This window comes from Leucopleurus acutus, assembly GCF_964270905.1.
Source record: "Leucopleurus acutus genome assembly, chromosome: 2".
Taxonomy (NCBI): Eukaryota; Metazoa; Chordata; class Mammalia; order Artiodactyla; family Delphinidae; genus Leucopleurus; species Leucopleurus acutus.
This window is the reverse complement of record NC_139143.1, coordinates 94033016-94177194: the sequence shown is the minus strand read 5'-3', so window position 1 is coordinate 94177194 and position 144179 is coordinate 94033016. Positions and strand designations below refer to the sequence as shown.

The 144179-nt window shown below is 41.5% G+C and overlaps 1 protein-coding gene across 2 annotated transcripts; it reads left to right on the top strand.

Moving 5' to 3' along the window:
* The first annotated feature begins 53050 nt into the window (after positions 1 to 53050).
* On the top strand, positions 53051 to 115248 carry LRIG2 (leucine rich repeats and immunoglobulin like domains 2). 2 transcript variants are annotated; one of them, XM_082833799.1, is made up of 18 exons: positions 53051 to 53464; positions 82552 to 82617; positions 84067 to 84141; positions 84304 to 84438; positions 84983 to 85126; positions 85249 to 85392; positions 86232 to 86375; positions 86577 to 86720; positions 89647 to 89727; positions 90444 to 90515; positions 90654 to 90722; positions 95683 to 95846; positions 97935 to 98255; positions 99334 to 99615; positions 102022 to 102471; positions 103104 to 103253; positions 110990 to 111280; positions 113688 to 115248. In XM_082833799.1, exons 1-18 carry the CDS (start codon positions 53226 to 53228, stop codon positions 113912 to 113914), a joined length of 3198 nt encoding a protein of 1065 aa, XP_082689925.1. In that variant the 5' UTR covers positions 53051 to 53225; the 3' UTR covers positions 113915 to 115248. The 2 variants fall into 2 exon arrangements, with proteins under 2 accessions (XP_082689925.1, XP_082689926.1); XM_082833800.1 differs by lacking the exon at positions 53051 to 53464 and adding an exon at positions 57148 to 57202.
* Positions 115249 to 144179: the final 28931 nt, after the last annotated feature.

Below are 144179 nucleotides of genomic sequence, written 5' to 3'. Positions count from 1 at the left end.
CTTAGTTGCCCCATGTGGGATCTTTGTTGTGGCATGTGGGATCTTTAGTTGTGGCACGCAGACTTCTTAGTTGCGGTATAAATACATTTTTAAATACATTACATACATTCACAGAAGATCAATCAATCAACCCAGAAAAGTATAAAAGAAAAGTAAAATCCTTTTTCCTATCTAGCATTCCCATTTTCTAGAGTCTAGAAGCAATCACTGTTGATAATGTCGTGTGTCCTTCCAGAAATTTTGCATACATATCCCGGCATGACAATGAAAAAAATTAGTAGTCAATCTAAGAAAGAAATGGAAAACTTTATTCAAGCCAACCTGAGGATTATTACTCAGGAGACAGTGTTTTGAAAGCTCTGAGGACTATTCTGCCCCTTAGAGGTCAAAGCATAGTTACATAAGTTTTCAAGACAAAGGGTTATACATCAAAGTAATATACTGACAGTTTACATAGCCCAACAAGGTGAGTAGTGGGTTATTGTGACCCCTTACAGGACTGAGAAAGGAATGTTATCTCCTGAGGTGTTACCTTGCTCGTGCCAGGAGGAAATTGCTTTTTTTTTTGGTGAGTAGATATTCCTGTGTCTTCTAAGGGGATCTAGTTAATGTATAATGCAGGTGCACAATGCACACTAAAGGGGAAGGGGTAGTGGCTCAAACAGGCAGGGAGTGAATTTTATGTTTAAAAATTTTCTTGTCCTGACTTAAAAATAATTTTATTTCATCAATTCCCCTTTTGATCGTTAATCAAAAGGTGATCAAATATCTGGTCCCTCGATGCTAGGATGGTTGCTTACCTCCCCTGGTCCATCATGTCCCTCAATACTGTTTTCTAATAGCCCCGTTCTTTGTTTTCTCTTATGGGGGGGGGGGTTGTACTGGTAGGGTGTCTGGCAAGGACTGACAGTCAATTTTTTTTTTAATAAATTTATTTATTTTGGGCTGCATTGGGTCTTCGTTGCTGTACTCGGGCTTTCTCTACTTGCGGTGAGCGGGGGCTACTCTTCTTTGCAGTGCGTGGGCTTCTCATTGCAGTGGTTTCTCGTTGTGGAGCACAGGCTCTAGGCTCATGGGCTTCTGTAGTTGTGGCATGCGGGTTCAGTAGTTGTGGTTCATGGGCTTAGCTGGTCCACAGCATGTGGGATCTTCCTGGACCAGGGTTTAAACCCGTGTCCCCTGCCTTGGCAGGTGTATTCTTAATCACTGCGCCATCAGGGAAGCCCCGACAGTCAATTTCAAGTTGTCCAGTAGGATTTATGTCAATTTTACCTTGCATGTACCTTGTGCATGTCCATTATTTTATAGAGAACTATAGATGTGATCAATAGTTTCAGGTTGTTTGGATATCATCTTAGTAGAAGCAGGTGATACACAGCATAAAGGCAAGAAACTATTACTTTCTTTTTTCTTTTTTGGCTGCGTTGGGTCTTTACTGCTGCGTGCAGGGCTACTCTTTATCGCGGTATGTGGGCTTCTCATTGTGGTGGCTTCTCTTGTTGTGGAGCACGGGCTCTAGGTGTGCAGGCTTCAGTAGTTGCAGCACACAGGCTCAGTGGTTGCAGGTCATAGGCTCTAGAGCACAGGCTCAGTAGTTGTGGTGCACAGGTTTAGCTGCTCTGTGGCTTAGATGCTTCGCGGACCAGGGATTGAACCCGTGTCCCCTGCATTGACAGGCGTATTCTTAACCAGTGGGCCACCAGGGAAGTCCCAAGAAACTATTACTTTTAAAGTTACACAAACTGTAATAAAAATTGCCAATAGGAGTAACTATCATTAGTAAAGATTTAACCCATCATCCTCCTGAACCAAACCATCTTCCTAGTATTTACCTTAAACTGGGAAGAGGATCATTCAGAAGGGTAATTTGATTTTTCATATGTATCATAAGGCAGGTTACATTAGAAGACTCATCAGTATAAAAGCACAACATTCACTGTGTATGACAGCACAAGTTCCCCCGTTGGAAGCTGTTAGAATACTGAGGGCCATGCAATTCTGAAGGACTGCTTTTCTCATCATAGAACCTTCTTAATTGAGCAAACTAATGACTTGGTTACTACGATCTAAAGCTTGCTGGGTGAATTTTGCTGAAGGCTCTATATGAGTCATGACATATTCTGTTTCAAGTGAAGGAACAAATATCATGGCCAAATAATCATACCACTGGAAAACTGATTGAACCCAGCATGACCGGTTAAAGGCAGATTGGCAGGGACTAGTTTCAATGCTACCTGTAGGTGACCTTGAGCCCAAGGGAAACCAATTGTTCATCTTCCTAACCTACCTGGGGATAGCCAATGCTGTAAATTTGTTCCATAAATCGATTGGGTCTTGTTAGCGGCTACCCAATATATTTAACTTCTGGTGAAAAGGAGCCTTTATGGACAGGTTCAGAACAGGTATCATTAATTGGCCAGGTAAGAGTGTTCCACTTCACAAGAGTGATATCGGCAGTCACTTGCATGGTACTAGAATTTCTTTCTTCTAAGATAAAATCTCTAAGGCCTTGGAGAGGAAAAATCCACCAAGATAACCCAGGAGCACTGGACATAGGTAACTGACCACTAAGTCCATGTGCCACAGCTACTGAGCCTGCGCTCTAGAGCCCATGAGTCACAACTACTGAAGCCCACACACCTAGAGCCTGTGCTCCGCAAGAAGAGAAGCCACGGTGATGAGAAGCCTGTGCACCGCAATGAAGAGTAGCCGCTGCTCGCTGCAACTAAAGAAAGCCTGCACACACGAACAAAGACCCAACACAGCTAAAAATAAATAAACAAACAAACAAATAAATTAATTAAATTGGCTGTGCTGAAACTTTTCATAAGGAATTTCAGACTGAAGTTTTAAAAGGCCTCTGAAAGCCGGAAAGCCAGGCCAAGGACTTGTCATAGATTTTGCCTATGCTATCTACAGATTTGGGTGAATTCCACTCTTCTCAAGGTCTCCCAAATATTTTGAGATTCCTACACCTGTTAGGAGGTGGCCTTTCTTATTTACCTGGAAAGGCTGCTGTGAACCCTCTAAGTAAGGTACCAGGTTGGGGACTTCCCTGGTGGTCCAGTGGCAAAGAATACTCCTTACAATGCCGGGGACGAGGGTTCGATACGTGGTCAGGGAACTAAGATCCCACATACCGTGGGGCAGCTAAGCCCACGCACCACAACTACTGAGCTCGCGCACCTCAACTAGAGCCCGCCTGCCGCAAACTACCGAGCCCACACACCCTGGAGCCTGAGAGCCCCAACTAGAGAAGAGAAGAAACCTGCACGTCCCAACTAGAGAAAAACCCATGAGCCAGAACAAAAGATCCTGCATGCCTCAACAAAGTTCCTGTGTGCCACAACTAAGACCCAATGCAACAACAACTGTGGGACTCGAGGGACATTGTTCCAGCTAATGATTAAGAACTCTCCAGACAATAGGGGCTTCTTAGACAATGGGTGAATTTCCAGGATGTCCGGCCCCCTTCCGAGAAGGAGGGAGATAACAAAATGTAAAAAAGGTGTCTGTCAAAGACCAATCAGGCAGCTGGGGACAAGTTCCCTCTCTGGTCCGAGCCTAAGCCGGGACCAATCAGCAGGAGAACACAACCAAATCTATAAGTTACATACGGGGAAGTGGGAACCTATAAAACTGACATATTCGCGCCCAGAAGGGTTCCTTCTTCGATCTCCTACGTGAGGACCAAGGAACCCCGGTGCACCGGCCTTCAATAAACCTCTTGCGTTTTGCATCGGCTTCCGACTCTTGTTGTTTCCTGGGCGAGTCGAAACTCCTAGGAGACCGCGCAGGTCTAACATTTGGGGGCTCGTCCGGGATTCCACTCGCCCCGGACCACAAGAACATCGGGAGTTGGAGGTACCAGGTAAGCTCGAGCTTGATTGTCTGTTTGTCCCTTGTTCTTTGTGGGCCATTATCGGAGGAAAGCCGTAAGAATCGGCTTATTATGGAATCTGTATCGGACCTCTGGCTAGGCAGACGTGCTAATAGCCGGCGTCCATGAGCCCTAGGGGACGCCCTGGTGGCTCATCTGGAAGGAGAGGCAAACTCTGTCTCCCCTTCACTCGGTTTCGGCAGTTCCCTTGGTGATAACTGCCATCTGAAGAGGTTTCGGTTTTGAAGCGAGCTCGCGGTGGCCCATGCGTATATGTGTTTCGTGGAGTTTTTAACTGTTTCTGTATTGTGGTCTATTCTTCTTCTCTGACGGACGACAATGGGACAAACTATGACGACTCCTCTTTCCCTTACCCTAAGCCATTGGACCAAAGTTCGGGCCAGAGCCCATAATTTTTCGGTAGAGGTAAAGAAAGGAAAGTGGCAGACTTTGTGTGCCTCTGAATGGCCAACATTTCAGATAGGATGGCCCCCCGAAGGATCCTTTTTATTAGACAAGATTAAGCTGCTGAAGTCTAAGATATTTAATATAGATCCCCACGGACATCCAGACCAAGTACCATATGTCTTGGTCTGGGAAGATTTAATTCTCTCCCCACCTCCGTGGGTCCGGCCCTTTGTTTCCTCAACAGGTACGTCCGCGCACACATCAGCAGCGTCGGAGATATTAGCCTTAAAGAAAAACCCCAACACGGAGAAGCTACCCGACGCCCCGGATCCACCGAAGGCGATTTATCCTGACCCGCAGTCAGATTTGCTTCTTTTGGATTCCCCACCCCCTTATCCTCCGGCCCCAAATCCCCTACCACCTAGAGGACCCCCAGCTCCACTGCCCTCGGCACCAAGGGAACCATCCATGATGGAAGAAAAAAGGGGTCCCTCAGCGGGCACTAGGAGCCGGAGGGCTATCTCCCCGGACTCCACTGCCCTACCTCTTAGAGAATATGGCCCCCCCGACGGCCAAGGGAATAGACCTCTCCAATATTGGCCCTTTTCCTCTGCAGATCTTTATAATTGGAAAATGCATAACCCAACTTTTTCCGAAAATCCACAGGCCCTTACCGCTTTAATAGAATCTCTTGTTTTCTCCCACCAGCCCACAGGGGATGATTGTCAGCAGCTGCTTCAGACTCTCCTAACGACTGAGGAGAGGCAACGGGTTCTTTTAGAAGCCAGAAAAAAAAAGGTATTAGGCGCCAATGGGCAACCTACCCAGCTGCCTAACGAGATTGATGCTGGTTTCCCACTCGTCAGGCCAAACTGGGATTTCAATGCCCCGGAAGGTAGGGAGCGCCTGAAAATGTATCGCCAGGCTCTGGTGGCGGGTCTCCATGGAGCGGCCAGACGGCCCACTAATTTGGCTAAGGTAAGGGAAGTCACTCAGGGGCCCCAGGAATCTCCAACTGTGTTCCTGGAACGTTTAATGGAAGCCTTTAGACGCTTTACCCCTTATGATCCAACTTCGGAGGGACATAGGGCTACTATAGCAATGGCTTTCATAGATCAAGCGGCCCCTGATATTAAGAAGAAATTACGGAGGCTAGATGGCTTGCAGGGATTTTCGCTTCAGGAGTTAGTAAAAGAGGCAGATAAAGTATATAACAAAAGAGAAACAGAGGAAGAGAAGGAAGAAAGAAAGCAGAAAGAGCAGGAAGCCCGTGAAATAAGACGAGATAAGAGACAAGAGAGGAATTTAAGTAAGATACTGGCCACTGTGGTTGGAGGAAGAAATATAGGGGATAGGAATAGGCAGAAAGGGCGAACGGCAGACAGAAGGCGGCCATTAGACAAGGACCAATGTGCCTACTGTAAAGAAAAAGGACATTGGGCGAGAGAATGCCCTAAGAAAAAGAGTGGAGGAAGGCCAACCAGAAACAAAATCTTAACATTGGAAGAAGAAGACTAGAAAAGTCAGGGCTCGAACCCTCTTCCCGAGCCCCGGGTAACTCTTAAAGTGGAGGGGGAACCTGTTCAATTTTTGGTGGATACCGGAGCCCAGCACTCCGTCCTTCTCCACTCAAAAGGTCCTATCTCAGCTAAAAGGTCATGGGTACAAGGAGCCACTGGGAATAAACAATATTCATGGACCACACGAAGGACAGTAGATCTTGGGATTGGACGAGTAACCCATTCATTTTTTATTATTCCGGAATGCCCCTATCCTTTGCTGGGAAGAGATTTACTCTCCAAAGTAGGGGCTCAAATCCACTTTCAGCCAGAAGGTCCCACCATAACTGATAATAAAGGAAGGTTACTTCAAATATTGACTATGAAATTAGAAGATGAATATAAATTATACGAGCAGCCTTCATCCTCACAAGTTAATGTTACAGATTGGGTAACTCGGTTCCCTCAAGCCTGGGCAGAAACTGCCGGTATGGAGATGGCCAAAAATCGGTCCCCGGTGCTAGTGGAACTCAAGGCAACTGCCACCCCAATAACGGTCCGTCAATACCCCATGAGTAGAGAAGCCAAAGACGGTATCCGTCCCCATATACAGAGGCTACTAGACTTGGGCATCTTAATAAGATGTCAATCAGCATGGAACACCCCTCTCCTGCCGGTAAAGAAACCAGGAACAAATGATTATCGGCCGGTGCAGGATCTACGAGAGGTAAACAAACGGGTGGCAGACCTCCACCCCACAGTTCCAAACCCTTACAACCTCCTGAGCACTCTTCCACCTCAATATACGTGGTATACTGTTTTGGACCTTAAAGATGCTTTTTTCTGTTTAAGACTCTCTCCCCTGAGCCAACCCTACTTTGCCTTCGAATGGAAAGATCCAACATCGGGAATGTCTGGTCAGCTGACATGGACACGGCTACCTCAGGGATTTAAGAACTCCCCGACCATCTTTGATGAAGCCCTCCATCAGGATTTGGCATTATATAGAGAATCAAATCCCCAGGTAACATTACTCCAATACGTTGATGATATTTTATTAGCTGCTGAGACCCAAGAAGATTGTATCAAGGGTACTGAAAAACTGTTAACGGAACTTGGAACCCTGGGATATAGAGCCTCAGCCAAGAAAGCACAAATATGCCAACAACAGGTCAGTTACCTGGGGTATCTATTAAAAGGGGGACAAAGATGGCTCACGGAGAGCAGAAAGGATACGGTGGCCCAAATTCCGGCTCCCAAAAGCGCCAGGCAGGTTAGAGAATTTTTGGGGACAGCCAGATTCTGTAGACTATGGATTCCAGGGTTTGCTGAGCTGGCGGCCCCATTGTACCCCCTAACCAAAAACAGCACTCCTTTCGTTTGGGGCGATAAGGAACAACGGGCTTTTGACCAAATCAAACGAGCTTTACTTTCAGCTCCAGCCCTAGGACTGCCAGATGTAACCAAACCTTTTCATTTATATGTGGCCGAAAATAAGGGCATTGCAAAAGGAGTATTGACTCAGAAATTGGGTCCCTGGAATCGCCCAGTTGCTTATTTGTCAAAAAATTGGACCCTGTGGCATCAGGATGGCCCACCTGTTTAAAGATAATCACTGCAGTGGCCGCTCTAGTCAAAGATGCTGACAAACTAACTTTAGGACAAAATCTAACGATAACAGCTCCTCATGCCCTGGAAAATGTAGTCCGTCAACCACCGGATAGGTGGCTAACTAATGCCAGGATGACCCATTACCAAACCCTGTTGCTAAACTCAGATCGCATCAAGTTTGCTCCAGCCACAGGACTCAATCCAGCCACCTTGCTACCTGATCCTGACTTGGAAGGCTCCACCATCATACATGATTGTCAGGAAGTACTGGCCGCAGCACACGGCAGTAGGCCAGATATGATGGACCTGCCCCTCCCTGATGCTGATTTCACCTGGTTCACGGATGGGAGCAGTTTCCTGGAGGAAGGTAAGCGTCGAACTGGGGCAGCCGTGGTAGACGGAAAACAAGTCATATGGGCAGCGGCGCTACCACAAGGGACCTCAGCCCAACGAGCTGAATTAATTGCCCTGACGAGGGCATTAGAGATGGCAGAGAATAAAAAAGTAAACATCTACACAGACAGTAGATATGCGTTTGCTACCGCTCATATCCACGGTGCCATTTACCAACAGAGAGGGCTACTAACTTCAGGTGGCAAAGAAATTAAAAACAAAGACGAAATCATGGCTTTGTTGACTGTACTCATGCTTCCTACTAAAGTCAGTATCATCCACTGCCCTGGACATCAAAAAGGAAATACCCCAATAATTAGGGGAAATAATATGGCTGACCAAGTGGCCCGAGAAATAGCATCGGAAGAAGTCATTCTAGGACTGTCAGATAAAGTTCCTGAAAAACCAGGCCGCGATGAAGAAATCATCCCGGCCACAACAAAAGGAACTTTGTCCCCTCAGCAAGCAGAATCCATGTTACAACAGATGCACAGATGGACACATTTGGGGACTAAAAAGATGGTAGCCTTGTTACAAAAAGCCGGGTACGAAACCCCTGGAATGACAAAATTAGCTGGACAAATTGTGCAGGAATGCGTCCCATGTCAACAGGTAAATACTCACAAAGGGAAACTTGAAACTGGAAAGAGACTCAGGGGGGACCGCCCAGGAACTTACTGGGAGGTGGACTTTACCGAAGTGCGTCCTGGAAGGTACGGTAATAAATACCTTTTAGTTTTTGTAGACACTTTTTCAGGATGGATAGAGGCTTTCCCAACAAAGAAAGAAACAGCTGCTGTAGTAGCCAAGAAGATTTTAGAAGAAATTTTTCCTCGATTTGGAGCACCAAAAGTAATAGGGTCTGATAATGGTCCAGCCTTCGTCGCCCAGGTAAGTCAGGATGTGGCCAGATATTTGGGGACTGATTGGAAATTACATTGTGCCTATAGACCCCAAAGTTCAGGTCAGGTAGAAAGAATGAATAGGACTCTAAAAGAGACCCTAACTAAATTGTCCTTGGAGACTGGCGGTACCGATTGGACGGTGCTCCTTCCTTTGGCCCTATTTCGGGTTAGAAATACACCTTCCCGATACCATCTTACTCCTTTTGAAATATTATATGGTGCCCCGCCTCCCCTCCTCACTTTAGGAAAAGAAATAAAACCTGATTGTCAAAATAACACTGACTTATATGCTAGGCTACTGGGACTCCAATTGGTCCAGAAAGAAATATGGTCCCAACTCGCCGAGGCCTACCAACCGGGAACACCGGGAGAAACTCATCCTTTCCAAGTCGGAGACTCCGTATACGTCCGTCGGCATCGAACCCAGACGTTGGAACCTCGATGGAAAGGACCATACACCGTCGTCCTCACCACCCCAACGGCCATAAAAGTGGACGGCATCGCTGCCTGGATCCATGCTTCACATGTGAAGGCTGCACCAACGACGACATCATCAGGATGGCGGGCCCAAAGGACTGACAACCCGCTCAAACTCAAGCTTCTACGAACCTAAGACTTATAATTTTGGTTTTACTACCTTTACTGACTGTAAGTGATTTTAGCCCTCACCTCCCCCAACGTTTAACTTGGCAGGTAATTTCTCAGACTGGAGATGTAACCTGGTCCATTAGTCATACTGCACCCCCCTGGACCTGGTGGCCAGATCTTTTTCCTGATGTTTGTAAATTGGCAATAGGAGCACCTTATTGGGGTACAGAAGATTCTCATGATATGAACACTGCCCCTTCCAAAGTTTCGGAAACTGATTGGTTTGGGCTGGGTTGCAAAAATGCAGGCAAAAGAATGATGCTTGGTATCCTCACTTTCTACGTATGCCCCGGGTTCCACCGCCCTCGATCTCTGAATTATAAATGTGGTGGAACTGAAAACTTTTATTGCAAAAGCTGGGGATGTGAAACTACCGGGGATACTAATTGGAAACCCACCTCAACTTGGGATTTTATTACTGTAACGGCTAATTATTCTCATAATGAGGATACCGGACACCGGAGTAAATGTTCAGGATGGTGTCATCCCCTTAAAATTTCCTTTAGTAATCCCGGAAAAAGAGATAAAAAATGGATAAATGGTCATCCTTGGGGCGTTAGATTTTACATGAGGGGATATGATTTAGGAATATTAATGACCCTTAAGCTAAAGATTGAGACTCCTGCTCCTATATAAATAGGCCCAAATCCCGTACTTGGCCCCCCTTTGCTTCCCCCGGCCCCTTCAGCTACGTCAACAAAGAATGAGACTAATGAAACCTCTGGATCCAAAGAACCCACAGTTAAGCCTGGGACTCCTCAGGATAGGATGCTTTCTTTGGTGCAGGCAGCCTTTACGGTTCTCAATGCTACAAACCCAGAGGATACAAAATCATGTTGGCTTTGCTATGCTGCCCCTCCCCCTTATTATGATGCTATAGGATATAGCTCCAACTATACTAATTCTACCTCCTCAGACCAATGTCGATGGAAGCAAGAAGGGACCAGTAAATTAACCCTGTCCTCAGTTTCTGGAAATGGTACTTGTATAGGAACACCTCCCCAGTCCCATAGACACCTTTGTCATGATTTTAGCCTCCCTTCAGGCTCAGGATATCTTGTACCTCCTCAAGATGGATGGTGGGCATGTAACACGGGGCTCACCCCTTGTGTCTCTTTAGAGGTTCTTAATACTTCAGCTGACTTTTGTGTGTTAGTGCAATTAGTCCCTAGACTTATCTACCATTCAGACTCATCCTTTTTAGATGAATATGTACAAAAAACAAAAGAGAACCTGTAACCCTCACATTGGCTGTCCTTCTAGGACTAGGAATATCTGCCGGGATAGGAACAGGAACCACAGCCCTCATACAACAACCCCAGTATTATGCAAGTTTAAGAACAGGCTGTAGACATCGACCTTCGAGCATTAGAAAGTTCCATAACTCAACTAAAGGAATCACTCACCTCACTTTCAGAAATGGGGTTGCAGAATAGAAGAGGCCTAGATTTGCTGTTTCTTAAAGAAGGGGGATTATGCGCCGCTCTAAAAGAAGAATGTTGCTTTTATATTGATCATTCAGGAACCATTACCAAAACCATGGATAAACTAAGGGAACGCTTAGATAAAAGGCAAAGGGAGAGAGAAAACGAAAAAGGATGGTTTCAATCATGGTTTGATAAGTCCCCCTGGTTTACCACCTTAATCTCTACTCTGTTGGGACCTCTTATTGTTTTATTGTTGATTTTAACTTTTGGACCATGTGTTCTAAATCGCTTGATAGCATTTATTAGAGAACGTATCAGTACTGTACAAGTTCTAATGTTAAGACAACAGTACCAAAGTTTACGAACAGAAGGTTGAGATTCCATGATTGGAATCAATAGTCACAAGAAAAAGGGGGGAATGTGGGACTCGAGGGACATTGTTCCAGCTAATGATTAAGAACTCTCCAGACAATAGGGGCTTCTTAGACAATGGGTGAATTTCCAGGATGTCCGGCCCCCTTCCGAGAAGGAGGGAGATAACAAAATGTAAAAAAGGTGTCTGTCAAAGACCAATCAGGCAGCTGGGGACAAGTTCCCTCTCTGGTCCGAGCCTAAGCCGGGACCAATCAGCAGGAGAACACAACCAAATCTATAAGTTACATACGGGGAAGTGGGAACCTATAAAACTGACATATTCGCGCCCAGAAGGGTTCCTTCTTCGATCTCCTACGTGAGGACCAAGGAACCCCGGTGCACCGGCCTTCAATAAACCTCTTGCGTTTTGCATCGGCTTCCGACTCTTGTTGTTTCCTGGGCGAGTTGAAACTCCTAGGAGACCGTGCAGGTCTAACACAACAACAACAACAAAATGACGGAAAAAAAAGAGAAAAAGCTATCAGGTTGTTTGTCCAGTGGGCTTTATGGTTCCATAAAGTCCACCTAGTTCTTTAAAGCTGTCTGGTCATATCTGATTTTATGTATTGTCTAAATATGACATTTCAGTCAAAGTTATGGTAATATAACCAATGTTTCCAATTATGTCTTTTTATAAGGAGAACAGATTCTTATTAAACTTATGTACATAACTATATCACCATAAAAATAAGAATGCTCACTGAGAGTTTTCAAATTCTGGAGGGATCAAGAAGACAGAAAAAAATTAATGTTTCAATTCTACTTACAAAGGAATAATTTACCAAGTTGCCTAAGCCGTATTAGCTTTAAGGGAAAGATTTCCTTATGTCTGGAAAACACATATTAAAAGCCAGTAATAGGACTTCCCTGGTGGCGCAGTGGTTAAGAATCCGCCTGCCAATGCAGGGAACACGGGTTAGAGCCCTGGTCTGGGAAGATCCCACATGCCGTGGAGCAACTAAGCCAGTGCGCCACAACTACTGAGCCTGTGCTCTAGAGCCCGCGAGCCACAACTACTGGGCCCGCGTGCCACAACTACTGAAGCCCACACGCCTAGAGCCCGTGCTCTGCAACAAGAAGCCACTGCAATGAGATGCCCACGCACTGCAACGAAGAGTAGCCCCAGCTCGCTGCAACTAGAGAAAGCCCGCGTACAGCAACAAAGACCCAGTGCAGCCAAAAATAAATTAAAAAAAAAAAAGCCAGTAATATTTCAGACAAAATCCATAAAATTATAACCATATTCACCAGTTCACTAAGTCCTATGTAACTAATCCTTTTTGTTAACAGTTTTATGAAGCCATACAGTTTTTCACAAGGATTCTTTAATTTCTCACCCAGTTCAGCAGTATGATCAGAAAGTTATCAGAAACCTGTACTTCTCAAAAAAGCTCTATGAATCTTCTTGAAGATGTGACATTTTTGCAAAGATAACAGAGTAAAACAATGACTGTCTGTGAATGACAAAAGACTTTAAAAGGCATAGTTAAAAATTTGATTACAATGCAATTGACAAAGAAACTTAGTTATTGCTGTGACATACAACATTTTAAGATACTAATTAGAATTATGATTGATAGCATTATACCAGGACATATCCAATTTTTATATCATTTCTAGAATATTTATATTAATGACTTTTTATCCATACAATGCAAGCTAAGAAGTTTTATCTCCACTCAGTTGGCAATGCTTCCCATGTAACCCAACATACCGAATAATGCTAATTAGTTTAATCTCTCTCTCTCTCTCTCTCTCTCTCTCTCTCTCTCTCTCTCTGGGATGCTTCAGGGACCCTCTGAAGCATTCCAGAATTAGCTGAAGGCAGGAGAGAATTTTATGTTTAAAAATGTTCTTGTCCTCCTGTAACAGGGAAGAGCCAAATCATGTTGGATCTGTTTCTTTTAAGCTTTTCTTCCCATTGCTTTTGTTCACTAAAAGGATGTAGTCTAAACACAATGGCCTGCCTCAGGGAACCCTGCCCCTCTGCCTGAATGTTAAACCAGAGTGTCTTTGTTTGGGGAAACATCTTGACCCTGTCCACCTGTGGATGGCTGCAAGAAAGAAGAAATGAACACATCATCTCCCCGAGGCTGGCCATTCCAGGGGATATTTGCAAATCTTATGGCCTTTTTACTTACTTCCTTATCTCCTCCCCATCTCTGTTCTATAAAAGAAACTGGCATCCAAACCCCAGATAAGATGATTTTTGGAGGCATTAGTTTGCCATCTTCTCAGTCTGCCGGCTTTCTGAATAAAGTCATATTCCCTGCCTCAACATCTCATCTCCAATTTATTGGCCTGTCGTGCGGCGAGCAGAGCGAGCTTGGACTTGGTAACACTCCCTTAAAATAAAAATAATTCTATTCCATCTATATATGTATAAAAATACACAAATGGTATTGCATGATGGGTATTGTTGTGCATCATGATGTTTTTCACTTTCACATAATTACTATGGAAGTTTTTTTCATACCTATAGATTTATCTCATTGTTTTCAAATGTTGCATAACATTTTACAGGATGAACTATAATGTATTGAGCTAGCGCCCTGTAAACATCTTTTTAAAAATGTTTATCTTTGGGGTGTAGTGGCATCGTGGGTGACTTTTTCTGTCCTATATTTCGAACAGTATTAGTGTTGCTATACCATTTCTATAATTTTTTTAATTAAAATAAAGAACCATCTTTTAGGGTGTGGTTTGTAGCAACAAAATTCAATAGGGGACTCTGGGAGTCAGTAAACACTGAGAATGGGCATTCAAATCCGCCCACTCAGGAGTAGATAACAGTCCCTAACTACGTTTTCAGTAGAGGTCAAAACCAAATTATTGGAAGTTAAGAGGTGAAGATAATTGCCAGGGCAGGTAATTTGTTAGAGGAGTTTGCCAAAGACTGGTGGAAACAGGACAGAATCTTTAAAGAGCAGCAAAGTTGGGCAAAGCCTTTGTTCCGATGTGGAAAGGCACAGGCGAAACAGGTGTAAGCTCTGCCTCCTTAGCTATTTTGATTATAAGCCTAAAGAAGACTCGATTAACCGCGGAGAGTTGGTAGCAGCCTGAGACAGCTTTCTTACCTTTTTCTTTTTGTTGTTTTACTTGGTAAAAAGTGAGTGAAGGTAAAGTGTCCTTATAAATTACGCTCTTGCGAGGTCAGTGACAGGGCATTGGGAAGGGGAGGAAGCCACTTGATTTTAAATCCCTCACGTTTCACCCATAAGCAAAATCTAGTTTGTGTCAATCTTGCTCTTTTGAAAACGTGGGCCGTGGGAAAATATATGATATTTAAAATCCTGAAATCAGATCTGCCTTGGTGCGGGTCTTTTTGTTTTTGTTTTTTGGGTTTTTTTTTGGGGGGGGGAGGGTTTGGACGCGCCAGGCGGCATGCCGAATCTTAGTTCCCCCACCAGGGATCGGACCGAACCCCCTGCAGTGGGGCTGTGGAGTCCTAACCACTGGACTGCCAGGGAATTCCCCTTGGTGACAGTCTTTTGAAGACAGCTGGAGAGAACAAAATAACCAGAGGATAATGATTAGGTTGATAAACAGAAATGCCTTAGGTAAAATTACTGAGTTTGACAGTTACCCTTTTCCTGTGTGGTTCTGGAAGTAATGTCCTCATCTTTGCTTAGCATTAGGGTTAGCCCTCATGAGGGGGTGGGGGGGGGGAATTTCCTGCTAGGTCAAAGGGGAAGGTGGTACCAGGCCAGTGGAGATATATTTTGGACAAAGCATTGGATCTTAACACACTTCTCAAATCACACCATTGTGGACAGGGAGTGTTGCCTGCTATCCCAGTTCTAGCCACTGCAGCACTGACAGTATGCCCATGCCCTGAGGGGAATTCAGGATGGAGAAAAACAGGAAGCATTCTGTGCTTTGGTTATTGGCCCCAGATAGTTAAGATGCATATCTAAGGAGTAATTTCAATGAACCCAGAGTTTTGCATCTTCATAAAATAGAAAAGCGCTAAAATCATCAAACTTGAGATACCTGTTTTTTGTGATTAGCAGTAATCTTTTGATGTTTGACTACCTGTTTGTTTTCCAGCAAAAAACTCGTAGACCCTGGCTTTTCTCTTACCTCTTCACAACAGTTCCTCACAGTTTTCTGAGAAGCTGTCTCCCAGGAGGGCTGTAGTCCTCAGTAAGAGCTCAGAAACAACTTGAAAGTTTTAGATTGTGCATTTTTCTTAAGCTGACACCATTAAAGAGCATTCTCTTCTAACACCTAGAACACTCTCTGTTTAGGCTGAATCAAGGTCTCTGGATACACTGTGGTGGCCAGGCTGGCTGTGTGTGTGTTGGGGGGTGTGGTGGTCGGAGGAGGGAGGAAAACTGACTTTTTTCATGTTACATCTTTTGTATCTTTTATTATGAAAATAAATCATTCAAAAAATTAAGTTGTTGTTTTAAAGACTTGATTGAAGCTGAGAAGAGAAATTTGGTTTTGTTTTCTGGTCAGCACGGCCCCCTGGATTTACTTCATTTCATTCCTACTTCTTCATTTGCTCTGTGATTTCACAGTGTGAAGTTTTAGTTTAGGGCCCTCTCCCTGCAAACCACAACCCCTGACCCAAGTTAACTAATCTAATCTAAACAAGTCAATTTATGTGTAACATCTTCTTTTCTTCCACCTCACTTTTTGTTTCCCATCAGCAAACAAAACATCTTGTTAAACAATGATTCTCTACCTCAAGCTTGAGACCTGAGTAACAGGCAGATGCCAGCCCTGCCTGCTGTTTATTAGCTGCATGACCTTTAGCAAGGCTCTGGTAAAATGCTCTGGAATTTGGTTGCCTCATGTGGGGCTGTGGAAGGTGCACTCACTAGGTCAGAGGTCAAAGGGCGTGTGTTAAATTTTCATTCTGCCACTTTGCTGCTGTGTAAACCTGGGCATGCTGCTTGGCCTATGAGCTTCAGTTTCTAAAAATGGCGATAAATCTTCCTTCCAGGGGGGTTGTGAAAGAGAGACAAGCTATGTAAAAAGGCCTGATGTCCAGGACAACTGGGCTCTCAAGCCATGTTAGTGTCTTTTCCTTCCTCTTCACCTTATTCCCACTTTTGATTTGTTTTAACTTTGTAAAATGGGAATGGTGAACTTTGTAAAGCCTGCCTGTTACTCAGGCCCCCTGCCTTCCATAGTGCTTTGCAAACTGTGAAGCAGAATATGTGATTGTTTTGGCACCAGGCAGACATGGGCCCCAGGCTGTGAATTTCTCTGCCCTCTCTGTGTTTGAATTCCAGAGGAGAGCTCTGTTTTTCTAGGTGGAAATTAGGTAAACTTTTCCAGGAGCTCGCCCCAGGCAGTAAGCTGGGGGCTGGGAGCTCCTTCTGGAAGACCTTTCCATCATTTTCACAGGGCTCAGCATCGCAGAGCCACCTGGGGGGAGTCAGGGGAGGGCATTGTTCTTAGAAGCCACCTGGTTGCTGGCTTACTCCCTTAGGACGAGAGAAGCTGCTCAGACCTTTGAAACGCATTACTGAAAACCTATTCACACTTATATGGAAGCCAAACATGAGGATGGCAATGACGATGACAATGACTATAATAAGGATAATAAACCACACCTGCTGTTCACTATGTATACTGTGCTGTGGGAGAAGAGAGGATGCCCTCAGCCCAGTACTTGATTTGACATTTTTTTTCTTTTTTTTTTTGCGGTGCGTGGGCCTCTCACTGTTGTGGCCTCTCCCATAACGGAGCACAGGCTCCGGACGCGCAGGCTCAGCGGCCATGGCTCACGGGCCCAGCCGCTCCGAGGCATGTGGGATCTTCCCGGACCGGGGCACGAACCCGTGTCCCCTGCATCGGCAGGCGGACTCTCAACCACTGCGCCACCAGCGAAGCCCCACTTGATTTGATTTTTAAAGCTTTTATTGCATTTCTATCTCCTCTGAAGTTTTATTCCTATGGCACATGGAGGTGTAAAGTAAAAGTTTTAAACTTAGACATACTAAGAGGAGGGAAGAGAGAAGACAGTTAAACTAAAAATGAGTAATTTAGTCAACTTAATTAGTTTAGAAAAGAGCCAGAGGTACACATGGAGGTTTAGAAGACTTCATTAAGACACTTGGGGGAGTTCCCTGGTGGCCTAGTGGTTAGGATTCTGGGCTTTCACTGCCATGGCCTGGGTTCAATCCCTGGTTGGGGAATTGAGATCCTGCAAGCCATGAGGTGCGGCCAAAAAAAAGAAAAAAATAAAGACACCTGGCATTGCCACTCAGAGGATTTGTAAACTGTATTAAACAAGCAACTCTCCCTGCCCCTCAGCTTCCTTGTCTTAAGATGAGGAGGGGCTTCCCTGGTGGCGCAGTGGTCAAGAATCCGCCTGCCAATGCAGGGGACATGGGTTTGAGCCCTGATCTGGGAAGATCCCACGTGCCGCGGAGCAACTAAGCCCCTGCGCCACAGCTACTGAGCCTGTGCTCTAGAGCCTGCGAGCCACAACTACTGAGCCCACGTGCCACAACTACTGAAACCTGTGTGCCTAGAGCCCGTGCTCCGCGACAAGAGAAGCCATTGCAATGAAAAGCCCGCACACCACAACGAAGAGTAACCCTTGCTTGCTGCAACTAGAGAAAGCCCACATGAAGTAACAAAGACCCAATGCAGCCAAAAATAAAGAAAGAAAGAAAGGAAGATGAGGAGGATTGGTGAAATAATATCAAACCCTTCCTAGCTCTAACTTTCCTAGGCCAGATGCTTACAAATTGAAGTTCTTTTGTTTCAACCTGTCTTGTTCCATGGACAAGGGGGAGGGAAGAAAGGGTCCTAGTTTTTATAGAGCAAGTAGCATATGCCAGGCTCCGCATGAGGGATTTTGTTTACATTAATGTATACATTAACTCCTAGCACAGCATTGCTCTGTTAATTTTTCCAGTGGTCTTAAAATGGGGGGTGGGAACGCATGCCAATAGTACCATCACAAGGGTCTCTTATTTCTATCTTATCAAGAAAACAAGAAAGTAATTGATAAACAGAAATGGGTAGACAGAATTGTGTATATATATGTGTGTATATTTATTATAAATAACATATATATAAATTATATATTTATATGTGGTACATAATTTAAATTTTACACTGGGGTGCAAAATTAAAAAAAAGAAAGGAGTTGAAACATTATCCTAGACACTGGAAATAAGATAATTACTGTTAATCTACCAAACAGATATTTTACTTGGGGGAAATTGAGAGTTCGTAGTATGTCCAAATGAATTTTCATGTGTAAATCACAGGTGAGCTGTTTCTTAATCCATCCTTTCTGTCCTTCCTTCCCTACTTCCCTGGTGGTCCAGTGGTTAAGACGCCATGCTTCCAATGCAGGGGGCAATGACACATGTAATTCACTAAGTCATTCTCATTGTAAAAGAATAAAAAAACATAAAGCAAAGCCTTCTGGGCCATTTTCCACTCTGCCCTCCTCCCCGCCCCCAGTCCCTGAACTTACCCTCCTACCCAGTCCTCTCCCCAGAGATAACTACAATTATCATTTAGATGTATATTCCAGCCCTATAAAAAGTAAAGTTTCCTCATTGCTATCCTTAAGTTGTTGCTTTAATTAAAAAGAGACGGGAAAGAGTAAGGGGAAAGTGGGACTCGGTAATCTACAAAATGTTTTAGGCAGGACGCTTTTCAAAACCCAAGAGCAGAACTGGAACTTGAACTGCACGTGGTTTCCAACATGAGCATCTGGCCACCTCCACCTTGGTAAATACTGCTGATTGGCTGGCTCTGGCTCTGGCCCACCTGCCAGTGACGGCCAAACACAGGAAAGCTGACAAATCAATAGCATCTTTCACTTTTTAATTTTTATTCTTTATATTCATCAGTCCCCCGTACTCTGATGATTGCCGAGAATAGGAGATTCTCTTACACACAGTAGCAGGGAGGCAGTTTCTATCCTCTTTCCTTTCTAAAGGACAATGTCAAGGACATGTTGAGGCCAGGTCAGTAAATGTTACATCAGAGATACTGCTGCTATATTTACTCCCACTTGCCTTTCAAGCAAAGCAATTTATATGATGAAAAACAGCAGAGACAAACTGACCTGGGTATCTTCAAAGAAAACATTGAATTTTAAAGCTGTGTATGATCTTACATTGCAGTAAATTTCTCTGGGGGCTAAATTTCCTTTTTCTCTCTCTTCCCACTTTTTAGAATTCTCTGTGAGGAGAGAGTTAAAGAGACATACTACTTCATCCCAGGCCTACAGACCTGCAGTTGCTATCCAGGGTTTAATTCATTCTAGGCTGTCACCATAGCCTTGAGATGAGAGAGACTGAACAGACAGGAGAATGACAAGCAGAATTACCACTGGATTTGCTTTGGTCTGGAAGTTCCCATATCAGCTTCTGTCCCACCCCCACCCTGAAACCCCTTCTGGACCAATTATTTTTATTCTTCAAACCTCAGTTTTCTGCTCAGTAAAATAGGAAGATTCAATTCTGTTTCACTTGGAGGGGTATTGTTAGGAGAATGAATAAATATGAATAAGGTCTTGTGGGAAAAGGAAGGTTATTCAGCACCGATTCAATTCAAGAATCATTTCTTTTTTTTAATTGAAGTATAGTTGATTTACAATGTTGTGTTAATTTCTGCTGTACAGCAAATTGATTCAGTTATATATACATTTTTATTTATATGTACATTCTTTTTTTTTTTTTAACTGTTTGGCCATGCCACACGGCATGCAGGATATATGCAGGATTTTAGTTCCCCAACCAAAGATCAAACCTGTGCCCCCTGCATTGGAAGTATGAATCTTAACCACTGGACTGCCAGGGAAGTCCCTATACATTCTTTTTTTATATTCTTTTCCATTATGGTTTATCACAGGATATTGACTATAGTTCCCTTTGCTATACAGTAAGACATTGCTGTCTATCCATTCTCTATATAATAGTTTGCATCTTCTTACCCCAAACTCCCACTCCATTCCCCACCCCTCCCCTTGGCAACCACAAGTCTGTCCTCTATGTCTGTTGAGTCTGTTTCTGTTTTGTGAATAAGTTCTTTTGTATCATATTTCAGATTCCACATATAAGTGATATCATATGGTATTTGTCTTTCTCTTTCTGACTTACCTCACTTAGTATGATAATCTCAGTTGCATCCATGTTGCTGCAAATGGCATTATTTCATTCTTTTTTATGGCTGAGTAGTATTCCATTGTATATATGTACCATATCTTCTTTTATCCATTCAACTGTCAATGTACATTTACATTGTTTCCATGTCTTGGCTATTGTGAATAGTGCTGCTATGAACATAGGGGTGCGTGTATCTTTTTGAATTATGGTTTTGTCCAGATATATGCCCAGGAGTGGGATTGCTGGATCATATGGTAACTCTATTTTTAGTTTTTGAGGAAGTTCCATACTGTTTTCCATAGTGGCTGCACCAACTTACATTCCCATGAACAGTGTAGGAGGGTTCCCTTTTCGCCACACCTTTTCTAGCATTTGTTATTTCAACAGTCGTTTCTTGAGTACATATTAAGTGCTGGCAGAGAATACCATCCAGAGTAAAACATTGTACCTACCCTTAAGTAGTTAACAATCTGATAACTGGAAAAAAAAAAAAAGTTTACAAAGAACCTTAACCTCAGGCAGCAAATGATAAATTACAAATGAGGGAATAGGAGAGGATTAGGGGAAGTTTCAAAGGGAGAAGCTGCATTGAGATAAGAGATAAGAAGAGGACATTCCAGATAGAGAAGAAAGAATAAAGAAAGGTGTGGAGGAGGCAAAGCTCAGGATGAATTCAGGGGACAAGGAGCACAGCAATCTGGCATACGTCAGGGAGCCATGGATGGCAAGCTGGGTTCATATTGGAGAGGTTAAGAAGTCTATACTTAATCCTATAGGTGTCACAGATGTTTCGTTGAGGAAACACATGATTAAAGTACTGCTTTAGGGCAATTACTATGGTGGCTGGGGTGTGGGTTGGGGAGGGGCAGCTTGGAGGGGTAAAAGGAACAGGTGAGGGTGATGGCAGAGCCTCACAAAGTCTTCCTTGACCCACAGTGAATCTCTGCATCACATGCTGTAAAGGAAGAACTTCCCTCCTAGTATTGACACATTCAGCATTTACACTCACCCCAGTTTGGTTTTGGTGGGTCTCTTTTCCAAGCATGACTCCTGGCTCCCCATTCAGGGGGTTCTTCCTGAGAACAGGGCCTTTATTTGTTCTCTTCCTCTTTCTCCTCTCTGTGCCAGCAGCCCCAATGCCCTCTATGCTATGGCCAGCCACAGCCCTCACTCAGGGTGGAAAGACTGGCGCTTTCTTTCTGCTTTTGTTTTAGGCATTTTTTAGCATCAACCAGGGCATCCAATGAATTCAGAGGATGAAAAAAGGAAATAATTAGTAGGCAGATGAGGGAGGAGGAGATGTGCCAGTGTCATAATGAAAGACTAAGTTTTGGTTATGGCCCTTTCAAGAAAAATTTAAGACAGCATTTGTTGAGCATTATTATATATCTTGTATTTCACATGCATTATCTCATTGCATGCAGTCGGCAATCCTATGAGATAGTTACTATTATTTACAAATGAGAAAACTGAACAGAAAAGTTCGATAATTTGGTCAATAGCCCATAACAAGTGACAAAGTCAGAATTTGAATCATGTTTCTCTGCCCATTATCTTAACCACTATAGTCTACTGGTCCTGCACTGTGGTCCTAGATACCGAGGTCAATTAGTTCTGCAGTCCATACCCTTCTCCTGCAGTACAAAGGCACTGTTGCTTGAATGTTTACTGAAGGAGTTGATCCCTTCAGGGTTAAGACTTTGTTACTGGAGATTAAATTGCAAAGCCCTAACCTTTTCAATGCTAAGTAGCTCTCAGGGGGATCTCAGTGCTTGGAAAGATTTTAGCCTGCCAGACAAATATCATTTATTAATTAATTCCATTTCCCATAAGACAACAAGACCTCCTACACTGAGTTGAAGGGACTCCAGACTAAAAAAAAAACAACAAAGAAATCAGAGTAGCCTAAAAAGAAGTGACAGTTTCTATCAGGCTCCTTTGAAATGAAGAGAAGAGCTCTCAGGCCTCCCTGGAACCTCAGGGTAGTGGCCTGTGGGATAGTGAAAACTGAACCCCTGATGGAAATCCCTGCTCCCACCATTTCTGTTAGATTTGCTTGAGTGTCTGGCATTTTGGAGATTTGATGGGAAGGGAGCCGTGAAAGGGAAGAGAGCAGAGCACCTGAGGAATGAGGGAGGGAGGGAGGGACGGTGAGAGAGAGGGAAGGAGAAATTAAGGGGAAGAGAGACTCTGGGTATTCTCCTGGCTTGAGAATGATGCCTGCAGCTTTTAGCTAATTAACTAAATTAGAGCCTGTTTTGGTTCAGTTGAGAAGGCAGTGTGATAGAACCTAAAGACCGTGGATTCTTTTTTCTTTTTTAATATTTATTTATTTATGGCTGCGTCAGGTCTTAGTTATGGCACGCGGGATCTTTCTTGCCCCGAGGCCTGTGGGATCTTAGTTCCCCAACCAGGGATCAAGCCCGCGTCCCCTGCATTGCAAGGTAGATTCTTAACCACTGGGCCAGCAGGGAAGTCCCAAAAGTGTGGATTCGGAAGAGAGACACATTTGAATTTCAAGTCCTGCTTTTTTCACTACCTGCATAACTTCTGAATCTCATGGAATAAAATAGCTATTTCTTAGGATTGTTATACATGAGAACGGATAAGTTTTAAAATTTTCTGCTATTAATAGGCATTAAATGAAGGCCATTTATTCAAAGTCTTGAGAACTACCATTTTGTATTAATTTAAGAAGCCTCAGAATTAAACAATTTGCATAATTCACACCTTCTTTGGAATTTCAAGTCTGTTATCTCTAAGAAATAATTGTTGAATTAAACTAGAAAGACCTCAGATATTTTTAGGAGATGATAGTGGGCAGCCAGACAGAAGAGCATGACCTTAATGAATTTGCTGGTCCACAGGAAGACAGAATGTTGACGAAGCCACCAAATTGTCAGACGTTTTCATTTAGCTTTTCTAACATCATCTCTATCAGTTTTAGACCAGAATGTAATTCTTTTCAACCAAGGATCACCAAGAATGCACTAAGTTGCATCCTTTCAAGTTAGATCTTGAGACAAATATTTCTGGGGGGCTTGGGGTGGGGTGGGGGGGCACCAGCCGTCTCACGGGATCCTAGTTCCCCATCCAGGGATTGAACCCGCACCCTCAGCAGTGAAAGCTCGGAGTCCTAACCACTGGACCGCCAGGGAATTACCCCCAATTTTCGTTTATTTCTGTTTTTAGGAGTTCTCATTCCAAGATCTTCTGGGTTGGAAGCTTGATATTTCAAGGTCCTAGTTTTCGGTTGGAAGCTTTTTCCTGACTTTCCTGTTTTGTTTTGTTTTCTCGCCTGAGGCCAGATGCTGAGCTCTAGTGCCAGGGTCTTAAGCAAACACATGACCCTATTTCTCTAATATCTCCAGGGGATGTGGGGAGGAAGCAGTGGGGGGAGACTGGCTCTCAAGCACTACTGCAAGTGTCTCCTAAGCAAGGCTATTGTGTTGGTGGGGGGTTGTTTTTGTTTCTTTAAATATTCCCAAGTAATAACAACATTTGCATATTCAATAGCTATTCTTGCTGGATTTCTGAGTTCCTTAATTTCAAAAACTGTAAAATAAAACCATGTACCTCCATTGTAACCAATTTCAAAATTCAAGGAATGAGCACGATAGGTGTGTGTGCTCTCTTCCCTGTCCCACATGAAGATCTGTCCCCTTGGAAACTGGTTTGGTCAGGTAGGGGTGGATGGATATCTTTGTCTCTCCAGTTCAGGTATTACCCAGGGATGGGAGTTGAAAATCAGTGAAATTCGTCAGATTTCTCTAAAAGTAGTTAGGAATTCTACACATTAATGTAATAAAACAGCAAGACCGTCACATGGTCAGGCAGGGTCTTGGCCTGAGACCTCTTTCCCTACATTTTCATTTGGTTAGAGTCAGCTCAGACATCCCCGCCTCAGGGAAGCCTTCCCTATCACCTCTCCAATCACTCTGGGTTAGGGGTAGGCTCAAACTTCCTTCTCACACTGTCTTAACCTCTGTGTAGCATTGTCATCCACTGATTACAAGTTGATTGCCTTGCCAAAGCATTTTTTTCTCAAGAGATTTTTTTCACTCCATCTATAGAAAGTAGTGGAGGACCTGGTATATGACAGATTTTTTTTTTTTTTTTGGCTAAGTTGGCTTTTCATTGCTGTGTGGGCTTTCTCTAGTTGCGGTGAGCCAGGGCTACTCTTTATTGCGGTGGGTGGGCTTCTCATTGCGGTGGTTTCTCTTGTTGCGGAGCACGGGCTCTAGGTGCATGGGCTTCAGTAGTTGTGGCATGCAGTCTCAGTAGCTGTGGCTCATGGGCTCTAGAGCGCAGTCTCAGTAGTTGTGGCGCACAGGCTTAGTTGCTCCGCAGCATGTGGGATCTTCCCGGACCAGGGCTCAAACCCGTGTCCCCTGCATTGGCAGGCGGATTCTCAACCACTGTGTCACTAGAGAAGCCCTGTGATTGATATTTAATACCACTTTGCTCATGGAAGGAAGGAAGGAAGGAAGGAAGGAAGAAGAAAATGCATTTTGCATTCCCAGTTCATTAAAGTTTATCTATTTACTAGGTCTCTTCATTAAAGTTTATCTATTTACTAGGTCTCTTCAATCCGGCACTGAATAATTGAGAACGGCGGGCTTTCATACACCAAACTAGCATATTTAAAAAATTCTCCCATTCCAATCAAAGCTTTTGCTCATAGTCAAATCTAGCTCCCTGCAAGAAAAGTTGAGTGTTCTAATTCTGGTATTGATGCTGGTGGTGACTTGGGCTTTTCTTTTGTTTCAGTTTGTTCGTCTGTAAAATGAGTCTGTGTTTCAAAAATGTGAGTTGTAATCCATTAGTAGCTTTTCTTATCAATTTAGTGGGTGGCAACTGGCATTTTAAAATTGAAATCATAGTGTAATTGTTTGTGGTAAGGTAAGGATTGCTTCGTGAAACTTAAGGTTTTGGTTATACTCTATGTATGCAGGTACTAGGTTGTGGTGTAAAATGTACTTCTTACTGTATTATCACAACAAAAAATTTTAAAAGAATTGAATTGGATGATAAATGAAGCCCCTCTAATCTTAATCTGTGTGAATTTGGCAGGACTGCAGTGTAACTACTAAAATAGTGGGGAAAGAGGGGCAGCCAAGAATTAAAGAGAGATCAGAACAGTTCAAAACAGTAAGCAGGGCTTCCCTGGTGGCGCAGCGGTTGAGAGTCCGCCTGCCGGTGCAGGGGACACCGGGTTCGTGCCCCCGGTCCGCGAAGATCCCATATGCTGCGGAGCGGCTGCGCCCGTGAGCCATGGCCGCTGAGCCTGCGCATCCGGAGCCTGTGCTCCGCAACGGAAGAGGCCACAACAGTGAGAGGCCCGCGTACCGCCAAAAAAAAAAAAAAAAAAAAAACAGTAAGCAAAGTACGGAACAGGAGGAACTGACAGAAGAGCACCAGAAAGGTTCAAAACAGAAATCCTTCAGAGAATTGTGCAATTTGGCCCTTCCCACCTTCTGAGCCTTAAATCTCTGACCTGTCTGTTGCCTTTGTTTCTATGAGTTGGGAAGAACAGTGGTATTTTCATGAGCTGTTCCCTCTAGTCCCGCCCTTACTCTTCTCCTCTGCTTATATATTATAACTCCTCTTCTCGCCTCTTAGCAGCTCCTCCCCGCCCTGATGCACCCACTTGTGTGCGCTCCCACCTCTTTCTGTTCATGCTTGCTGGTCAGCCACATATACCCTACACGGAGCCAAGAAGTATGTGTCAGAATGTGGGGTCTGGACAGGGTGGGTGAAGGGGTGGAGTGATTCCCTCAGCATCCCAAATCTTCCCGAGAAGGCAGATCAGTATAAATTCAAAACACATATTTTAATCCCAAACACTGTTTCAATTCACATTTAAAGAACGCATTCGTATTTATTATTATTAATTTTTAATCAAGAAGCATCATGAGCTTTAAAAGTTTGAGAATCACTGGTCAATAGAGTCAAAAGTGCCTCCCATTACCCACCAACTCCAATCACCTGTCTTTGTTTCAGGCTATTAAGGCCAGCCAGCATCAAGGAGATGCAACTAGAGAGAGATGGAAATGGGTCTTAGAAACCCTGCTGCAGAATGACTGATGGGAAGGGTTTGGGACACAAAGCAAGGACAGTTTGATTTCTAAAGTCCCTTGTAGTTATCAGATTCTTAGAAACTAAGATTTTTAGGATTTAATGAACAAATGAGAAGTGAGAGGAGATTTTAGCAGGTACCGACTCTGTTTTGTGATTGGGGAGCCCAGCCTCAGGACAAGGAGACAAGAGACCTTGGTGTATAAGCCTCAGCTCCCTATTCTGGCTAGGGATGCGTCTGGACAGTGCTTAGCTGAAACCCATGAAAGAATGGATTGTTCTCAATGCTTGTGTCAGGAAAACATGTTATGGACCATCCCTGCAGATTCTTCAGCAAGCTCTGAGTCACTGCTAGAAATTAAAGGTGGGTGGGCTGAACGCTGGCATCCCAGGGTTTCAGTCCTTTGCAACTGACCAATCAGATAACCTTTGACATCTGGCTTGACCTCTCTGTTTCTTATTCTTCCTTTTCTGTTAAATGAGTATTCAGGTAAGCAATAAAGGCTTCCACTGCCAAACACTTTTAAAGGTAACTTACATAAGTTAAAAAGAAGTGGTAGTAGTAGAAAAAGTAGTAGAAATGGAAGAAGCAGTAAATATTATTATTTTATAAATTAGAAAACTGAGGCACAGAAAGTTAAAATACCTTGCCCAAGGGTAACCAGGGATTTGTGGACGTGACTGAGTCTGCAACCACCTGAGTCTGTGTGACTCCAAGGTGAGTAATCGGTGTTGGGTGCTGGGAGCTGGGGTGAAAGGGGCTAAGGAGGAACTGAAGACTGGTCTGGCCCTGCCCTGAAGAGTCTTGGAGTGGTGCTGAGTCACAGCCCTTCTAGGTTCCCCCTCTGGAAATGACTTTAGCTTAGAGCTGGAGTCCTCAAATGTTTTTGCTCCTGTATCTTTCTGAAAGAGTTTTGAAAAACCATACATCTCTTTGTACATATTAAACTTGACATCTAACGTTTTTCATCGTAAGCTTAAAGACTTGTAAGAGTTGTAAAATATAATTACTGGCTTTTGTAAATATCAGTATAATAAAACTATGAAATCATTCTTTTAAGTAAATCTAAAGGATTCATAGAAATATCATAGTAGTTTGATATTACCATCATCAATTTCGCTAATTCATACTAAACTCTCTAAATTGGAAGTTTTATATTGTTTTTTTCTTTGAAATCATATTTTGATTCCTCTTTCAAGTAATCTTGTCTTAATATAATTTGGTAGTTGAAAGCATTTTACTGATTCTCTATTATACATACTTTTCTGCAACAAAAATACATAAATTGACATTCATTTAAAGATATTTCCAGGGACTTCCCTGGTGGTCCAGTGGTTAAGACTCTGTGCTGCCCGTGCAGGGGACCCAGGTTTGATCCCTGGTTAGGGAACTAGCTACCGGATGCCTCAACTAAGAGCCCGCATGCCGCAACTAAAGATCCCGTACCTGGCAATGAAGATCCCGCGTACCGCAACTAAGACCCGATGCAGCCAAATAAATAAGTAAATTTTTTAAAAAGTAAATTTATTTATTTATTTACTTATTTATTTTTGGCTGCATTGGGTCTTCATTGCTGCGTGCAGGCTTTCTCTAGTTGCGGCCAGCGGGGGCTACTTTTCGTTGTGGTGTGCGGGCTTCTCATTGTGGTGGCTTCTCTTGTCGCAGAGCCAGGGATCTAGGCACGTGGGCTTCAGTGATTGTGGCTCGCGGGCTCTGGAGCACAGGATCAGTAGCTGTGGCCCATGGGCTTAGTTGCACCGTGGCATGTGGGATCTTCCCGGACCAGGGCTCGAACCTGTGTCTCCTGCATTGGCAGGTGGGTTCTTAACCACTGCGCCACCAAGGAAGTCCCAGTAAATATTTTTTTTAAAAGCTATTAAAAAATATTTACACTGACAGAAGGTTCTAATTATTTAAAAAATATTACTGTTACAAATAGCATTTATCAAAACAACAGATATTACAAATCTTTATAATTAGTAAGCATTATTACTATATAGTACTTATAATTAGTAAGAAGTGAAATTTTATTGAGAATTTGTCTCTTAAGGAGATGGAATGAATGGGGGGGTGTTTATGGTTCCTTGGATTAAAATAATTGTGGAATTGTCCCTTTGATGTCCCAGAGGATTTTATACCTTAGAGCAATGAATGCACCATTTGGCAGGATTAGAGAAGAGGGAGAGGTAAACTTCTGGTTTTTTTGAAGTGGCCAGAGGGCAATTAAGAAAGAGATAAGGAAAAGAAAATCAGGGCTGCAGATGTCCTCTGAGGCACACCAGTTTTAGGGAAGAACATGAATGAAAACTGAGGACCTGGAAATTGAGTCCTTTGAAACCACTATGGTCCTGTACCCTCTGGAAAAGATTTACATGCCCGAACCTCTAGCAGCACTGTCGATCTCCATGTTAACTGGGTTCCCCCATGTGCCCAGGGGAAGAAACTGGGTCATGGTAGCCATAACCGAAAAATGCTCTTTGTTTCCTAGCCAGTGTATTTAAACAACATACCCCTCCTTCAAGGTCCTCCTGAGTCATTCTGGAGTCACTGGGCGTGGCTTTCTTGTGCTCACAAACTGGTCTGCAGGGCCCTTTTGTGGTCTCTGCCCGTTTTGCTTATGTTCTACAGTGGCACAGCGAGCTGCTAGCCCTTTAGATGTCAGAGCCAAGTAGATGGTCACATGAGAAAGCTGAGCACCAGACCCTAGATCCATAGGCCTCTTCTGGCTCACACAGTGGCCTCCAGAGAGAAAAGTGACCCCCCCCCCCAGTGTCTTCCCTGGGATAGAGGGGGTCTTTGCAGGGAAAGTACCTCCTGCAGACAGTGCTTACAGGAGTTTGTGAAACAAACCTTCCCATTTGGTCTCCTTTTTGGTTTAGTAGTGGTGATAAATGCCCAAAGTGGGCTGAAGTACCAGGCGCTCTGAAAGGGGACCCTCATCCCAGCCTGCATTTTATATTTCAGCATTTCCCCAATTTTCTTCACATCCCAATACTCAAATGGCTCCTTCTCTTGCCCTTGCCCTTTTGTCTCCTTGGTGAACTCATATTTACTCATCAAATCTCAGTGCAATTTCTTCTTTCAGGATGCCTTCCCTTTCCTCTGATGGCCTCAAGGGTTTTTTGCTATCTCTCTGCTCTTACTACATTTCGGTAACATTTGCTCTTACATATTTGTTAGTTTTTCTCTCCAATTAAACTATGGGCTCCTTAAGGACTAGGACTAGGTATATCAGAGTTTTCTCTGTTATCTTTCGGTACACAGTCAGAAGTGAGTAGCTCTCCTTAAGTCACTCTACTAGATGCTTTTAAGTGCTCAGCTCTCTGGAGGATAACCAGCTTATTCCACAACCTCTGTGACAATAGAGGTTCTGGAGTTTGGAGGATGCTGAGGAGGGGACAGAGTCCTCTGGGCACAAGCTACTGAACACAGCCAGGGGTGTGTAGATAGAGTCTCCAAGCCCTGCCTACTGTGAAGGAAGGGCCTATGGGATTCTCCTGCCCTGTTGGGATGAAAGAAACAGTTAATGGAGAAACAGCCTATTATCTGAACTCAGCCCCCTCCAAACAATGCTCTGCTTGATACAGTCTCTGCTCCTTTTCCAAGGGGAGGGAACCGCAGTAGGCTGAGCTATGAGATCTTCTGGCCTGGATTTGGAAGGATCTGGACTGCCTGTTGTAAGGGAGTTCGCTTTATCAGGATTTTATTCAAGCAAGCCCCTGATGCAGATCTGTATAGTCTATTCACTGCATTTGATGTACAGCAGTGCTACTCAAAATGTGGTCTACCACTGGCAGCATTAAAATATCTTGGGAGTGTTAAGAGTGTAAATTCTTGGGCCCCTCTCCAGACCTACTAAATCAGAATTCCTCAGAGAGGCCCTGGAAGCTGTGTTTTAACAAGCTCTCCTGATGATCTTGATGTACACTAAAATTGATAAAGTACTGTTATATTGGATACACACACACATTCCTTCTCTCTCTCTCTCTCTCTCTCTCTCTCACACACACACACACACACACACACACACACACACACACACACACACCAGCTGCCTACAGCTCCTACAGCTGTTAATGCCACTTGGTCATTTCCCTGTGGTTTCCCTCATCAGGGCCCTGGGATTTGTTTTTCTCCACTGTGGATCTTGTTCATTTCCTGCTGCTTCCGAGGGGTTGGGAGAGGAAAGAGCCAGCATGAAGGCAGGAGGGAGGAGGAAGGGGTTAGCTAAGGCAGTGGAGCTTTCAAGAATGAAAAGGAAAATGCTTAGTGACAATGTTCCTTTGTGAAGAGGTAGCTTTATGATGTAGCTGCAAGTCATTAGCGATCGGGCGCGCGCGTGTGCGGGCGCGCGGCGGGAGTTGACCCGGTCATTCACCAGGGCCAGATCGCCCTCTGCTGCCGACTGATAAATAATACTCCGTGACTCAGGGACTGCCAAGGAAAAGAGGAAGAGTCCCTGGGGCTGGCTGGCTGGGGTGGGAGAGAGGACGTGACTAAGGCCAAGAGGTCACAAAGTCACCACTTCAGGCAGTAGAATAATCTTGTTCCAATCTTGTTTGCAGGAAGGACGAAGAAGCCAATTCAGTGGGTGTTTCCAGGACCCATCCAACAAACAGTGGGGTTCTGCCGAGATCTCCACCGGCTCCCGTGATTACACGGCTCCCGTGATTACAAACTCTCAGCTTGATTTGGCTCCGCAGCCACTCTTTCCCCATTACCTCCCCTTGAAAAAAAAGAAGGGGTGTTTAAAATAGGAAGAGGGATTAAAATGAAAAACAAACACGAAAAGTTTTTGGTGTGAAGGCATCTAGGGGCAGTTGGTCAAGGCTCAGACTTTTTAAAAAATCTAATTTTCTCAGTCTCTTTTTTCCTTTTGTCTCCATGAAAGCATTATGTCTTTCTATCTTTCTTCTCTTGCCAGGGAACACCTACACCACAGATGTGGAATCAGCCATTCTTTATTGCTCCACTTTATTGCTGTTAGGAATTATGGTTCATGCAGGTCACTGGTGAAAAGAGCAAAGATTTGTTCCTGGAATAAAAGCTCAGGCACAGCAGTTGTTCCTGCCAACCACTGGGCAGTGACCCATTTCCTCCTGGTTCTTGTTTTTGCCACTTCCCAGCTGTGACTGGAGCCAGGCACCCGGAGGCCATTACACCCATATCCCCAACTCTTGGGACTTCTGCAGATTATAGGACCCCGGCTGGGGAGATACCATGAGGGTCCAGTCCAGAAAATTACTTAAACTGCCCTAAAAGGGGTAGGGTGGAGCAGAGGAAGGGAGGAGAAGGAGAGGGTGAGAGATTAGGGAGATGACGAGTGGGGGTGGGAGTGGGGATGGGAGTGTAGGTGGGGAGGAGATGAGCGCAGCAGCCAGTTCTGGTATCATGGAACATTCTGACCTCTCCCCAAAACATCCTCATGTGCAGAGTAAGTCTATGTGATTCCAAGTCCCTCAACCAAAACACATCTTAGATAAATGGTTGTTTTCTTGGTTTTTGGTCTACTTGCGACCAAATATCTGGATCTTTAGATAACCACATTTCGATGATGGGATCTGTACGATCCCAGATATATGCTGGTTATCTATCTGTATTAAAATCAAGGCACTTTGGGCTTCCCTGGTGGTGCAGTGGTTAAGAATCCGCCTGCCAATGCAGGGGACACGGGTTCGAGCCCTGGTCTGGGAAGATCCCACATGCCGCAGAGCAAGTAAGCCCCTGTGCCACAACTACTGAGCCCGCATGCCACAACTACTGAAACCCACGCACCTAGAGCCTGTGCTCTGTAACAAAGAGAAGCCACCGCAATGAGAAGCCCGTGCGCCCCAACGAAGACTAGCCCCCGCTCATTGCAACTAGAGAAAGCCCGCGCAGCAACGAGACCCAACGCAGCCAAAAATAAATAAATAAATAATAAATAATATAAATTAAAAAAAATCAAAGCACTTTATACACTGCCTTGTGGTTATGCTACTTGAAGGACAATTTCATCTCTCATAAGTGATCTATCTACTTGGTTGTCTTCATTGTGAGCAGGATTGCATCTCTGGAGCAGTTTGTGCCTGGAGTTGGACCAGAATTCTAAGTACAAGGGGCATAATCATAGACACTTTGGCTGGTGATAGTGATCTGGTCTCTGCAAACATAGGCAGCTAGGGAGCTGGGTACAGGGTGTGATTGTAACAATGTATGGTGGTTAATTTTAACCAGAATTATTGTGGTGATCATTTCACAGTATACACAAATAGTGAATCATTATGTTGTATACCTAAAATGAATATAACGTTTTATATATATGCCAATTATATACCAATTTAAACAATGGAGAGTGTGAGTAGCTACATAATATGCAAGGTTCATGGCAAAATGAAAATACAGGACCTCTTTTTTTTTTTTTTTTTGCAGTACGTGGGCCTCTCACTGTTGTGGCCTCTCCCGTTGTGGAGCACAGGCTCCGGACACGCAGGCTCAGTGGCCATGGCTCATGGGCCCAGCCGCTCCGTGGCATATGGGATCTTCTCAGACTGGGGCACGAACCCGTGTCCCCTGCATCGGCAGGCAGACTCTCAACCACTGCGCCACCAGGGAAGCCCAACAGGACCTCTTGTTCAAAAATTTATTAAGAATTTCAAGATGGCAACTGCAGAACATTAAATGTGGGCCCCTTGTAAGCGTGCGGGTCTGTGTGATTGCACATGTTGAAAGCCCATGGAGCCACCTCTGGTAGAGGCTCCCCTTGGGAGGGTGTGGACTAACAAATTCAAAGAGCTGTGATATGTCCCCTCCAGTTTAGGTGTCTCCCCATATCAGTGTCATGCCTTATATTAGACTTAAGGCTTCTGTTAGACTTTTTTGACACCCACTTGCTGGTCTTAGCTCTATTTTGGGGAGGGAAGGGCAGAGCCTGTGTCCATGTTGGGGAGACACACCTTGGGGAGAGCAGCAGCAGTATCCAGTGTTGGGGAGGAGATAGAGCCCGGATGGCATCCTGTGGCCTTGGAGATGGGGAACAGCTGCAAATGTAGCAAATGTACCTGGCGAGGAAACCTGCAAATACCAGGATCATGTTGGTTTTCTTCCGTGATTCCTGTCACAAACAAACAAGAAAGAAAAGTGGGATCCAGGGACTTCCCTTGTGGTCCAGTGGTTAAAACTCCACGCTTCCAATGCAGGGGGCCCGGGTTCCATCCCTGGTCAGGGAACTAGATGCCACATGCATGCCACAACTAAGAGTTCGCATACCACAACTAAAGGAGCCCGCATGCCGCAACTGAAGATTGCGTGTGCTATAACTAAGACCCGGAGCAGCCAAATAAACAAATAAGTAAATAAACATTTTTTAAAAAAAGAAAAGTGGGATCCAATGAGAATCAGCTTCTCATATTCTAGAGAAGACGACTTGGAGTCATTATAATGTGTATATTTAAGAAGCGTGACCTGATTCTCTAGTCTTGGGCTAATGAAGTCTTGGGACACCTTGGTTTGCATAATCAGGCATAACTGGTATGACATGCCTTGTAGCTTAGGGTATAAATATAGTCTCATCTTTTAATTTTCCATTTATCACCTAGCCCCTAACTTTCTTTAGTGGCAGGAAGTCCAATATCTCCTTGGAGACCCTCCCACCACCCTTCTGAATTGTTCAAGGTCTTCTGTAGGTCTGGCCAGGTCCTTACTTGGAAGGAGGAACAGCAGCAAGGAGAGCTTGAGAGAGCAAAGGAGACGATGCCCGGGTGTTCACTGAAGCCGAGAAAGCAGCACCCCCCAAATTCTACTTTATTTCCTTCCCTTCTTGGTCAGGATCAGGACTATATCTGTGGGTTAATGAGCCAATTACATTCTTCCTGACGTTTTTTTCTCAGAATTACGAAACCCTGATGAGCTTTCAAAACCTCACTTTTCAGAGACATCAGTCATTAAAATATCAAGACCTAGGCAACACACTGATGACATCTCATATTAAGGAAGTTAATAAAATATGTTTAAAATGTGTACTTTAAAATGTGTTTAAAATATGTATTTAAAATATTTTTAAGTCTCAATAATTAAAATTGCAGTTTAAAATGAGAATTGATTGTTATAGCTTCTTCCTTCTAAGGAAGGTGACAAAATGCACACTGATAGGGAAATAAATCTCTGTCTTGGTTCCTAATCCTCCCAGGGGCTACTGGGGAAGAAGAAAGGAAAAGAGTTTTCTAAGTGGCCCTGGAGGGTTGGCTCTGGGAAAATGCTCACAGGTTAGCACAGCATAGCCAGGAATCTATCTTTGCAGAGAAGGCCTGGGGTTGAGTTAGCAGGTGGACAGGTCAGTTGTTTTGCATAATGGAGAGAGGGGAACTGAGCTTCTGAGAGATCAAAGGAAGGGGAGTGAGGGTGGACAGGTCAGTTGTTTTGCATAACGGAGAGAGGAGAACTGAGTTTCTGAGAGGTCAAAGGAAGGGGAGTGGGGTCTGAAAATTAGATAAGCAAGGAGGCTTTGGGGGAGAAATGATGATCAAATTCAGTTTGTGGTGTTTGTGTTTCTATAACATCTCCCCAAGTCTTCAGTAATGTCTGCTACACGCATAACTGCCTTAGGCTAACAACTAATGAAACAACAAATAATACTTGCTGTGTATCACATACTATTCTGAGTACTTTACATATACAAACTTATTTAATCCTCATAATAATCTTATGAAGCTGGTACTATTATCCCATTTTTATGGATGAAAATACTGAGGCACGGAGAGGGTAAGCAGTTAGCCTAATGTCACTCATGGTTATTTTGAAATGTCACTAGAAATTAACATGCTTTTACTTATTTAAATGCCAGTAATTCAAAGCATTCAAAAAATTATACATCAAATACCTGATGAATGAATTTTAAGTTATCAAGTTTAAAATTAATGGAGAGAGGTAACAAGGAGGAGTGTGGGCCAAGACTGATTTTTGTTGATTTGGTTGTTTCGTATTTTTCCTTCCCACACTAAAGCAGCACTGAGACCAAAACTCATCTACACTGCAGACACTGTAAGGTAGAAAGGGCCTAGCATAGCAAGTGTAAAGACATGAACAATGCTCAGAAGAAATTGAAGTCAGAGGGAGTAAGGAGATGGTAAATGAGCTTTTTTTTGGGGGGGGGATTTTTTTTTTAATTCAAACAAATTCACAAAAATTATAATCATCCTCATCAGTTCACTCAGTCCCATGTAACTAATTTTTTTTTCATCTTGATCTTTTGTTAGCACTTTTATGAATCATCAGTTTTCCATTAGAGTTCTGAAAATGCTTCTTCATTCAGTTCAGCAGTATAGTCAGTCACCAGAAGGTAAATGAGCTTTTTAAAAATGCTCCCCCCACGAAAAAAAAGTTTTTTTCAAAATGCCCCCAAATCTCTGGGCCCAGAGAATTATATTTCATAGTAGTAAAATAATTTGTTGATGGGATCACGGATCTACTAGCAATCGTCTATCTTTGAGCATAAAGTTACAAACATTTTAACTTTAAAAAACTCTTGAGAAGTTGTGGTAAAAATAAAAGGGTGCCAGAAGACAGGAAACATGAAAACATAAATTTCATAAATGAGAAAAGGGCGGATTACAGAACCTCAGTAGCAGAATGTTGATCACAGGAAAAAATCTCAGAACAGTGTGTTAAATAGTTATGTTGACACTTCATAAAGAAAGATGTTGACACTTGGAATGAGTTTTCTAGGAATATTTCCTGTCAAATTGTCTCTATTTTATTTTATGATAAAGTTACTAGATGTGTGAATTAGGGCGATACAATAGTTATACTCTATCCTGATTTTAGCAAGACAGTTAAAGAATTCATTGATATCATTATGGAAATGATGAAAAATGTGACAAGATTCTAATATGGTGTGCTGGGTTGTACAGGTTAAACAGCTCATGTCAATGTGAACTGATTCAGGGCCTTTGGTCCTGTCCTCCTTGGTGTTTCTTTTTTAATTTAATTAATTAATTAATTTTAATTTTTGGCTGCCTTGGGTCTTTGTTGCTGCTCGCGGGCTTTTCTCTAGTTGCAGCGAGTGGGGACTACTCTTCGTTGTGGTGTGTGGGCTTCTCATTGCAGTGGCTTCTCTTGCTGTGGAGCACGGGCTCTAGGTGCATGGGCTTCAGTAGTTGTGGCACTAGGGCTCAGTAGTTGTGGCTCCTGGGCTCTAGAGCACAGGCTCAGTAGTTGTGGTGCACGGGCTTAGTTGCTCCACAGCATGTGGGATCTTCCCGGACCAGGGCTTGAACCTGTATCCCCTGCATTGGCAGGCGGATTCTTAACCACTGCGCCACCAGGGAAGTCCCCCTCCTTGGTATTTTAATCAAGGACTTAAGAAAGTATTTTTATTAAATTAGTAGATGACAAATTTGGGAGCAACACCTAATGAATTAGCTGACAGAGCCAAGATTCAAAAAGATCTTGTTGTTTTGGAATAATTACTCCAAATCAATAAGAATGTTATTGCATCCTGCAATTAAGTCTAGAAACAGATTGAACAGATATGAGATTTTGGATGAATGGTTCTAAAGAAAATCCTATGAAAATCCCTGAGGAGAAGGGGTCTTCGTTAATATTTAGTATGACTACAAAAAACAGACATTTTTTCTATTATTTCTAATAGAAAAAAAACTGGAAATGTCTCAAACATCTATCGATAATGAATGGATAAACATACTGAGATACATCCATACCATGGAATATTACTCAGCAATAAAAAGGAATAAAATATTGATATACACAATAACATGATGGATCTCAAAATAATTACATTGCATGGAATAAGCCAGACAAAAAAAGAGTATGTTTTGAACTATTTAATTTACATAAAACTCTAGAATATGTAAACTAAGCTATAGTGACAGAAGGCAGATCTGTGGTTGCCTGTGGACAGGGTTGGTGGGTGGGGGAATGAGGGATAGATTACCAAGGAGCATGAGGAAACTTAGGGGGAGCAATTATCTTGATCATGGTTATGGCTTCACAGCTGTATATGTGTGTTCAAACTCACCAAGTTGTACACTTTAACTATAGGCAGTTTATGATATGTCAGTTACACCTCAATTAAAGCTGAAGTTAAAAGAAGAAAATGTGTGAAAGGAAATTAGAAGCAGTAATTACCTCTGAAGTTAGGACTGGGGAGGCGATCATTTAATTTCTCCTTTTTGTGCTGTTTAAATTTTTATAAAAAAAGATAAAAAGTAACACAAAATGTTTTAAAAATAAAACCATTCACACAAGCAAAAAAAAAAAAAAGACTGTTTTGAACCCAGAAATTAATGGATTTGGTGAAACTTTTCAAAATGGTTGCATGCAGAACAAAAAAGGCCGCTGTAAGAAGCTGTTCAGAGGTGGCCTAGTTAGAACTGCAAAGACTGACCTATAAGCTCTCTCAAAGGTTTCCTCGTGTTCCTCTTTCCTTGGGGTCAAAGTCTTTGGGACTCAGCAGTAAGCAGAGAATAGCATTCTGCCTCTCTGGGATTAAATTAGAGGTCTTTAGGTTAAGAACTCTGGTTGTTGTTCACTTTCAACAATGTGTACTTAGTACTGAGAACACGCAAGGGACTAGGCGGGGAACTGATTGTCTTTGCTGTTAGCTGTAATCACCGTCATAGCTAACCTGTGCAAAGAGCTCTGCCAGAGGACTTTAGCTGCAGTATCTTGTTTAATTCTAACCATCATGTGTGATATGGATATTATTTTTAAATCCTCATTTTACAGATGAGGAAGTTGAGGCAAAGAGAGCTATCTTACCCAAGGTAATAGAGCTAATGAGTGGTAGAGCTGGGATTTTGAACTAGGTAAACTAGGTTCCTCTAGAACCAGTTTACTTAACCATCACTTTATACTGCCTCTTTAGGGATACTGAGATGAAAGAGATAGAGGCCCTGCTCCTGAGGCAACCATGGTCTGGTGGGGAAGACTGGCGCAGGAACACATGGACCCTAGCATGTGAGAAGCACTATGATGAAGGTGTGTACAGAGGACCATGAAAGGACCAAGGAAGGCCCTCCTGCCCTGCATCTGGAAAATGGGGAAAGTGATACTTGAGCTGGACCTTGAAGGTGGATTTGCCATGTAGAGAAGGGGGAACGAGTATGGCAGGCAAGGGGAACTGCATGTGCATAAGGCACTGGAGAATGAAACACGAAAGCATATTGGATTTGGAGAATAGCAAATAGTTTGATGAGAGAATAGGGTGGTATAGTGGGGGCTGAGAATGGAGGCAGATTGTAAGGCTCCTTAAGGGGTGCTGAGGAGGCCATGGAAAGTGTGTAAGTAGGGTAACAGGGTCTGAGCTGTGGTGAGGATGCTGGTGTAAATGCCTCTCAACAACTTAACAAGGAGAACCTAAGACTTTTGCCACAAGTTCAAGAGACCCTGAGCTCAAACTGGTTATGACTTTGAAAGAAGAGTAGTCACCGCTCTGTTTGTTTATTGTTTATTTGCTTTTGCTTAGGGAAGTCAACCTTTGGGTATGGGTTCTAGAAAGAGCAGGAAGAGGCTCTAGTAAAATACTTGTTATTTTCCTGTGAAATAGAAAGAAACACCAGGCATTCCTTGTCCACTGTTATTGCTACTTACATAAGAAGTACATTATTGGGATGCTTTCAAACAGAAAAATAGACTTGAATAAGGAATCTGTCAGCTCATGACGTTAGGAAGTCCAGAGGCAACTAGCTTTAATTATTATTATTTTTTTATTTTTAAATTTTTGGGCGGTACCATGTAGCATGTGGGATCTGAGTTCCCCGACCAGGATCGAACCCACGTCCCCTGCATTGGGAGGGTGGAGTCTTCCTGCCAGGGAAATCCAGAGAGGCAGCTTAGCTTTAGATGAGGCTTGATCTGGCAGTGAAACAATGTCTTTCTTTCTTCTCTGCTGTCGTCTTACTAAAGCTGACTCCCTTTGGGATCCCAAGATGGCTAAAAACAGTTCCCAGGGTTACCTGCTTTCTCATTCACACTCAGGAGGAAAGACAACATCTTTGTCCCAGTATTCCCAACAATAGTCCTGAAAGTCACATGATTACAATAGATTTGATCACATGCACACTTTAAACCAATCATAGTGGCAGTGGATAAAATGCAATGGCTACCTTAGCCTTCAGGGGTCTCCTGCTTGACCTCTGAAGTCGGGGGAGGAGTCAGCTTCCCTAGGACTACACAGATCTCCCCATGTAAAATAGGGTTACTGGGAAAGTGAAAAGGGGTCAACCAACAACCATCCTCTACCATCAGGTGTCAGAGATTCAGACGACTCGCTCAGTTAAAGTGAGTCGTCTGAATACATAACCTCATTATATAACCTCATATAATATAACCTCATTCATTGATAACCTCATTCATTGATTCTTAGTAGCCCCCAAAACTTCACACACATGGCAGTGATTCTCAACACCTTCAGGGATTCTGATTTCTTGGCCTAGCCATCAGTATTTTGTTTTCAGCTCATCAGATGATTCTAGTGAGCAGCCAGGGCAGCAGTAGAGAACTACTAGGTTAATCTTTCGTTATTGCCACTTCTTTAGTCATAGGCTTAGTTTTATGTACAGATGAACTATGTTGAATCTAACAAATAAAAAGAATATAGGTAAACATATAATAAAAATTAATAATAACTACACTTACTGAGACTTATATGTGCCAGGCATATTACAAGGTGTTTTACATGCATTATCTCATTTCATCCTCTCAGTAATAATCCTATGAAATAGAGAATTTTATCTCTTTTTCACAGATGAGAAACGTGAGGCCCAGAGAACTTAACTTGGTAGTCCAAGGTCATGCAGCTAGTATGTGGTTATTAGGACTTGAAGCCAGGTGTATCTGATTCCAAAATTCCATGCACTTAAACCCTGTTACACATTGTTTGTTCCAGAATCATGGCTATAAGAGATCTCATTTAGAGTTTCTTTCCCAACCCTTTTTAGCCTCTGACATACGTTTTTCTTCCAGTTTTACTGAGATGTAATTGACATACAGCACTGTATAAGTTTAATATTACGACGTAATGATTTGATTTACATGCATCATAAAGTGATTATCACAAGAAGTTTAGTGAACATCCTTCATCTCATATAGGTACAAAATTAAAGAAATAGGAAAAAAATGATTTTTATCGTGATGAGAACTCTTAGGATTTACTCTCTTAACTTCCATATATAACATACAGCAGTGTTAATTATTTTTGTCATGTTGTAGTCCCTGACATACTGTTTTTCAGGGCCTGCCAGGTGACATTTAGGTGGGGGTTTTATCTTTAAGCCACCTCTTAGTGTCTCCTGCACAGAATGTATATAAAATCTACCACATTTTATATACATTGTATTATACATACAGAGATTACACCTAGTATATGTCTATTGGTATAAAATGGGGGTATAATCTAAATAAGTGTTCACAAATTACACATGGTGCACTTACTGTTTATATCTATAGACACACATATAAAAATTGTGGATGTAGTGTAAGGAGAAGAACACCGATTTAGAGTTCCACTTTTGACTGCCACTGTGACCTTAGGCAAATCACCCAAATTTGTTAGTCTCCATTTTATCATCTCTAAAATGGGGAGATAATGCTTGCTTTTTCTAACTGTATGATTATCTGAGGATCAAATGAGATCCTAAACCTAACAAGAAGTCTTGACCATACTTTTTTTGCCTGCTAATGAGCCGTACATTTGAACTCTAGTCAATATATATGATGTGTTGGCATCACCTTTTACAGAGTATTGCATCTCTGTGTATCCCAGTTGATGAGCCATAAATTCCACCTCCCCTTGTTTTCTCATCTGCTGACAAACCTTTGGAATTCTGTGTAATATGATGGGTCAGAGGCTGTGAATTTAATGGACAGTAGATGAAAAGACAGAAGGAAAGGGAAAGAGTGGGAGAGGTATTTTTACAATTTACATACTAACATTTATTTATTTTTTTTACTACAAAGTAAGTCACTGTTGGCTAGGATGGAAGGAAATGTGCCCTTTTATACACTGTTGGTGGGAGTGTAAATTGGTATAAAATTTTGGACAGTTTGTTGTCAAATTGAAGGTCAACATATCAATCCCAGTTTGTGTTAGATAATAAAAAATAAAAAATGTAAGCTCATAGTTATGCCAAGATTTAGCAGAAAAAGGTATGAAAAGACAGACAGCAGATAGTTAGCAGTGGTTATGGTGGGTGGGAGTATGTGGGAGGGGAAGTTTCACTTTGCATTTTATGTTCTTCCATATGGGTTGAACTTGCCGTACAAGCATTTCTTATTTTTTGCAGAAAAACAAAAGAAGCCCAGGGCAGAGGACAGCTAGATATGCACTAGCTATGGACAGCTAGATATATCTGCTGTGCTCCTGTGTCTTTATTTTTTGGCTCTTCTCTCTGCAAGGCAGGCCCACAGTCCTCAGAGGGCGCTGAACCCTGCCCGCCAGGCCCTTCCTGTGTTGTTTTGCAGTCCATTACCAGCTGCTTAAGCAGCAGGTTCCCAGTGGCTGGTCAGCTGGAACTGCTTCAGAAGGACAAACAGGAAGGACGCAGCTACCAGTGCAGATTACCCTGTTGGCCTCGTTGACAGAAGAACATTTTTTTAAACTTAAAATGTTGAGGAAAACTTCTTGCTATTAACAACTCCCTCAAGTCTCTGCCTGGATAGGGGAGTGAGCTGGATTTAGGTGGCCCTGAAGGAACACTTGCAGTTGCATCCATTATAAGCTTCTAGACCCAGGTCCTGGCAATTTATCCTCCATGCTTGCTTGCTTAGGCTTCAGTTCCATAGGCTAAATCTCCTGGCGATCCCTATCCTCTAGGTCAAACTGCAGCTTTCACTAGAGAGAACTAAACTGTCTCACCATTCCTGCAGCTAGCTTTCTCTTACATAAGAGGCCTGCAAGAGCTCAGGGCAAAGAGAGATTAAGGGAGGCAATGAAATAAGGTTAGGAACTCAGGTAGGCGGAGAGCAAACCCCTGCTCTCCACCTACCTGAGTTGTGTGGTCTTTGGCAAATTACTTTACCTCTCTGAGCCTAAATTTCCTCATCTGTAAAACAGGGACAATAAACCTACTTGTCTTATAGGGTTGAAGGTGCTGCTACCTATAAAGGGTTTAGCACTCTCTGCCTGAAATAGAGGAATGTTCAATAAGAGCTACATTTATGTACGCCTGGAGCCTTATTCCCTACCACTTCCCACAATGGCAATAGTAAAGAGTTTGGGCTCTGTTATTCATTACAAGTATGATTTTGGGCAAACCTCTTTGGGTCTCATGGGCAAAATGAATATAAAGTTTCCCATCTCATATGGATCTTGTGAAGATTAACTGAGATAATGCTCCTAAAACAATAAGTTGCCCAGATCACAGGCTTTCAGGAAATGAGGATGTTGCAATTTGCTGATGAAAAATTACCATGTTTCCTGTAAAAAGCGTGAGTGTTGTGAAACCATCCTCCAAATCCCTGCCTGCCCACTCCCCAAGCACATAGAAAGTGAGCCGCTCGTTCCAATCTGAAATCTTGTCCTGAACTCCTGTGCTGTAGATATTCCTGCCTTCATCCCCTTCCTTCTCACTCTTCCAGCTTCTCTTTCTCTCCCTGCCTAAGCCTCTCATTAGTCCAGTTAATAGACTGTTGCTGTCATTTTAGTTCAACCCCCAGGAGCAGGGTCCCGTGGGGATGCGCATTATGCTGGGGAAGTGAGGCGGCAGGGGAGCTGCAGGGACATCCTCATTTCCACAGGGGAGTAGAACGAGGAAGCAGAGTTGGCAGCAGATGGGCCACCATGGGCCCCAGTCTTCTGGAGCATCACCAGGATAATCAGTGAGCACTTCATTATACAGAGGGAGAGCCTGGCTCTTTGGCAGAGTATCAGGGTCCCATTTAGGGACGGGAAGGTTCTGGCCTGGAGATAATGACCAGCCGGAAGCCTCTGGCTTTCTTCTGTGCACTGGCCTTTGGCTCCCCCTTGGGCATGCACACACACACACACACACACACACACACACACACACACACACACACACGCAGGCACGTATGCAAGTTCCCTGGGTTTTAAGTCAGCTAACAAGCTTGTGGTACATTCCAGGCCTGGAAGGCTGGTGAACACAGTGAAGCTGGAGGGCCCAGAAACGCACGACTGCTCCTGCTGATTGCTGAGAATATCCAAACCCCGAGAGTCCCAAGAGCCCATTAAACCATCAGGAGTGCCTCATCCAGAGTGGGAGTAGGTTCCCTCCCAACCTGGGAAGGATAAAGGAGCAGGCCTGGGGAGTGGCTGTGCTGGCCGAAAAGAAGCCAGGGGACTAACAAGTTAGCTCAGAAGCTCAAGCAGCCCAGGGAGAGATGGTTTGTTGGGTACACAATGGAATCAGCGTTTCCAACCCCCTTTTCCCCCACCATCAGGGTGTGAAACTGGAGTTTATACTGAGGATGGGGGAGGTGGGACAGTGAGGGTTGATGGGAAGCCAGCCAAGTTACTCTCTCAGCCAGTGACATCACACATACCTGTTCAGGCATATAGTTAGGGAAAAGGGAGTTCAAATCAAACTCATTCCACTGACACCTGGCTCCTACCTGCTGTACTGTCAGCACTCCCATTCGCCACCTAGGATTATGGGCTTCTGTGCTGGTCTCAGCCCAAGGTAAGTGCAGAGAATGCCTCATTTTCTTTCACCGCTTTGTTTCCTAGTTTCCCACAACCACAAAAACACATGTCCTGTGTATAATAGACTTTACTGTAGGTCTCCAAGTGTGGTTTTCAAAGTGTGGACCAGCTACTTCAGCATCACCTAGGAACTTGTTAGAAATGCAAATTCTCAGCTATCACCCCACACCTACTGAATCAGACACTCTGGGGTTTGTGTATTAGCAAGCCCTTCATGTGATTCTGATACTTGCTGAAATTCAAGAACCATTGCTGTATGTTTGTATATAACTTGAAAAAAATTACGATGTAGGGAAGGAGACTAAATTAAAACAGAATTGTAAATAGGACTGTTTGCAAGTCTGTAGGAACATAAAAAAGGTCTTTCATGAAGTTTTTTTTTTAATTAAGTAATTTAATTAATTTTTGGTTGCGTTGGGTCTTCGTTGCTGAGCACGGGCTTTTCTTTAGTTGCGGCGAGTGTGCGGTGTGTGGGCTTCTCATTGCGGTTGCTTCTCTTGTTGTGGAGAACCGGCTCTAGGCGTGAGGGCTTCAGTAGTTGTGGCATGGGGGCTCAGTAGCTGTGGCATGCAGGCTCAGTAGTTGTGGCATGCGGGCTCAGTAGTTGCGGCTTGCGGGCTCTAGAGCACAGGCTCAGTAGCTGTGGTGCACGGGCTTAGTTGCTCTGCAGTATGTGGGATCTTCCCGGACTAGGGCTCGAACCCATGTCCCCTGCATTGGCAGGAGGATTCTTAACCACTGCGCCACCAGAGAAGTCCTCTTTCATGAAGGATTTTTTTTTATTAATTAATTAATTTATTTTTGGCTGAGTTGGATCTTTGTTTCTGGGCATGGGCTTTCTCTAGCTGTGGTGAGTGGGAGCAACTCTTCGTGGCAGTGAGCAGGCTTCTCATTGTGGTGGTTTCTCTTGTTGCGGAGCACGGGCTCTAGGTGTGCAGGCTTCAGTAGATGTGGCTCGCAGGCTCTAGAGTGCAGGCTCAGTAGTTGTGGCACTCGGGCTGCAGTAGTTGTGGCACTCGGGCTGCAGTAGTTGTGGTGCACAGGCTCAGTTGCTCCGCAGCATGTGGGATCTTCCTGGGCCAGGGCTTGAACCCATGTCTCCTGCATATTACTAGTAATATGTTTGTACTTCTTAATCCCCTATCCCTACTTTGCCCCTCCCCCTTCCCTCTCCCCACTGGTAATCACTAGTTTGTTCTCTATATCTGTGAGTCTGTTTCTTCTTATTTATTTATATATTTTTGGCTGCATAGGGTCTTCGTTGCTGCACATGGGCTTTCTCTAGTTGCGGGGAGCTGGGGCTACTCTTTGTTGCGGTGCACGGGCTTCTCACCGCAGTGGCTTCTCTTGTTGTGGAACACGGGCTCTAGGCACGTGGGCTCCAGTAGTTGTGACACATGGGCTCAGTAGTGTGGCTCGCGGGCTCTAGAGTGCAGCCTCAGTAGTTATGGTGCACTGGCTTTGTTGCTCTGCAGCATGTGTTGGGGTCCTCCTGAACCAGAGCTCGAACCCATGTCCCCTGCACTGGCAGGCAGACTCCCAACCACTGAACCACCAGGGAAGTCCTCATTTTTTTTGTTATATTCACTATTATGTTTGATTTTTCAGATTCCCCATATAAGTGTTATTATACAGAGTCTGTCTTTCTCCGTCTGACTTATTTTACTTAGCATAATGCCCTCCAAGTCCATCCATGTTGTTTCACATAGCAAAATTTCACTCTTTTTTTTTTTTTTTTGCGGTACGCGGGCCTTTCACTGCCGTGGCCTCTCCCATTGCGGAGCACAGGCTCTGGAAGCACAGGCTCAGCGGCCATGGCTCACAGGCCCAGCCGCTCTGCGGCATGCGGGATCTTCCCGGACCAGGGCACGAACCTGCGTTGCCTGCATCGGCAGGCAGACTCTCAACCACTGCGCCACCAGGGAAGCCCAAATTTCACTCTTTTTTATGGCTGAGTAGTATTCCATTGTGTATATACGTATACACACCACCACATCTTCTTTACCCATTCATATGTTGATGGACACTTAGGTTACTTCCATATCTTGGCAATTATAAATAGTGCTTCTATGAACTTTGGGGTGAATGTATCTCTTCGAATTAATACTACACTTTTTTTTTTTTTTTTTTGGCCATGCTTGTGGCATGTGGGATCTTAGTTCCCCAACCAGGGATTGAACCCATGCCCCTGCAGTGGCAGTGTGGAGTCCTAACCACTGGACCACCAGGGAATTACCCCAAACCTATGCTTTTTAATTGCTACAACTTTAAAACCTATCTTGATGTCTGGTAAAGCAAGTTCTACATTTTTTTAATCCAAGAGTGTCTTTGCTATTATTTTCCCCTTGCAATACAATGTACATTTGGAATTTTTATTGGGATTGCATTGTCTACGAATAGACCTGAGGGAATCCATATCATTATAATAATCATTCTTTCAGTGTAAAAGCATAGTAAAACTCTCCATCTACTTAAGTCTTTTAAAAATACTTTTCAATAATGTTCTCTATATATTGATACTTTTTTCTTGCACTTCTTTGTTTGATCTAAGTATCTTTTGTTTACTCTAAGATTCTTTTAATTTTTACTGCTATTGCATATGCTATCTTTTAAAAATTATGTTTTATTATTCCTCATCTACTAGAATAATATTGATTTCAGTATGTTTATCTTGTAGGCACAACCTTGTTGGAACATTTTACTAGCTCCAATAGTTTACTTGAAGATTTTTTGGATTGTTTTCTTCAGACAATCATATCCTCTGTAAGTACAGGTAGTTTTGTTTCTTCTTTTAAAATCCTTATGTCTTTATACTGGCACAGAAAAAAAAAAGACACATAGATCAATGGAACAGAATAGAGAGCCAGAAATAAACCCATGCACTTATGGTCAATTAATCTATGACAAAGGAGGCAAGAATACAGAATGGAGAAAAGACAGTCTCTTCAATAAGTGGTGCTGGGAAAACTGGACAGCTACATGTAAAAGAATGAGATTAGAACATTTCCTTACACCATATACAAAAATAAACTCAAAATGGATTAAAGACCTAAAAGTAAGCTTTTGCACAGCAAAGGAAACCATCAACAAAATGAAAAGACAAACTACTGAATGGGAGAAAATATTTGCAAATGTTGTGACTGACAAGGGGTTAATATCCAAAATATATAAACAGCTCATACAATTCAATACCAAAAATACAAACAATCCAATCAAAAAAATGGGCTGAAGATTGGAGTAGACATTTTTTCAAAGAACACATACAGATGGCCAACGGGCACATGAAAAGATGTTCAACATTGCTAATCATCAGAGAAATGCAAATCAGACCCATAATGAGGGATCACCTCACACCTGTCAGAATGGCCATCATCAAAAAGACCACAAATAACAAATATTGGCGAGAATGTGGTGAAAAGGAAATGCGTGTACACTGTTGGTGGGAATGTCAATTGGTGCAGCAACTAAGGAAAACAGTATGGAGGCTCCTCAAAAACTAAAAATAGAACTACCGGGCTTCCCTGGTGGCGCAGTGATTGAGAGTCCGCCTGCCGATGCAGGGGACACGGGTTCGTGCCCCGGTCCGGGAAGATCGCGCATGCCGCGGAGTGGCTGGGCCCGTGAGCCATGGCCGCTGAGCCTGCGCAACTGGAGCCTGTGCTCCGCAACGGGAGAGGCCACAACAGTGAGAGGCCCGCGTACCACAAAAAAAAAAAAAAAAAGTAAAGCCTTAGTCTTCTAGGCAAAAAAATTAAAAATAAATAAATAAATAAAAATAGAACTACCATATGACCCACCAATTCCACTCCTGGGTATATATCCAAAAAAAAAAAAAAAAAACCCCAAACCAAAAACACTAATTTGAAAAGATACATGCACCCCAATATTCATTGCAGCATTATTTACAATTACCAAGATACGGAAGTTACCTGTCCATGAACAGATGAATGGATAAAGAAGAAGTAGTATATCAATATGATGGGATATTACTTTTCAGCCATAAAAAAGAATGAAATTCTGCCATTTGCAACAATGTGGACGGAACTAGAGAGTATTATGTTTAGTGAAATAGGTCAGACAAAGAAAGACAAATACTCTGTTATCATTTACACGTGGAATCTAAAAAATAAACCAACTACAGAATATAACAGAAAAGAAACAGACTCACAGATACAGAGAACAAACTAGTTGTTACCATTGGGAAGAGGGAAGGGGGAGGGGCAAGATAGGGATAAGGGGATTAAGAGATACAAACTACTATCTATAAAATAGATAAGCAAGGGACCTCCCTGGTGGCGCAGTAGTTAAAAATCCACCTGCCAGTGGTTAAGAATCTGCCTACCAGTGCAGGGGACACAGTTTCGAGGCCTGGTCCGGGAAGTTCCCACATGCCGCGAAGCAGCTAAGCCCATGAGCCACAACTACTGAGCCTGTGCTCTAGAGCCCGCAAGCCACAACTACTGAGCCCGTGTGCCACAACTACAGAAGCCCGTGTGCCTAGAGCCTGTGCTCTGCAACAAGAGAAGCCATCGCAACGAGAAGCTCGCACACAGCAATGAAGAGTAGCCCCCGCTCACCGCAACTAGAGAAAGCCTGTATACAGCAACAAAGACCCAACGCAGCCAAAATAAATAAATAATAAAAGAAAATACATAAATTTATTAAAAAAAAAATCCGCCTGCCAATGCAGGGGACATGGGTTCGAGCCCTGGTCCAGGAGGATCCCACACTCCATGGAGCAACTAGGCCAATGTGCCACAACTACTGAGCCTGCGCTGTAGAACCCATGAGCCACACTGCTGAGCCCGCGTGCCACAACTACTGAAGCCCGTGTGCCTGGAACCCGTGCTCTGCAACAAGAGAAGCCACTGCAATGATAAGCCCGTGCACCTCAACGAAGAGTAGCCCCTGCTCGCCGCAACTAGAGGAAGCCTGTGTGCAGCAACGAAGACCCAATGCAGCCAAAAATAAAATAAATAAATAAATTTAATAATTAAAAAAAGTTAGTAAAATAGATAAGCAACAGGATATATTGTACAACACAGGGAAATTTTGTAATAACTTTAAATGGAGTATAATCTATAAAAATATTGAATCACTGTGTTGTACACCTGAAGCTAATATAATATTTTAAATCAGCTATAGTTCAATTAAAAAAATCCTTATACATTTAATATTTTTACTTGTGTTCCAATCTCTAGTACACTGTTATATAGAAGCAGTGATAGGCATTCTTGTCCTGATCCTAATGTGAAATAAACAGTTTTAATGTTTCACTATTAAGTATGAAGTTTGCTGTAGGTTTTGGTAAATACCCTTTATCAGCTTAAGGAAGTTCATATATTCCAAGTTGGCAAAGAGTTTTCATAATGAATATGTCTAGAATATTATGTTTTACACACATGTATGTCTCATACAGTAGATATTTACATATCTTATATGGTATATGTGACCTATGTTATATAATATATACTGTACTAGTGTATATATGTGTGCGTCGAAGAAGAAAATCCATACAACTATTTCAGTACATATGTCTCTGTACTGAAATAGAGACAATGGGAGAGATAACGGGCAATAGATAATGGGAGATAGGACAGCTGAATTTTAAGGGGGTAGTGTTCATACAAAGGTCTGGTATTTATACAAAGGTCTGGAACAAGGGATCCAAAGTGAGCAGTTTTCTTTAGGAGTCTGGAGCTGAGTTATCTCTGCTTATAGGTCACACTGAACTCTAAAAGCTCTCCCCAGGTACTTTGGCACCTAAGGATTAATTAGATAATTCTAGGGCAATGGATACAAAAACTCTTTATTCCATTTTCATGGAGAAACAGATCACTAAACTCTTTATTTATTTAATTTATTTATTTAATTTATTTTTGGCTGCGTTCAGTCTTCATTGCTGCACGTGGGCTTTCTCTAGCTGCGGAGAGCCGGGGCTACTCTTCGTTGCTGTGCGTGGGCTTCTCATTGCGGTGCCTTCTCTTGCTGCGGAGCACGGGCTCTAGAGCACAGGCTCAGTAGTTGTGGCACACGGGTTTAATTGCTCTGTGGCATGTGGGATCTTCCCAGACCAGGGCTCGAACTCGTGTCCCCAGCCTTGACAAGCAGATTCTTAACCACTGTGCCACCGGGGAAGTCCCTAAACTCTTTATTAAAAACATGTATTTGGTAAATCTGGTTGGCTACATGGGGGCTTACACTGTGATTCTCTTTATTGCTACGTATATTTTTCATACCAAGAAAGGTTTTTTTTTTTTTTTTTTTTTTTTGCGGTACACGGGCCTCTCACTGTTGTGGCCTCTCCTGTCGCGGAGCACAGGCTCCGGACTCGCAGGCTAAGCGGCCATGGCTCACGGGTGCAGCCGCTCCGTGGCATGTGGGATCTTCCCGGACCGGGGCACGAACCCGTGTCCCCTGCATCGGCAGGCAGACTCTCAACCACTGCGCCACCAGGGAAGCCCCCAATAAAGTTTTAAAAGAAAAATTTTTAGATAACTTTATTAAGTAGAGTGTAAAATAATCTCATCATCCAGTTATTTAACAAACATTTATTGAATGTTTATTATGTGGCAGTTACTGTGCTAGTCCATATGGGAGTACAAAGATATATATAAGGTACATATAAGTGCTATCAAATATGGTAAAAAAATAATGTGCAGAAGGAATTAAGAGCTGGGAGGGACTCCTAGCTGGTGTGACCTGTACCACTTATTGGGGAAGACACAGGATAGAGAGCATGAATTTCTAAAGAGCCCATTGGGAAGCTGTGAAACTATAATGCAGAGTGGTACTAACATGCCTCTCCCCTTTTTTTTTGTGGGTCTCTTGCCTATGCCCAGTTTCTTAGTGGAGGTTGTTAAGCATTTTCAACAGCCGGGGAAGTGAGGCTAAGAGTAAGTTTCACTCTGCTGTCTTGGTTTTTTGTTTTTTTTAAATTTATTTATTCATTTATTTTTGGCTGTGCTGGTTCTTCGTTGTTGCGCAGGGGTTTTCTCTAGTTGCAGGGTGAGTTGGGGCTACTCTCCATTGCCGTGCGTGGGCTTCTCATTGCCTTGGCTTCTCTTGTTGTGGATCACGGGCTCTAGGCGCGTGGGCTTCAGTAGTTGTGGCACGCAGCTCTAGAGCGCAGACAGTAGTTGTGGTGCACGGGTTTAATTGCTCTGTGGCATGTGGGATCCTCCTGTACCAGGGCTCGAACCCGTGTCCCCTGCATTGGCAGGCGGATTCTTAACCACTGCACCACCAGGGAAGTCCCCTGCTGTCTTGGTTTTAAAAGTTCAGTTTGGATTGGAGCATTGTCCTTGATTCCAAGAAATATTTCAATATTAAGAAACAGAAAAAGGTTTTAAAAAGCATAATTGTGACTCCAAACCTGCCATGGAAAGACTGATTTCAGTTACTTTCTAGGACAACCCTATGTTCTAGGCATTATCATTTCCTTTTAACCTGCTCAGGTTTTTAATTTACAAGGGTCAGAAAACCCATAGTAATGCCAGCCTACCTCTGTTTCTGGCTAGGTTAATTTAACCTGTCTGGGCTTGTTTCCTCAGCAGCAATAACTGTCTTGCCAATTTCACAGTAGTAGAGGGATCAAACAATGTAACAGATGCAAACACTCCTTGAAGAGCATAAAAGCACTAAATGTAAGTGAACTATCAATGTTATTTTTAAAGTCTTATCCATAATCTTGGGTATAATGCACGGCTGAGTGAGTCTAAGGTTGTAACTGAGTAGGACCTTACATTGCCTTCCCAGGTCAGGCCTTCCCCCGCATCCTCTGCTTTAGTTCTTCTCTGAATTACATAGATAACAGTATTTGATGCACATTTCCTGAGTTGTTTTACAGGTGTGAAAAACCCCCACCAAACGGATGATATTAACTACTTGATGACCATGAACACATAGCCCCAGGCCTCCTGGAGCCTAAGGACTGATAATGTTAACCCCTGTGACACTGCCCTGTTACCTCACCATCAGCCAATCAGAGAATTGTTCATGAGCTGCTCACATACCCTGCGACTCGCCTCCCTCATCTGGCCTTTAAAAATGCTTTACCAAAACGTTTGGGGAGCTCAGGGAGTTTTTGGGCCTGAGCCACCAGTCTCCTTCAGTGGCCCTGCAATAAACCTTTCTCTGCTCCAGACTCCGACGTTTTGGTTTGTTTGGCCTCACTGTGCATCAGGCACACGAACTTGCGCTAACAAGGTGGCCAGACTTCACTGTTCCTGGTAGGTTTTCCACAGCCTCTGCTTCAGAATAAAAAAATTCCTTACATCCAGCCTTTACTTTGTTGACAGTTCTACATGCCCTGCTTGCTTTTCTGAGAGTGAGTGTAAATATAGGACAGCATTCTCCAAAAGAGAGGAAAGGAGAGTATTTTCCTTAAAGACATGCCTTGCAAGTGCAGCCCAATCAACATTTATTGAATTCCAAGACAACAGAAGCTGGAGGTACACAGAGCAAAAACAGGGCATCTGCCTTGAGGAGCTTAAGAGCCCATCAACTGATAGTGGTAACCTGCTTCCTGTTAGGAGAGTGGGAGTTTCCTTCCACTTGCAGGATTGCAGAAGCCGCAGACCAGGAGGGGCAGAGGAGGACCCAGCTCGGCTCTGGAGGCCGTGGGCTACATGAAAACTCCCGCGCCCCCTTAGTGTTTGCGACTTGGAAGGCACCCCTTCTGCCATTCCCCTTTCTTGGTGCCGGGAGAAGATAAACGATACTTTTCTACTACTATAGTAGATACATCTCAAATCAGGACTTAGGACTTCAGCGCTTCAGCCCTCACTCCCTCCTAAGGAGCCACTGCACACTCCAGCGGAGGAACGGCGGCGGAGCTCCAAGGGGCTCCCCAAAGAGCTGAGCACCTTAAAGTCCTCCTTAAGGAGCTCCCTGTCTCCAGCCCCGCCCCTCGTGAAGTCCCGCCCCCGACGCGGCCTCGTCCTGTGGCACCGATTGGTTGGCTCCTGTGCGTGAAGACGTTGCGTCGTGGGGCGGGGCGGAGGAGCGTTGTCCGTAGGTCCTCAGCCCTGTGTCCTCGGCCACCGCCCCCGCTGCTGACCTGTATCCGCCCCTCGTCTGCCTTTAGAGGGTACAGGCGACAGCAGTTTCTCTAGGTGATCGAACAGCCGCCACACGTCTCCGTCGAGCTACTTTTTCTAGTTGGCGGCTCCTCTGGGCTGCGTCCAGGTCGGGGGGTGGGGAAAAATGGCGCCGGCGCCCCAAGGCGTCCGGGAGGAGCCGCTGCTGGAGTGTGGGTCCGGACTGCTTTCCCGGCTGCTCTTCCTCGCCGAGGCAGTCCTCCTCCTGCTGCCGGCCGCCCGGGCAGGCCTCTGCCCCGCGCCCTGCTCCTGCCGCATCCCTCTGTTGGATTGCAGTCGCAGGAAACTGCCAGCGCCCAGCTGGAGGGCGCTGTCGAGCTCACTGCCCCCCGACGCCGTCAGCCTGTGAGTAGAGTTGCCGGGCGGGGGACCAAAGGAAAGGGGGGTGCTCCCCTTCCTCGAGGGACAGGAGGGAGACGGGCCTGGTTGGAGGGCGCGGCCAGGAGCCTAAGTTCTGAAGGAGAATGCCATTGCGATGTTGTGAGCTTTTTTTTGTTGGGGGGGTGGTGGTGGTTGGAGCCTGAAAACCTGGTGTTCAGGTTCTGGAGACTTGTACGAAGACCAGGGTTAAAATTCTTGGGAGCAGGGAGTCTCTGATTTCTGAGCTAGGAGGAGTTGGGGCGGCGATACTGTTAAGGGCTCATTGGTCCTGGGCTCCGGCATTGGCTCTTGAATGGTTGGGGCTCCTCGCTCATTTTGGGCTGCATCATCTTGTGCATCAGCTTGAATGGTCCCCAAGCACGTGATTTTATAACCACGATCATAAAGACTTATGAACTGTTTTTTGGCTGTAGTTCAGGTTTTGGCTAATTTTGTGCTGTATTTTCGACAACTGGGTTAAAACTTCATGTGTTAACTACATCCAGTACCACCTTGAACAAATATCTTTATAAATAGCATTTTTAGCATCTAATTTAGGATTCACCTTGTAAAGAAGGGAAGGCGTATCTGTTACAAAATTGTTTTGTTTTCAATGCATTTCCTTGTGGCAAAGACCTTAAAAATCAGTCCTCTTTGTTTATGTATGAGAAGCAAGTACAATGGTTGGATGAATTCTTCCGGAGACTCCACTGCAGAGTGATCACCTTGACAGGCCTGTGTTAGTGGCACCTGGAGAGCTCATTAGTCTGAGTCAGCCTGGTGGCATTAGGAGCAAGAGTAGGTATTAAATGCTGCAATTATGGGGCTTGTTAACCACTAACATACGGTTATTTCTCTGCCGCTAACTGAGCAATGTATTTTTTTTTTTTTTTTTTTTTGCGGTACTCGGGCCTCTCACTGTTGTGGCCTCTCCCATTACGGAGCACAGGCTCCGGACGTGCAGGCTTAGCGTCCATGGCTCACGGGCCTAGCCGCTCCGCGGCACATGGGATCTTCCCAGACCGGGGCACGAACCCGTGTCCCCTGCATTGGCAGGCGGACTCTCAACCACTGCGCCACCAGGGAAGCCCTGAGCAATGTATTTATTGACAGACTTCTAACAGAGTCATCTCTAAAACAAGGCTTGTCACCAAAAAAAAAAAAAAAAAAAAAAAAAAAAGCTCGAGGTATGATTAAAATATGAGGGGATGTTTGGATTTCCATTGGAAATGGAATACAAATAGAAGGTCTGTCTCTGCAGAGGTTAAAGTGTGTATACATTTGCAAATAGCTTATGTTAGTTAGGAAAGGAAGCTACCTCATAAATTCCTTGAGAAAATTAAGGTAACTTAAATAACCAAATGTAGTAGCATAGATTTGCAGTGTAATAAGGTGTTTCCTGTTGTTTTATGATAGTGACACCTGTAGCTAATTCTGGTTCTGTTGATGCAAATAACATTTAGCAGTTCATATCAGTTGCAGTATAGTCTGAATTAAACCTAGCATAACATCTTAGTAATGCAGTAACTACCTTTTTCTAAGAAATTCTTGGAACAACTACCTGATTATGACAAACTGAACCTGATTATGACAGACTAAATCTGGTGCAGGTTTAAAAACAACACAACTTCATTTAGCTGTAATTGAAATAAATGTGGCCTACTTTTTAAGATCCTCCATTGGTAGATAAACAATAATTAGAAATAGTTTTAAGATACATTTATTTTGTATCTACATTTATGTAAGATATATTTATTTTGTGTCTAGGTTTGATATGTTTTAATCAAGACAAATTGCCTAAAGCCAAATGACATTCAAAAATTTTAAATGTCCTATAATGAAATTGACATTTTCAGTTGAAGTGAAATGCCGTGGAGAGCAATTCTCTTGTAGAAACGTAATTGGATGGAAGTCTTACATTAGCAGAAGAACTCTTAGAATATTAAAAGATGAGGTTGTGCTGTTTTAAACTGAGAAATGTAATTTTTTTCATCAGTTGCCTTCAGCTATAAAACAGGTACATGTGGTTTTCTTTATGTAATTTTGAATTTTTAAAACATATGCAATGCTTTAAATGTATTAGTGATTCAAACTCAAATGCTCAGACTTGCAGCAATCATCAAAAAAATGGTAGACAAAATTCCTTAACCCTGGGTTTTAAACTATGTATCTGCCCCCAGTTACTGGCACAGAGCCCCTGAAACCCTTGTATCAATAATTTCCAAAGTGATAGAACTAGGAGCACCTTTCCTTTTTCTATTTGGTCTTTGACCCTAATTCCTGGCACAGAGCTCGTACATCTCTTGGAATCTTCTGGGTGATAGGAGTATCTTTTGACCTAACGAGGTGACTCTTGGTATCTTTTGACCTAACCAGGTGACTCTTGGTGGGCTTCTGGATAGCTTCAGGATTGGGGTGGGTCAACAGAAAGACCAAGCTGTGCTTAGCAGCTTGGAACTTTCAGCCCCACCCCCCGGATCCTACAGAAGAGGAGAGGGGCTAGAGATTGAGATAGTAATTGATCATGCCTATGTGGTGAAGCCTCCATAAAAATTTTCAAAGTATGGAGTTCAGAGAGCTTCTGAGTTGGTGAACACACCTACCAGGAGGTATGCTGTAAGGGTGGTGCATCCCAGCTCCATGGAGACAGAAGCTCCTGCACCAGACCCTTCTGGATCTCGCCCTGTGTATCTCTTCCTCTGGCTGTTCATCTGTGTCCTTTATCATGTCTTTTGTTATACAGTTAACCAGTAAACATAATTTTCCTGAGTTCTGTGAGGTATTCTAACAGTGCTTGAGTCCAAGGAGGGGGGTCGTGGCAACCTCCAGTTTGTAGCCAAGTTGGACAGAAGTTGTGGGTAACATGGGGAGCTACGACTTGTGATTGGTTTCTGAAGTGGGAGGCCATCTTATGGGACTGAGCTTAACCAGTGAGGTCTGCACTAACTCCAGTTAGTGTCAGAATTGAATTGAATTGCAGGACATCTAGCTGGTGTTGGAGAATTGGTTGGTGTGGGGAAAAAGCACACATCTAGTGTCAGAAGTACTGTGTGTGTGAGTAAAGGAAGAAACCAGTGACAAAAATTTTTTGCTTGAGCAAACTTTAGTCAGGCTTCTGAACCTTATCCTGGGCCATCTGTGCACACCCTTGTAAAATGCAGTTTTAGCAGTATCCCTGCTAAGTTAGTTTAGTAGGAGTCCCCCACCCTCAATGTCTGATCAGATTCCTCCTCCTACACCATCGCCCAGGTGATATCTGAGTACCCTGGCCTGTCTTCAGCAAGAATCCTTTTGGGTCTGTTTAGTTAAAAACCCCCTTACCAGATGTTTTCTCATAGTAATTTTCCATTCACCGACACCACACTGCTCCTTAGCTATAAGTTTTCTCTTATTCATGGAGTATTCAGAGTTAAGCCCAATCTCTTTCCCCCACTTTAAAGTTTCATTGTAGTGGTTCCTTTATGTATCGAGAAAGCCCCATCCCCCAAAGTCTTCCTTACCATGCTTTAACAAGTATCATTGAGTATTTTTTTTCCTTTTAACAGTTATGGTGCCACAACTCGGGATAGGATCAGATTCATCATTGGACCCCCGGACCTCTCACCCAGGACCCTAAGTGCGTACCTTTGAAGCCTTTATCTTCACTCCTGACTGATTGATCGGGGATCCATTGTTGAGTCCGACTCCTGAATCATTGCTCCGGACTAACGTCCGTGGAAGCTGGTAAGGACAGATTTTGATTGTTAAGAGTCTGAGTACAGTTGACCTTGAACAACATAGGTTTGAACTGTGTAGGTCCACTTATATGCAGATATTTTTCAATAGTAAATACTCCAGTACTACACAGTTCATGGTTGGTTGAATCCATGGATGCAGAACCTTGGATACAAAGGAACTGCACGTATGGAAGGCAATTACAAGTTATATGTGGATTTTTAACTTTGCAGAGGGTCGGTGCTCCTAACCTTAGTGTTGTTCAAAGGTCAACTGTATACTCCAGAAGTTGGGATAGAGTCCCAGATAAACACAGGCTGGGTTAGAGTCCCAGGTTTCTCTGTTTGTAAGAAAGCTCAGTTAGAGTCCTAGGTTTTCTTGTCTGAAAGGTACTTACTGGGTTGGAAATCTCTCCTTCCTGGCTCTTTTTTTCCTGAGTGGGGATTATTTATTCCTTGACTCTTTGGGCTGGAAGTCTCTTCTTTCTGGCTCTGTTTTATTATTCCCTGACTCCTTATGCTGGAAGTCTTTCTTCTTGGCTCTCTGTGAGGCCTCTTTGTCCCTCTCTTGGGTCCTGCTTTTCCCATGAGAACTTATTAGATGGCTCAAACCCCCTTCTTGAACCCCTGCTGAGTATATTCTCTGTCTCCCTCCATTCTTGTTGGCATGCTTTTGTTGAGGATAATGTGGAACTTCACTGGCTTCTTTCGGAAACTTGTGATCTCTCTACACTGGCTCCGCTAAGACGTCTCCCTTCTCATTGCTTCTGCTCCTCCTTTGCCCTCTCACCACCTTCAGTATTTCCTCCAATTCCCTTGAATACTATGATACGTCCTTCTCAAAGCCTCTTCATCCTCTATCCCCTGCCAGACCTTTTTACACCTCAGTCTTTTTTTTTTTTTTGCGGTACGCGGGCCTCTCACTGCTGTGGCCTCTTCTGTTGTGGAGCACAGGCTCCGGACGCGCAGGCTCAGCGGCCGTGGCTCACGGGCCCAGCCGCTCCGCGGCATGTGGGATCTTCCCGGACCAGGGCACGAACTCGTGTCCCCTGCATCAGCAGGCGGACTCTCAACCACTGCGCCACCAGGGAAGCCCTCCACCTCAGTCTTTATAGTCACTTGATCTTTGGACCCCCTGCCCTCTACTAGAGGCTGTTAAGAAACTTAGGGACCCCCCAAAACAACTACCTGAAGCTGAAAAGGAAAAAGGCTAACTGGAAATAGACTGTATGTTTTCAGCAGTTGGATGGGCTTTGGAGACCTGCCTCTAGATGCCTCTAGGTATCTCCTTGGTCAACACCTAAAATTTGGTTCATAGCCTCCATAAGATTACATATCAGGGCAACGGAAGGTGGTCTGTACAAAATTGGTAAACAGGTAACCCATACTTGTCCCATTTGCCATAAACACAATTCACATAAAAACATAGAGTAGAGAAAAGACAAGAGATTATTATTTTATATAAACCAGTGAGTTTGTATTACTATGTTTTACTAACTAACTCATGACTAAAATTTTCCAGTGAAAACTTAAGATCTCTATTAGCATCTGTCTGTATGTTTATGTATGTCTGTATATATGTTGTAGAGGTGTGCTGTTTTTCTACTTCTAGATGGTATTACCAAATTAATTTATAAAATCCAATCCTGTTCAAATTAGCTTAGAGATAAATGAGCAGTTACATAAATTAAGTATTCCTGAAACTCTCAGAAACAGAGAAGCTCAGTGTTTTAAGTTTACATGATCTGGGATAATTTTTCGTAAATAAAGCTAACTTGAAAATTGTTGGTAAAATAAGAACAGGCATGTCTTCAGAGTTGTCAGCATTAAATATGGTGCAGACATTAAATCTGAACTAAGAACAAAATGTACAAAAAAAATGAATTGCTTCCTGTATGTCAAGCACAGCAGTAAAATAAAAAAGGGGGAAATACCATGTATGTAACTTTTTAGGTTTTTGCTTTTGTGATGTTTGCCTAACATGCATGTGTTATAAAAAATAGTTAATAGGGAAATAACTTCAGATGATGGCTGGCTTTGTTTGGTGTTGTGTCTGCCTAAAATAAAAATCAAAGTCATTTGTAAGTAAGATAAACTACTGAAACATTCATTATTGAACCTAAATTTAAGTTTATATACTTTTGGCATCTTGTTTTTACATGTTACAAAGAAACAAGATATTTGGATCTATTAGTAAACATTCTTTTGCTACACAAGAATTGTACTAAGAGGAATCGTATGCCTCTAGAAATTGCAAAATTGTATATTCAGAAATATACTAGTTTACTACAGAAAACTGATACATGACAGACCACAATTGCCTACTTCCTAGTTTTCTCTGTTAAAAAAAAGTTTATTAATAGTTAAAAATCATAATCAATATATGTAAATGAAACTACTAGAAACTGTAAGAATGAAGAGAAATAACTTTGTATGCAAGGTATGAAGGATGTGTTTAGTTAAGGGAAAAAAAGATTTTTATTCTAAGGTAGAATGAGTTCCAGAATGAGAAAGAGGAAAAATACAGTACAAAAACTGAATAGATATTAGAAAAATGGTTGTAGAAGATTTGCAGAACAGGAATTTTGTGTTTGGTTAAGTTGCTGAGATTGAATGGATTTATTTGTAAGTTACAAAAAAAAAGTGAACTTTAATATCAAAAGTGTACTGGAATTCCCTGCTGGTCCAGTGGTTAGGACTCGGTGCTTTCACTGCCTCGGCCTGGGTTCAATCCCTGGTGGGTTCAATCCCTGGTTGGGGAGCTAAGATCCTGCAAGCTGCGCAGTGCGGCCAAAAAACAAACACAAAAGTGTATTGATGCAAAACTAGAATCCTAAAGTTTTATTGGATTGTTGGTCTGTTCTTATTAAGAAACTGTAAAAAGGTTTACCTTTTAAGTAGTCTGCCTAGGAAACAAAGATTTTGTGTCTTATCAAAATAATTTCCTGTGTTTCATGTTGTCTTTATCAGGTCTTTGATTACTCTAAAACATTGAGTTTTCTCAATATTAGAAGAGCTAAGTTTTTTTTTTTTTTAAACAACTGTGACTTTCTGTATTTGCCTTTGAAATCTTTTGTCACTTTGTTTAAATGGATAACTAAGTATTGTTTCACAGTGACCTGTGATCTTATTTAGTCAAGTGTTTAAACTTTTCAGTATTTTTGACAACTTCTCAAAATCAAATTCTAAATGGAGTCTTTTTGACTCCATTTAGAATGGAGTCTCGAACTACCTTCGAGACTTTCCAGAGGCCCCTGGAAAATCTCAAAGGATATGTCTCTCACGTTGTAAAAGGATATGTTAAACTAATTAGGTTTATTTGGTATTTTAAATTACATGAGAAGCGTAGTCAAATAAATGAGGACAAATATTCTTAGGTTATACACGTACGGATATATGTTACTAATAATAGGTATTCCAGAAAAGTGTGAAGTTCATAGAGATTTGAAATAGCCTTGTTGTCTGGTTGTTATGATAAAATATTGTATGCCACAGAAATAACTAATTTTTCTTATGAAATGAACTCTCATCAGAACTTTAACCATGGCCATTTTAAGTCTTTTTTCATTCACGGACAAGTTGTTTTACTCTCATTCTTCTCTGAAAGCATAAACAGTCAGCCACAGGCAAGAATGCTCCATGATGCCATCAGTAAGGCCATGCCACGAGATTGAGAGAATTTCCAGAAGTAATGAAGAAGCTGATGGATTTATGAAACTGTCAACCCAAGATCAAGTAGAACAAGAATTAATTACATTGGACTGAATAAACTGATGAGGATGGTTATAATTTTTTTTATCACTCTTTGTTTGAAACATTACTGGTTCTTTAATGTTTTGCTCTTCAGATTTAAATAACCTTTTTCGGACTTCCCTGGTGGCGCAGTGGTTAAGAATCCGCCTGCCAATGCAGGGGACACGGGTTTGAGCCCTGGTCCGGGAAGATCCCACATGCCGCGGAGCAGCTAAGTCCGTGCGCCACAACTACTGAAGCCCGTGCGCCTACAGCCCGTGCTCCGCAACAAGAGAAACCACCACAATGAGAAGCCCACGCACCACAACGAAGAGTAGCCCCCGCTAGCTGCAACTGGAGAAAGCCCCCATGCATCAGTGGAGAGCCAGCGCAGCCAAAAATAAATAAATAAAAAACAAACAAACAAATAAATAAATAACCTTTTCCTTTTCTCTTATGTTATCTATAGCTTACAACAGTAATCTGGTAGATAATACCTTTGTGAACAAAGATGAGACAATTACTTTTTCTCCCTACCTGATTCCTCCAGAATTCAGAAACTTTTAGCCAGTATTCTTATTTTCATGACAATGTGGTAGTTTAAGTTCAATAAGAATGTGCTCTTGTAAGAGGATACAATTGGAAATATAGGTTATATTATCATGGCTTTGACTGAAATGTTATATTTAAGAGTGAACTGTGCATAGAATCTGGTTTAAGGGACTAAGGTTGCCTTCATGGAACCGGTGCTCTTGGAAAAACTGGCCTGCTCTCTGGCTTACAGGGTTCTCAGCCTCATAGGTGAGTAAGGAAAGTCACTTCCTGGCAGGTCCAGGAACCTTACGATATCCTGGGGACACCAAGAAGAGAGATATTCACCTGAATCTTTAGGAATGGGAGATGAAGTCTGGTGGCTAGTTCCTGAGCTGGCTTCCTAGCCTCGAGAGGCTTTTAAAAGCCTAATCTGAGATTCCTTATGAAAAGTTTGAGCAAAACGAACTCAGAAAGAGCCTGCCTATATGGTCAATCACTATTCTTGCTGCACTTACATGAGTAATCAGGACAAATCTAATGAGACCAGAATTCTGTAAACAAGAAATAAAAGGTTAACTATAGAGGGAAGTTTTTTTTCTTTCAGTGTAAAACTGTAGTGCACCCTTGTGGCTTCTATCTTGCACACTGGCCAGTCCTTACCACATTCTCAATTCTGGTTTCCTCCAGTATCTGACTCTAACTCTCCAAACTAATGTTTCCAGTTTTTTTTTCCCCCACTCTCCTGACGTGGCATCGCTGAGAACTAAAATTGCCCTTTTCCTGAAATCCTGCAAGCTGAAGCTGGATGACTTGATATGAACTTTAAAAAAAAAGAGCACAACACATTGTATATGGGCAACCTTTGTGCCTCCTGCTGTGTGGACCACTTACAGAATTCATCAGAACATTTAATGCCATCCATCACCAGAGACATTCAAACTGCAAACCAGGAAACTTCTTCAGGTGGCCACTGCCATCCTCATTCTACCTTTTAAAGATGCTTCAAGTTCAAATCTAAGAATCCCAACTGGCTACCCTCTGGACTGAGAAACTGGATCTCTAACTATTAATTTTGGCTTTTATTTTCATAGAAACTCCCCTCATTAAATACCTGACTGCTGGTACCATTGAGCAAATATAATACCAAGTCCCTACAGAAGGTTCACCTGGTCCTTAATGAGCAAAAGGCTACTGAATGAGAAAATAGACATATTGTTCAGCGGAAAGAAGAATGTCTCTTCTTTCCTTGAACAAGAAAGGGGCCTGACAAAGATTCTTTGACTAAATTTTGACTCCTGAACCACCTTCGTCCAGGCTCATCTGTATACTTACTTGTAAAATGCAGTTTTAGCAAGAATCTTGCTGAGTCAGTTTAGCAAGAAACCCTTGATACCTGATCACCCTTGATATCTGATCTGGTTTCTCATGTTCCACCATCCTCCAGGTGATGTCTGATCACCATGGCTTGTCTTCAGCAGGAATCCACTTAGGTCTATTTAGCCAGAACCCCCCCTTACCCTTGTTTCCAGTTTTCCATCCACTGATTTTGTCCACCCTGCTCCATGGCTATAAATTCACACTTGCCCGTGCGGTATTTGGAGTTGAGCCCAATTTCTTTCCCCCCACTGCAAAATTTCATCATAGTGGTCCCTATACCCTTACAGATAACTTGCACCACCTTGAATAAAGTCTTTCTTACCAGGTTTTAACACGTGTCATTGAATTTTTTTTTTCTTCTTTTAACACAGAATTTTTCCTAGATGTTTGGTATCACAGGAGTGAGATTTGCTAGAGTGGATCTGGCTAATGGAAATGTGGTTTGGGAAGAGAGGGGATAAAAAGGCAGGGGATCCAGAACCTTTGATTCCTGGGTGACCACATGGTCACCCATGGTATGGAGCAGCAGCTGTGCTGCTCTCAAGTTACTAAAGGTAGAAGTTACCCAATGGAATTTAGAGATGGATCCAATTCCTAGCCTCTTGGTTCACTGGATGCATAAGGAAAGGGAAACTAGTAAGAAAAAGATGAACTGTTTAATCCCTTGGTTATTGTGGTAACCAAATTATAATAGCTAAAATTGAAATAATGTAATAATAAGTAATATGTAAAAGTGAAATTAAAAGAGAGTGCTGGGTCAGACCTTGATGCTGGACCAAGCTCAGATTTCACTAAGTCTGAGCTTTGGTAACTAGCCTCAAAGCTGCCCACCAAGGGAAAAATTAAGCAAGGACAACAGAAAGTACCTCTAAGACCTCTGGCCACCAAGAATGTAGCCAGTGTGCGGGGAGGGCAAAACCAAGAAACTACTGAAATCAGGGAGTACAGTGTGAAGGAGTTGTTTCATTTTGTGGATCAGTAACATCAGCTTCCTGAAGAACCTTTATTAAAATGGACTGTGAGGGACTTCCCTGACAGTCCAGTGCTTAAGACCTCGCCTTCCAATGCAGGGGATGTGGGTTCAATCCCTGGTCAGGGAGCTAAGATCCCACATGCCTCGCAGCCACAAAAAAAAACCCCAAAAACATAAACCAGAAGCGATATCGTAACAAATTCAATAAAGACTTTAAAAAAATAAAAAATGGATTGTGAGAGTCATTAATTTAGGAGCAGTATCAGGTTTTAGATGCTGCAGTGGGGAAAAGCGTGTTTGGGTTGATGGAGGATCCGCAGGTCACTATGGAACAATCACTGATGGCCATATGTGATCCAGACACAAAGTAGTTTATTCCTGAGGGAACAGCCAGCCTAATGGATTGGGCAGAAGCCACTGTAAGGTCTGTTTATCCCTGAGAAAGAGGACTGTCTGCCGCCTCCAATAAATGCCAAGTGGAAGCAGATGATATGTTTTGTGTATAAGCCATGTGGGATTATCTTTATGATAATTGGGATATTCACTTGCTGAATGTGCCTGTTACCCAGTCCATGGTAAATGCTGTGATTAAGGGGAAACTCTTACATGGGCACCCCATATAACCTTACTGCTGCAAAACCAGGGGACAGTTGGGGAAGCCTTATGTATTGGCTGCCTCAGCTTCCCCTCTGGATCTTGTAAAGATGCTAATAAAAACATTAGGTTAGTTAACAAGAGAATGAGGAAAGGCAAAGGAGTCAGGGAACTGATCTTAGCAAGGTGGACATTTTTAAACAGTTACTAAGAAATAAGGTGAATAAAGCAAATATTGTTAGGAGCAAAACAAAGGAAATAGGGAAGAATCATGGAATTCAACCCAGCAGAATGGAAGGCTTTAGATGGTTTTAAGAAATGGGATGAATAAAACAGACATTAGTGGGGTTAAAACAAAGCTTTTGTTACTGCACTACCCAAGGTTGGGCAGGCTGGAAAGACCTCCTTCTGATCCCCCAACATTAAAGGTCTCCAAAGAAGTCTGCTCTGTTTAGTTTGAAGAAATCTAAAAATCCAAATACTGAGATTGCAGTGAGAAACTTGACTAGCAAACGCTTGGGTCATTGGTTAGGCAGATTAAATGAGATAAAAATTAACAAAAAGGGACACTTTCCTGGCCGTCCAGTGGTTGGGATGCCGTGTTTCCACTGCAGGGGGTGTGGGTTTGATCCCTGGTCGGGGAACTAGGATCCCACATGCCTTGCGGCACAGCCAAAAAATAGAAAAAAAATTGACAAAAGGGCCAGGGTCCCTTGACTCAACCCATGAAGGGGGGACCCCAAAACCTTTTGCAGTAGAGTGGATAAAATGATCAGAAGGTAGAGAAGTTCCCAGGATTTCCTGATAGGAGATCATCTTGCGCTGTGGTACCAAAACCCACTGGTGAAACCTGATACAGCTGAGAACATAAAAATATAAGGGTTGATAGGATTATGAAAGTTGGAATGTTTAAACAGGCTTTAAGTTGTATCTTCTTTACCTGAGTGTTTTATAGGAATGGGTGTTACGTCTGTATGGGGACTGCTTCCCCTACCTAGTACTCTACAACCAAAATTTGTTCATGTAAGCCCTAATGGAGGCTCTAGTTAAGAATGTAAGGTGAAAGGGAATTACTGTGGGAATTTGAAGGGTGCATTAAAGTAGGGCTTTGTCGATGTCCACCAGGAGAAGCCCCTTCTAAGTTCAGAAGGTGATTAGAATCACCAGGCAGATACCCCTGTGTGCTCACTTGAGATGGCCATGTGGGTCCATGAAATGAGCGGATATGGGGGCATTGCAGCAATGCAGAAATGGGCTAAATCCAGACGTATTTCTCTTGTATCGTCTGAGGCACAAAATGACGGTAAGTATTGACAGAATAATGTTCTGTCTGCAAGCAAAAGAGACAGAGATGGCAGATGGCTAAGTGTCAGATTCCTCTGGGGGAAAGGCCTTGAATATAGCTAGTAAGTGAGACTGATGTTGGTAGACCTGGGGGGCTACAAATGAGTCCTGATAGGAATAGACACTGACTCTGGACCAGGCTTTACTTACTTGGTGGTAGATGGAAATGTACAAGAGTGCTTTGAAACAACCGGAACAAAAGATAATTGTACCAGTTTGGATGGCTGACCATCATCTCTTCAGACCAAGGAATACACTTTATAGCCCATAATGTCCAAGAGTGGGCAGAGAGAGAGCCTCCTCAGGGTACTAGTTTGATGGAGAACTAGAATGGGCAATTAAAACATTGGTTATCTAAAATGGGAGAGAAAAAGACATGAAGGGCTGGCTTATATACCATGAAAGTGTACTCATACTCAACATGGGGTGGGGCTAAAGGAGTGGCCCTACTGTATAGAGTCCTCTTTCTGGTGGGTCTGGGGAAGAGGGTGTGGAATGACTATGCAATTCTTACTAAGGGAGAAGTATTCTGGTGTAACAAGTATACTTTTTTCTTTCTTTCCCCTATTAACTTTCTTCCCCCTGCTTGATGCAGTGGTCATAGGACCAGGCCTGCAAATATAAGTGCTGGAAACATAGATGATTCCTAAGCAAGAAGCTAACTGTAATTTTAAATTTGGGTTCAAGATTCCTAAGTACCTGATGGGGTGGGTTGTGCCTTCACCCCATCTTGCAAAATTGAGGTAAACAGTGAATGCCACTATATTGCCTGGTGGTAAAAAGAGCCCAGGTAGTTCTGTAACTGTGTTACCTTACCCTAAATGAACTGTGGACTGAAGGGGGAGAGCTTGCTAAACTAGTGTTGCTCTTTGCTATCTAGACCAGCACAGTGGCTGAACCTGATGTTCCTTCCGAAGCTGAAAGAGTTTGGGTATACAGGGAGAGAAGGAGCAATAGTAGCTGAAGATAAAGAAACAAGTAAATGGGTTGTGTAGTGAGGGAAATCCAATAATAACACCTCAAAAGGGCTCAGAGTAGTCGATTATATCTCTTAATGCAGTTACACCAGATGACTGAAAGAGTGAAACCGTATGTTTGCCTAGACCACACCTGCATTTGGAACCTGACAAGATTAACTGGAAGCCTGCAAACCCGAGTGGCCTTACCTGAAAATTATTTTTCATACCATATGATGATGGACTGGTCCAGTTATTAATGACTGAATGGAATTCTAACAACATGCCAGTATCTTTTGAGTATATATATATTGGTCTCTGCCCCTGGCTCCTGGCACACAGCTCCTGAAACCCTTGTAACTTCCAAAGTGATAAGTATTTGGAGTGCCTTTTGTTCTAATATTTGGTCTTTGACCCTGATTCCTGATACACAGCTCCTACATCTCTTGGAATTTTCTGGGTGATAGGGGTGTCTTTTGACCTGATGGGGTGACTCTTGGTGGGCTCCTGGATAACTTCAGGATTGGGGTGGGTCACCAGAAAGACCAAGCGGTGATTAGAAACTGGGAACTTTCAGCCCCACGCCCCCCATCTTACAGAAGAGGAGAGGGGCTGGAGATTGAGGTAGTAATTGATCATGCCCATGTGATGAAGCCTCCATAAAAAATTTCAAAGTATGGAGTTCAGAGAGCTTGTGAGTTGGTGAACACACCTACCAAGAGGTATGCTGTGAGGGTGGTGCATCCCAACTCAATGGAGACAGAAGCTCCTGCACCAGACCCTTCTGGATCTCGCCCTGTGTATCTCTTCCTCTGGCAGTTCATCTGTGTCCTTTATCATATCGTTTGTCCAGTAAATGTAAGTAAATGTTTTCCTGAGTTCTGTGAGCTGTTCTAGCAGGTGCTTGATTCCAAGGAGGGGGAACCTCCAATTTGTAGCCAACTTGGACAGAATTTGTGGGTAACATAGGGATCTACTGTTTGTGATTGGTGTACGAGTCAGTCTTGTGGGACTGAGCCCTTAATTTGTGGGGTCTGCAGTAACTCCAGTTAGTGTCAGAGTTGAATTGCAGGATATCCAGCTGGTGTTGGAGAATTGGTTGGTGTGGGGGAAAAAACCCAAAAATATCTGGTGTCAGGAGCATTGTGTGTGTGAGTAAAGATAGAAGTGAATTTTTTCCTAGGCAGAACCTTACTTAGATACTGTCTTTTTTAAAAAGAGTTTATTGTTGGTTTACAATATTGTGTTAGTTTCAGGTGTACAGCAAAGTGATTCATTTATATATATACATATATCCATTCTTTTTCAGATTCTTTTCCCATGTAGGTTATTACAGAATATTGAGTACGAGTTCCCTATGCTATACAGTAGGTCCTTGGTGATCATCTATTTTATGTATAGTAGTGTGTATTTGTTAATCCCAAACTCCTAATTTATCCCTCCCCTCCATGTTTCCCCTTTGGTAACCATACATTTGTTTTCGAAGTGTGTGAGTCTTTCTATTTTGTAAATAAGTTCATTTGTATTTTTTTTTTTTTTAGATTCCACATATAAGTGATATCATATGATATTTGCCTTTCTCTCTCTGACTTGCTTCACTTCGTATGGTAATCTCTAGGTCCATCCATGTTGCTGCAAATGTCATTATTTCATTCTTTTTTATGGCTGAGTAATATTCTATTGTATATATTTACTACATCTTCTTTACCCATTCCTCTGTCAGTGGACATCTAGGTTGCTTCCGTGTCTTGGCTATTGTAAATAGTGCTGCAGTGAACATTGGGGTGCATGTATCTTTTCCAACTATGGTTTCCTCTGGATATATGCCCAGTAGTGGGATTGCTGGGTCATATGGTAGTTCTAGTTTTAGTTTTATAAGGTACCTCCGTACTGTTCTCCATAGTGGTTGTGCCAGTTCATGGATACTGTCTTTTTTTTTTTTTTGGGCCACACCACTCGGCTTGTGGGGTCTTAGTTCCCCGACCAGGGATGGAAGCTGGGCCTCGCAGTTGAGAGCACCGAATCTTAACCACTGGACTGTCAGGGAATTCCCTAGATACTGTCTTTATGCTGCTTCTTTTTTTAAAAAATAAATTTATTTATTATTTATTTTTGGCTGTGTTGGGTCTTAGCTGATGCGCGTGAGCTTTTCTCTAGCTGCGGTGAGCAGGGGCTACTCTTCGTAGCGGTGCCTGGGCTTCTCATTGCGGTGGCTTCTCTTGTCGTGGAGCATGGGCTGTAGGCATGCGGGCTTCAGTAGTTGTGGCACGTGGGCTCAGTAGTTGTGGCTCGCAGGCTCTAGAGTGCAGGCTCAGTAGTTGTGGTGCGTGGGCTTAGGTGCTCCGCGGCATGTGGGATCTTCCCGGACCAGGGCTCAAACTCGTGTCCCCTGCATTGGCAGGCAGATTCTCAACCACTGCGCCACCAGGGAAGCCCTGTTTTTATGCTTCTATACGTCAGAAACTCTTTCAAATTTTATTTGGTAGTTTAAAACTTGACTGGATTCTCCATGGCAGAGCTCTGTGTCACATTGTTCTGATTTTACACACACAGGCACAGACACACACACACACACACACATACACACACACACAGAAGATTGAAAGACCAGGTATGTTAGTCAACTTCTTGTTTTTTCAAGTAAGAACATTAGAACCCCTCTCCTCCAACAATTACTTGCTGTTATGGTCATTTCATGATAGCACCAAAAAATTAGGAAGTACATGATTTTTTTTTAAAATTTTTATTTATCTATTTAGTTTTTCGGCCACGCAGCATGCAGGATCTTAGTTCCCCGACCGGAGATCGAACCCGTCCCCCCTGCAGTGGAACTGTCGAGTCTTAACCACTGGACCGCCAGGGAAGTCCCAGGAATACATGATTTTAGAGTTAAGGAAAATTCTGTAGATTAACTATATTTAGCTTTATGGAAAACTTGACCTTATTATTTTCGTTTTACTGTTGACTGCTGAAAACTTCATCATGGATTTGGGAACCACTGCTCTACTAGATTAATTGGAAAGAGTTGGCAGATGACACTTAGCAACCTGCCATCTCTGTCTCTTGCTTGCGACAGAACATTATTCTCTCAATACTTACTGTCATTTTGTGCCTCAGAGGGTACAAGAGAAATACATCTGGATGTCATATGCATTTAGTTGTTACTTCTAGTTTCTTAGTCTCCTCTGTTCTCATAATAGTTACTGTTTAAGATTTGTCCACATTGTTCTTTGGAGTAGTTGTGAACAGATTAGTTCTTCAGCATAGGAAGAGGGCAGTTTATGTTGAATAACTCCAGGAAGTCTTTCAGATTTGCACATAACTTGAGCTTTAACCTCTTTAGCTGTTGCTTTGTGTGAGTGACATTGGTAAAATGTTTTCACTGTTAGTTACAGGTGGAGTTAGCCTCGATTCCTTCAAAGGTCCTGAGCTCACTACCGGTGACTTGCGTGATGTCAAGCAAAAACCGCAGAGCTTTGCCTATACTTCATATTTCTTTCCTAAAAGGGCAAATAATTTGTAGTATCCTTCCGTTCTACATTTTCAGTGATACTGGTAAGGACTGAGATACTCTTTGGAAAATATTCTTAGGTTTTAGAAAGGTAATATGGTAGGGGAGTTGATTTGAGGATGTTTGTTTTTCTGAAAATGAACTCTTCAACCTTCTATTGCATGTAGAGGATACAGGTTGTGAAGAAAACTGAGAGGCAGAAACGTAACTTTGACATAACTTGATGCTTTTCAATTGGATAATCCAGCTGGGATGTGAAGAGAAGAATTCACTTTAATTGCTTCAAACCACAAGGTGGTGAACTGAAAATGAGTCCCTTTAAAAAAGGTACAGATTAGATTTCCCCTGTATTAAGGTCCCTCATATTTACCCCATTTGTTACTATCTACCCTTGTTTTATACCTCCTTCTTCCATTTTGTGTTCCATGATATTTCCACTGCATTTTATGGGGAAGTGAGATTGACTGCGGGGCGGAGCACAGTGAGATTGGCTGTGGGTTTAGAAACGTGGTTTACTCTGTCATCAAACCGAAGTAGGACTTCCCTTTCTTGGCTTCTAGGCCTCTTTAGGTAGGAATCAAGAGGAAACGCTTCTTGCTCTGCCTAATATCATCCTATCCCAGTTCTACACTCCAGAGTAAAGAAGAGCTTATTCCTGGGAAGATTCCCCATGCCTTCCTTGCCCTGACCCTCACATCCTCACCACCAACCAGTATCTGCTGTGAGACCATCAGCCCCAGGCTCATTATGCCCTTTATTCTTGTTCACACCAGTCTCCACAAGAAACTCAGGACTTACAGGTTAACTCTCTTCTCCATAGAAAGCCCCAGCCCTCTTCTTGGCTTTATTTTTGTCTTTAGTAGGCATCATCTTCTGACATGCTACATATTTTACTTTGTCTTTTCAATAGAATGTAAATGTCACGGGGGCATGGATTTTTATCTGTTCATTCATTGCTATAGATGAACAGTGACCAGCAGTAGGTACTCAAAGGTATTTGTTGAATGAATGCAGCAAATAATTGAATTAAAGAAAACCTTTTGAGGGAGATTAGGAGAAGCTGTCAAAGAAATTAAAGCAGTCCTTTCTCAATTGCTTCTCTAGTTTTTTTTTGTTTTTTAAAAATTTTATTGGCGAATAGTTGATTTACAATGTTGTATTAGTTTTAGGTGTACAGCAAAGTGATTCAGTTATACATATATATATATTCATTCTTTTTCAGTTTCTTTACCCATATGGGTTATTACAGAATACTGAGTAGAGTTCTCTGTACTGTGCAGTAGGTCTTGGCTGGTTATCTGTTTTATATATGGTAGTGTGTGTGTGTTAATCCCAAGCTCCTAATTTATCCCCCCTGGCCCCCGCAATGTTTCCCCTTTACTTCTCTAGTTTTTTTTTAAATTTTATTTTTGGCTGCATTGGGTCTTCATTGCTGCGCGCGGGCTTTCTCTAGTTGTGGCGAGCAGGGGCTACTCTTTGTTGTGGTGCGTGGGCTTCTTATTGAGGTGGCTTCTCTTGTTGCAGAGCACAGGCGCATGGGCTTCAGTAGTTGTGGCTTGCAGGCTTAGTTGCTCTGCAGCATGTGGGAACTTCCTGGACCAGGGAGCAAACCCGTGTCCGTTGCATTGACAGGCGGATTCTTAACCACTGTACCACCAGGGAAGTCCCTCTAGTTTTTAAAATATCTTATTAGATGATTTCTTTTCAGCGTACCTCATTCCCCATAGTAAACATTTTGAGTGAATCAGTATATTATCTTAGCAAATTATTTGTATTTTAAGATCATCTTTTTAAAAAAAATAGAGAAAAATTTCTGAATATAGGCATACTAAGTTACTACTAATTCTAACTCCCATCTCACTCTAGGATGTTTTGTTTAATTGTACCAAAATTCAGAAAAACTTCTGTGTGAACAGTCTTTCATTTATTCTGATTGTCTTTGTTTTTATAGGACTTTGCAGCGTCTATTAGATATTTACTAAATATTAGTGAATAATCAGTTGCACAAAGTGTCATTATAGCTTGCAGCCATAGTTTGAGGGGTTTTTAATAGTCTACAACTTCATTCCAACCTGTACACCAGCCACCTATTTCTAAAGTTGGGATCCTTCAAAGGCATTTGGATGTCTTTCACATACCCTATCTTTCTAGGCGCTAGCAGAAACACCAGTTTTATTCTTTAAAAGAAACAGACGCACTGGTAAATCCCTAAAGCACATTTAGGGGAACGGGGAATACACTGCTATGGTGTTTCCAAAATTCAATATCTGTTGTCCTTGGCTTGCATACTACTGTTATATCGAACTGTTTCACTTCCAACAATTATTTCAAAGCATATACAATATGCCTTTCTTGCATTGCTTTAAGGATTTTAACGTATTTCATCTTCTTTATCCTGGTCTGCCTGGGAAAGTGATAAACAGAAGATGTGAGCCCATGAAATTTATTGTAATCTTCAAGGCATTTTTGTTAGTTCAGAAAATAGCTGAAGAAGAAAGCTTATAATGACAGGCTTAAGAAATCTTATCTAATACATATTTGGTAAAGATCACTTAGGTCTCATTGTTAACACAAGTCTACACTGAATTATCTTGATATTTTACATTGAGCCCAGCATAATTTACCAACTTAAACTCCTTTTGACACTGAGAGTGCCTGTCTTATCATACTTTCCCTAGCATTGATTATCATCATCTAAATTATTCTTTGCTAATTTGCTAGGGGAAAAATCATATTGTTTTAATTGCTTTTCTTTGTACAATTTGTTTGATTCTCTTAATGTTAACTTTGTCTTCACTGGTTCCCTTGCCCTGAATGGCACTCGATTTTAGATGTTAGAACCACTTGGAAAGAGGAGAGTAGTGTGCTCAGTATATCCCTAAGGAGTTTTACAACGTTGACCTTTGCCCTTTTTGACAAGATCTTTCTGGGCAAGGGAACAATAATTAAGAGATGAAGAGAGCCAAACAAGGCTACCACTGGAAAGTGGTAAAGAAACCTAGGGTCATTTCACCTTGCTATAGACTCCCATACCTAAACCCAAATCCTGACTCTCCTTCCCAGTGAGCTATGTAGCCAAGGAGCTATCTAACAGTGTACTAGTATGTCTTGCTGCGTTTACCTAAGACTTCATTTTTAAAATCTTATTTTAGGGCATACACATAAATTATAAAAGAGCATATATTCTCATTAAAAGAAATCAAGCAATACAGAAGAGAATTAAATAGAAATAAAAGCACCCATTCCTTCTTCTACCCCTTCTATCCCACCCTCCTGTGGTACAAATAGGGATTTACAGGAATTTCATCCTGATAGTAAATATAATTTAGTGGCATTTTGGTGTCAGTGAGACTTTAGTTTAAGGTGATCATCTAAACTCCAGGAGGGATTATATAAACTCCCCAAATGTCTGTTTTGTTCCATACTACTTAGTGCAGTGCCTGGCATATGGTAGATGTCAAATATTTGAGGACAGTTTCATTGTAAGGCGAGAAAAGGAAAAGAATTGAAAGAATCTTAACAGAGCATGTCTGACCATCAGGCTTTGGGGTATTAGATTTCTGGAGAAGCGCAAGGGTTCTCAGCACTGGCTGCATGTTAGACTATCACTTGGAGAGCCTTAGCAAAATACCAGTGCTTAGGTCTCACACCCCAGTGATTCTGCTTTGATTGGTCTGGATGAGACCCCAGCATCAGTGTGTTAGAATCTTCCCTGGTAATGCTGATGTGCAGCAGTGGTGAAGAACTACTGAACCATAAACAGTTGTTGCTTACTGAATGTTAATTGAGGAGATCTGTGCTTTACTTAATTCTTTAAAAGTCCTTTATGCTTTGGAGGACACTTTTATTTTTATAGAGATTATTGTCCTAATTATGTTTTGTTATATTAAAAATATTTTGCATTTCCTTATATACAACATATATAGTAAACACATGGATAATCAAAGAATTACTTAATTACTTGTACATTAAGATAATCATTAGGCTTCCTGATGCTAGAAAATATATTTCCCTCATCTTAGGACCATGACATTTTATATGGTATACTTTCTTTTTTAAAGGCCCTTTAATCATAATGTAAAACTAGCATTTAAGCAGTAGAGAAAACAAATCATATTAAGGAGCTTAGCAAAAATGTTTTAAAAAAAATCTGAACGCATTTGTATGATGTTTTCTTTTCTGTGCCGAACTAAATGACTCAACTTGTTTATTCTGTGTTACTCCAGTCATCAAAAATGTTAAGATGTTCAGCTGATGCAAATAAAAAATAAAAGCAATTTAGGGACTTCCCTGGTGGCCCAGTGGATAAGACTTGGCACTCCCAATGCAGGGGGCCCATGTTCGAACCCTGGTTGGGGAGCTAGATCCCGCATGCTGCAACAAAGATCCTGTGTGCTGCAACTGAGACCCGGTGCAGTCTAAATAAATAAATAAATATTAAAAAAAATAAAAGCAATTTAAGTAAGTAGATTCCATCCAAATTATTAATTTCATGTTTGGGACAAAAACCAGAGGAACAGAATATTTAATGTAAGCTTTCTTTACTATGCTGTAAACCTGTTTTTTTTAAAGTGTGTATTCTTTACCTTTCCTTCTCTTGCCCTTTCCCAACTTTTCCCCAAAAAGGAGACTGTAACTGTGTTGTTTGTAATAAACTTAAATGCCGGAATAACTGTCAGAATAACTAGTAGTGATGAGTAGTTTTAAGGTTAAACCATAAACAGTGCAACATTAATGAAGTGTGGTATAAATAAATTTGTAGCTAAACACTTCTTAACTTTGGCTTTCTCTTATATATTTTTATTTTTTGTATATCCATTTCAAAACCACTATGACATCTTAGTTATATAATCAAAATCTTGGCAGGTTGCAGCAGGAAAAGCATAGCCAACCCTGAGCATAATTATGCTTATTTGAGGAAATATTAGACTTGGTGCCAGGTTAAACTATATGGGTGTTAAGAGATAATAATGAGAAACCCAACTAATGCTTGGCTTTGATTAGACCTTCCTTCTCTGCCAATAACGTAAGTGATAAGACAGTTTATATTAAATTTAATATCTATTCACTCCCCAAAATATAATAACTTAATAATTATAATAAAATATATTCTATCCAAATATAAAATAGTCTGATAAGAAGATGTGAACCCAGTTCATAGTCAGAAAATGCTCACTAATGATGATGGAAAGTATCTTAGCTTTCTGTATATTTTCATGTATAAGCAACAGCCTTTGTTCTGCTATTGCTGAATTATTTTTTATTCTAAATGGAAAAAACATTAAAAGCATGGGATTAATATGCTGTGGTTTTGTACTGCTTGCTAAAAATTCAGCTGTTCATTGGCTTGATATTTGAAGGCCAGACACTGGGTTCGAAAATGCAATTTACTGTTTCATAGATCAGTCCAAAAACTAAATCTAGTATGTGTGTTCCACTACCTTTCTGAGGTATACTACTGATTAGGAATGCAAAATACATCTAATTATTATTTTTTCCTTTGTCTAGTGTCATAATTAATCTGATTGGGTCAGTTTAGAGCATTATTCTGAAAACATTCTGTAAGAACAATTCTAGTCTCTTAGAAAAGTAACAATTAAAATCTTGTTTCCTAGTCACATTCTGGGCTAAAGATAGATTTTATGTGTGAGTTTATTTTTAAATAATACTTTCCCATGATAAACTATTAAAACAGTACAAAAGCATATAAAATGGAAAAGTAACAAGTTCCTTGTTCCACCTAAGGAAAATTCACTGTTAACTGTTTCTTGGGTGTACTTCCACAGTTTTACACATACATCTTTTCCCTTTTCTTTAGAAACACCTCCCCACCACAAAGCTGTACTATGCACTATGTATAAATATCTGTTATTCTTTTATTTTTTAATTGAAATATAATTGATTTACAATATTATGTTAGTTTCAGGTGTGCTACATAATGATTTCACATTTGCATGCATTTTTTAAAATTTGCATGCATTATGAAGTGATCACCATGATTAGTCTGGTGTCATGATAACCATCTGTCTCCGTACAAAGTTATTACAATATTATTGACCATATTCCTTATGCTATTCTTTTTACTGGCTGCAGAGATTTCCATTATATGGAACTTTCATAAGTTATTTAACTGATCCCATTTTATTGAACATTTAGATTTCTTTTTATTTTATGATTTTGCTATTACAGTAACTTCCTGGTAGATATCTCTTAATAATTATATGAGTCTATGTAGAATAGAATTCTTAGGTTATTCTAAAACATCATATCTTGTGATATAGGTTTATACCTCAATAATTTGACCAAATCTTTGGTGGGCTGCCTTGTTATTGGCATCTTTCTCATGAAATTGGAATTCAGAAGCAATATTTAATTTATTACTTTAATAAGCTAATTTAGGGGAGTAGTTCCAATTAATTAAGATTTTACCTTGGGAAGTGGATTATGCCTGTGTGTACAAAAGGTAAATACTTAGAAAAGGTGAGAGTGCTGGACCATCATTCTATTTCAAATCTAGTATTATATAATCTACTATTTACACACTGACCTGTAGTCTAAGCATTTTATTTATATCCTTTTAATCATCTGAGCAATCCATTGAGGTAGGTACTAGTATCCTCATTTAATGGTAGATGAGACTGAAGTTTAGAGAGGTTAAATGACTTGCCCCAGGTACCAGAACTGGGTGTGCAAAAACTCTATTCTTAAAGGTAGCTGTAGAATTCATATTTCTTGTTTTGTTGTTGTAGTCCCCACAATGAAGCAATGTTTTCAGTCATTCAGAACCCAGGGAAAGATGATGGAAGAAAATAAGATATGCCTCTTATTCTTGAAAATTAGTGCTCCCATTTTCCTACCACATCCAACTTTTTGGATTCATATAAAAAGTGTTGTACAGTGTAAATAAGTAATGCAATTGAAGGATGAAACCTTAATTTGGAATAGCATTATGCTTCATGCTGTAATACAAGCTTTTGAGAATAGGCTGAACTGTAAACTTCAACGATAACAAAATTTCTGATAAAGGGGCCCTTTGCAAAAAGTTAAAAGATACTAACATATTATATATCCAGTAGTTTGGGTATGACAATGTTTTATGTATTTATCCAGCATAATTTGCCCTTTCTTTTGTGAATGGAAATCCCTGTTTTGCTAATTAGAGTGTATCCAGTGTAATTTACTTTAAAAAATATACTCAGGATTATCATTTCGCTCATTATAGTACTGTGATTTATTTATTTATTATATATTTGTTTTTGGCTACGCTGGTTCTTCATTGCCGTGCACGGGCTTTCTCTAGTTGCGGTGAGCGGGGGCTACTCTTCGTTGCAGTGAGCGGGCTTCTCATTGCGGTGGCTTCTCTTGCTGCGGAGCACGGGCTTTAGGTGCAAGGGCTCAGTAGTTGTGGTGCATGGGCTTAGTTGCTCTGCATCAGGTAGGATCTTCCCAGACCAGGGCTCGAACCCATGTACCCTGCATTGGCAGGCGGATTCTTTTTAGTGGGGAAAGAGGAGAGAGGGGAGGAGAGGGGAAGGGAAGGGACGAGAGGAGGGAAGGAGGGAGGAAAAAAAAGTGTCTCCAGCAGGCGGATTCTTAACCACTGTGCCACCAGGGATGTCCTAGTACTGTGATTTAACAGGCTGATTATCTTAAGTACTCTTGGAGTATACTAAAGACAGGGATCCCAAAACAACTCAAAATTCTGTCTGCTTTTAGGTTTACTTTTCCTTTATCACTAACAGCTTTATACCAAAAGCTATCTCAAAACAGCAGATACTCAAAAACAAATAAGATGGATGATGACTCAAAAGTGTACATATATGACTGGGCAGAAGAAAACTTCAACATCTCCATTGCTACAGAACTTCTTTGCAGTTAGCTTGCAGAACTTGATTCTCCTCAAACTGTTGTGATTGCTCTGCATATCTTATAAATTATTTACACCCTGATGGTACAAAATGGCTACATTAATGGCACCTCTGGCTCCACATGGTATCAAGAACGTTAATAATTCCTCTTTTATTACAGCTACATCCCTGTAGATTAGCATGAGTGGGAACTGAGTATAACACTGAGCTAATAAGTAAGGCCTTCGCTGAGAGACCTTTACTCTCCAAACATCGTATCCATAAATATTCAGATATTAGTCTTGTTAAAAAATAAAGATTATTGACTGTTAAAAAGCTAGACTCTTTAGGTTGTGTTTGTCACGCATTAGATTACTTCAACTATTTAAGTGCATTTTAAGGATATTTCAAGGGGAAAATCTTTGAAAGACATTCTCCATTTCAGGACTTGCACTTAGAAAACAAAAACAAACAGATAAACTAGCATTAGTTTATGTGAACTAAATGAAATTAATGACTGGCCACTGGCAAGAATAGAGACTTTCATTTTGAAAATTATTCAAATTCTTAATATAAGAGTTTTACATCTGATATTTGAAGTCTTCAAATTTATCTTCTTCAGCCTTTTTGGACTACTTTAAAAAAATAAATCGGAAATTTCTTATGGAGAGCAAGAGTGTGTCTGTGTACCTTCGTATACCCATGTCATATTAAATGCCAGAGTGAAATCTAGATATAAAAGAAAGTTAATTTACACATTTTTCAGTGAAGGATAGTAGTTGAGTTGATGTTGAATTTATGTTTACCATTTTGAAGTGACTCCACAGAGTACTACAAATGTTGCTTTCAAAAAAGACAAAAAGGGGCTTCCCTGGTGGCACAGTGGTTGAGAGTCCGCCTGCCGATGCAGGGACGCGGGTTCGTGCCCCGGTCCGGGAAGATCCCACGTGCCGCGGAGTGGCTGGGCCCGTGAGCCATGGCCGCTGAGCCTGCACGTCCGGAGCCTGTGCTCCGCAACGGGAGAGGCCACAGCAGTGAGAGGCCCGCGTACCGGGAAAAAAAAAAAAAAAAAAAAAGACAAAAAGGTTACTAAAGTTGACAGTGGTTGTAACCTTAGCACTTAGCACAGTGTCTGGCACATGGTTCAGTAAATGCTTATTGCATGAATACCTGGTGATCAGATCGATCCATATAATTCTAGTTACACATCTGGTATTTTGAGAAAACAGCTATTTATACTAGTTGCTTTCTATGATAGTACCACTTTGGGAGTGTATTTCAGCTCGTTGTTAGTGTTTTTTAATCTGTTCAATGTGGATTTGTTGCAGAAAAGTCCAGAGAGCCTCATTATATGTGGTTCTGACCTGTGAGGCATATACTCTTTTTTTTTTTTTAAATTAATTAATTAATTTATTTTTGGCTGCGTTGGGTCTGTGTTGCTGCGCGTGGGCTTTCTCTAGTTGCGGCAACCGGGGGCTACTCTTCATTACCGTGTGCAGGGTTCTTATTGCGGTGGCTTCTCTTGTTGTGGAGCATGGGATCCAGGCGTGTGGGCTTCAGAAGTTGTGGCACGTGGGCTCAGTAGTTGTGGCTCATGGGCTCTAGAGCACAGGCTCAGCAGTTGTGGCAGGCGGGCTTAGCTGCTCTGCGGCATGTGGCATCCTCCTAGACCAGGGCTCAAACCCGTGTCCCCTGCATTGGCAGGCGTATTCTTTTTTATTTATTTATTTATTTATTTATTGCTGTACGCGGGCCTCTCACCGTTTTGGCCTCTCCTGTTGCGGAGCACAGGCTCCAGACGCGCAGGCTCAGGGGCCATGGCTCACGGGCCCAGCCGCTCCGCGGCATGTGGGATCCTCCCAGACCGGGGCGTGAACCTGTGTCCCCGGCATCAGCAGGCGTATTCTTAACCACAGAACCACCAGGGAAACCTGAGGCATATATTCTTTTTTTAAAAAAAATAAATTTATTTATTTTATTTATTTTTGGCTGCATTGAGTCTTTGTTGCTGTGCCCAGACTTTCTCTAGTTGTGGCAAACAGGGGCTACTCTGTGGCAGTGCGCAGGCTTCTCATTGCAGTGGCTTCTCTTGTTGTGGAGCATGGGCTCTAGGTGTGTGGGCTTCAGTAGTTGTGTCATGTGGGCTCAGTAGTTGCGGTTAGCAGGCTCTAGAGCACAGGCTTAATACTTGTGGTGCATGGACTTAGTTGCTCCGTGGCATGTGGGATCTTCCCGGAGCAGGGCTGGAACCCGTGTCCCCTGCATTGGCAGGCAGATTCTTAACCACTGCGCCACCAGGGAAGCCCTGAGGCATATATTCTTAAGACAGCATTAGTCTGTAGAGAGGCTCCAAATTATTTCAGGTATCTTTTGGATTCCATCAAAAAGCGTTAGAGGTTTTTCAAACACACAGAGAAAATTATTCTTTCACCCAGTAGAGACAGTGGACAGTTTTCACTGATCCTGAATATATAGTGGTTTATACTATGTATAAGTTAAGTTTAATCTGATTGCTTTTGATTTCTTTAATAATGGTTTTCTTTAAAACTGATTGTCTGGTCATCAATGACATCCATGAGAGAAATATAGGGGATAGTACAATCAAAAGTTATACTGCCAAGGAGGTTAGGGTTTGGAAAGGCATTAGAGGCACTGATTAAAATGAAAGCCCTTAATCTGTAAAAGGAAAATTCCAGAAAGCATGAGATGTAGAAGTAAATGATGCTGTGGTAGCCTACTATACAGATGTTATTAACTCTCTGTTTGCCAGTCCAGCCACCTTGCAGTAGACTATGGAGTATCTAACTTAAATTAGAGCAGTCGCCTTTCTCCTTAAGTTGAAACACCACAGTAAATAAACATCTTTTCACTCGTGTGAAATTCGGTGTTTGTTGTTCGGTGGCAAGTGTGAATTGGATGACAGTGTCTGCATATAAGATTTTTATGTGGAGTGAATTCATGTTTTTCTCTCTTAACATTTCCCAACACACCCCTCCATTCATGAGTGTCCTTGAGCCGATACCTGGTGCCATATATCTTAGAATAAAGGTTTTAGAACTGTGTGAAAAAGTGACAGTTTTATCTAGCCTTAGTTATATTATGGTGTAAATTAAGCTCTTAAATGAAAGTGGCTAGGTTTTACAGATGGACAGACATGAAACTAGCTGAGAACAAATCGTCGTGCTGTGATAGAGACATCGTTCAAAACTGCATGCATCTGTCAACTGCCCGTGGTGGTACAGTGAGATAAAGTGATCTGTAATGTTTCTCTAGTGTATCCCTATTGCTAGCCATATTGTAATGTGTAATACATCTCTTGGGCAGACAGCTTGTGTGGGCTAGATTCCACCTCAGTCTTGAAAAGATGCCAGAAAGCAGCAAGGTGAATTTTTAAGCCTATTTAAATATTTAGACTCATGACTAATTTGAGTGAAATCTCTGCTGTATCTAATAAACTACTCACTAGAAGTGAGATGGAATTTCAAATTTTTGACTTCCTCACTTATTAGCTGTGTGACCTTGGATTGACAAATTATTAATCTCTGTCTGTTTCTGGTATTTGCCTCATAAAGTTGTTGTGTGGACTTAGGCAGATTTATATGTGTAAAGTGCATAGAAGAGTGCCTGGCACTTAATAAATGTTGCTGCTGCCGCCACCACCACCATCATCATTAACGTAACTTGGAGTGAGATGAATTTCCCTTCCCTGAAGCTAGATTGCTTTTTTTGCTTTTAAGGAAGACTACATCTCTATCAAGGATGTGGTCAACCCCAATTCTAATACATAAGCTCACTATCTTGACTTGTGAAATCTAATCCATCTTCAAGTTTATCTACAGCTAAAGTGTAATATGTATTATATATTATGTAAAGTATATATTACTTTAAAAGTATATATTACTTTGTATTATGTTACTTTAAAAGTATATATTTCTTTCAAAAGTATGTGAAGCATACTGCATTATAATAAAGTGTAACATAATCACTGGAAGGGATAAAGAAACCATAATATCTCTGTGGAATGATCTACAAGATATGTTAAGTGAAAAAACCAAGGGGCAAAATAATGTGTAAATTATTCTACCATTTGTGTAAAACTTTTCTGGTACATGCATGAAGTATCTGACAGGCTGTAAAAGAAATGGTATATTTTCACTTGTTGCTGTTGGGGAGGGAAATTGGATGGCTGGAGACAAGGGTGGGAGACTTTTTACTGTATATCCTTTTATACTTTTTGATTATTGAACCATGTGAATGTATTTCCTAGTTAGTAAAAACAAAAACAAAAAACCCTTATAAAAAGGAGAAAGTAAAAGAGCTATTTTGAAATCTACATAAATTTTTATTCATACATTATAAACATTTCTTTTTATCTGTACTACTTAAATTCACATTTGATAGGGCATTTAGATTCCTATTTTTGTTTTTGTTTTTTCCTTTAAGTGTGCTTTCTAGGGCTAAACTAAGAATGATCTCTTATCCTCCATTTAGGGATTTGAGTCATAATCGGTTGTCTAACTGGAACATAAGCTTGGAATCTCAAACATTACAAGAAGTGTAAGTTATTTTTATTTATTTAAACTTACATTAAATTCTTTGAGGTGATTTGATGAATTATGAATTTCAGGATGTTTAATGCAAAAATGTCAAAAAATTGAAGGAAAGAAAACTTTAGATTAAAACATGTTTAAAAGCCTAAACTTGTCTTTGGCTTTGTTAGTATCACAAACTCTCTGGGTATTATGCCATTGCATTGGTGATTTCAAGTTGTACACTGCGTAGAAATACTGTTCTACTTCCTTGGGGCCTAAAATAAGATTTCCCCTCTTCAGAGTGAATATATTTTATTTTATTTTTTGCCAGAGTTTCAGCCAGTGAAACTCTGTATTGTGTAAATTTTTTTTTTTAAATGTTTTGACTTGTCTAAGGTGGAAGCATCATGTCTGAAGTAGGTTTATATGAAATACAATATTTTTGGTATCACCTGGAATATGGTAGTTAATATAATTCAGTTTTCCTCTTCATTGAAGTTTTTCTTTTAGTACTGACATGTATTATTATGTAGTTTCTGGAGAGAAGTTTCTAAAATATTATTAATATCAGTTATTGCATTGTGGTATTCCCAGAGGCACAACTGTTGAGGCCTGTTTACCTCTATACTAAACACCCTCAGAATCCTCAGATGAATTTTTCTTTTGAATTTCTTTCTGACAAGGGGTACTTTGTGCTCTCATTTGTTCTGCATTCTCTCCTTCCCTGCCTCAAATTGGCTGCCCCTAATCTGCTGTGGACTGAATGAACAATTGACAAGCTTATTAGCTGAAAGCGTAGGTCCTGAGGAAAGGAAAATGCTTAGTGGGAAGTGCATGGCCTTATTATTTATTACATGGACTTTGTAACTTCAGTTGATTACTTGGAGGCCTTTTACTTCTGGCTTCTTTTCTGTATTCTAGATTGTTGAGGTTGTTCAGTGATTGAAAAACAGGTTGGTGAAATGTGATTGCATTAGATTTGCTAGTAAAACAATTGAGATAATCTTTTAGGTCTGTGGTCTCAAGCAACTTTCCCTAACTTTGAGTAACAAAAAAATATGTGTGTGTGTGTGTGTATTTTAAAAATTTATTTAATTAACTTATATATAAATTTATTTATTATAAATAAATATATATAGAGAGATATGAATTATTCTTTGTTTAAGAAGGACTTAAATTAGCAGTCATAATAGTAACTATTCAAATAACCTTGCTGGGATTAAAAATATTTAATGTGCAAAATATTTCCTAACCTTTCTAATATTGGTATCAAATCATAGATCTATACCATGAAAACATTTTTTTATTAAAATCTCTAATTTCTCAGTAGAAAATATTTAGTCTAACTCATTCTGGGTCATAGGCTTTTTTCAGATTTGGCATTTATCCTAAAGAATATGTACTAGCCAGAAACTAGAACTCGAGGTAGCATTTCCCTCACTAAATTTTTATATCTATTTTTCCCCCTACTCAGGAAAATGAATTATAATGAGCTAACTGAAATCCCATATTTTGGAGAACCAACCACTAATATTACTCTTCTCTCATTGTAAGTAAATAAAATTTCAGGTCTTTTACTTAAATTATGCATAGTACACAGTTTTTTTTGTTTTTGTTTTAGGTACCCTTGTTGTTGATCCTAGTTATTTAACATTTTTGTGGTTTAGGGTGGATCACTGGCAATAGCTTTAATATAATCTTTGTTTTATAGAGTCCATAATGTAATCCCAGAAATAAATGCAGAAGCGTTCCAGTTTTACCCTGCTCTCGAGAGTTTAGATCTCAGCTCAAATATAATATCAGAAGTCAAGACATCTTCATTTCCTCGAATGCAGCTTAAATACCTGTAAGTAAAATAGAGTTTAAACTAGATTTAATTTGAAGTGCATGTTTATTATTCATTGATATTTATCTTCCCAGATATGTCTTATTTATTGTGATTTTGATATGCTTATGTGAAACAAACCTAGGTTAGATTTTTTTGTTTTTTTTTCCTTCCCTTAAAGAGTACACTATTTTCAGAAAATATTAAGTATCCAGGGTAATTTTTGAGATTTAATTCTGGATTATGTTTTACTAACAGTCATGTAAAAGGTAAATGGAGTAGTTTGTTAAACAGTGCTTAACCTGTGTAATGGTGGTGATAATTAGCGTGAGTGCTAGTGTTTTACAGTTTACAAAGTACATTCACATATACTGTTTCAACCCAAATGAAGTAGGTATTATCCTTATTTTGTACTTGAAGAAACAAAGCAGTTAAATGATTTGTAAAGTTGCATACGGTTGCTAAGTGGTAGAGCTGGGGCTTAGTCATAGACTTGAGGCAGCTTTACAGTGGTAGAATGTTTAGTTTCACTGAATTTTTTTTGTTGTTATCTTGTTCATTTTAGGAATTTGAGCAATAATAGGATAACCATCTTGGAGGCTGGTTGCTTCGATAATTTGTCAAGTTCCTTATTAGTGGTAAAGTTAAACAGGAATAGAATTAGCATGATTCCACCCAAGATCTTCAAGCTACCTCACCTCCAATTCTTGTGAGTAACTAAATAGATGGCTTATAAGAAGATTGTTTTTTCTTATATGTCTGTTTCTTTTTATTATTATTAGGGCAAATCAGCAAACCAATTTTTTGACTGTAAAACTATTTCTGTTAAAGGGAACTTAAAAGAAACAGGATTAAAGTTGTGGAAGGTCTCACATTCCAAGGTCTAGACTCCTTAAGATCTTTGAAAATGCAGCGGAATGGAATTAGCAAACTCAAGGATGGAGCTTTTTTTGGCTTGGATAACATGGAAGAATTGTAAGTACTATGAACTAGAATAGGAGATTGTTAGGAAGGGAGTCTGGGGCTTTTCAGTGCCGAACAGCTAGGATAGTAGCTTTAATTATAACAAAGTACTTTAGCTCTTCCTCCCTTCTCTTATGTGAAATAAATTAAGATTTAAGCTTTGTTATCTAACTGGTATTTTTGTCATCATTCTTCCAAACATTTCATCAGAAAAGTTTATATTCCCTTAATGTTTGACTGATGAAAATTATTAGGATTTATCCAGAACAGGTATACTATATCTCTTGGTGAGTTGATTTTATAGATATGATATTTTAGAGAGTCTTACAGGCTTCTTGCACTAAATCTTAAGAAACATGTACATATTTATGAATAGAATTTGTCTGCTCACTTGGGTTGAGTAAAGGTATATGCCTCTCTGTGCAAGACTTAATGAAGATTTTTGAAATCTTCTCATTGCATACCTTGTTTTTTTTTTTTCTTAAAGATTTAATTTTGTTTATTTTTGGCTGCGTTAGGTCTTTGTTGCTGCACGCGGGCTTTCTCTAGTTGTGGTGAGTGGGGGCTACTCTTCGTTGTGGTGTGCAGGCTTCTCATTGCGGTGGCTTCTCTTGTTGCGGAGCACGGGCTCTAGGCATGTGGTCTTCAGTAGCTGTGGCTCACAGGCTCTAGAGCACAGTCTCAGTAGTTGTGCACGGGCGTAGTTGCTCTGCGGCATGTGGGATCTTCCTGGACCAGGGCTCGAACCCGTGTCCCCTGCATTGGCAGGCGGATTCTTAACCACTGTGCCACCAGGGAAGTCCTGCATGCCTTGTTTTGAAACATATTCCCTCCTTTCTTTAATTCTGCAGAGAACTGGAGCATAATAACCTTACAGAAGTGAACAAGGGGTGGTTGTATGGCTTGCGAATGTTACAACAGCTCTATGTGAGCCAGAATGCTGTTGAAAGAATCAGCCCTGATGCATGGGAGTTCTGCCAAAGACTGTCTGAACTGTAAGTGTGAGACGGCATTTCAGTGGAAGCTGTGAGACTAGAGCAAATTGAATAAGTCATTCCCATGGCCAGTAATGAGATCTAATATCCCTCTTTATTAGAAGTTTGAAAGCCCTAAATTTATCATGTAAGTAGAATAAGAATATGAAAGTTGAACTAGAAGAGAGTGAATTTTTTACCTTCCATGTTTCCTGTTTTTAGTGATTTGTCCTATAACCAGTTGACCCGCCTGGATGAATCTGCCTTTGTGGGTCTGAGCTTACTGGAGAGATTGAACTTAGGGGACAACAGAGTCACTCACATTGCTGATGGTGTATTTAGGTTTCTTTCCAATCTTCAGACACTGTAAGTATATCTCTCCTTTTTGGGGATTTTTTTTTGTTGTTGTTTACTAATTTTTTTAAGGCACTAAAGCAAAACAGCTAATCAGTGTACATATTATGTATGTTAATATTTTGCAGTTCTTCTCTCCTATGCCTTGGGGCAAGACAGTCTTGCTTATCTCTATCCCTATATGTAAATTTTATGTATCTCTAGACATTTCAGTTTGTACTTTAATTCTGAGTTAACTAAACAACAAAGCATCTCTTATTGTGCCAGTTACTGTGGAATAAAACACAGTTGCTAGTGTCAGGAATGCACATTTTCTTACTCCTCTGACCTAGAACTACCAGTAGTGTACCAGATCTACCACTTCTCATTCAAAAGGATGCAGGACATATAGTGGGAACAGCTCTGGCAGGAAACCTCTTCACTGTTACCAGTTTGCTGCATGACTTTGGACAGATAAAACTAACATTTATTAATGATCTGATATGTGCCAGGTGCATTCAGAGTACTGGGATATTATTGCTCTTTTCCATATTGGGGGACTGAGGTTCAGAGAGATTAAATGATTTGTTTAAAGTCATATACCTTGTAAATGTTTGGGCCAGGATTAGAACCCAGGTCTTTTCCCAGGTCTTTTTTATGCTAAAGCTCATGTGCTTTTTTTAAAAAAAATAAATTTATTTATTTATTTATTATTTATGTATTTTTGGCTGTGTTGGGTCTTTGTTGCTGCATGCAGGCTTTCTCTAGCTGCTGTGAGCGGGAGCTACTCTTTGTTGCGGTGCACGGGCTCCTCATTGTGGTGACTTCTCTTGTTGCGGAGCATGGGCTCTAGGCGTGTGGGCTTCAGTAGTTGTGGCACGTGGGCTCAGTAGTTGCCGTGCGCTTGCTCTAGAGCGCAGGCTCAGTAGTCGTGGCGCATGGGCTTAGTTGCTCCACAGCATGTGGGATCTTCCCGGACCAGGGCTCGAACCCGTGTCCCCTGCATTGGCAGGCGGATGCTTAATCACTGCGCCAGCAGGGAAGTCCCTCATGTGCTTTTCATTTTACTGTCAGATGAACAAAATTACTTAGCCTTTCCTGGTTTTTTTTTTTTTTTTATGTCCAGTGAAGGATGGATATAGGATTAGATGGTTGCAAAAGGCAGTTTCAGCTCTAAACTTCTGTTGTTCTGTAAGTTGAATGTTTTACCCTGATCGTGGAATATAATTGAATGAAGAGGTATTTTAATGAAATATCGTAATCTCAAACATAGAGCAGAATAAGAGAAAAAGAGTAATTAGTAGAATTTGTAGATTCTTAAGGTTCCTGAATAGGGAACTTTTTGGTCATCATGTTTAGTTGATAAATGGTCTCAGAAAAGAGGCAGGTTCCAACTTTGGGACCTAACCATAAGTGACAAAGAAAGCATGATAATTTTGTGAAGGTGTCTTTGTGTGCACCTGTGTGTGTTTGATGTTTTTTCTTTTTTTTTTTAACTTAATGAAGTAGTCCTCCTTTAGATTTGGCCTTGAAAAAGTAAAAGTGATTTCCTTTTTTTAAAAAATTTTTCTCTTTTCTACCTTATCAGAGGTTAAATTAGATCAGTGCAAACTCAGGAATTTATATTAGACGCAGCTGTAGTCTTTTGGCAGTGCACGGGATGGCAGACAGGTTCTTTTAGTACACCACTGATTATTACTTTTAGCATTAAAGTTTAGGAAAGTAATTGCAGACGTAAATGATTATCTAATGCTACAAAAATAGTTAAGGCAGAATTAGGAACAGATCTGAGATATTCCGGCTTTAGATCAATGCTCTTGCCAGAGTAGATATACTTCTTACTCCCTTTGGTGAGTGAGTTCTATTTATGCTGTTCTGTGGAGGAGAGGGAAAATTCCTGCAGAGTTGAGCCATCAGTTGTTTCAGTGTTTATTCTTTAGTAAAATAAAATGATCTTTCTTAGCTTTCACTTCAGGTAAAGACATAGCTAAATGGGAAGAGTGATCTCCTATCTCCTTATTGTTATTCACATAACTTTACACATTTTTTTTTTTTTTTTTTTTGCGGTATGCGGGCCTCTCACTGTTGTGGCCTCTCCCGTTGCGGAGCACAGGCTCCGGACGCGCAGACTCAGCGGCTATGGCTCACGGGCCTAGCCGCTCCGCAGCATGTGGGATCTTCCCAGACCGGGGCACGAACCCATGTCCCCTGCATCGGCAGGTGGACTCTCAACCACTGCGCCACCAGGGAAGCCCTACATATGTCTTATAAAGCAAAAAACTTTGTGCTTTATTATGAGATGACTTAAGGAAGCAAAAGTGATTAAATATCTTTAACTGGTATTTCTTCCATGATGACATGCTGTGGTGCAATTGCATTTCGTCTGAGAATGGAACAGTGGATTTTAAAAGATCCATACTTTTCCTTTTAAAGAAAACAGAGTGATCACTCTAGCACATGGGTATATCATTCTTACTTTCCAGGGGGGCATGTTTAATTGCTGTTGTGCTGTGAAGCTCTGTATTGACATTACTTTTTGTCAGCCATTTTAGATTTAAGGGCTCAGGGGAAGGCTTGGATCACCCCAAAATCCCATTAGTCTGAAATAAGATTTGTAAGCCATACCCCCTGCATCTTGAAATCCTCCTCTTTGTAGGGCCCTGACTATAATTTTTAATATGCTAACACAATTACGGGCTATTAGCTAGGAAGATTAATACTCCTAGCAGGTGCTTAATTTATTTATCAAGGTCGGCTTAATTCCTAGCTTACGAGAATTAGTTCTTACATGCTTATCTCAGGTATTCTTTAAAAAGAAGAGTTGAGTGTTTATCATAAATAACCTAACCTTTACTGTAAGGATCAAAATTAAAATTAGCATTGCTATGTCAGGATGATGCCTGATGGTGTAATGGTCATGTTGACTAACATAACCTGTCTATCCCTGACATTTTCGTAGAAACTTAAGGAACAATGAAATTTCATGGGCCATAGAAGATGCTAGTGAAGCCTTTGCTGGACTCACAAGTCTCACTAAATTGTATGTACTTATGATATTTATGTATGTCTATGAAGGTATATTTTAAAGAACCAATTGTAAATGTGATTGCATTGTGTCTATTTGCTGTGGCTAGAAAGTCTGAGCCTTCTGGTTCACCCACTAAAGGAAGAAGCTTCATTGTTTATTAAGGTTTTTGTTTTTTGGTTTGTTTTTCATTTTGGTTTTTTGTGGTGGGGCACTTTCTGAAAGAACATTCCTAGTGTCACTTAAAGAGAAGTTATTTATGGAACTAAAATTTTGATTTAAGTAAAAGAAATGCACTGAAACCAGAATTGAACCGTGATCTGTTTAATCATGTGAGATTTATGGGTAATTTAGCAAGAGAGGATTCTCTCAAGCAAGATTTTAGGTCTTCTCCCATAAGAATGTCTCCCAGACTTCACACTTGTCTGAGTTTCTTTGACCGGATGATCTTTTGCTGAGAAGGGAGAAACTGGGAATGTAATCCAGTTTATTATATGAAAACTACAGGTGTATCTGTGGTCAGGATGGTTGTTTATAGATACCTCACTGAGCGCTGACATCTTAATAGACACATTTATTCTGTGCTTCACACTGGTTAATAATGAAGGTTCACAACTTTCTTAAGAATGCATGTTAGGCTTATTTTCACTCGTTATAGGTAAATGTTTATTTTAATGAATTTAATTTTGTTTAGTGGAGAGCTTTATTAGAAAGGTCTGTTTGTATTTCAGAATCTTACAAGGAAATCAGATTAAGTCAATTACAAAGAAAGCATTCATTGGTCTTGAATCCCTTGAGCATCTGTAAGTATTTTTCAGCCATTTTGCTCAGTATATAAATAATCTTTGCTCTTAGCAGAGGTTTTCATGACCATTTAAAGTGTTTATATAACTTAATTGTAGAAATGGTGACTGGTAATGTTTCATTTCTCTTCATTTCAGAGATTTGAACAACAATGCTATAATGTCTATCCAAGAAAATGCTTTTTCCCAGACTCGCTTGAAAGAACTGTACGTAACTTAAGTCTTTTTTGTCACTAATTAGATCATTATCCACGCTTGTGCTTAAAGTGTGATGAATGTGACCCAGATGTTTCCCAAAGCACACAATTCAGGCAGGAAAAAAGAAAGTGTTAACATTCAGTTATTTTAGTGACTGGATGTAATTTAAAAATAACATTGAAAAGTCCAGAGTGTGTGGCTCCAAGACCTTCTGTTTTTTTCCTGTGTTGCTGATGCATATAGTTAAAGAGACCTTGGCAACGCTGCTTATGCTTTATGTTTACCCTACTGTTCCTTTTTTATTCCCCTCTTCCTTTTTGGACTGTTGGAGACATGTGTTCTCTTGGGATGAGTTACAATTAAGGTATTATGTAATTTTTGGAGGTGATCTAGCACTTTCAGTATAATGGTCACAGAGGATGTCTCTAATCTGTTCAAACTACTAAAATGTTCCAAAACTGTTGAATAGTTATGATAGAAAAATACATATCATTTTAACGTTTTTTCATTCATGATTTAAAAAAATTGTTCTTATTTCCCAGGGGGGATTTCCCAGGGGTGGGTTGGTTAGTTGGGCGTTGCTCTTAATTTTAAACTCTGGTGATTCGGATATTGAGCCACTGGTGAGAATCAACGGGCTATATCAACTTACCTTGCCTTGCCTGAAGGCTATTCAAAGGGAGGTCTGTGGACCAGAGCTGATTCATGACGAGAGAAGGACAGAAATTCAGAGCAAGCTTTTTAGAAACTTATAGAACAATTTGACCTTACTGTGACATTTCTGTTGAATTTTATAAAAGTATTGATCTATAACAGATTGGGAATTTAAAAAACTGGTCCTTCTCCACATACAGTTTGAGATGCACTGGAAGTATGTGAGTTCAAATTGCCTTGGTTTAGATTCTTGCCCCATTCTTTACAACTGTGTGTTTAGCCTAGGACTCAGTTTCCCTTCTCAGTATGGGAAGAGCACCACCCACAGGCTTATGTGAAGATAAAATGAGATAATTTGTTTATGGAAGAAATGTTTATTGTCATCTGCTATGTAAGGTAGTGTTCTAAATGCTAAAAACGCAGTAGTGAACAAGACAAAGTCTCTATCTTCATAGCATATTACAAAATTCTGTTAGGAAGATAAATAGTAAACCAGTAGGTATATAATATCTCATCAGATAATAAATGTTCTGAAGAAAAAGCTGGGTCAAAGGTGTACAGCATACGGGGATTGCTATCTTGAAGTAGTGAGGGAAGGCTTTTCTGAAGATAACAGCCTTTGAGCCAGGCCCTTAGTGAGATGAAATGGCAAACCATCTTATACTGGGCGAAGGGCATTCCAGGCACAGGGAAGAGCAAGTGAAAAGGCCCTGAGGAAGGAGCTTGCTTTTTGTGCTTGAAGAACTGGAGAGACACTGATGTCGCTGGAAGACAAGAGCAAGGGAAAGAATGGTAGGAGATGAGGTCAGAGACATAAACAGGCCTGATCATGTAGGGCCTAATAGGCCATGAGGAGTTAAGACTTTTTTCCCTCTAAGTGCATTAGAAAGCTTTTGAGGGTTTTGAGAAGATACTCCATACAGAGCCTGGCATATAATAAAAGGTGAATAACTAAGATAATAACAAAAGTTAAAATGTTATGGAGATCATCTTTTGTTATTTTCTGCCAGATTTTTTAAAAAATAAATTTATTTACTTAGTTTTGGCTGCATTGGGTCTTCATTGCTGCACACAGGTTTTCTCTAGTTGCGTTGAGCGGGGGCTACTCTTCGTTGTGGCACGCGGGCTTCTCATTGCGGTGGCTTCTCTTGTTGTGGAGCACGGGCTCTAGGCACGCGGGCTTCAGTAGTTGTGGCACGTGGGCTCAGTAGTTGTGGCTCGCGGGCTCTAGAGTGCAGGCTCAGTAGTCATGGCGCATAGGCTTAGTTGCTCCTTGGCATATGGAATCTTCCCGGACCAGGGCTCGAACCTGTGTCCCCTGCATTGGCAGGTGGATTCTTAACCACTGCGCCACCAGGGAAGTCGTCTGCCAGATTTTTAAAGTGGCTTGCTTATTTATTTATTTGGTCTCTTGAGATATTTTGAGTTATTTCTCCTAAGGCTTACTTTAACTTGAAAAGGCACAACTTAGTGCATATCAGTATTACCTTTTTTTGGTTGTGATAATCTGAGGGCCAGCAAGAAAGTTTTAACTCTTGTTAAGAGAAATCAGTTTAAAATATAATTTTTATAGGTGAAAGCAAATATCATAGTTTCATTCTTTAGAGAGTCACTTGGTGATTTTTTGAGTTGGTTTGAACAAGCTGCTAATGCAGGAACTCTAATGCGGCTTATTTACTGAGAAGTTTTAGTTGCTCTTGGTTACTTTAAATTTAAGTCGTATTTATAATACAGAATTTCACATCAACATTTATTGAAGTATCTCTTAATACTTTTTGGTGTCCTTCACAGTGCTTTGCATAAATATTGGGGGGAGGTGGGAGAGTCAAATATGAATTAAAAATTGTTCTGCATTAAAATTATGTAATCATGGTAGAAAATTAGATAGTTAAACCAAGAGGGAGAGAAAGACCCCAAATCACCAGTACTCAAAAGACAACCACTGTTGATATTTGGTATATATCTATCCATATACTTGCGGAGAGAATGCAGAATATACTCCATTAGGTACAGCAGAGTTCATTAGCATGTGAAGGGTGGAAAGATGCAAAAGAAACAGAAGTGAAGGGAACTAATGTGAATCTTGTGGTATCTGTGGCCAGACACTATGCTAAATGCTTTATTTAAAAAAATTTTTGAGGTAGGTGTTCTTAATCCCACTTTCCAGGAATAGAAACTGAGATTTTGAAGGCATTCAGTATCTTGCCTAAGGTAAGTAGTGGAATTAGGATGTAAGTCCATGTATCACGAGGTAACTTATATTATATCTAAGAAAGCATAAGTTAGACCATATCATTCCTCTGTTCTTAACCTTCCGGTGTCTTCCCAGCACACATAGGAAAAAAACAACTCAGGTTCTTTCCTTAGTTTATAAAGCACTTGCATGGCCTGGTCCTTCTTGCCCATCTCTCTGACCTCATTCCCGTCACTGTCCCCTCACTTTCTGTGCTCTGGCTTCAGTGGCCTCCTTGCTTTTCACACTAAGCACACTAAGTATCTGCCTCAAGGTCTTTGTGCATAGTTTCCTCTGTCTGTGACAATCTTACCTCAGATCTTCATGTGATTTGCTCTCTCGATTCTTTCAGGTCTTTGCCCAAATAACATCTCTTCAAAGAATCTTTCCCTGACTGCTTTATCTAAACTGGTAGCTGCTGTCTCTGTGTCTCTGCCCAGCTTTGTTTTTCTTGACAGGACTTAACTTTCTGACACTATACTTTGCATTTGTTTGTTTATTGCTTGGCTCTAAATACATAAGCTTTGTGAGAGCTGTAGTGCGACAGCCTGGAACAGTGCCTGGCATATAGTAGACTCAAATATTTCTCGGTGAATGAATGCATATAACATAAGAATTCTGAAATGCAAAAGGTAACTTTTGGCCTGCTTAATTAAAATTGCCCTTGATAAAGTATGGCTTTTCGGGTACCCTTAAAGACTGTTTGAAACTTCTTTGGAATCAGATCTTAGGTATTTTTATACCAAACTTCAAAATGACTTGAGGATTTTGGTGATGCATGCAAAGCAGGTTATAATGTTGTCAAAATCACTTGCTTTCCCTACTTCCAAGTGGATGAGACATTTAAGGGTCATTAAAATAAAACACTGACTTTTCACGTATATTTTATAGGCCTATAATAACCACAAACCATTTTTCAGTGGTTCTTAGTTTAGGTTGCAGTACACATTGCCACAGGGCTGAAATGGTTTTAGTCTTGATGAAATAATTTGAAAATAATTATACCCTCTCCACAACAAAGATGTCTCTATGTCCCAATACATATAGTAAGCTCTTCCCCAAATTTCTCTGGGAAAAATTTTAAACGTCAAAAGTTTAAAGGACAGTACAATGAACATCCATATGCCATTTACCTGGATTCATCAATTGTTAACTCTTTGCTAAATTTGTTACCTGTTGCTCTCCCTCCCTCCTTCATTCTTTCCCTTTCTCTCTCCTTCTGTCTCTCTCCCTCTTTCCACACACACTCATATACGTATATACATACACTTATTATTTTGCTTAACCAGTGGAAAATAAGCTACAGACATCATGACACTTCACTCCTAAAATATCTCAGCATGTATTTCCTATGCAGGGTTATTTTCTTATATAACCACAGCACTATTATCACACCCAATGAAATTAACATTGATAAAATAATATTATCTAATATGCAGTCCATACTGAGATTTCCCTAATGTCCAAAAATGTTCTTTGTGTATATATATTTTCTTAATGAAGGATCACGCTTTACATTTGGTTGTAATGACTCTTTAGTCTCCTTTAATCTAAAATAAATCCCTTACCCTTATTTCCCCTACCCCTTTTATTAGTGTCTTTCATGACACTGTCTTATTTGAGGAAACAAGGCTGACAGTCTAAATTTGTTTTCATGGTTAGATCCAGGTTAAACATTTTTTTGGCAAGAAAAATGCTTAGGTGTGTAGTAGGCTTTTTTTTTCCTCTTAGTTTATTTATTTTTGGCTGTGTTGGGTCTTTGTTGCTGCACGTGGGCTTTCTCTAGTTGCAGGGAGCAGGGCCTACTCTTCGTTGTGGTGCGCTGGCTTCTCATTGCAGTGGCTTCTCTTGTTGCGGAGCACAGGCTCTAGGTGCGTGGGCTTCAGTAGTTGTGGCACATGGGCTTAGTTGCTCTGTGGCATGTGGGATCTTCCCGGACCAGGGCTCGAACCGTGTCCCCTTTATTGGCTGGCAGATTCTTAACCACTGCACCACCAGGGACATCCTGTGTAGTAAGCTTTTAATGCTGGAGAAACTTGGAATGAAAAGTAAAGGGCACTTCTTTTCCTTTTGTTTCTGCAGAATTCTGAACACAAGCAGTTTGCTCTGTGACTGCCATTTGAAGTGGTTGCTTCAGTGGCTGGTTGATAATAACTTTCAGCATTCTGTGAATGTAAGCTGTGCACACCCTGAATGGCTAGCAGGGCAAAGCATCCTGAATGTGGATCTGAAAGATTTTGTCTGTGGTTTGTATTTTTGTTTTAATATTTTGTATATTATGCACTTACTATCTTAACAACAGAATTAAAAAAAAATTTAAATAGAATGCTTTCCTACTAGCATATCTATTTCCATTTCTTTAGATTCTTCTCTAACATTTTTATATTGTAATTGTAGCTTAAATTTTGTGTTCTTCGACTTAATATATCATAAGCAGTTTTTTTCCTCAGTGTGTTCTTAAATGATCATTTAAAATACTGTCTGTATTATAGCATCTTTATGAATGTAGGCCTTTACCGTTTAGGGAGATTATTAACCTTAGAATAAATATCTAGTAGTAAGATTCCTGAATCAAAAAGTGTGAGTTTTTTTTTCATGAATTCATTCAAAAGCATGATTTTATATTTAGTAGATCTTGAAAAGTGCTACCAGGTGTTTTCAAACAGGTAGCACTAGTTTATGTTGTCACCAGCAATGTATGAATGTACCAGTTTCATTTGGTTTCCTTTTTTTTTTTTTTTGTGGTACGCGGGGCTTTCACTGTTGTGGCCTCTCCTGTTGCGGAGCACAGGCTCCGGACGCGCAGGCTTCAGCAGCCATGGCTCACAGGCCTAGCCGCTCCGCGGCATGTGGGATCTTCCCGGACTGGGGCACGAACTCGTGTCCCCTGCATTGGCAGGTGGACTCTCAACCACTGCGCCACCAGGGAAGCCCGGTTTCTGTTTTTGATGCATTTTCCTAAGACAGAAGCAGCAGGGTTTGGGAGTTTTTTGCAGGGGAGGGGGGACAGAGACAAGTTGTCATAGACAAGTTGTCTTGATTCTAGCACTTAATTATAATTTCAAGTATACATCTATATTGTTTTTTCTCAATTTGTAAATTTTTCTTTTACATTTACATTTCCTTTAGTAACTAATTCTTAGCTTTACACAGTGGAACTTTTAGATTAGTGTATCTGTGTTGCATATCACTAGTAACTCTGATCATTTGGATACCTGTATATTGCCAGATGTATTTCCACAGTCTACTTAAAGATGCTTAAGACATTTGGAAGTTCAGGCACATAAAATACTTAAGTTGTTTTTACAAACTTTAAGGAAGAAAACAAAGAATCTAGTAATGATTAAATTCTGCTTACATTGCCATGAATGCCCTTCTGACTTTAGTTTTAAACATAAGCTTACACCATACAATTTATCTTCTTTTTTTAGTTATCACTTTTATGGCACAGTGAAATGTTACCCAGTGAAGACATTGGTTAAGAATTCATATACCTGCTTCCCTGAATCAGTCCAATAATACATTATTATTTATGAATCTATAGTTTATTAGCCAGTCCTAAGCCAGTCTTCATTTGGACATTTGACATGTTTGGAATTATTCACTATTTTAGGTGAAAGTTATGCACAAAGTACTTTCAAATAGTATGTTTTATTAATAGGAATACCTTTTTTTTTTTTTTTTTTTTTTTGCCGTACGCGGGCCTCTCACTGTTGTGGCCTCTCCCGTTGAGGAGCACAGGTTCCAGAGGCGCAGGCTCAGCAGCCATGGCTCACGGGCCCAGCCGCTCCGCGGCATGTGGGATCTTCCCGGACCGGGGCACGAACCGTGTCCCCTGCATCAGCAGGTGGACTCTCAACCACTGCACCACCAGGGAAGCCTGGAATACCTATTTTTATATATGTTATATATACACACAAACACACACATACACATACACACAAGGGGTAATAGAATTAGAGCTTGTTTTAAAATTCTAATTTAGGTTTCTCCTTTTCTCAGTAACTGGTAATACTTAAGAAGTACATTCAAAGCATAAGTGACAGTAAGGGATGGTAGAAAGAGTGCTAAGTCCTGAAGTCTGAAAACCTGGGTTCCAGTCCAGGCTTAGCTGTGGACTTACATATCTTAGAGCAAGTCATTTGACCCTTCTGGGCATCATTTTCCTCATCTTAAAACAAGGGAATTGGATTCTAGCTCTATAGTCCCTTTCAACCTTAACATGACATTTTGTAAACATAACATGCAATTTTACATTATTTGTTTTAAAACTGAATCTATAGAAGCAAAAATAAATAACTGACTTGGCTCCTGCCCCATTGTTTTCTCCTTAGATGATTTTCTCAAGCCGCAGATAAGAACCCATCCTGAAACCACAGTTGCTCTAAGAAGCATGAACGTGACTCTGACATGCACTGCAGTGAGCAGCAGTGATTCACCCATGTCTACTTTGTGGCGCAAAGACAGTGAAATCTTGTATGATGCTGATATTGAGAATTTTGTTCGTTATCAGCAACAAGCTGGAGAAGCTCTGGAATACACTAGTGTCTTACATCTTTTCAATGTAAATTTCACAGATGAAGGAAAATATCAGTGTATTATTACTAATCACTTTGGTTCTAACTATTCTCATAAAGCCAAACTGACTGTGAATGGTAAGAAATTATGCTCCCTGATAGTTTTGTGTTTGAAGGATTTTTCATGTTTGATTTTTGAATCTTTGACTAAGAAAATTAGGATAAACCTGACATTGCAGGGGGATTCCTTACTGTTTTTGTCTTTAGCGTTATGACAGTATACAGACTGGATTGCTAATTTACCCACTTACTGTCCCTGATCAGTCTTTGACTGAGGGGTAAAGGTGAATTCTGTGGCTCTAGGAGATGGGCTACTTTCACTTTTATTTACGCTTTTGAAAAAAAAATTTTTTTAATTCTCCATTTTCTTTCCAGAACCATAATTCTGTTCTAAAAACTATGAAATTTATTCCTGACATTGTTCACAGGCCGTCCAGTAACTGGGAGTATTGAGAACATCTCTGGGTCCAGTGATCATTATCATTGTCTAAATGTAGTCACACAAAACCATTTTTGAAAATAATGCTCTTTTTCATTGTGGCTGTGAAAGAAAAAACCAAAACAGCTTGATTGATCTATCACCTGTTAGGCTGAATAACTACAACACTTCAGGCTTTGTGCAACCAAAAGATGTACATATGTCTTGATCCTGGGTTGTTTTATGAGATGTTTGAAGGCATAAATTTTTTTTATCATGCGGTTTCCTTGACAGCTTTGTAGATGTTTGTTTGGGAAGCACCATTTAGTCTCTTAAGTAAGGGAGTCATAGTAAATACTAAGTTCTAAAATATATGTTCAAAAAGGTTTGTGGCCTCTGCTTTTTCTGTCCCTATCAAGGAGATCAGGTAGATTTGCCACACATTCTAGAAGAGTTAGTCATCACTGTACTCCATGCCCTGAGGTTCTGGGAGAAAAGATGGCCTCTGAAGTAGTATTTATTGTCAATGCAGGGAGCATGTCTTCTCAAAGAAATGCAGCATTACAACAGTCGGTATTTTGCCTAATAGAGTCTCCCTTGTATGTAGGTATGAGTGTATGTATATGTGTGTGTGTGTGTGTGTGTGTGTGTGTGTGTGTGTATATATATATATATATATATATATATATATATTCCCCCCACCCACCCACTTTCTCTTGGTGATCTTTTTTGGAACAGAGATGCCATCGTTTCTGAAAACTCCAATGGATCTAACTATTCGCACTGGTGCCATGGCCAGATTAGAATGTGCTGCAGAGGGGCACCCTGCACCTCAGATTTCCTGGCAGAAAGATGGTGGTACTGACTTTCCTGCGGCTCGAGAGAGACGCATGCATGTCATGCCTGAGGATGATGTCTTCTTCATTGCAAATGTGAAAATAGAAGACATGGGGATCTATAGCTGCATGGCACAGAACATAGCAGGCGGCCTCTCAGCAAATGCTTCATTAATCGTGTTAGGTATGTTTATTGCTCCGTGGGTCCCTGCTTTTGTGGGAGTCTTTTTATTATGAATTGACTCTTGGTCTTAATGGCAAGAAGAATCTATGTTTGAGATTTTAGTTGGGATTCTTATATCTTTGTTTCCTTGCTCTGCCAATTTATGCAGGGTTATGTCAGCCTAGGATATTAGTGGATCAGTAAACTGAAATCTGGGGAAATTCTGAGGGCAGAATTAGAGATTTTTATCCCATGAATTGAATATTCAAATCCCTTTGTCCTGTTATGTTTCCCTCTGTAAGTTTTCTACTTCATGTATATGTTTTTTCTACTATTCAATAGTGAGTTTGCACTTTTATACTGCCTCACATACCTACTTCACAGAGAACTTGAGACAATAACTTTCCCCCCAGTTCATTTTTCTAAAAAAAATTATAAGATGAAAAAAATGATCTGTCTTCTGGTTAGATTTCCTGTTTTCCTTCCAGTGTGCTCCTGTTAATCCTATCCTCTGGTAAAATGTCTTTTCCTCATAGATTTCCCCTGATAAGCCAGTTTGTTTTCTTATGAGAACACTTTTCTTTTCTTTTTAAATTGGGGTATAGTTGTTTTACAGTGTTGTGTTAGTTTCTGCTGTACAGCGAAGTGAAGTAGAGTTCCCTGTGCTATACAGCAGGTTCTCATTAGTTACCTGTTTTATACATATTAGTGTATATATGTCAATCCCAGTCTGCCAATTCATCCCACCCCCCACCCTCTTCCCCCTTTGGCGTCCATACATTTGGAAAACACTTTTCTTCATGGGACTCAAATTCAAGGTAAATTCTCTTTTCCTCTAGATGTTAGGGTTTTTAAAAATGTGTTGGTTTGTGTAATTACTTGTGTAATCAGAAAAATAAGTTTATTGTTTAAAAAATTTAAGATATGTAGAAAATTAGAAAAAAAGAGGGAAGGCCACTCAGACACCGTTAAAGATTTTGACATATTCTGGAGTTTTTAAACACTCATCTTGGGACTTCCCTGGTGGTCCAGTGCTGAAGAGTCCGCCTTACAATGCAGGGGATGTGGGTTCAATCCCTGGTCAGGGAACTAAGAGCCCACGTCCCTCAGGGCAACTAAGCCCGCGCACCACAACTACTGAGCTCACGCCTCAACTAGAGAGCCTGCCTGCCGCAAACTACAGAGCCCATGCTCTGGAACCCACGTGCCACAACTGTAGAGCCCGCACGCCCTGGAGCCTGTGCACCACAAGTAGAGAAGAGAAAACCCACATGCCACAACTAGAGAGAAGCCCACGCGTGTGCTGCAAGGAAAGATCCCGCATGCCTCAGTGAAGATCCCGCATGCCACAACTAAGACCCGACACAGCCAAAAATAAAATAAATAAATAAATAAATAATAAATCTTTAAAAAATCCCACAAAACTCATCTTGGGACTTCCCTGGCAGACCAGTGGTTAAGACTTGGCCTTCTGGGACTTCCCTGGTGGCGCAGTGGTTAAGAATCCACCTGCCAATGCAGAGAACATGGGTTCGAGCCCTGGTCTGGGAAGGTCCTACATGCTGCAGAGCAACTAAGCCCACGTGCCACAACTACTGAGCTTGCGCTCTAGAGCCCGTGAGCCACAGCTACTGAAGCCCGTGCACCTAGAGCCTGTGCTCTGCAGCAAGAAGCCACCGCAATGAGAAGCCCACGCACCACAACAAAGAGTAGCCCCTGCTCACTGCAACTAGAGAAAGCCCGCACGCAGCAATGAAGACCCAGTGCAGCCAAAAATAAATAAATAAATTTAAAGAATTAAAAAGATCAATGAAAGAAATACTTATAAACAAAACAAAAGCTTCGCCTTCCAATGCAGGGGGTGCAGTTTCGATCCCTGGTTGGGGAGCTAAGATCCCATATGCCTCACGGCCAAAAAACCAAAACATAAAACAGAAGCAATATTGTAACAAACTCAATAAAGACTTTAAAAATGGTCCACATCCAAAAAAAAAAAAAAAATCTAAAAAAGAAAAATAAAACACTCATCCTTATGTGGTTATGTATACCTACTTTTTTCCACTTAATATTGTATCACAGGGTTACCTTGTCATTAAGTCTTCATGAATATCATGTGGCTGTGGTATAATTTACTTACTCATTTTTCTGCTAGATTTTTAGATTTTTTCCCTTTACCTTTAAAAATTACAACTAATTTTGTAATAAGCATTTTTGTATATAAATCTTTGAATTCTTTGCTTAGGATAGCTTACTCAAGTTGTAATTCCTGAGATGAGATCTAGATTTTTTGAGGCTTTTGCTTTTCTGAAACATTAACTTCTAATCCTCCCATGAGCATATGAAAGTGCTTATTTCATCGTAACCTAATTAGTCTAATGCAATTAGGAATAAAACTGCCTAATATTTTTTAATGCATCTTTCTGTTAGAGACACCCTCATTTATTAGACCTCTGGAGGACAAGACAGTAACCCGAGGTGAAACTGCAGTATTACAGTGCATAGCTGGAGGGAGTCCTGCCCCTCGCCTCAACTGGACCAAAGATGATGGACCACTGCTGGTGACAGAACGGCACTTCTTTGCTGCAGCCAACCAGCTTCTCATCATTGTAGATGCTGGGCTGGAAGATGCTGGGAAATATACCTGCATTATGTCCAACACCCTTGGGACAGAACGTGGTCACATTTACCTAAATGTGATTTCCACCCCCAATTGTGACTCTTCCCAGAGTAGCATTGGGCATGAAGACGATGGGTGGACCACAGTTGGCATTGTCATCATTGTTGTGGTCTGCTGTGTTGTGGGTACCTCTTTGATCTGGGTCATTGTTATTTACCACATGAGAAGGAAAAATGAAGACTATAGTATCACGAACACAGGTGAGTGGTACCTGGTTGACCCTTGTGGCTTATACCTGAGTCAGGAATGTAGTGTAGGATTTGTTGTTAAATATAAAAAACTAAGGAGCTTTGATAATTTATTTGTGATAGAAGGAAGAGTTTTTCTGTTAAAATGTCCTACTTTCTTGATATAATGGAACCGCTCTAGTGAATAAGCTTAAGAATTTGTAGACAGTCCCCCAAAACTTTGTTCTTTTAAACAGTTGCATGTGCACCTTCTTTCTTTAATACCTAAGGCTCATTTCCATTGTAATTCTCCTTTGGGGAAGAGTGGAGTCGTTATGATAGAGATCAGTCTTTCACACCTGTCCCCCACCCTGAAATCCTGTAAGAGAAGAGGTACAGCCAGATAGATTGCTAAAGTGTGTCTGTGGATAAGATTTCAGACTTCAGGTTTTTTTTCTTTTGGTAATACTATTAAAATGAAGCTTGGGGGAGAATTCTAGTGAGAAATAATTTTCAGAGAAAATTCTAGGAGTTGTTGAGTTCCTAGGTACATAACATTTTCCTGGCCATTAGTACCAAAGTAGAATACATTTGCAAGATAGTCTTCTGAGTTTTGGCTTAAATTGCCTAACTTTATTTGAGAGTTACAGATGTCTCTTTTACAGATGAGCTCAATCTGCCTGCAGACATTCCCAGCTACTTGTCTTCCCAAGGAACACTGTCTGAGCCACAGGAAGGCTACAGCAACTCTGAGGCAGGTAGTCATCAGCAACTTATGCCTCCTGCCAATGGATATTTACACAAAGGCGCTGATGGTAATGACTTTTTATTATCTGTGCTTACAATTTCAGCCTACCCTGTTTAGTTTTTTTTTAAGTGTATAGTTTTCCACAGTAATCTGAAGCAATATTTTAAAGTAAGCTACTCAATGAAAACATTTGCCCCATGCAAAATAGGATGAAAATTGACTAAAGTCTTTTTTTTTGAGTTTTTGAATTTTATTTTATTTATATTTTTATGCAGCAGGTTCTTATTAGTCATCAGTTTTATACACATCAGTGTATACATGTCAATCCCAATCTCCCAATTCATCACACCACCACCACCATCCCCCACCGCTTTCCCCCCTTGGTGTCCATACGTTTGTTCTCTACATCTGTCTCAATTTCTGCCCTGAAAACCAGTTCATCTGTACCATTTTTCTAGGTTCCACATATATGCGTTAATATACGATATTTGTTTTTCTATTTCTGACTTACTTCACTCTATATGACAGTCTCTAGATCCATCCACATCTCAACAAATGACCCAATTTCGTTCCTTTTTATGGCCGAGTAATATTCCATTGTATATATGTACCATATCTTCTTTATCCATTCATCTGTCGATGGGCATTTAGGTTGCTTCCATGACCTGACTATTGTAAATAGTGCTGCAGTGAACATAGGGGTGCATGTATCTTTTTGAATTACGGTTTTCTCTGGGTATATGCCCAGTAGTGGGATTGCTGGATCATATGGTAATTCTATTTTTAGTTTTTTAAGGACCTCCATACTGTTCTCCATAGTGACTGTATCAGTTTACATTCCCCCCAGCAGTGCAAGAGGGTTCCCTTCTCTCCACACCCTCTCCACCATTTGTTGTTTGTAGATTTTCTGATAATGCCCATTCTAACTGGTGTGAGGTGATACCTCATTGTAGTTTTGATTTGCATTTCTCTAATAATTAGTGATGTTGAGCAGCTTTTCATGTGCTTCTTGGCCATCTGTATGTCTTCTTTGGAGAAATGTCAATTTAGATCTTCTGCCTATTTTTGGATAGGGTTGTTTTTTTAATATTGAGCTGCATGAGCTGTTTATGTATTTTGGAGATTAATCCTTTGTCCATTGATTCGTTTGCAAATATTTTCTCCCATTCTGAAGGTTGTCTTTTCGTCTTGTTTATGGTTTCCTTTGCTGTGCAACAGCTTTGAAGTTTCATTAGGTCCCATTTGTTTATTTTTGTTTTTATTTCCATTACTCTAGGAGGTGGATCAAAAAAGATCTTGCTGTGATTTATGTCAAAGAGTGTCCTTCCTATATTTTCCTCTAAGAGTTTTAAAGTGTCTGGTCTTACATTTAGGTCTCTAATCCATTTTGAGTTTATTTTTGTGTATGGTGTTAGGGAGTGTTCTAATTTCATTCTTTTACATGTAGCTGTCCAGTTTTCCCAGCACCACTTATTGAAGAGACTGTCTTTTCTCCATTATATATCCTTGCCTCCATTGTCATAGATTAGCTGACCATCGGTGCATGGGTTTATCTCTGGGCTTTCTATCTTGTTCCATTGATCTATATTTCTGTTTTTGTGCCAGTACCATATTGTCTTGATTACTGTAGCTTTGTAGTATACTCTGAAGTCAGGGAGTCTGATTCCTCCAGCTCTGCTTTTTTCCTTCAAGACTGCTTTGGCTATTCAGGGTCTTTTGTGTCTCCATACAAATTTTAAGATTTTTTGCTCTAGTTCTGTAAAAAATGCCATTGGTAATTTGATAGGGATTGCATTGAATCTGTAGATTGCTTTGGGTAGTATAGTCATTTTCACAATTTTGATTCTTCCAGTCCAAGAACATGGTATATCTCTCCATCTGTTGGTATCATCTTTAATTTCTTTCATCAGTGTCTTATAGTTTTCTGCATACAGGTCTTCTGTCTCCCTAGGTAGGTTTATTCCTAGGTATTTTATTCTTTTTGTTGCAGTGGTAAATCGGGAGTGTTTCCTTAATTTCTCTTTCAGATTTTTCATCATTAGTGTATAGGAATGCAAGAGATTTCTGTGCGTTAATTTTGTATCCTACAACTTTACCAAATTCATTGATTAGCTCTAGTAGTTTTCTGGTGGCATCTTTAGGTTTCTCTATGTATAGTGTCATGTCATCTGCAAACAGTGACAGTTTTACTTCTTCTTTTCCAATTTGTATTCCTTTTATTTCTTTTTCTTCTCTGATTGCTGTGGCTAAGACTTCCAAAACTATGTTGAATAGGAGTGGTGAGAGTGGACATCCTTCTCTTGTTCCTGATCTTAGAGGAAATGCTTTCAGTTTTTCACCATTGAGAATGATGTTTGCTGTGGGTTTGTCATATATGGCCTTTATTATGTTGAGGTGGGTTCCCTCTATGCCCACTTTCTGGAGGTTTTTTATCATAAATTGGTGTTGAATTTTGTCAAAAGCTTTTTTTGCATCTATTGAGATGATCATATGGTTTTTATTCTTCAATTTGTTAATATGGTGTATCAAATGGATTGATTTGCATATATTGAAGAATCCTTGCATCCTTGGGATAAATCCCTCTTGATCATGGTGTATGATCCTTTTAATGTGTTGTTGGATTCTGTTTGCTAGTATTTTGTTGAGGATTTTTGCATCTATATTCATCAGTGATATTGGTCTGTAATTTTCTTTTTTTGTAGTATCTTTGTCTGGTTTTGGTATCAGGGTGATGGTAGCCTCATAGAATGAGTTTGGAAGCTTTCCTTCTTCTGCAGTATTTTGGAAGAGTTTGAGAAGGATGGGTGTTAGCCCTTCTCTAAACGTATGATAGAATTCACCTGTGAAGCTATCTGGTCCTGGACTTTTGTTTGTTGGAAGGTTTTTAATCACAGTTTCGATTTCATTACTTGTGATTGGTCTGTTCATATTTTCTGTTTCTGCCTGGGTCAGTCTTGGAAGGTTATACCTTTCTAAGAATTTGTCCATTTCTTCCAGGTTGTCCATTTCATTGGCATAGAGTTGCTTATAGTAGTCTCTTAGGATGCTTTGTGTTTCTGCAGTGTCGTAACTTCTCCTTTTTTGTTATATTGATTTGAGTCCTCTCCCTGTTTTTCTTGATGTGTCTGGCTAATGGTTTATCAATTTTGTTTATCTTCTCAAAGAACCAGCTTTTAGTGTTATTGATCTTTGCTGTTGTTTTTTTGTTTCTATTTCATTTATTTCTGCTCTGATATTTATGATTTCTTTCCTTCTGCTAACTTTGGGTTTTGTTTGTTCTTCTTTCTCTAGTTCCCTTAGGTGTAACATTAGATCGTTTGAGATTTTGCTTGTTTCTTGAGGTAGGCTTGTATTGCTGTAAACTTCCCTCTTAGAACTGCTTTTGCTGCATCCCATAGGTTTTGCATCATCGTGTTTTCATTGTCATTTGTCTCTAGGTGTTTTTTGATTTCCTCTTTGATTTGTTCAGTGATCTCTTGGTAATTTAGTAACGTATTGTTTAGCCTCCATGTGTTTGTGTTTTTTACGTTTTTTTCCCCTGTAATTGATTTCTAATCTCATAGTGTCGTGATCAGAAAAGATGCTTGATATGATTTCAGTTGTCTTAAATTTACTGAGGCTTGATTTGTGACCCAAGATGTGATCTGTCCTGGAGAATGTTCCGTGCTGACTTGAGAAGAAAGTGTAATCTGTTGTTCTTGGATGGAATGTCCTATAAATATCAATTAAATGTATCTGGTCTATTGTGTCATGTAAAGCTTCTGTTTCCTTATTAATTTTCTGTTTGGATGATCTGTCCATTGGTGTAAGTGAGGTGTTAAGGTCCCCCACTATTGTTGTGTTACTGTTGATTTCCTCTTTTAGAGCTGTTAGCAAGTTGCATTATGTATTGAGGTGCTCCTATGTTGGGTGCATATATATTTATAATTGTTATATCTTCTTCTTGGATTGATCCCTTGACCATTATGTAGTGTCCTTCCTTGTCTCATTCTTTATTTTAAAGTCTATTTTATCTGATAGGAGTATTGCTACTCCAGCTTTCTTTTGGTTTCCATTTGCATGGAATATCTTTTTCCATCCTCTCACTTTCAGTCTGTATGTGTCCCTAGGTCTGAAGTGGGTCTCTTGTAGACAGCATATATATGGGTCTTGTTTTTTTATCCATTCAGCAAGCCTGTGTGTTTTGGTTGGAGCATTTAATCCATTCATGTTTAAGGTAATTATTGATATGTATGTTACTATGACCATTTTCTTAATTATTTTGTGTTTGTTTTTGTAGGTCCTTTTCTTCTCTTGTGTTTCGTACTTAGAGAAGTTCCTTTAGCATTTGTTGTAGAGCTGGTTTGGTGGTGCTGAGTTTTCTTAGCTTTTGCTTGTCTGTAAAGCTTTTGATTTCTCCATCAAATCTGAATGAGATCCTTGCTGGGTAGAGTAATCTTGGTTGTGTAGGTTCTTCCCTTTCATCACTTTAAGTATATCATGCCACTGCCTTCGGCTTGTAGAGTTTCTGCTGAGAAATCAGCTGTTAACCTTATGGGAGTTCCGTTGTATGTAATTTTTCATTTTTCCTTTGCTGCTTTGTTTTTTTTCTTTGTCTTTAATTTTTGTCAGTTTGATTATTATGTGTCTCGGCGTGTTTTTCCTTGGGTTTATCCTGTATGGGACTCTCTGCGCATCCTGGATTTGGGTGGCTATTTCCTTTCCCATGTTAGGGAATTTTTTGACTATCATCTCTTCACATATTTTCTCGGGTCCTTTCTCTCTTCTCCTTCTGGGACCCCTATAATGTGACTGTGGCTGCGTTTAATGTTGTCCCAGAGGTCTCTTAGGTTGTCTTCATTTCTTTTCATTTTTTTTACTTTATTCTGTTCCACAGCAGTGAATTTCTCCATTCTGTCTTCCAGGTCTCTTATCTGTTCTTCTGCCTCAGTTATTCTGCTATTGATTCCTTCTAGTATATTTTTCATTTCAGTTATTGTATTGTTCATCTCTGTTTGTTTGTTCTTTAATTCTTCTAGGTCTTTGTTAAACATTTCTTGCATCTTCTCGATCTTTGCCTCCATTCTTTTTCCAGGTCCTGGATCATGTTTACTATCATTATTCTGAATTCTTTTTCTTGAAGGTTGCCTATCTCCACTTCATTTAGTTGTTTTTCTGGGGTTTTATCTTGTTCTTTGATCTGGTCCATAGCCCTCTGCCTTTTCATCTTGTCTATCTTTCTGTGAATGTGGTTTTTCTTCCACAGGCTGCAGGATTGTAGTTGTTCTTGCTTCTGCTGTCTGTCCTCTGGTGGATGAGGCCATCTAAGAGGCTTGTGCAAGCTTTAGTGATGGGAGGGACTGGTGGTGGGTAGAGCTGGCTGTTGCTCTGGTGGGCAGAGCTCAGTAAAACTTTAATCCGCTAGAGTGCTGATGGGTGGGGCTGGGTTCCCTCCCTGTTGGTTGTTTGGCCTGAGGCGACCCAACACTGGAACCTGCAGGCTCTTTGGTGGGGCTGATAGCGGACTCTGGGAGGGCTCACGCCAAGGAGTTCTTCCCAGAACTTCTGCTGCCAGTGTCCTTGTCCCTTGGTGAGCCACAGCTGCCCCCCGCCTCTGCAGGAGAACCTCCAACACTAGCAGGTAGCTCTGGTTCAGTCTCCCTGGGGTCAGTGCTCCTTCTCCTGCGTCCTGATGCGCACAGTACTTATGTGTGCCCTCCAAGAGTGGAGTCTCTATTTCCCCCAGTCCTGTCAGAGTCCTGCAGTCAAATCCCACTAGCCCTCAAAGTCTGATTCTCTAGGAATTCCTCCTCACGTTGCTGGACCCCCAGGTTCAGAAGCCTGACCTGGGGCTCAGAACCTTCACTCCAGTGGGTGGACTTCAGTGGTATAAGTGTTCTCCAATTTGTGAGTCACCTACCCAGCCTTATGGGATTTGATTTTATTGTGATTGCGCCCCTCCTACTGTCTCATTGTGGCTTCTCCTTTGTCTTTGGATGTCGGGTATCTTTTTTGGTGAGTTCCAGTGTCTTCCTGTTGATGATTGTTCAACAGTTAGTTGTGATTCTGGTGTTCTCGCAAGAGGGAGTGAGAGCATGTCCTTGTACTCTGCCATCTTGGTTCAGGCTCTAAAGTCTTAACAGAGGAGAAAATCTTCTGAGAGAAAGGAGTAAAACACATCCTTAAACAAGGGATTGGAGAACACAGCAGAGGCTCCCAAACCAAAGTATTGTTGTAGGAAGGAGATGCTCTAGAAACTTTCTTCAGGTGTCTTTTATCCTTTTCAGGCATGAGCACCCTTCAGACCATATCCCGGGGAGGTTGTATCTCCTGCTGACAGGTAGACATTCACTAAGGTTTAAAGGGCATTGATGATTCTCATCTTATATTGGAGAACATCAGAGAGATATAAAATAGTTAAGTGAACCTGACTTCTCAACACTACTTTTCCTGACTCCACTCTTCCCATAGGGAGTGACAGAGCACAGGGAAGTGAATTAAGGGATAGAATTCGGTTTGACTCCCAGTTCCTCTTTCCAGCCGTGTGGTCACCAACAAGTTACCTAAAAGCTGAGCTTTAATCTCCTCATTTTAAAAATAAAGAAACAATATTTTATAAAGCATTTCTCTCATGATTCTTAAATATTCTTTCCACAAATCTGTGTAGTACTTCAAGTAGTATACACATGGAAGCTCTATTCCATTATTTTGGCTTTCCATGGAAAGGAGGGTATTTCTAGCTTTTTTTTTTTTTTTTTCTTTTTGGCTATACTGTGTGGTTTGTGAGACCTTCCCTGGCCAGGATGGCCTCTAGGCACGCAGGCTTCATTAGTTGTGGTACGTGGGCTCAGTAGTTGTGGCACATGAGCTCTAGAGCGCAGGCTCAGTAGTTGTGGCACACGGGCTTAGTTGCTCCGCAGCATGTGGGATCTTCCCAGACCAGGGCTCGAACCTGTGTCCCCTGCATTGGCAGGCAGATTGTTAACCACTGTGCCACCAGGGAAGTCCCCCTCTAGCTTTTTAAAGAATACTTAAAGCCTCTACTTTTTGCAATTTGTAGGAAATAACACTGCTTTCTGGGTTAAACTTAATTACTTCCTGTTCTTTTCCAGTTCTAACATTCTGTTGCTTGAACATGAATAAGTAAGTCTCTATTTCTCACTTTCCTCTTTTTTTATCATTCAGTTTTCAAAGCACTTAATTGTCCAGGGAGCTCATTATTAAACTTTTACTTCTGCCAAACACACACTTGTCAGGCAGGACTCTTCACCGTCAGAGGCTTTCTCTAGGGGTCCTTTTAGCAATTAGTGTTGCTTAACCTCTTGACTTAACAAAAGTTATGTGGGCTTTTGTGAAATAAAGTCATCAAAACCCCTTGTTCTCTGCTTTAGTTTGCTTAAGCCAAACATGTGTCTTGTAGCACAGTGCCAGCCTTATCTTGGCTCCCTTGATTTGCGCATGACCTTATCCAGGCTTGTCAAAGATGGCTTAATGTACTACTCAAGAGCATGGGTGCTGGAGCCAGAGGGCCTGAGTTTAAATTGCAGCTCTTCACTCAGGCAGTATGTCTTTGGGCCTTACCTGACCTCTCTGTGTTGTAGTTACTCTGTCTGTAAAATAGGGATAATAATACTGCTTACCTCTTAGGGATGTTATAAGGATTAAATTAGTTAGTTCACAGAAAGACCTTGAAACTTCATCTGGTTTATAATGCAAGTTTTGAACAAATGCAGATATGATGACAACTGTTAGAGAAAACTAATAGTTGGCAAAACTGATTCCTTAACTGAAGGATGTTTGGGTTCTTTCCCGTGTTGTCATTAGGTGGCACTGGCACCCGGGTTATCTGCTCAGATTGTTATGACAATGCTAACATCTACTCCCGGACCCGAGAATACTGTCCATACACCTATATTGCTGAAGAGGATGTTCTAGATCAGACACTGTCCAGCCTTATGGTCCAGATGCCCAAAGAGACTTATTTGGCACATCTTCCCCAAGATGCCACCACCCTGGAGAGCCTGGTATCAGCAGCAGATAGAGAGATGTCTGCCTTTCCCACCAACCATGAGAGGATAAATGAGAAGAAACTTTCCTCCACACAGAAGAGCAGTGGTAAAGGGCACTGTGTTTTTTGTTATTTTGGTTTGTTTTCACTTTCACCTAACTTGAGTTTTCCTTCTGTCATATAGGTAGCACTCTCATTTGACAGAAGCAAACAAGTTGGTATAATGGAGTAATTAGCTACTATTAATTGATATAAACTAGAGCCAAAGATTTTTAGAGATTAGATTTAGAAAGAAGTCTGGATCTGTAGGATGAAAACAGCTTTTGTGGGAGTAACAAGATCTTACTTCTAAAGATTCAGAAGCCATGTAGAAAAAGTTTCTATAAAGACGTTTCATACAGGCACTACTTTTTTCTTCCATGTTTATTTAAATAATGGAGACTTGAAATGCTAAGGATATAATGATTTGGGCATAATTTGATGAAGATTTTCACTGAGAAGATTTAAAAATGTTTTATTTGGTTGCTGTTCTATCAGGTAAATGTTGAATGTCAGTATCACTTGGCAGGTATTTGCTTTCATCTGTGAAGTATTACAGTCAGGGCCATAATTGGGAAAGCAGTTTGGGGATAGTAGCCCAGGAAAAGAAACACATGTTATATTGTGCCGACGAGGCATTTGAAACAACCCAGTCAAGAAAGCAAAGCAAAGCAAAACAAAACAAAACTCTTTCTAGACCATGAAGGGCACTACTGAGCATGTCTTCCTGTCCATCCAGGCTTTTTATCCACTGTCACCCTCCTGTCCGCCTGAAATGAAAGAGCACTGGAAATAGGGTGGGGCTTTGCACCGCAGGTTTACAGTGGAAGACATTGTATAGTGGTGCTTCCAGGGATGGTTCTGGCTGGAGTGAATGAAATGACATGGACTTTTACGATGTGCTCTGTTGTTCTTAGTTAAGAGACCACCTCTAAAGTTTTCTAAAGAGGGTACAGGTCAGAGAAAAATATCCTGTTATTGAAGTTAGTCTCTTGTCTTTAAAATTCTGTGTCCATGAAAGAAAGGCACCAACACTAAATCCATTTCCCCGTGTCCCCGTGAAGAGATATACACACACAAAATAACTTTAAGTAGAACTAAAAATGCAGTATCTTTCCCCAACTTTAGGGATGTCTTAATTGTTAATCTGGTCTGTAAGTGAGGAAATCAGCAAATGAGAGTGCTTCGGTGCATTGCTTGTTCCTTAGCTAGGATGCTCTAGCTCCTTGCTACTCAAGGTGTGGTCTGTCAGCATCAGCATTACCTAGGAGCTTGTTAGAAATGCAGAGCATGGGTCCCACCCCAGACCTAGTGAACCAGAGTCTATATTTTAACACAGTCTCCAGGTTACTTGTATGAATATTAAAGCTTGAGAAACCCTGCTCTAGCTTACTTTGCACATGGGTTTTATTTTTATTTCTGAGTGTTTGTTTCTAGAATGTTTGGCTAGCTTTTTCCAAAATACATCCCCATGAAGTTAATATAACTTTCAGTAAATGTTCTCTGGGGAAAGAGCCCACCACTGCAGTAAATAATAATGAGAAATGCATATTTTTGAAGCCAAAGTATAGATAACCTGATTTAAAATACCAGCTTTTGGTTAATATTTTGTTGTTAGAGTTATTGGCTTGCTAGAAGCTGGAGGGGAATGGTTGTTTATTTTTAAAATGATTTTTTAAAATAAATGTATTTATTGTATGTGTTTTATTTTTGGCTGCGTTGGGTCTTTGTTGCTGCTCTCAGGCTTTCTCTAGTTGTGGCGAGCAGGGGCCACTCTTTGTTGTGTTGTGCCGGCTTCTCATTGCGGTGGCTTCTCTCGTTGCAGAGCACGGGCTCTAGGCATGCGGGCTTCGGTAGTTGTGGCACGTGGGCTCTAGAGTGCAGGCTCCGTAGTTGTGGCGCATGGGCTTAGTTGCTCCGAGGCATGTGGGATCTTCCTGGACCAGGGCTCAAACCCATGTCCTCTGCATTGGCAGGCGGATTCTTAACCACTGCGCCACCAGGGAAGCCCAAAATGATTTTTTTAAGATAAGCATTTAATTGTTATTTAAAGATACAATGACTGCACTGAATCAATAATTTTTACTTATGTATTGTGCAACTTTCATTACTATATGGATACTAATTCTCTTTTAGTCTGCTTCCATGTGTCTAAAGAGTTTTAAGTTTTATAGCAGTAGAAACACCAGTAACAGGTGAAAGCAGATGGCACAGCATAGTTTCAGTAATTAATTGGTAAAGTTGTTGAGTAGAAGTGTTTGAAAGACCATGGTTTCAGTTTTTGTTTTGTTTTGTTTTTTTTGTTTTTGCTAAGAAAATGGCAAGTATACATTTTATCTTAACGTCCTTATTCAGGAATACTGGGTTATTTCTTATTATTTCTTTGAAGACTTGGGTAGAAGAAAATTAAGTTTTAGAAAATTAATTTTATACTTCCATTCACCACTGATAATTATTACTGTCTCTCGTTCTCAGAACCCTTGCAGCGGCCTCTGTGGCACATAAGCAAAGAACCAGGTATGCCTCATCCTCCTTTATCGCAGCAGTCAGTCTTTGAGTCACCACAACTCCATCAAAACGAGGGCCTGGCAGAGAGTGATCCAGACTGTTCCACTTCCCCCATGCCCTGTCACAGGTTACACGACCACACTTTTGATTTTAGTAGGACTCGGAACATTCAAGATGGCAGTGAGGGCACATGAAACTCACTCCAGAATGAAATCTGGGCAGACTCAAATTAGTTGATTTTGTATTTACTACCTCAGAGTTCGGAAGAAACCCCAAAGTCAGCATTGGCTCTGCTCTTTGTCTACAATTACATCTGACCACATCAAGGGGGCCCAGACATTTGTTTGGGCTTATACTTGACGAAGAAAGGGTAATGGCTGACAGAAATGGGTACATCTAATAGAAAATGTGCAACACAGGCAGAGGAAGATAGAGGACAGAGTGCTGTTTTATGGTTCTACTGGGATGTGCCCAGGTGCTCATTGCCTGTTAGGGAGAGTCTCATTGCTGCTTAACACCCTGGATTGTCTCAACCTACCGAATGATCCTGAGTAAACAACGCTGTTCTATTTTGCCCTCCAAGGAACAAAAATAACTTTGGAGCCCCCCGGGAAGTGTGCCTGGGATTCTGCAGTGGTTTTAATCCTATAGTTGAGAGTGGGGCTTTGATATTCAAAGTCTTCGACAAGAATCCCAGACTTGACCAACTGTTTACTAGGTCGAGCGTTTTGTATTCTTGTGAATCTCTCTTTCTCTCTCTCTCTTTTTTTTTTTTTTTTGGTCCCTGTCGCCCAGGGATCTCACTGTATATATATGTGCATTTATAAATAATTTTCGTATTCATTGGTCATATGTGTTGCAATGTAAATATTTTTGATATGCCAAAATTATATATAATATTCAGTTATAATATTGACAGCTGCTTCTCAGACCACAGATTTTGTACAACTTGGTTTAGTGAATCCAAAGACTTTGTTTAAAGTTTTAAATACGTATTTGTTAAGAAGTATAAGTATAGAAGCAGGGTACCTAGTAATTGCGTACACACAAACACCATCTTGGTGTAATTAACCACTTTCTTTATGCCTAAAGATTTGTACAGCTAATCATTTGTCATCTGTTTACAAGTGCCAGGTAATATAATCTTTCAAGCATAAAAAGGCTTTTTCAAAGGCAGTCTTGTCATTGTCATATGCGCATAGATAAAGGAAAACTTGTTTGGGGAATATCTTCCTTCAGCAAAGTACTTAGTTGATGAGGAAACCAAAGATTGCTTTTTTTTCTGTGTGTGTGTGTTTTTTAAAATAATATCTCTTCTACCAATGCACAGTATGTCTTAAGAAGGGAAGACTGCTTTTGGGAGTAGAAGAACGTGCAGAAATTCTTACACTGTAAAGCTTTAGAGTGGTCCTTGTTTTGTACAAGTGATTTTTTTTTTTTTTTTTTTTTGGCGGTACGCGGGCCTCTCACTGTTGTGGCCTCTCCCGCTGTGGAGCACAGGCTCCGGATGCGCAGGCTCAGCAGCCATGGCCCACGGGCCCAGCCGCTCTGCGGCATGTGGGACCTTCCCAGACCGGGGCACGAACCCGTGTCCCCTGCATTAGCAGGCGGACTCTCAACCACTACGCCATCAGGGAAGCCCTGTACAAGTGATTATTTAAGCCAAAAAGTTTTCTTGAATTTCTGATAGCAAAAAGTTTTATGTAAACAAAAGACTTAGTGCTCTAATAAAGTGTAATGGACTAAAGCTCTTCTTTCTTTCTGCTTTCAGAAAAAAAAGAAAGGCTGTTGGATTCTATCCTCTAAATTTAGTGAGGACTAGTTACATACTAGATGACTTCAACCACTTAAATGAAAATAATCTATTTCTAAGTCATTGTGCATTTCAAGGGTTTTAAACTCACATAATTTCTCAGCTCTTTGCCAGGAAGTTTAGCTGAATTTCATACTGTTTTTCAATCCTAAATTTTTCTCCCATAGGCAGCAGCACTTTTCTAGCTGTTTTATGCCATCATGCATTTGTCTTTTTCCTTTTTAAATTGTCAGCCTCTCTTCATTTTCACTTTGAACTCCTTAAGTATCACTATTTTCTTCTCCCTTCAATTTCTGATCCATCTTCTTACTTTACTAGGTTGTAGTATAATTTGTACTGGACTAACTTAGAATCACGAAACCTGATTTAGTTCCTAGCTCTGCTGCTTACTTGTTGTGTAGTCAAGGGCAAGTCCCTTTACATCTCAGCCTGACTTTCTCATTTGTGAAATGAGGGCATTTTACTAGATGCTTTAAAGCCCTTCCCAGCTGTAACATTCTGTGAATCTGTGATCCCTCCTGGAATCAAGGAGGATTATCTACTCTAATAAAAAGCTGCTTTCATGAAATATTTTTTAGAGTAGAACAGGAGTGATGCTGCTTACTCTGACTTGAGCCAGATTTATTTCCTCTCTAGCAGGAGTAATGCTATAAGAAATCCTCATAAGGAGAAGAAATATTCAGCTTCTAAAACAGTGTCAGTAAACATAAAGAATCTTGAGTAGATTGAGAACCACCCATTGCCCTCCAGAACACCAGGTCTGAATGCTAGTATTACAATACACCAGAGTATCAGAATCAGTTGAGAGGTGTGCCACAACTAATTTGTAACTAGTTTGTGACTCACCTTTCTAATGTATTCAAGGTCATCTCTCTAATTATAGTACTCTGACATTCTGATGGACTTTATTTAGTGAAAAAAGTGGAGTTAGAACAAGGCTGCAAGTGAGCATCAGCTGTTACATGTGAGAGGACAAAAACCAGGCTGCAAACCAGTGCTCTAGAAAACTTAAAATACATGATTGCTGCCTCTGCTTTAGCAGTGGTCTTTCTACTGCCAGTGGTGTCAGGCTGGTCTCCCAAATAGCCAGGTTCTCTGTCAGCTCGAATGGTTGAGATGTCCTCCCAGGTATTGCTAGCTTTCCTAAATAACTAAAAAACTTGCCTGAAAAACTAGTCAGGAATTTGTTTAAATGTGAATAGCCTATCCCTGGTCTTAAAAAATAGTAAATTTCATAAATTCTAATCTTAGGAGTTGGAATTCCTGAAATTTTTCAGTATTGCATATGTAGAGCATATAGCAAATGCTCTACTATAAACTGGATTAGTGGCTCATCTGTGTTTCTTCCCATCAGTGTAATGTCTGCCTGCCACCAGTTTAATCAAAAATGTTGCAAAAGCAAGGCAAACTAAAATGCTGAGAGAAATATTGTCCCTATTACGACTTCATATCAGTAGGGATAAATAAATTCTCTTAATTTGTTTGTGCCCCCCTTAGACTGATTCTGTAAGTATACCTGGAAGAAGAAATAACATTGTGCTTGTACTCCAAGTCTTCCTGCCACAGAGTCTATGCCTGACCCGTTGGCTGCCTGTCACTCAGTAGCCTCTAAAGTGCTTTCCCTAGATGTAAGTTAATCTGTAGGATAGGAAATACCAGAAACCCAGCCCAGTGTGCCATTCCCTCTAATGTGCCCTCTTAGAGTGCTTTAAATGTGTATTTTCTCTGTAAGGTAACTTTCATGTTTAAAAACAGTTGCCTTCACATTGCCCATTGGCAGGTTGTAAAAGAAACATCAAGATGTTAAGCAACTTAGACTCTATTATCCATTTTCCTAAGAAAAGGGAGAGATGATAAAAGTCTTTAGTTACTTAAAGGGTTGTCATATGAAACAAAGATTAGATTCACTCTTTTTATTCCAGCGGACAGGGGTCATATCAGTGGGGAAGAAGTTACAGGGAGATGTAGTACACACTTGCCAATAATTCTATATAAGCTAACACTCTAACAATTAGATTTGTGTGACAATTGGAATAATCAGCCTTTCATGGAAAAAGTATATACAGAAGCTAAATAATCATCTGTTAATAGCATTGAAGAAATTTCTGCATTGAAATCAAATATGGGCAAGATGACTTTTAGCTCTCTTTCAATTTTATCACTGGAAATCTTCAGAAGCAAGACAGGCTTAAAACTTTGTCTTTCAGAATTCTTTATATACAGTAAGTGTGGAACACTTAAAAAGATTTTTTTTTTTAAACTAAAAGATTATGTTCTTTGATTGACAAAAGGAGCCAGTTTTGTGTTAATGGCTGAAAACATGAAACTCTGGGCTTATTCTTCTGAGAAAATCTATAAGGTTCCTAACCCAAATGGTATGACCATAATAAAAACTTTTAAAGCCTATAATGTATTATAACCTTCCCTTTTACTCTTTAATTTTTATTCCTGTTTCTTTGTATCAGTGGGACTCCATTTGGAATGGGGTTGGAATTGTGATGTTCAAGTTTATACCCAGTATTTTACCCGCGTGTGTTATGGCATCTTCTTATCATTTTAATATCCACAGAAATGCCAAACGGGTAATGGAGTATCCGAGGTAAATTGGCTGTCATTTTATGCTACAGCCTCCATTTCTTACTTTGCTTCTTGATGCAGATTACTGAAGTAATTGTGAAACAGTTGGACCTTAGAAAGTTGAGCTAAGATTTTTAGGCAACCTGTAAGTAATGATTCATTTTTCTCTTACGTGGTCTCTTTCCCAGTTCACTGTGGCAGATGTTTTTCCCTCTTTCTTCTAATTTAAAACATTTTTGTTTGGAGTACAATCTAAGCCAACATCAGTTAGCCTTAATTTTCTTCCTTCCTTCCCCGCTTCCTCCTCATTTGTTGACAAAAATAACATGTTCTGAATTGGGATATGTTATAAGCTTCTCTTAAAACAACACCTGAAAGCCCACAAATCATCTGGAGGTTTTGTGGGTAGTAAGGGGTAGGGGTGTGTGTGTGTGCGTGCACGCGTGGGTGAGGAGTAATATTTGGACCTGCTTCTTCAAGGTTGTGTGTTTGAGTGTTTCTTAGCAATCCTAATAATCTCCACCTATAGGTGGGGTGAAGGTGAATAAAAAGCTTGATTTGAGCCGGTTTTCAAATGTAAGGAGTAGACTGATCTTTTGTCAACTCTGTCTTTAAAGAGAAATTGATCATCGGGGGGTCAAGTGCTCTTGGAATATCTTTTGGCTACTTAAAGTGGCCACTTGATCCATTGAGAGACTACTTCTACTCTCTACTTTCCCCCTGTTCTCCCTTTTACCCCTATCAGAGGATGTCAGTCTGAGCAGCCCTGGTACTAGATGTACCTAAAGAGAGTTATAAGCCAAGTTGTTGTGTTCAGTGTGGCCATTTCCTAGTGTCTATTTATATTTTCTCACACATGAGAATGTATATTTTATAAAGCATGTGTTTGTCTACTTGTTTGTCTACTGTAATATGTCTTCAATAAAGCTAAAATACATTATGATTTTCTGGTCTTCTCTTGCCTAAAGGACAGGAATGAAATGGTTCATTTTTAAGTTTGTGATCCTTTTGAGAGGGTCTCCAAATAGCTGTGCAAGTTAAAATGGGAAAGGGTTGCCCTTCTCTAGTTCCTGCCGTGTTTAAGAGTCACACACACAGCCTCGAGCCTGCCACTGGTGCACCCTGCACTGTGAGCTGCTCCAGGCAGGCGCTGTGCACTCTCTTCTTTCTCCTTCATGCTACCCACCAGGGTGCTGTACACTTGGCAGGATGAAAACAAACACACCTAACGGTTTGTTAGAAAACAAGAATGCTTTCTGCACCGAGAAGAATTTGAAGGCAGTGTTTCTAATCTGGTAAATCTTTATTTGAAGAATGTCAGTATTCTGCTCAGCTTCCTCACTGTACCATGTTAGGGGCTATTTCCTTTGAGTCTGTCAACTCTTTGAAGGCTGAGCTGACAATACTGATCCCATCGTCACCTGTGCTGCACTTTATTCTTTATGAGGCACATCCCACAGACATCATTTTATTTGACTCTCACAGCACTCTTAAGATGTAGATTGGGCAGAGGATTTTAATCTCCACTTTTTGGAGTTAACAAAAGTGGCTCAGTTAGATTATCACCTACACAATGTCAAAAAGCTTTTAAAGCCCGAATTTGAATGCAGAATTTCTGACTCATATTCAGGATTTTTCCCACTGTGATACCTTCCAGTTCTGAACAGCGTATTATGTCTCCAGTCTTTATAAACATTGGAATAAAAGCCTCTGGACATTGATCACTTTCAATATGGTGAAAGTCTGGACTGGAATGTATACTGGAAATTGATTTTTACTTTATTCCTGACTATCGTTTTCTTATTAGGTGGAATGAAGAAAAATGCCATGGTTTTATCATATTTTTTGTTTTGAAATGAGATGTACTAGGGCCCAAGTAGTAGGGTCCTGCTGAGTTATGAAAGATATTTATTCACACTCAGCTATTTAGAAGCTTGTAACCTAGTGCTGAAGTTATCTGTGCTGCAGGGCCAGTTGCCATGGACCATTACTTTTGTAAAATATAATAAGAATGAATTTCTAGAAAAATAAAGGACACAAAATAAAAGTTAAAGTTTTTATTATAGATTTAACATATAAAAGTATTCAGTCAAACTGCTGTTAAAGTTTCTAAGTGCTTATTCTGTGCTTTGTCATGGACTAGTAGCAAAGAGTTGGCAGATAGGCAAGATCTGCAGACCACTTTTGGAGTAGCACTGCTGCAACCATGTAGTAACACGGTTATGTGTCATGATGGAGGTTGGTCTTGCTCATTTCTGGAGGTTCCCTTTAAACTTGCTGGTTTGCAGTGGTTGAAACGGAGAACTAGGCTTCTGTCTAGAGTCTTCCCTGACTAGAAGTAACAATTACAACACCTTTCAGCTCAGCTACCTCCCCCTGGTCTAAAGCTCCTCACTTGTGTGGTAGAGTCCTTTGTAGATGCTGCTTGTGTTCCAGTCCTGTTATCTTTCTTGCCAGTGCTGTCAGGACGGGCTGCCTGTGACTTCTGTTATAGGGGAAATTCTGTCACGAGATAGGCTAAGGAAAGCAGAAGTACAGGGGTGGTCATACTGGGAAGGAGATGGTCTGATGCTCTGGGGGTCTGATGTGGACTTGTGTAATCAAGGCTCTGTTGGCGATGTTCCATCTGCCAACTCTGCTGCTTTCTTCAGCCAATCAAGAAATCTTGAAATCTCTAGGACCAAGTTTGGTCACTTTGTTTATTTAGTTCACAGGCCATCATCAAGGCCAGTTGCCAGAGCTCTTTAACAAAAAGAGACAAGTAGGAAGCATTAATCACAATTATTGGAAGGAACAAATAATGCAAAATTAGCAAATACATTCTGCCTACCCCTTCCAGGTATTGTTAAGCACTTTACATACTCAGCACTTTATCTTCACAACAGTGGTTTGAGGGAGGTAGTCTTATTCCCATTTTACAGATGTTGAAACAAGCAACTTGGCCAAAATCACATAATTAGCAGGCAATAGAACCAGGAGTTGAAATTATGCTTTATGATTCCAAAGCACAGGTTCTTTCCCCATGTCAAAGAAAGGAAAAAATGTGAGCTTTCATCAAGGCCCTACTTTGTCATTTAGTCTTAGTTATGGGCTGAACTCCATACCCCTCAAATTTCAGGCCCCTCAAATCGAAGCCCTGATCTCTGGTACCTCAGAATGTGACTGTATAAGATCATTAAAGGTAATTAAATTAAAATGAGGTCTTTAGGGTTGGACCTAATCTAATATGACCAGTGTCATCATAAGAAAAGGAAATTTGGGCATCAGACCTGCATGTGCACAGAAGAAAGACCATGTGCGAGAAGGACACAGCGAGAAAGCAGCCATCTGCAGACCAATGAGAGGCCTCAGAAGAAATCAGAGCTGCTGACACATTGATTTTGGACTTCCAGACTTCAGAACTGTGAAAAAATAAATTTCTGTCATTTAAGCCATGCAGTTTGTGGTATTTTGTTACAGTAGCCTGAGAAAACTAAATACAGCCTTCCAATAACCCAGACAGGTTGGCAGAATTTTCTTATAACTCAGGCTAAATGAGTTGCTTACAGTCACATGATCTGAAGCCCACGGTCTTCCACTGAGCTGCTGCTGCTTCTCTGACCCCAGTCAATGCTTTGTATACTGAAATGCACTGTAGAGAAACTGGAAATGAAACTGATGAACACACTGGCTGGCATACTTGCAGTTCTGAAACACCACACATCCCTAGCCACACAGCAGTTCAAACAAAAGGGACTGCAGCACTGCACGATGCTTTGCCAGAACACAAAAAACTGACACGTGTTTACAGCATAAATGATTGTAAGTTGAGTGCACCTGGGAACAAAGAAGCAAAGTATTTGGAGCATTCAAGAGTAAGTGCTTTTAAGCTTCTATTTTATTCTCTTCCAAGGAGAAGCTGACTTTTTAAATCAACAAGTACAACCCCATATGTGGAATGAGTGGCTGCTCTTGAATCATATGCCAGATCAAATAGTTTAATTGTGTGTCCCTTTTAAATGTTCCATCAAAGCCTATGTGAATTCCTCTCTCTCAAAAACATTAGGCATCCACCAGAGGGCTGACAGCAGAAGCAAGAAGAACTACAATCCTGCAGCCTGTGGAACAAAAACCACATTCACAGAAAGATAGACAAGATGAAAAGGCAGAGGGCTATGGACCAGATCAAAGAACAAGATAAAACCCCAGAAAAACAACTAAATGAAGTGGAGATAGGCAACCTTCCAGAAAATGAATTCAGAATAATGATAGTGAACATGATCCAGGACCTCAGAAAAAGAATGGAGGCAAAGATAGAGAAAATGCAAGAAATGTTTAACAAAGACCTAGAAGAATTAAAGAACAAACAAACAGAGATGAACAATACAATAACCGAAATGAAAAATACACTAGAAGGAATCAATAGCAGAATAACTGAGGCAGAAGAACGGATAAGTGACCTGGAAGAGAGAATGGTGGAATTCACTGCTGTGGAACAGAATAAAGGAAAAAGAATGAAAAGAAATGAAGACAGCCTAAGAGAACTCTGGGAAAACGTTAAACACAACAATATTTGCATTATAGGGGTCCCAGAAGGAGAAGATAGAGAGAAAAGACTCGGGAAAATATTTGAAGAGATGATAGTCGAAAACTTCCCTAACATGGGAAAGGAAATAGCCACCCAAGTCCAGGAAGTGCAGAGAGTCCCATACAGCATAAACCCAAAGAGAAACACGCCAAGACACAGAGTAATCAAATTGGAAAAAAACCAAAAATTACTGAAAGTAACAAGGGAAAAATGACAAATAACTTACAAGGGAACTCCCATAAGGTTAACGGCTGATTTCTCAGCAGAAACTCTACAAGCCAGAAGGGAGTGGCATGGCACATTTAAAGTGATGAAAGGGAAGAACCTACAACCAAGAAAGGATCTCATTCAGATTTGATGGAGAAATCAAAAGCTTTACAGACAAGCAAAAGCTAAGAGAATTCAGCACTACCAAACCAGCTCTACAACAAATGCTAAAGGAACTTCTTTAAGTGGGAAACACAAGGGAAGAAAAGGACCTACAGAAACAAACCCAAAACAATTAAGAAAATGGTCATAGTAACATACATATCGATAATTACCTTAAACATGAATGGATTAAATGCTCCAACCAAAACACACAGGCTTGCTGAATGGATACAAAAACAAGACCCATATATATGCTGTCTACAAGAGACCCACTTCAGACCTAGGGACACATACAGACTGAAAGTGAGAGGATGGAAAAAGATACCCCATGCAAATGGAAATCAAAAGAAAGCTGGAGTAGCAATACTCATATCAGATAAAATAGACTTTAAAGAATGATACAAGAGACAAGGAAGGACACTACATAATGGTCAAGGGATCAGTCCAAGATGAAGATATAACAATTATAAATATATATGCATCCAACATAGGAGCACCTCAATACATAAGGCAACTGCTAACAGCTCTAAAAGAGGAAATCAACAGTAACACAATAATAGTGGGAGACTTTAACACCTCACTTACACCAATGGACAGATCATCCAAACAGAAAATTAATAAGGAAACAAGTTTTAAATGACACAATAGACCAGATAGATTTAATTGATACTTAGAGGACATTCCATCCAAAAAGAACAGATTACACTTTCTTCTCAAGTGTGCACAGAACATTCTCCAGGATAGATCACATCTTGGGTCACAAATCAAGCCTCAGTAAATTTAAGAAAATTGAAATATCAAGCATCTTTTATGACCACAACGCTATGAGATTAGAAATCAATTACAGGGAAAAAAAACGTAAAAAACACAAACATATCGAGGCTAAACAATACGTTACTAAATAACCAAGAGATCACCTAAGAAATCAAAGAGGAAATCAAAAAATACTTAGAAACAAATGACAATGAAAACATGATGATCGAAAACCTATGAGATGCAGCAAAAGCAGTTCTAAGAGGGAAGTTTATAGCAATACAAGCAATACAAAACAATCTAATGTTACACCTAAGGGAACTAGAGAAAGAAGAACAAACAAAACCCAAAGTTAGCAGAAGGAAACAAATCATAAAGACACTACAGAAATACAAAGCATCCTAAGAGACTACTACAAGCAACTCTATGCCTATAAAATGGACAACCTAGAAGAAATGGGAAAATTCTTAGAAAAGGGTAAGCTTCCAAGACTGAACCGGGAAGAAATAGAATATATGAACACACCAATCACAAGTAATGAGATCTAAATTGTGATTAAAAACCTTCCAACAAACAAAAGTCCAGGACCAGATGGCTTCACAGGTGAATTCTGTCAAACATTTAGAGAAGAACTAACACCCATCCTTCTCAAACTCTTCCAAAAAATTGCAGAGGAAGAAAACTCCCAAACTCATTCTCTGAGGCCACCATCACCCTGATACCAAACCAGACAAAGATACTACAAAAAAAGAAAATTACAGACCAATATCACTGATGAATATAGATGCAAAAATCCTCAACAAAATACTAGCAAACAGAATCCAACAACACATTAAAAGGATCATACACCATGATCAAGTGGGATTTATCCCAGGGATGCAAGGATTCTTCAGTATATGCAAATCAATCAATGTGATACACCATATTAACAAATTGGAGAATGAAAACCATATGATCATCTCAATAGATGCAGAAAAAGCATTTGACAAAATTCAACACCTATTTATGATAAAAACTCTCCAGAAAGTGGGCATGGAGGAAACCTACCTCGACGTAATAAAGGCCATATACGACAAACCCACAGCAAACATCATCCTCAATGGTGAAAAACTGAAAGCATTTCCTCTAAGATCAGGAACAAGAGAAGGATGTCCACTCTCACCACTGTTATTCAACATAGTTTTGGAAGTCCTAGCCACGGCAATCAGAGAAGAAAAAGAAATGAATACAGATTGGAAAAGAAGAAGTAAAACTGTCACTGTTTGCAGATGACATGACACTATACATAGAGAATCCTAAAGATGCCACCAGAAAACTACTAGAGCTAATCAACGAATTTGGTAAAGTAGCAGGATACAAAATTAATGCACAGAAATCTCTTGCATTCCTATACACTAATGATGAAAAATCTGAAAGAGAAATTAAGGAAACACTCCGATTTACCATTGCAACAAAAAGAATAAAATACCTAGGAATAAACCTACCTAGGGAGACAAAAGACCTATATGCAGAAAACTATAAGACACTGATGAAAGAAATTAAAGATGTTACCAACAGATGGAGAGATATACCATGTTCTTGGATTGGAAGAATCAAAATTGTGAAAATGACTATACTACCCAAAGCAATCTATAGATTCAATGCAATCCCTATCAAATTACCAATGGCATTTTTTACAGAACTAGAACAAAAAATCTTAAAATTTGTATGGAGACACAAAAGACCCCGAATAGCCAAAGCAGTCTTGAAGGAAAAAAGCGGAGCTGGAGGAATCAGACTCCCTGACTTCAGACTATACTACAAAGCTACAGTAATCAAGACAATATGGTACTGGCACAAAAACAGAAATGTGGATCAACGGAACAGGATAGAAAACCCAGAGATAAACCCACACACCTATGGTCAACTAATCTATGACAAAGGAGGCAAGGATATACAATGGAGAAAAGACAGTCTCTTCAACAAGTGGTGCTGGGAAAACTGGACAGCTACATGTTAAAAATGAAATTAGAACATTTGCTAACACCATACACAAAAATAAACTGAAAATCGATTAGAGACCTAAATGTTAAGACCAGACACTATAAAACTCTTAGAGGAAAATATAGGAAGAAAACTCTGACATAAATCACAGCAAGATATTTTTTGATCCACCTCCTAGAGTAATGGAAATTAAAACAAAAATAAAGGGAACCTAATGAAACTTCAAAGCTGTTGCAAAGCAAAGGAAACTACAAACAAGACGAAAAGACAGCCCTCAGAATGGGAGAATGTATTTGCAAACAAATCAAGGGACAAAGGATTAATCTCCAAAATATATAAATAGTCATGCAGCTCAGTATTAAAGAAACAGACAACCCAATCCAAAAATGGGCAGAAGACCTAAATAGACATTTCTCCAAAGAAGACATACAGATGGCCAAGAAGCACGTGAAAAGCTGCTCAACATCACTAATTATTAGAGAAATGCAAATCAAAACTGCAATGAGGTATCATCTCACACCAGTTAGAATGGGCATTATCAGAAAATCTACAAACCACAAATGCTGGAGAGAGTGTGGAGAAAAGGGAACCCTCTTGCACTGTTGGTGGGAATGTAAATTGATACAGCCACTATGGAGAACAGTATGGAGGTTCCTTAAAAAACTAAAAATAGAATTACCATATGATCCAGCAATCCCACTACCGGGCATATACCTAGAGAAAACCATAATTCAAAAAGACACATGCACCCCTATGTTCACTGAAGCACTATTTACAATAGCCAGGTCATGGAAGCAAGCTAAGTGCCCATTGACAGATGAATGGATAAAGAAGATATGGTACATATATACAATGGAATATTACTCGGCCATAAAAAGGAACGAAATTGGGTCATTTGTAGGGACGTGGATGGACCTAGAGACTGTCATACTGAGTTAAGTAAGTCAGAAAGAGAAAAACATATATCGTATATTAACGCATATATGTAGAACCTAGAAAAATGGTACAGATGAACTGGTTTGTAGGGCAGAAATTGAGACACAGATGTAGGGAACAAACTTATGGACACCAAAGGGGGAAGGTGGCGGGGGGGGGGTGTTGTGATGAATTTGGAGATTGGAATTCACATGTCTACACTGATGTATATAAAATGGATAACTAATAAGAACCTGCTGTATAAAAAAATAAATATAATAAAAAATATAAAAAACAAAGACCAAAACAATAGGCATGTGGTTAAGGTCAGCAGTGATAGAGGGTAGCTTGAATTATTTATTCTTCTGGGCAAGTTCCAGAGACAGGTGCACGAGTATATGTTCCATGCCACAAATAGCTAGTGCAGAGAAGAAATACAATTGTAATCAAACAGTGAATTACTGCTGCTTCCACGGCCCTGTTCTTTATACAAGTAACCTGGGGCTGGTTCAGGGACCACACCAATGAGCTCTTACTGAAAAAAGAACTTAAGATTCAAGTGTGTAAATGTTCATTGCAGCTCTCTTTACAATAACCAGGACATGGAAGCAACCTAAGTGTCCATCGACAGATGAATGGATAAAGAAAATGTGGCACATATATACAATGGAATATTACTCAGCTGTGAAAAGAAACGAAATTGAGTTATCTGTAGTGAGGTGGATGGACCTAGAGTCTGTCATACAGAGTGAAGTAAGTCAGAAAGAGAAAAACAAAAATCTGTATGCTAACACACATATATAAGGAATCTAAAAAAAAAAAAAATGGTTCTGAAGAACCTAGTGGCAGGACAGGAATAAAGACACAGACGTAGAGAATGGACTTGAGGATATGGGGAGGGGAAAGGGTAAGCTGGGACGAAGTGAGAGAGTGGCATGGACATATATACACTACCAAATGTAAAATAGATAGCTAGTGGGAAGCAGCCGCATAGCACAGGGAGATCAGCTCGGTGCTTTGTGACCACCTAGAGGGGTGGGATAGGGAGGGTGGGAGGGAGACGCAAGAGGGAGGGGATATGGGGATATATATTTATACGTATAGCTGATTCACTTTGTTATACACCAGAAACTGACACAACATTGTAAAGCAATTATACTCCAATAAAGATGTTAAAAAAGATTCAAGTGTGTAATGTTGAGAAATTTTGACTTTTGGAGAAGCACAAAATCACAATAAGTTCCAGATTTGGGGAAAAAGCAATGCATCATGTTGGCAGGAGTTTGGCATCCTGGGCCCCACTCCTCCAGAGCACCAGTTTTCTCTGACACGTTAGTCACCTGTCTTACCTCTGAGTATGTACCATTTCCTGAAGGCCCTTTGAGCTGGAAAGACTTTAATACCCAGTGAGGCAAGTAGTTTGAAAACTACCTCCTCGTCTTCCCCTGTTGAATGTCTTGGTGTTTCTTCCTTTGGGCAGTCTTAATTTAGAGAAGGCCCTAAGAACTGGCTGGGTGTATTTCTTTCCTCCAGGAAAGGGATTCTATACAGAGAAATTCCAATTTACAGAGATAGCTGGTTCATTTTCCCCAGAAGTCCTTCATTGTGTGTAATTCAAGTTCTAGCATATGTAAGATCTGTTAGTGAAATGGTTACTGGGGGTAGTGAAAGAATTTAAGAATGGCATAGAATTTCTTCTGTAGCTCTTGAAGGCACAGTGGGCTTTTAGAATACCTTTGGTTTAAAAAGCAAGCCTGTTTTCTTTCTGTCCCCACTAAGCCTCCGGTCCTGAATGTTTTCTTCCGTATTGATCATCCTACTCTTCCCCCACCCATCCAGTAAGAAAGTTTGGGCAGAAGAAGCAAGAAACTAAACTCCTGAGTCCCGCATCTGCCATCCATAGTGGAAATACCCTCTTTCAAGCTAGGCCGTGTCTGTGGTTTTCTGTAGAGACAGCTGACTAGTATATGAGGATTCCCTATGAACAGCCAACATTTGAGTTTTCCTGGGCCCTGCATTTACTATGTGGTTTTTAAGTCACTGATTTGGACTTTGATGTAGAACAGAGCTGTTCCAATCCTACCTTCACCTCTTACAAGTTGTAAAAGCTTAAGCCAGTTCCTTGTACCTCGTTCTCCTCTTCTGTAAAGTGGAAAGAATCATGCCTACCTTATACGGTTGTTGGGAGGAGCTAAAGCATTTAAAGTTCTAAGCAGGATGCCCAGCACAGCTCAACAAACTTTCACTATTGGCTATCGTTATGGGCACTCAGAAAGGAGCCCTCCTCTCCGCTCCCTTCCCCTCTTCTCCATTCTATTCCCCTCCCCTTCCCATCCCATCCCATCCCATCTGGAACAGCTCAAGATGGGGAGTGTCCCCAAAGAGTCATTTCAGGGGTATCCCTGGAGATTTGGTTTCCTAGCTGGATTTTATTTAGAAACAAGATACAATCTCCTGAAACTGATTAAATGAAAAGTGCCTTCAGGTAGGAACCAGTTGGACTGGGATTCTGATCAGCTCTGCCACTCAGAGCTGTGATCTTGGGAAGTCGCTTAACTGCTGGGTCTTGATATCGTCTGCCAAGAGAGCATTTGGACTGTCATCAGATGCTCTCAGAGGTCCCTTCCAGCTCTGAAATACTGTAATTTTTCTGGGTGAAGAGACCATCCTCACCACTGTCCTTATTGTGCCTTTGTTTCTTCCAATTTTTGTTTAGTTGTTCTCCTTCTCTCTCCCAGAAGGAAACTCACTTTATCAGAGAATAATAATTACAACACTTGCATGGGATTTTTTAGGGGACAAAGAGCCTGTCTAGCTTCAATGAAAGGAATGAAGTGGGAAACAAAATCAAAAGAAGTCTTTTTGTTTAATTGAGAAACATTGAGCCTCCCAGAAAACGTATTGTGTGAACTGACCTCCAGTGAGCATTATTTCTGAATGAGGGTCATCCCTGGTCTACAAATTCCACCTTAAAGTGTAGTCCTAATGCCTGTGTAAGAATTCTTGCAACAATCTGTGGCAAACTGAATTGTTTTTCAGAATATTCTCTTCAGTACTTAATACATTGACTTCATGCCAAGAGAGATGATGACCTTGGGAAAACTGGAAGCAGAGCACTTGAGTTCAAACCTTGGCTACTTCACTTACAGGAAAATTACTCACCTTCTTTTAGTCTCCATTTCTTTCTCTGCAAGGCAGCAATGATAATAATATTCATCTCAGGATCTCACATCGAGATTGCTGTGAACACCAAGTGGAATTGTTTCTACCGGGGAGAAGCAAATTTCAGTTTTAGTAAATCTAACTTACTTGAGAGTATAGGTGAAGGAAATGACAACTTCACTTCCTCTGGGCTCTTTGGCCAGTCAGTGGACTGCAGTTTATCCATGAGAAACAGCTGTAGCTTTTTAATGGATTCTAGTTTTCCCCAGGTTCCTCAGGGTTTACCCTGAGTTTGAATTGTCCTTGGTGGGAAGAGGGACCAGCAGCTGCTTGGAGGCAAAGACGTGTTGTCGCCCCTGTGGGTATTCCGGGGATACTGCACATAATGCCATCTTTAAGCAGCATAAACTAGGACGCTTTGATGGACAATGAGACCTTGAATATTTCATGTATCTTGTTTTCCAATTATACTTGAGTTCAATAAGCTCAGTAGTAGGAAACTAAATTGCAGGTCTGGCAAGAGATTGAAGAGAAAAACCTAAAGTAAGAGGGTTTAAAAAAAACCTCCTTGCTCAGTTTGAGAGCTTTGGTTTACTTTTCTTGATACTTTTCTGCTACCATCTGGCTTGGATTTTCTTCAGGCAAAAATAACTCTGTGCTGATTTTGAAGTATTGGCTTATCTTTGATGCCTTTGTAGACTCGCCCAGCTACTTCTGAATAAATGGCCCACGAGAAATGTGTGTTCATGCTCAGGGTAGGGTAGCTGATTCCAGAAATGTAAGCAGAATCAGCAAATTCTCCCCAGGAGGAGGACTTATCCACTGAAAAACCACTTTCCCAAGCTAGCCAGAGAGTCTGAACTACGGGGTAGGAGAGGAGGAGCAGGTGGTTGGGGTCTGGGCTGCAGGGCGAACTGGAGGGTTTTCTTGGCGTGTTTGCTCTTCGGGTCTAGAATTTACAGTATGTGAGAAACAGTGACATTCTCACACTGGTCCCTAGCCATGGAGGAAACCCTGTCCGGTGAGAAGCTGAGACATTTCAGCTCCTGACTCAGCAGACGACAGGGGGCCTGGTGAAGGGACTGATGGGCTTCTCTTACTGGTCCTCTGCCGTTTTCTTGCCTTTTAGTCCTTTTAACATCTCTTTTCCGCGTTTCGCCCTGCCGAGGCAAATTTTGAAACGTACCTACCCAGTCGTTTGAGCTAGAGCTGGCCTCTAGGTGGCGCTTCAGCACAGAGAATGGCAGTGGCTGGCGTCACCTCGGGCCAACATTTCTCAGGGATATTCATTATATAAGGCGATTCATGGGAATCGGGCTCCTCGGGTTGCACAAGAGAGGGGAGACCTGGCCTTTGTCACGTTCAGGCTACAACCTTGAAGAGATCACGGGTGGCAGGGGTCCGCAAAAGCGCCTAGCTCCCAGCAGCATCACACAGGTTTAGGTTCCTGCCATGCAGAGCCCAGAGTAGCTTGGCCTGGGCAGCAAGGTTTGGGCTTGGCCGGCTGGGAGAGTGAGCCCAGGGCTTCTTCAGGCTTTGTCCCCTCACATCCAGGAGGCCTTGCCCAGTCTCCCAGACCCAGACGGAGCACTTAGCTTGGTCAGCTGCCTGCCCAAGTTCTCCAGACATGGCAGACAGTTGCTGGGTTAGGGCCCTCCCCTCCTCCCCGCATACCTCATTCTCACCCTCTGCTGTTTACAAAGCACTCTCCCCTGTGAGATCTCATTTGCTGTTCCCAGACTCCCAGGGAGGAGGGACAGGGTGGGGCCGTCCCTTGGTTTCCGGAGCCTTGAGAGGACACAAGGCATCATTGTAAGGACCCTTTTCCCTGTCTGTCTCTACCAGCAAATAGTGAGTTCCTTGGGGGCAACTACTGAATTCAACTTAGTGGTTTCAGGGTTTAGCAGTGGTGCTTGGCACAGAGAGGCGTTCAGAATTGTTTAATGAATGAAAAAACATCTACAGATGAAGACACCAAATCAAGGGACAGTACGTGGTAGAGTCCAGTCTAGAGGTTAGGGCTTCAGGCTTCTAGGACCAGTGACATTGCTGCAGTGGGTACTAATTACATCATATTTTTTTTCCAGTCAAAAATATGGATTGCTATTACAGGGACCCTTGCAGATCTGTCTCCACGTCTGGCATTCAAGAATATGAACATTGTAAGCTGGGTCAGGCACTGGGGCCCCAGTCTGCTATCTGTCAAGGGGACACCAGGAGATGTGGGTAGGTCTGGGGGAGTGGCTGGCCTTTGTGAGGACTTCCTTAAAAGTAGGAGGGCATGTTAGGCACTCTGAGCTTCTCATCTACCAAAACCCTTCTGTCGGGAATTCCCTGGTGGTCCAGTGGTTAGGCCTCCACGCTCTCACTGCCAAGGGCCAGGATTCAATCCCTGGTTGGGGAACCAAGAGCCCACAAGGCACACAGTGTGCCCCCCAAAACAAAACAAAACAAAAAAGCCCTTCTGTCTTTGATAGACTATCTTGGGATCAAAAGCTCCATCCAGTTATTATCCACCCCCATCCCCCCGCCACTCCAATCTATGAATTAACACTTTCTTTGTTGTTAAATGTACATATTTCAGGTACTTTAGGACTCTGCGATGAGACTACATGAGTTCAAGTCCCGGCTCCATCACTTCCTAGCTGCTGGCCTTGAGCAAACCATTTAAGCTCTTTGTGCCTCTATTTCTCATCTTTGGAATGATGAGAATAAAATATTTAATCCATAGCATTATGGTGGGGATTCAGAGAGTTAATATATATAAAACACTTTAAACAGTCCCTGGTAATAATTAAAGGCTAGAGAGTATTCTGTTGATCTCTCTTAATTGTATTCCGGATTTGAGACTGGTTTGTGTTCACCGTATGGGGACTTTTCGTGATTTTGTAGAATTCCCTGGAATTCCTGCGTTCTAGCTGCCAGGCTCTCAATTTGCTCCCACTCAGTTAAAGCTCTTTTGAGATCTCAAGAAGAGAGAAAGTAACTTGAAATGCATTTTTCTGCTGATCGGAGCAGTGACATTATCTTTGTCTCCACAGAGCCTCCCCTGGTGGCTCCCGTTGCAGTTCAAGGGCTTTCTTCTCCACAGTGGTGCTCGCCACATAGCACATAGTAGGTGTTTAATCAGCACTTATGGAAGGAGGAAAGGAAGGAGTATACCGTACAGAGGATAACATTAGTACAGAGTAGTTTATATGGACAAGGTCCCTGTGGAATTGAAACTTGTGCCCTAAGACCTACTGACTAAGCATGAAAATCACCAAGGAAATGTGATCAGCTTGGAGGAGAAGGAGGGGGCGGAGGAGAGAGAAGAAACCGGAGCAGCCTGCTACCTGACTGAAGATATCAGTGTTTCCAATGATGATGGTTCCATTTGTTCAGGCCAAATTGAAAACCTTGCCGCTGCTGAGGGACATCAAAGGCATCTCCAATTGCTCTTTGCCCCAGAGATTCATCTTTCTAGGGGTAGTTTGTCATTTGTCTTGTAGCCGCTCAGGTGCTCTTCTTTATGGCTAGAGCCTAGCCAGCTCACCAGACACTTCTTTGGGTTTTGGCAGGAGAAAGAGATGGGAGGTGGTCTCTTTCCTGTGCTCCAGGACAGTTCTTAGTTGAAGCCCTTCTGACCTTGGCAATCTTATTCTAATTCTTATGCCAAATTAGACTTCTAATAGAGCCTCTCCCACAGCCTGGATCCTCCAGCGTAAAAGACTTGGAATAGATAAGCTGTAACTAGAGACTAGTTTAAGGTTCCATAGAGAGTTGAAATTGAAACTCAACAGAGCTTTTCTAGTAAACACATTAGCTATTTAATCAACTAGGTCATTGATGGTAAGTAGAACTGTCTCAACTGGCATGCCAACTTTGATTGATGGATAATACCTGCCTGGGGAACAGTGTTGAGAAGGATTCTGAATCTACATCATCACATCTGGGGCTTAGGAGCAAGTGCTGTGATCAGTCAACAGTGTCTGTCATAGATGTGGGAAAGGGGAGTAGCCCCAAGAGGGGTAGATATTTACCTGCTAAAGTTGCTAATGAGAAGAGGAGGCTGTTTATTTGGAAGTTGGGAAAACAAAAATGTTTGAATGGCCACCCATGCTCATGTAAGTAAATCAAGACGGGCCTTGAGAAATTCAACGTTGGGGGAAAATGAGGTACCAGCTCAAGAAGGAAGGCAAAGAAGGAATAGCGGTGGTGATAGACTAGTGTTCTAGTTCCACGTCGCTGTAGGACCTTTACAGTATTCAAAAACAGCCAGATGGAGAGAGGGCAGGCATGACAACCTTAGGTGGTTGTTCTGAGTTGGAGTTCAAGACCTGGGCAGACCCCAGAATAGAGAGTCAAGTCATTGATAAGCAGGTGGAAGATCATAGAGAGTGTTTCCCAAGCTGACTTCCGTGAATCACTTAGTATCCATGAGATGTTATCAGTATTTTGCCGTGAAAAACAGACAATGGTGGGGAGAGGATGTTCCACAGTGTTCAAGTTTGGGAAACCCTCTGTCAAAAATATTTAAGAAAGTCAGTTGTAGCCCAGGGTGGCTCTTGGCCAGAGGGGGTTGTGGAAGAGAAATGCAATAGCTATAAAAGCAAAAATGTGGCCTGTGTGATCTCATTTCCTGTTCACAGACATAGTAAAAACAAAAATGTGCTGAAAGGCCTTGAATGACAGGCTGAGGAGTTAGGGTTTGATTGGTAGACATGGAGGATTGTAGGCTGGAGATGTAATGCAATCAGAGTTGGGGTTAGGAACATGTTGATGCCATGAAGGAGAGATTGAAGAGAGGAGAGATCGAAGGGCAGAAGATTAGCTGGGAAGCTGTTATATGGTCCAAGCAAGAGGTATTAACAGCCTAAACTAGGGCAGCAGCAGTGGGAATGGAAAGAAAGGGCCAAAATCAAAAGCCATCTCACCAGTAGTATTGTTGGGACCAGGCTGACTTCAAGCAGCACTCAAGGTCAGGAAGGTCGTGCTGGAGGGCACCAAATAGCCCTGCTCTACAACTCTGAGAACAAAGCCCTCAGGGCTGGAGGTAGATTGCTGAGATAGAGTGTTTGATTAGACGGAAAGTATAACTTCTCACCTCTAGGGTTGATTAAACCCTGGGAGAGCATCAAGGGCGTTAGCATTATTCTTCTGGAGCTCTCTCACAGGCAAGCGGCCATCTGCCCTGGGCCCCTAAGGTGCATGGTCACTGCAAGCTCCTTTTGCTCCATGAGTCTGTGATTTTAATTTAGCACATGCATATTGGAGAGGGCCTTAGAGCATAGCTAGCATAGTGGCTTTCCAACCTGACTGAACATCAAGATTCTCCAAGGAGCTCATTAAAATGCAGATTCTCAGTCTCCCTTTCCAGACTTGGATTCATGCTGGAATCTGGGAATCTGCATTTTATGATGTCCTGAAGTGATTTGGATGCATAGTCAAAGTTAGGAATTATTTAGTCCCTTCTCTTCATTTTGTAGGTGAGTAAGCTGAGGCCCAGATTGGAACAAGGATATGCCCAAGGCCCCAGGCCCTTGCACCAAGGCACCAGTTGGTAGCAGGGCTGGACTAGTACTCCATGCTTAAGGCTCCTCCTGTGTATTGTGAACTAGTACTTGGTCCCATTGCTAGTCTCTAGGCTGAGGGTTACACAGTGATTCAAAGTTCAGAAACCTTCTCCTATCACCTCCCTGCACTGTGAGACCCTCCAGGAGATGTGTTGCTTGAGTCTAGGATATACACAGAAGAGTGCTGAGGGCAAAAATAATAACAATAATAGTAGCTAACATTTACTGTGTGCCAGGCATTGTTCTAAGCACTCTGTATGTAGAACTCTTTGTTTTTTTTAATTTTTATTTTGCGGTACGCGGGCCTCTCACTGTTGTGGCCTCTCCTGTTGCGGAGCACAGGCTCCGGACGCGCAGGCTCAGCGGCCATGGCTCACGGGCCCAGCCGCTCCACGGCATGTGGGATCTTCCCGGACCGGGGCATGAACCCGTGTCCGCTGCATTGGCAGGCAGACTCTCAACCACTGTGCCACCAGGGAAGCCCTGTAGAACTCTTTTAATCCTCACAATAACCACATGGGTCAATATTATCCCCATTTTACAAAAGAGGAAACTGAGGCATAGTGAGGTTAAGAGGGCAAGAAGCTGCTTTCTTTTTTCTTTTTTTTTGGCTGCATTGGGTCTTCATTGCTGCGCATGGGCTTTGTCTACTTGTGGTGAGCAGCGGAGCTGCTCTTCGTGGCAGTGCACAGACTTCTCATTGCAGTGGCTTCTCCTGTTGTGGAGCAGGGGCTCTAGGCGTGCGAGCTTCACTAGTTGCAGCATGTGGGCTCAGTAGTTGTGGCACGTGGGCCCTAGAGCACACGGCCTTCAGTAGTTGCAGTGCGTGGGCTCAGTAGTTGCAGCACGTGGGCTCTAGGGCAGGTGGGCTTCAGTAGTTGTGGCTTGTGGGCTCTAGTAGTTGTGGAGCACGGGCTTAGTTGCTCCATGGAATGTGGGATATTCCTGGAGCAGGGATTGAACCTGTGTCCCCTGCATTGGCAGGCAAATTCTTAACCACTGTGCCACCAGGGTGGTCCCAAGGAGCTGGTTTCACTATGTCCTGTTCAGGTGACTGTTTTCCTTTGCCTTGGGGGTGCTCCTAGCCCCTACTTCTTTTATTCCACACTCAGAGATGGCCCCTTTGGCTGCCTCCTTGCCCCCAGGGAGCCATTCAGCACAGTGCTGGGGGAATTTGGCTACAGTGTTGCCCTCAGTGCCAGGTTCTGCTATGGGCCTCCCTTTACTGAGGGGCTGCAGTCAGAGAGCCAAGCCATCAGGAGTGTTTAAGCAGCTGGCAGCATGCCCTGGCCACCAGCCCTGCCAGTAAGCCTGGAAGGGGCCTGCACATCAGCTGGGCAGGCAGTGGGGAGAGGCTGCTTCTCCTGACAGCCTCAACTTGTGCTTAGATGGGCAGGCATATATCCAGGGAATTCATTCATCCGTGCAGGAGGAAGGGCCAGAGCAGAGGTGTAGAGTTGTGTGTGGTGCCTTAAATGAGCTTTAATTGCAGCTGATACATGGCCTCAGAACTGCTGTTGAAACATTGTCTAACTCTGTTACTCAAGGCCCTTGTGTTAGAACTCACTTGATAAAAGTTCCTCTTGGGCTTAGTGAACAAAGTTTATCTCATTTGGAAGTTGGGAAAACAAAGATGGTTTTCTAAATCTAGATGGACCTTGCAGGTCCTGGTGGTGAGTTCTCTTGGCTGTGTTTTTATTTTTGCAGTGGCTGCTAGGAAGCTCAGGTTTCTGTCTGTTGCTGAAGTGAACACTGCATCTGATTTTGAGTTCTTGATGAAATTAACTTCCCCTCTCTAGTTTTCATGGTTATTAAGCTCAATCAATTTTAATTTGCCATGTTTCTAACTACAATATATGAAAGTATCAGTTTCATTGCCTCTTATCCATTAATCTGACATTTTTAATAGCTTATTTTTGGTTGCTATTTAATTTTTATATCTTTGTTGAACTTTTTTTCATGATATTTTCTTCTGTAAACTTCTGTGCTTTATGTCCTGTCCTCATTAATCTAAGTGATATTGGTGCTTACTTGTGATCTGTAGAATTTCTTTAAATATTAAAATTACCCTTGTGTTGTAAAAAAATTTTTCTTTAAATTGCCCGGTAGTGTGTGTGCTTTTATTTTAAGCTGCCTCAAATAGTTTACCAGAAATAAGCAGGGCAGAAAATGAATGAATGAATTAAATTTCTTGTTTTTGTACCACAGTGAGTGTTTATGGAGCAGTCTTTTTGACATTCCACTTTATCTGCATTTGGTTTCTGGTGATAAGAGCAATAACACTGATTGAGTGGTTATTATGTGCTGGACACTGTTCTGTACATGTTAACTTATTTCATAACAATATTATGAGGTAGGTATTATTATTAACCCCATTTTACAGATAAGAAAACTGAGGCCCGGATTAAACAACCTGCAGTGCTCACACAGCTAGCAAATGATAGAGCCAGGATTCAAACCTAAAGCCTTGAAGACTATGCAGCAGTGGTTCTTAATCAAGGGGTTATTTTACTCCCCGGGGGACATAGGAAATGCTTGGAAACATTTTTGGTTGTCACAGCTGGGGAACTGCTCACTACTACATAGTAAATAGAGGCCAGGGAAGCTGCTAAACATTCTGCACTGCACAGGGCAAAGAATGATCTGGCTCAGATGTCAATAGTGCCAAGTTTGAGAAACCCGTGTAGACCACCCATTATATCATCTCTTTAGGATTCCCGAAAGCTTTTTTATCTGGTTCTCCATCTTTGATCTGCCTGTGCAACTGAAATGCCTTACAATGGGGTGGGCTGCTGTGTCCACAGTGGCCCATCCCATGGAGGGGAGCACAGGCGTCCTGAGAGCACACCCTGGCTCTTGGGGAGCCTAAAGGGTAGAAACCTCATGAGAAAAGAGTGCTGAATGCCAAAAGCACAAAGCACAAGGCTTTAGGTCCATTGTCATTGCTGGTCCCAAGAGGGGCAGAGGCTGCGGAAGGAGCTTGTGGGTTTGTTACCTTAGGGAGGAGTGCCCCTTCCCCTGACAGGAACCAGCCAGAAAGCCCCAGGTCACTGAAGCCCCAAAGAGAGTGCTTCATATGCCCCACATACCTGCTTCTCCCTCTGCTCCTGGCCCCCAGGCACTAACCCCACATCTTACCCCATCCAGCCCTCTGAGAGCAGATCCTTCTTACCCCCTCCATCTCATCTAGATACTGACCCAGCCGCCACTGGAAGCTTGCTGGGGTGGGATGAGTCCTGTTTCCCTTGAACCCTCACACTAGCTCACTGCAGGTCCCTCGTGGGGAAGTCTCAGTGGCATCCTTCCAGAGGACACAGCAGAAAGAATGCTCCTAATCCTGGCAGCTCGGGCATCACTTCTGGAAGGCGGTCCTGTTGTGGAAAGAACACTGCACAAGGAATTGGCAGACCTAGGCTGGTGGATCTGTGTACTCAGGGGCCTGGCATGGGAGTCAGTGCGAGCCTGAGTTACATTTGTCTCCTCCACGGTGCCTGGCACGGGGCTTTGCATGGGGCTGGCTGTCAACAGTTATTTTTTTGGGTGGAATAAATGCATCACTGCTCTGCTCTGCTCTCTGATCTGGACAGATTGAAACCACCTCCACAGACAGATCTGGGTGGCGGCGGCAGTCTGCTCCATGGCAGAGGATGCAGGATACACGCGATCCACGTATGGAACATGACTGAAGGGTTTACCAGCCTCCTCCTGCCTGCTGTGCAGGTGCCTGGACAGCGTGGTCATGGTGAGTCCTGCTCTTGCCTGCGGGCTTGTCTCAGCCCACCTCATTCTACCTCCCAACCACGCACACCTGGGCTAGAGGACCTTTGCAGTGAGGGCCTTGTGAATTAAACGGAAACTAATTAGGGGACTACTTTGTGCCAAATACTGGGCCAAGTGTTGTGGACACAGAAGTGAGTAAGAAAGACATGGTCCCTGACTAGTGGGGAATAGAATTTTGAACTAGTAAATATTAGTGGGATGTGTGTAATGAGGAAGTATTAGGGGAGTTTGTTACTGTTTATTACTGATATATAGAAATTCAATGGATACAATTTTCATCTCAGAAGCCACTTTAGTGCCCCATTCCTCTATGTGGTTCCCGCCCATAGGCAAAGGTGGCAGTTATGTGTATGGCCTGATTCATTTCAAGTTATGTCCACCCCAAAATATCTGGTCCTATGGTCTATTATGCTGTAGTTAAAAGAGTACCTGGTCTATTATGATATAGTTAAAAGAATTTTGAAAAGATCTGGTTTTGAATCCTGTCTCTTCCTCTTCTGGTCTGTTAGTTAATGTTTCTGAGACCATCTCCCCCTCTGTAAAATTAGAATAACAATAACCATCCCCAGAATTCCAGGAAATGCCCCTTGAGTTACTACATGGAGTCAGCCTTGGGACCGCCCTCATTTTCTATGACTGAAAATCCCTGCAACCAGAGTGAGGTGCGGCCACAGGACAAGGTCATGTCCTAAGTGGCAATAATTAAAAGTCCACTTTAGTTGAGAGAGGAACAAAGGCAAGGCCTGGTCCTCTACCCAGTGGGCTAGTTTGTAGACCACCCTTGAAGACCCTAGTCCAGGATTCCCAAATGGTAGAAGTCAGACAGTGACAGGGGGAGTGAACATTTCTAACTTTACTATCTAGTGTTGATTTTAATGTGTTTTGGGAAATACAACCAGCATAACAAATGCATGATTTTATGAATATTTTTGTTTAGAATGATGCTAGGTTTAAATAAATGCATTAATTTAAAGAACTAGGTAGATAGTTGTTCAGTTGGCACAATGATACAACAAAAATCATGAAGGCGGCTCACAAGTGACTGGAGTATGGAGAACATAAGCCTCTTCATGTTAGTGCTGAAAAAACTGAGGTCTCAAAGGGTGAAGTTTAAGGTTGGCAAGAAGCAGACCTGGGGTTAGAACTGAATCCTCCAGAGTCCAGTGTGGTGCTCTTCTTAGTAGCCTAGGCCACCTTCCCCCCTTGAGCCTGCACCAGAAGGTGTTTTGATTAGGCCTCTTTTAAATAACAGCTTTATTGAGATATAACTCCCATACCATAAAATTCACCCTTTTAAACTGTGCAATTCAGTGGGTTTTAGTATATTCACAGCATCGTACAACCAACAGCACACTCAATATTAGAACATTTATCAGCACCATATCCATGAGTAATCACCCTCCCCCTCAAGCCCCTGACAACAGCTAATCTACTTTCTATCTCTATAGGTTTACCTGTTCTGGACATTTTACATAAATGAAATCATATACTATGTGGTCTTTTGTGCTGGCTTCTTTCACTTAGTATATATTTTCAAAGTTCTTCCGTGTTGTAGCATGTATCAGCACGTCACTCCTTTGTGAGGCTGAGTAATATTCCATTGTATGGATATACCACATTTCAGTTACTCATTTATCAGTTCATGGACATTTGAGCTGTTTCCACTTTTGGCTATCATGATGAATGCTGCTAAGAACACGGGTGTACAAGTTTTTGCATGGATATATGATTTTTCTTGGATATATACCTAGAAGTGGAATTGTCTGGTCATATGCTATGATTGGGGTTCTTGATTGCAAACAACAGAAATTGCCCCTGACCCTCTTGAACAAAGAAGAAATTATCAGCAAGATAGTGGAGGCTTCCAGAATCCACAAGGGCAAAGGCTGAAGGGCCGGGCCTGGAAAATGGGACAAGAGCCACAGGTAGGTCAGTGGCCAGGCAATTGAGCCTTAGGCAGGGCCACCCCATGGAAGTGCTCAGGCCTGCACACCACTGTAGCCTGCCAAAGGGAAATTAAGGAAACGGTATGAAGTTGAAGTTGGAGGGAATGATGGACATCCCCCAAAAGACAAACGTCTACTACAACATGGACAGATTATAAGGGGGAAAGGCCAGGCCTCCTGGAGTAGCAGAACCTAGCAAACCTGGGACAGGAAAGGCAGGCAGAATTAAATACAGAGGTAGGAGTAGGTAAGGAGAGCAGGTGAGAGAGGCTCAGCTGTAGGATGGCCACTGGTTGGGCCCCAGACTGATCTGCCTCTCCATTTCCCCCCATCTCGACTTTTCCTCCATTCTTCTGTCCTCCCTTGCTGGCTTCTTCTAGCAAGATTTTGAAGACACTGAAAGGAATATATATACACACTGGAAGAATTCACTAGGCTGTAAGCTCCACGAGAACAAGGGACCAAATCTGCCTTTCTCCCCACAGTAGCCTCACTGCCTAGAACAGTGCCTGGCACAGAGTAGATGCTCAATAAATACCTATTGAAATCATGAATGAATATGGGCAAAAAGTAGTTGAGAAAAAAAAGAATCCCATATCGTATAGATTGAATTATTACTCCCAATTCTTTACTCTTTCCTGTTTCAGCTACTATACATACATGTCCTTTGCCATTGAGCTTTGCAGTACCTGTTACAGAGTAGGTGAAGAATATGTCCCTGCTCCATTGATGTTGGGCACAGCCATGTGATTTGCTTTGGCCAATGAACTGTTAGTGGACATGAGGCCAGCAAAAGCTTAAATGTGCTTGTGCAATTTACTTGGTCCCATGCACTCCTCCATCCACCTTGAGAGCCTGGGTGGCCCCCGAGTAGCCACTGGCCCAAGAAAAATGAAGAGGTTTGTGGAGCCATTCTGAACACAGCCTGCAGCTGGAGCCAAATCCAGTGGGTCTCAGGAGAGCCACAGCTGATCCACAGACCTGCGAGTGAGAAAAATGAGTGTATAAATGACTTTAGAGTCCAACAGACCTAGGTTGAACTTGAGCTTATTAATTCTGAGATAGCAACATGCTGTATGATTCCAACTACGTGACATTCTGGAAAAGGCCAAACTATGGAGACAGTAAAAAGATCAGTGGTTGCAAAGGGTTCAGAGAAGTGAGAGAGGGATGAGTATGTGGCGTACGGGGATTTTTAGGACAGTGAAATTATTCTGTATGATATTGTAATGGTAATATACATCATTACACATTTATCAAAACCCACAGACTATGCGATATGAGTGAACCTTAATGTAAAGTATGGACTTTAGTTGATAGTATTGTATCAATATTGGCTCATCAGTTTTAACAATTGTACCATACTAATGCAAGATATTAATAATAATAGAGGAAACAGTCAGGGATGGTGGTAGTGGTGGTGAGGGGGTATAGGGGAATTCTCTGTACTTCTCAATTTTTCTGTAAGAAAAAAAGTCTATTAATTAATTTCAAAAAAACAAAACCAACCAACAAATAAAATTCTATCATCCTGTACTTACTGTCTCCATGTCTGTTTCCACGTCCCAAAATGGGGATGACGCCTACCTTATGGAGTGTTGTGAGGGTGAACATATTTAGCTGCAGAGCCTCTCACGGCAGGGCTTGGTACATTGTTGGCTGCCCATGAAGCATCCATTCCCTCTCTCACAAATCCCAATCTTTACATAGGTTTCGCACACGTCCTCCTGTGCTTCCTGCGGAACTGGTCTCACCCTGAACTTCGGAGCTGGTCTTGATTGGTGTAGGGCTATCCCAACCCTCTCACCACCATTATTGGTTCAGGAACTCAGGTATGTGCTGGTCAGCAGAGAGCACGGGTCCAGCCCCAGCCATGTGCTCAGGAACGGGTGTGTGGATCAGTCAGGCTCTTAGCTGCAATAACAGAAGCTGACTCTGGGTGATTCAGCACTTTACAAATTTATTAAAAGGACAATGGGTGGCTCACACGATCATAAGGAGAGCTGGAGAGCCAGGATCCAGACCAAGCTGGCCCAAACCGCTCCACAGTGCAGAGCTACAAGAAAACTGCTGCCACCACCAAGCTCTGGATGCGGGTGCTGCAGACTGTACCCCAGCGGCTTCTGTGCCAGGAGCTCAACTTTACTGCAACCTCTGATGACTGCACTGTAGGAGGCAGAGAGGAGGGAGGAGAAACAGGCTCTGTACTTTTCTTCTTGCATCACTAGCTGCAGTAAAGGTCCTGTGTCCGTGTCAGGAGAGCAAAATCTGGCTTCCACCTTGGGGAGGTGGGGCTAAAGATTTAAAACTTGTCCTAATGAAGGATGAGTGTTCAAGAGCCAGAGTGGTAACAAGTATGACAGATTCTGCCACAAGTTTGGCTCTAGTTTGAGAAAATGAGGCACAGCAGCATTGTTTGTTGGGACTTCTTAGGAAGAATCTTCCTCATGCATTAGACAGACACAAGAAGAGAGTCTCTTTTCCTCTGGACATTGTGATGTGTTGGTGTGGTGTTTGGAGCGCAATAAATCATTTTGGCATGAGGGAAGCCAGCCTGAAAATGAAGCCAATACATGGAGGAGGGAAGAAATAAGAGAGGAGCAGAAGGAGCACAGAGCCACTGTCCTGCTCTGCTTCTGAAGCCATCCAACCTCTGCATTTCCAGCTACATGAGCAAGTGTGGCTTGGATTTTCTGTTGCTTGCAGCCACATGCATCCTAACGGATGCAGTAGCGATTACACACAAAAAACTACTAGAGACGACAAAAGGCAAGGAAATCAGTGAAGACCTGGGTTCTAGCCCTATTTCTGCCTTGCTCCTCTTAGCCAAAGCATTTAATCTCTGAGCTGCAGTTTTGCCCCTTTCACAGAGCTGCTGTAGAGTGAAATCAAGGCTGGAAGATCCCTGTGTAGACTGGTCTAAGTGCAGCGGATTATTATTCTTCCCCACAGGCTCTTGTGATCAAATGAGACAGGGGTAAAAACATGGTAATAAATGAACAAACAAACAGCTGTTTTCTCAAAAGCTTTAACATTCCA

Coding starts and splice junctions, on each gene's coding strand:
- LRIG2 (XM_082833799.1), top strand. CDS start 53,226: ATGGCGCCGGCGCCCCAAGGCGTCCGGGAGGAGCCGCTGCTGGAGTGT. Junction 86,721..89,646: donor CTTTCCAATCTTCAGACACT/GTAAGTATATCT, acceptor ACATTTTCGTAG/AAACTTAAGGAACAATGAAA. Junction 98,256..99,333: donor AGCCAAACTGACTGTGAATG/GTAAGAAATTAT, acceptor TTTTTGGAACAG/AGATGCCATCGTTTCTGAAA.